General features: G+C 43.1%; 4 protein-coding genes and 1 pseudogene across 5 annotated transcripts in view; 1 reads left to right on the top strand and 4 right to left on the bottom strand.

Annotated features, from left to right (window-relative positions):
• Positions 1–7,695: 7,695 nt before the first annotated feature.
• On the bottom strand, positions 7,696–17,516 carry psmd11b (proteasome 26S subunit, non-ATPase 11b; the record flags this gene model as incomplete). Its single annotated transcript, XM_079214559.1, has 13 exons — positions 7,696–8,910; positions 8,989–9,131; positions 9,602–9,653; positions 9,746–9,781; positions 11,507–11,632; positions 11,832–11,890; positions 12,204–12,268; positions 12,388–12,532; positions 13,328–13,522; positions 13,779–13,836; positions 15,673–15,869; positions 15,983–16,084; positions 17,426–17,516. 12 exons carry the CDS (start codon positions 17,514–17,516, stop codon positions 8,989–8,991), a joined length of 1,269 nt encoding a protein of 422 aa, XP_079070685.1. The 3' UTR covers positions 7,696–8,910.
• Positions 17,517–20,129: 2,613 nt separating this feature from the next.
• cdk5r1b (cyclin dependent kinase 5, regulatory subunit 1b (p35)) lies at positions 20,130–22,759 on the top strand (the record flags this gene model as incomplete). The annotated part of the gene is made up of 2 exons (XM_079213953.1): positions 20,130–21,043; positions 22,702–22,759. The coding sequence occupies 2 exons, from the start codon at positions 20,130–20,132 to the stop codon at positions 22,757–22,759; spliced, it is 972 nt and encodes a 323-aa protein (XP_079070079.1).
• Positions 22,760–30,751: 7,992 nt separating this feature from the next.
• Positions 30,752–110,484, bottom strand: myo1d (myosin 1D; the record flags this gene model as incomplete). The annotated part of the gene is made up of 22 exons (XM_079214093.1): positions 30,752–30,908; positions 50,103–50,257; positions 58,025–58,138; positions 58,297–58,401; positions 59,311–59,449; positions 60,366–60,589; positions 69,418–69,625; positions 72,345–72,511; positions 72,610–72,742; positions 73,799–73,873; positions 74,968–75,038; positions 84,029–84,199; positions 84,805–84,919; positions 85,367–85,512; positions 86,284–86,487; positions 87,048–87,164; positions 87,796–87,891; positions 88,242–88,295; positions 89,337–89,502; positions 90,789–90,882; positions 92,023–92,231; positions 110,390–110,484. 22 exons carry the CDS (start codon positions 110,482–110,484, stop codon positions 30,752–30,754), a joined length of 3,015 nt encoding a protein of 1,004 aa, XP_079070219.1.
• Positions 110,485–113,786: 3,302 nt separating this feature from the next.
• LOC306753362 (interferon-induced protein 44-like) lies at positions 113,787–116,972 on the bottom strand (annotated as a pseudogene). The gene is made up of 7 exons: positions 116,492–116,972; positions 116,266–116,321; positions 115,800–115,982; positions 115,424–115,560; positions 115,142–115,310; positions 114,668–114,768; positions 113,787–114,032 (listed from the first exon to the last, which is right to left on the bottom strand). The product of its transcript is annotated as an interferon-induced protein 44-like (transcript).
• Positions 116,973–120,491: 3,519 nt separating this feature from the next.
• pdk2a (pyruvate dehydrogenase kinase 2a) overlaps positions 120,492–124,165 on the bottom strand; it is a 7,966-nt gene continuing 4,292 nt past the window's right edge. The window contains exons 8-11 of the mRNA XM_079237374.1: positions 124,031–124,129; positions 122,664–122,774; positions 121,765–121,878; positions 120,492–121,648 (exon numbers count right to left, since the gene is read on the bottom strand). Coding sequence (XP_079093500.1) covers positions 121,505–121,648; positions 121,765–121,878; positions 122,664–122,774; positions 124,031–124,129 — 468 coding nt within the window. The 3' untranslated portion in view covers positions 120,492–121,504. The remainder of the gene's footprint in view (positions 121,649–121,764; positions 121,879–122,663; positions 122,775–124,030; positions 124,130–124,165) is intronic.

The raw sequence follows: 124,165 nt of genomic DNA, 5'->3' as shown, positions 1-124,165 counted from the left end.
ATTACTCACTAGATGCATCCACTCAGAACATAGCTTTTCAACTAGACATTTCACTCTTCAAACCGACTTACGACTTTCCTTTTTTTTTTTCCTTTTTTTTTTAAACATCTTTTCATGTTTTTCTTTTCTGTCCTCTGTAGTGCGTAGGTGTGTGTTTAGTGTTTAAAGGTCCAGTCTTTCAGGAGCCCTAGAAAGTCTCCCTGACCTAGTCATTGACATGTCCCATGATGTTGAAGGCACTGGTACTTCCCTGAGGTGTGAACGGTTGCGTCGCAGCCGTCCTCCATCCGGAGTCTCCACCTCGTATGAGCGTGGTGTAGGTGCAGGGCCCACAACAGTCCCTCTGGTGTGTGTGGGTCCGATCCACACCTGCTGTCCAGACTGAAGAGGTGGCAAAGTTTGAGTGCGGTGTCTCCGGTTGAACGTTTGTTGCTGTTGCAGTTTCAACACAGTGTCCTTTTCCCTGAATTCCTTCAGATCTGGCCACTGTGGTTGTAGCTGCAGCGGTGACACTGGAACTGGTGTTCTGAGTCTCCTCCCCATCAGTAGTTGTGCCGGGGAGGTCCCGTGTGCCAATGGAGTAGACCTGTAGGCCAGCAGAGCTTTGTGGAAATCACCCTCTTTCTCTAAAAAAGACTTAACAGTTCTGACGGCCCGTTCAGCCTCCCCATTGCTGCGGGGATAACGGGGGCTGCTTGTCACATGTGTAAAGTCATAATCTCTTGCAAACTGAGAGAATTCATGACAGTGAAACTGAGGACCGTTGTCCGTGACTAGCACTTCTGGGCATCCATACCTAGCAAACACAGCTTTAAATCTTGCAATAGTCTGTTTAGCTGTTGTGCCTCCAGGTAGGGTGCAAACTTCAATATAGCGAGAGAAATAGTCTATCAGGACTAAGTAGTTCCCATTCTGCCATTGGAACAGATCTGCTGCGACCCTCTGCCAAGGTCTGCTTGGGAGGTCAGTCGTGAGCAGAGGCTCAACAGGTGTTTGAGCTTCACGTGCACAAATCTCACATCTCTCGACCATTTGCTTTACGGAAGACGTGATGCCTGGCCACCAGACAGATTCTCTAGCCCTTGCAAGGCATTTGTTGATACCCTGATGTCCCTGGTGAAGTCTCTGCAGGATGTCAGGTCTCATGTGTTCAGGGATTATGAGTCTCTCACCTTTCATGAGCAGTCCTCCTCCTTCATGCAGGACTGACCTCTCAGGCCAGTAGGGCAACAGCAGCTCATGCATATCTCGTCTGTGTTCAGGCCAGCCGTTTGCAATGTATCGACTGAGACGTTTGCAGGTGTTGTCAGAGGTTTGTGCGCTCTTAATTTGCTCCAGCTTTGTCGGTGTGGCTGGCAGGCTTTCTACTACACTGTCCAAGTAAGCTTTGCATTCCTTTTCCAGGTCTTGCTCCGCCTCTGTGGCTGTGGCTGGAAGAGGCGCTCTGGACAGAGCATCAGCCGTTATCAGGTTTTTACCTGGGACATGGATGATGTTGAAATTGAATCTGAGCAGCCTCAATCTGAATCTGATAATCCTCGGCGGAAGGTCATCCAGTGCTCTGGACTTCAGGAGTGTTATGAGTGGCTTGTGATCTGTTCTTATAGTAAAATCTAGGCCGCTCAAGTATCCGCGCAGGCGCTCACATGCCCAGGTCGTAGCCAAAGCCTCTTTTTCTATTTGGGCATATCTTGACTCGGCTTTGGTCAAACTTCTTGAAATGAAAACCACAGGTCTCCACTCACCGCCTAGCTGTTTTTGTGTCAAGACGCCTCCTAGTCCATACGAAGAGGCATCCGCTGACACCATGGTTTCGTGGTTTGGGCTGTATTGGGCTAACACAGTCTCTGACCCCAATTCTTTCTTAGTGTCCATGAACGCTTTCTGTTGGGGTGCTCCCCATGTCCAGCTGTTCTCTGTCTTCAACAGATCGCGAATGGGCTTTGTCAAGTCTGGCAGGCGTGGTGAGAATTTTCCTACAAAGTTCACCATGCCCATGAAACGGCGAACCTCTGCCACATCCTTTGGCTCAGGCATGTCACGGATCGCCTTTATCTTATCCGGGTCTGCTCTGGTGCCCTGTGAGTTTATGACGTGGCCCAGAAAACGGACCTCTGTCAGTGCAAACTGGCATTTTTCATTCAGAGTGAGCCCAGACTCTCTGAATTTCTGTAGCACCCTGTGCAGCCTATCGTCATGCTCTGCCCGGTCCTTTCCTGTGATGAGAACGTCATCAGCATGACATAGCACTCCGTCAATGCCATCAATCAGTTGGGAAATCCTCCTTTGAAAGTGCTCAGGGGCCGATGATATACCAAAGGGTAACCTCTTGAAGTAGTATCGGCCCTCTGGTGTGATGAACGTGGTCAACAGCATTGAGTCTTGATGGAGTGGTACTTGCCAAAAGCCTGATGTCGCGTCAAGCTTTGTGAAAACTCTGGCCCCTTCCAGCTTGGCCAGCGTCTCGTCCACTGCCGGTAAGATGTGTCTCTCTCTGATGACGCTCTCGTTCAAATGGGTTAAATCTACACAAATGCGTAGTTTCCCTGACGTTTTCACAATAGGGACCATGCCTGCGCACCATTCAGTTGGTTCTTCAACACGGGCTATGACCTCCATTTTCTCCATCCGGTCTAATTCCTCTTTAACTTTGGCTCGGAGTGGGATGGCTACACGTCGTGGGGCAGAGAGGGCATAGGGTGGTGCATTGTCTTTCAGCTTAATTTTATATTCACCTTTAAGCCTGCCTAGCCCTGTAAAGACATCTGCGTAGGTTGAGCGGAAGTGTGTCTCTGCATTGTCTATGCTATGGAGCTGAGGAATCATCTGCAGTCTGCGAATAGCTGGAAGGCCCAATAAGGGTGTCGTCAGGTCTTTCACGATGAACACCTCCTCCTCAATCTTTCTGTCACCTCTCTGAATGACAGCATGCACTTGTCCTTTGACCTCCAGAGGTTGACTGGCGGGGCCCAGCAGAGGTCTGCGTGTCACCGTGTAACTGCCGTATTTCTCTTGCGTGTATTCTGTTTCTGGGATGGCAGTCACAGATGCCCCCGTGTCCACTTTAAAGCACATCGGACCACCATTAATGGTAAGCATTTCAGTCCATGTAGACACCTGTGGATGGTCAATAGCTCCCAAATAAGCTGCCACATAATCCTCCTCAATGGATTCTAGCTTTTGGGATGATCTGCACACAGATGCAAAGTGTCCCCTCTTTTGACATTTTCTACATTCAACATCTTTTGCTGGGCATTCAGTCCATGCATGTGTAGGGGTTCTGCCACACTTCCCACACTGTTTTGGGTTGGTTGAGGCAGGCTGAGGCTGAAAATGGCTTACGCGTTGAGCAGAGTTTTTCCTATAAACCTGTCTCTTACTGTTGTAAGCCACTGCATCCATTTGCTCCGGTGAATCGGCTGCTCGGAGAACAACTTGCTGCTTTTTCACCTCTTCGTGCTGCCTCACTTGAACTATGGCTGTCGCTAAATCCAATTTTGGGTTGAGCTGCATTTTTTCTGACAATTTGGCATTACGTATCCCGACAACAATCCTGTCTCGGATCATCTCTTCACGCAAGGCGCCATATTTGCAATATTCAGCTAGCTTGTGCACTGCTGTGATGAAGTTCTCTGCAGATTCGCCAACTTCCTGACTTCGTTTATTAAACTTGGCTCGTTCAAAAATCACATTATGTACTCCGACAAAATGTCCATCAAAAGCATTTTTTACCTCGTCATAGTCATCTTGTTTATCCTCAGCCAACTGCAGTGTGCTCAGGATATCGTCAGCCTTATCACCCATTGTGTAAATGAGAGAATTCACCTGGTAAGCTTGGTCTTTTTCTTTCAATCCAGAAGCAAGCCTGAAGCGTTCAAATCTTTTTATCCATGCGGGCCACGAACTTGGCTCGAAGTCGAAAGGTCCCGGTGGTGGGATGGTAAAGATGTGATCCATGCTGTGCGCTAGTAGCTTCCGCTAGCTTGTTGTTAGCTTTCACCGTCAAACTTTCTCTCTAGCTCCACACGTCACCGTCTTTTCTCTCCACACCGTCAAACTACTCCGACTAGTTGTCTGTACCATTAGACTCTGTCTGTCGCGGGTTACAAGCTTCTGACACCATGTATTGTGCCTATATACTCGGTACTCAAGGACACAACCATCAGGATGCAACTCGACAACTTTATTAGTACTTCTTCTCCCACGTATATCCCAACATCATATATCAGTGCGCCCTCACCTGGCCATAGCCGGCCACTACAATCATGTCTCAGTCTAACTGTATGCTCAAAAATACAGAAGGAGTGGGAATCAAACCCTGAATTCAAAGGCTGGCTGTAGCCGTTTATTGGAGATGCTACAAGGCCATACTGCCTGTACTGTGAAGCAGATTTATGTCAAACTTTGCGTTATAAATAAACACATGACAACTAAAAAACATACTCAAAGGCAAAGCAACCTTATAACAGTTCCACCCAAAGCAAGCTACCATTAATGAGTAAAACAATTGCTATATCACTATATTCCTGTCTCCTACAGCTTCCTGTACAATTATGCAAATTAGGCGATGCCGTCATTTAGCGACTTTTAGGACTGCCAATAATGATTTTTCTTGCTGAGGAGTTGGCAACACTGGTTGAGAGTTTGTGTAGATAAGAGAACGTTTAACGGTGTTGACTGTTGTTGGCGGAGCCTAAGGCCCACAGTAGCCTGTGTTCTGTCCCCAAATAAACCACACAATGAGCAATATAACGTCTCGTAGCTTTCCTGACCAAGGGTCGCTTCAATATACTTGAGACTCAATGTTGTTCTTCATTCTCTAGAGATGGTATTGTGCTAACACACTTTCCACTGCAAAGGACAACTTTGTGCACAGTTACAATATGTGCGTTACTTGTCAACATACTGCATTAGCGCTAGTAGGACATTACGGCTGTGATGACACTTAGCAAATCTTGATGAAAGGGCTGTGTGGAGTCTGTCGTTACGGTAGCCCCCTTTGAGAAACATACCGTTTGCATGGACCGGCGAAGGGATGAAGAGACCTGTGAAAACAGACTGAAGCGCATGCGCAATTACTATCTCATTATTATGACTTTTCATCTCATTATTTCGATTTTTTATCTCATTATTTGGACTTTTTATCTCATTATTATGACTTTTTATCTCATTATGACTTTTTATCTCATAATAATGACTTTTTATCTCATTATTTTGACTTTTTATCTCATTATTATGACCTTTTATCTCATAATAATGACTTTTTATCTCATTATTATGACTTTTTATCTCATAATAATGACTTTTTATCTCATAATAATGACTTTTTATCTCATTATTATGACTTTTTATCTCATAATAATTACTTTTTATCTCATAATTTCGACTTCTTATCTCATAATTATGACTTTCTATCTCATTATTATGACTTTTTATCTCATTATTATGACTTTTTATCTCATTATTATGACATTTTATCTCATAATTATGACTTCTTATCTCATTATTATGACTTTTTATCTCATAATAATGACTTTTTATCTCATAATTTCGACGTTCTATCTCATAATTATGACTTTCTATCTCATTATTATGACTTTTTTATCTCATAATAATGACTTTTTATCTCATTATTATGACTTTTTATCTCATAATAATGACTTTTTATCTCATAATTTCGACTTTCTATCTCATAATTATGACGTTCTATCTCATTATTATGACTTTTTATCTCATTATTATGACTTTTTATCTCATAATAATGACTTTTTATCTCATTATTATGACTTTTTATCTCATTATTATGACTTTTTATCTCATAATAATGACTTTTTATCTCATTATTATGACTTTTTATCTCATTATTATGACTTTTTATCTCATAAATATGACTTTTTATCTCATTATTATGACTTTTTATCTCATAATAATGACTTTTTATCTCATTATTATGACTTTTTATCTCATAATAATTACTTTTTATCTCATAATTTCGACTTTCTATCTTATAATTATGACTTTCTATCTCATTATTGTGACTTTTTATCTCATTATTATGACTTTTTATCTCATAATAATGACTTTTTATCTCATTATTATGACTTTTTATCTCATTATTATGACTTTTTATCTCATAATAATGACTTTTTATCTCATTATTATGACTTTTTATCTCATAATAATGACTTTTTATCTCATAATTTCGACGTTCTATCTCATAATTATGACTTTTTATCTCATTATGACTTTTTATCTCATAATAATGATTTTTTATCTCATTATTATGACTTTTTATCTCATTATTATGACTTTTTATCTCATAATAATGACCTTTTTATCTCATTATTATGACTTTTTATCTCATAATGACTTTTTATCTCATAATTTCGACGTTCTATCTCATAATTATGACTTTCTATCTCATTATTATGACTTTTTATCTCATAATAATGACTTTTTATCTCATAATTTCGACTTTATTATCTCATAATTATGAGATTTTTTTTTTCATCTCTTTTTTTTTGTGTGGCAAAATTACCTGTAAGAACTGACTTCAAAATAAAAGCAAACTTCCGGTGAACGTGATAGGATACCTCTTCCAATGATAATAGGACAATCTGATATTGAATTTCAAAATAAGAGCTCTAGAAAATCCCATTCATTCATTTCAGATTAGGTTTTTAAAGAAAATGGGCCATAGTTACGAAGTTATTTCACTTAGTAGACAACTTGTCACCAAGTTATTCTGATGTTGAATCTCAAATTTGAAGCCCTTCAAAAACTCCTTCATGAGCTAACTTCAAATCAGTCATGAGCCAGTTTATGATTGCCAGTCCGAGCTGTGGAGACATTGGTACAGCTCTCTCTTTTTAAGGCATTGGTAGGTCTATGTATATTTTAATTGTGCTTTTGGATGTGTTTTATTCTATTTAATGTTTTGTATTATCTGGAAAAGTAGACTCTGTTTAAGTTCATTCGGTTTAAGTTATCTAAAATAAGACATTTGTACATCTAAATCTGCTTGGGAATTATTGAGAGATTTAAGTGATGTACCGGTAGTTTTTAATCCATATCTACATAACTGTCCTTTGCATTGGTTGTGTCTTAATATAATATAAAAATATATAATGATGCAATGGAGGTCTTGGTCCTGGCACCCAAGCTTCAAATGTGAACGAGACAGGAAACTAAATCAATAACACTAAAAACATTACAATTAGAAATATAACATGCAAATATATGTACTGTATGTGTGTTTTTGTATTTAACAAAAACAAGCAAATATGTTGCTGGTTAGTAAAGACTGCAGTGTGTGGATGACTGAGACATGCGTTAACATTTCTAAAATGTAACGTGGATAATTGGAAAAGAAATGTAGTAATTAGAAAGATGATTTAAAATCTTTATTTGGGATGCTACAAGGGCGCAAGATGTACCTTTGGAAGCAAAAACTGAACATGAACTCTTATTTGAGGCGTCAGTGTGCGGTTTTTACGAGACTTAGAAGGAAAGTTAGAAAGAAATCCTTCACTTTGTGGTGGAACATTTAATCTGCTAAATGGGAATAGGGTTTTTAGAACTAAGCCTGTTGATGTGGTTCATAAATGTTCTTATATCTCTTAAAAAATAAAAAAACATGTGTTTTGGCGTCATCATGCGGTTTATGTACAAATAAAAAATAAGACGAATGAAATCTGTCTGTTTAACCGATTTAATGCCCTTTGATGAGTGGCTTTTTCAAATTAGTGACAAATATATAGCAGCAGGAGGAAGAAGAGACTCTCGGGGGAATTCTGTATTTCATAGTCCCAAAAAACAAAAACGGGTCCTGCTGTAGAAACCTTCCCTCTGAAATTCACGCTGTTCAACAAGTTATCCAAATTACCACCAGCAATTCATTATTTTTCTTCCCTTTTGCAAGAGACAAGACAAAAATCCTTAAAATACAAAATATTTATTTTGAAAATGTCTTTATAAGAGAAAAAACAAAAAACAAACAAAAGTAAAACCAAATCAAAACCATACAAATTGTTTGGTCACTAGCATACCACACTAGTGCTAGGAACCAATGATGGAGAACCGCTCAGTCGGACGCTCAGAGGCAGTGAACGCATCTCTGCCTCGGCTCTCCCGAAGCGCCCGAAAAAGTGGCACTCAAGGTGAAATGGCATCCGGTCTGTTTTGTTAGTTTAGACGTACATAACCAGGGCGGGCGGACAATGTGGAAACCATCCGATTCTCCCTCTGCTTTTTTTTTTTTTTTAAACACAAACCAAAAAAAAACAAATAAAGTGAGTTAATACATATCTGAAATACAGTGGGGACTTAACTGTTGGCATTGATATGATGAGGGGAAAAAAGAAATAAGAGTTAGGAGGAGGGAGGGGAGCTCTTCCGACTAAAAATTCAGTATCACAAGGAGTTTCCCAACCTTCCAAAAAAAAAACGGAGGTGCTTCTGAAGGATGTGGATGAAGAGGAGGAAAGGCTCGTTTCTGCGCACGCGCTTGGCAGCAGAGTCCGAGGCCACAGAGGTCACCGTTGAGGTCGCAGTGAAGTCGGCTCGGCGAGCCCGACCGTATAGCGGATATAAACATATATGTATTCTTAAACCTTTTATTTATTTGTATTTCATGGTGGTTGTACAATATTCCCTGATGGCCCTGATTTGGCCGCTGAGTGTTATACAGAATCCTGAAGAGATATCAAAATCAAAAAAGGAGGCGGCGGGGGAAAAAAAAAAAAAAACAAGCAAGAGAAGTGATGAAATTGTCCATGGAGGGAGAGGAGGAGGATGATGATGATGACGACGGGGGGGATCCTGTTCGTTGCTCTCCCTCGTCCCCTTCTTAAAATGTGACACGCTCGTCAAACCCACACAGATCCTCCATCGCACGGCCATCGGTCGGCTCTGAGGGCGGAAGACAGTTTAGTGGAGACTGAAGACAGAAAACGCCTTTTCTCTTCATTAAATGTATTTTTCGTTTACCTATGTGAGCTTCTTGGCTTTGTTGTAAAGTGAATCCACGACTTTGCTCATGTTCTGAATCGTTTCCAAGGCCGCTCCGTACGTTTTGTCCACCGGCGGCTGGTCGAATATGATCAAGACACCCTCGCCCTGGTCGAGGATTCCTGCACGACAAAGTGTCACAGCAACGTGTCACGACTCCATCGGCCCGCCAAGTCACACGTTCAAGCTTTTTATTTTGCCATTTGTGCCTAGACACAATTTTTTGTGCAGGGCTCTCTGAGTCAGTTTTGAAAATAAAAACACACTATAATAACAAAGAGAAAAAAATATGAAAACACTATATACACACATATTAAAACACTATACATACGGTATATGTGCAAGAAAGGTATTAGATGCATTTTTTTAAGTGTTAAATACCAGTAATAAATAGATTAGGTATGACTTGATTTCAAAAAATATATATCACATATTGCACAGGATAAGTGAGGTAGTGTTTGGTTATTTTAAGCCTATTTCAACAGTTTTGTTTTGCCATCAGTCGGACTGTGGCAGGGAGAAGCTGTGGTAAAAACATGTTCTTTGGGTATCTGGCGTTTCTATAAAAAAAGGATCGGACAATTCCAGTTACCGTGAAACTTTTCGTCCAGAATCATCTGTGATAATTTCCTCTCAACGTCCCCCTGTAAAAGAAATAATGTTAATTAAAACAAACACATTTTAAAGAGATAAAAATGATGATTTAAAAGAGTTGGTGAACTGCAAATACACATACCGTTGACAGTTTGATTATACCCGATATGTGTTCTATCTGAAAACAGGAGAGAAAGATTCAATATTCACTCGTTTCTTTACTAAAATCATTTGAAAAATTATATTACGCCACTTAGTGACATTTTATTCTCAGTCACAATGAAGCGGTATTCATGATTATGCCGTGTTCACACCGGACGTGGCGCGACCAGATTACATGTAAAGTCAATCCACAGACGCGCCGCCCCGCGAATAGGCGTTTTTTTCGCGGGGCGGCGAGATAGACGCGTTTGAGGCGGCGCGAACAGAACGTTTGACCTGGGGCAAACAAGGTGAAGGACGAGTTGAATTCTCCCAACTCTGGCGGAGAAATCGCGTGACGCAAAGTTGCATCAGCCAATCAGCGTAGAGAATCAGCGTTGAGAAGCTCCGCCCGTCATCACCGCCGTTGCTGAATCAAACTGCTGCTGCTCCACCTGAACCAGCGCTGAGAGCGGCTTCATTGAGACGCTGTTGTGGGACTACGGATAATATTATGAACCCAGACACCATGGAGTTTGATGTTCCGACATATGTGGAACTAACACAAAAAGTATAAAGCAGAACTGGTGGTTATTTCCATGGTGGATGGCATAATCGGTATCGTTTTACGGAGATACGCGAGTTCCTGGAGGAGTCCGTGAAATTCTACGGATGATGTTATGAACCCAAACATGAGGGCGTTTCACGTTCCGACATGTTTGGGCCTTCCACAACAAGCATAAAGCAGAACTAGTGGTTATTTATTCCATGGTCGATAGAGGAAATGAAAGTCCTAAGCCACGCCCCCTTCGCGACGCGATCTTTTGCGTCTGGTGTGAACACCTTCGTTTCACTCACGCGAGTAAACTGTCCGGTGTGAACACGGCATTACAGGGTTCCTACACATTTTGACCAATGGATTTCCATGACCAAACATTTTGTGAAATCTCGGTGTAAACCTTAAATGACACAAATGAATGAGACACAATAGATTGATTAAAAGAATAAACATTTATATAGATGCCTGCCATGTATGCCTGCTTATATTTTGAGCGTCTTTCTTTTAAAAGCATATTCATTATTTCAAACTCAGCGTAAATGAACGGCATGAACACATGAATATAACACATTTACATGACTTTTCCAAAACTTTTGGGATTTTATTTTTTTTCAAGAACTTTTCCAGGCCTGGAAATAACCATTTTAAATTTACATGACCTTTCCAGGTTTTCCATGACCGTAAGAACCCTGTGATTACTGATAGATTTATTCATTATTGGGAGATAACAATGCCGGTGTGTCCAGGGTTTTCATACTGTAATCGTTCATCAGTAGTAGTTTCACATCCTATTGGTTAATATTAAGGTTTCGGTCATGACCCCAAGAGTCCTTTTTTTAAGTCTACATGTGGCGACCAAATTATTTACATACAGGTCAAACAAACTGATTTGATGTCGATCCGATTTACCCACAAAGAGAAGCAAGCGTCCAGTAGCAGCAGCAGCAGGGAGCTAGCAGCAGCGCTAGCTAGCTTGCGCTGCTGCCAGCTTGCTACAGCGGGGACACCCACCGGAGGTAGAAGCGGCTTGTACCCCGACTTTTACCGTACCTACCAAATTTAATACAGCTAGATGAAACGCAGCATCGGAGCTACTCCAAAGAGGGCGCTATCGAGCCAATTTGTTACGCCGCAGCTCGACATCCCGATCAGGTTGCAAGTCGACCAGCATCCCGAGCGCCCCGCGCGAGAATAACTCCGTACCTGTACTCTGGAAAACGGCTCGATGACTCGGATGAGGTTTTGCTCCAGCAGGTTGTCGTACAGCATGTCCAGGTGAGTGGTGATGATGGGGTCGTCCTTCAGCTCCGCTCTGTACTCCGTGAGCGCCTGGGAGACGCACAACAGTCAGCCATTTTGTGTGGAGACTTACTCCGAAAACATAATTGAAATGCATTTCATACACATGTTGAGCAACACTTGGAAGGAAGGTTTTTGGCGCATCATGAGCAGGTGTAATCATCTAAACTAAAAAGTCGAGGAGCAAAAGTCTGCATGTTAATCCTTTAAAAACACAATTGATTCTTACCTTTTCAAAGTCTGCTAATGATCTGTTCTTGCAGGCTTGGGCGACACATTTCATTGCATCTGTCTGGATGGACGACAACAAATACAAATAAATAGTGAATGTCATTCTAGAGAAACCAGCTAAATAGTCAGAAATAGCCAGTAAAACTAAGTACCGTTGCCTACTGTACAAAATACAACAAAAATGTAATTTTGTTTATGTTGACAAGAGGCAGAAAGTAGTTTAGAGGGGCTTCTACTTAATTTAGCTCAAATACTATGCATCATCATATGCGATTCATCCTTAATCCTACTTTCTGTGCAACTGTGTATAGAAAAAACACTTGGGTTTAAGCTGATGACATCACTGCTTCGAGAGGAACGTGATTGGTACTCGCCTCTCGGCCGGTATGTCGCAGACCCAGCTTCCCACTGATCAGGCCTTGAACCTCCTCTGGTCTGAAACAGTCAGGCAACAGAAACATTAGTAATAAATATGGTAAATAAAAGGTGCCGCGTTGGTGTGAAAGTGACGGAGGTTCAAACGGTAAAGTTTATTAGTTTAGAGCACGACTCACGAGTTGAGGACGATCTTGCACAGCAGCATGTATTTGAGTGACGTGACGGCTCGGGGGTGGTCGATGGAGTCGTAGCCCTCGAAGGCCTCGAAGAAGTAGGAGTAGGCTGTCTTCCAGTCCTTCTCCTCTGCCGCGTGGATGATCCCTGCAGGAGGAGGGAGGCAGTGTGACGGTTTATCATCGGCGGTTTCACTGGGCGTCGTCTTTACGAGGACCACGTAACCGAAAGGTTGTCAGAAGAATTAGCCAGAAGCCGTGAATAACCACGATACCATCATCATCATCGTCGCCACAGGTCTCGTGACGAGCTGAGTCACAGCAGAACACGCCACATGCCTTGAGTTGCATCTTGGACGGAGTTGTGTCTTATTAACGATAATATATAAACCCATCTTAGTACTTTGTGCACGCGTCATACCTCCTCTCCCTTTTCCTCAGAGCTCATCAACTACCAACAACAGAGGAGACAGTTTGTCTTCTACCGTCAACCGTTCCTGCTCCTGTGGATAATAACGGCAAAGAACTCACGTCGCTGCTCTTTGGTAACTGGTGATCGTCATCGTCACCGGGGGAAAAACAAAAGCACTATCCTCTTCCTGTTTTGATTGCGCGATGATCGACACATTTCCTTTGTGCGTCCGTAAAATCGAGCCTTTATCTTCCCGTGAGATTGAACATTTACTTCATCGTTAAAAGAAATAACTTGTCTATTGCCACTTGAATTACAATAAACCACCGTGACATTGATTTCAACAATTTGAATCACCGATATATACACACACTTTTTTTTTTAAATGGCTCAAAGGGTGGATTGAAGAGTATTAACTAGTTTACTCCTAGTGGTAGCTTCGCAAATACTAGTAGTTTGTTTACCACATTTAAAGCAGTCGAATAGCAATTGTGTTGTATCTCAAAGTGTTTAAATGTTCTAAACTCTGACCTGACTGCATGTCCAGGGCCGCCTGGAGCTTGGGAGGACAGTAGATGGCGTTGGCGGTGGTCCTGGCTGAGGTGAGGGCCGCGCGGGCCTTGGGCAGGTTACTGAGAGCGTGGTACGTCTTACTCTCAAGCAGCTGAACCTCGACCAGAAGAGCTTTGTCGTCCATCTTTTTCAGCTCCATGAGCAACTGGGTGCCTGAAGGAAAGGGAAGGAACGAGAGTCGATGTCACGCACTTTAACTTTATACAACTCTAAACAGCTTGGGGGGGAAATGTGCAGTTGTAGTCCTGATTTGTGCTTTTTTTCTTCTTTTTTTCTTCTCATCATTAGTAAAACACATCCAACTGCATTGCAAAGCTTTGTTTATAAGCCACCTGCCTTTTCGTCAAGGCTCTGAAGCAGAAGCTGCCGTTTACCAAAAGGTGCGAATCTTTTGCCTCCAAACACTCACCAAGCGCCAAGGCCTCCGGGTATCTTTTGGTGTCAAAATAGAGCGAGATCAGTCGCGCCTGAAAGGAGAGAGAATGCTATTAAGACAAGCAGAGAGCAGCTGAGCAAATCTGAACAGGTTTCATGGCACTGAACGACAAAAAACTAAAAGACAAGAACTGTAACTTTGACCCTCAGCTTGAAAGCCCCACATGTGACATTACATTTCTATTATTGCTCTATTATTGCTGCACGCTCCAGGCCTGGAGGGTGCAGCCTGATGAGAAACACATTTACAACATGTTCCTCCTTTTCCCATTTATACTACACCCACACGTCAATATTTTTCTTCTTAAAACTAATTATTAAATGATGACATTTAATTGCGTTGTGGACGACGAACTGAAAACAGGAATCTCATAGAAAGGAAGAGATGTTTTGTTCCAGTTATAGCTTCTAACTTTCATCTTCAGACCCCGGGTCAGAGAAGCAAACATTTAAAAAACCTGCTGTTTGGACCCGATGCTTGGTTTTATCACGCTTTACACACACAGAAAAATAAACATATCACTGACATTTTGTCCCACATGATGCAACAGACACGTCTCAGCTAGCTATAAGAGTCACTCCTTATGAAACAACGCATCGCTAACAGCAAGGCGTGGAAACGCCGCTCACGCGCGTCTTGGAAGAACAAGATAAATGACAGACTCGTCCTACATTTTTCCGAGAATTGCTTCTTATGGAAAGTGCCAGAGGGAGAAAGCGAACCAACTGTTGAGCACCGACACAAACAAGTGATCATCCTTTGACTTGAAACGCAGCGTTCTGAAGCTGCATACTTGTTAGCCAGCTTGGAAGAAAAACATGTCTGCTAAAAAGGTGCAAAAATAGTCTGAGAAGAAACTTTAGGCGTCAAGTTTTTCCAAAGCATCGGTGGTGAACATCAGGTTTATGAATCACCCTCCGAAAGATTAACGCTTCATTACATATCTCAACATGATATCATGTCTACAGACACATTCCCAACAGTTGTTCTCCTCAGAACCGTGTTTTAAGGTCCTCTCTCTCAGCCTGAGCTCAAAGTCTCCTGTGATACTTTTTGTTTTACTCCGATCACATTACTCATGATGCGTGTCCTAAGGCAACACGTGTCTGAGGAGCGTCCCTCTTCTCAGCTTTCAATCATTTGTACATGCCACAGTCTCCTTCTATACTTTATACATAGAACCGTTATAGAATCGTGTTGTTCCTGGATGTAGGAATTCGGCCAAAAGCTCAAGATATTCCTGGCTGTGAGAGTGTGAACCTGCTGCTGGCAGTCCAATTTTGGCTGCTATAAGCAGGGTGACATCATCATAGGTGGCAGTGTGTAGTTGCTATACAATCATCTCTCATTTTTACCTTCTTCTGGCAAGTTGACAACTTTGCGTCATCACATTTATCAAGTTTCGCGTCTTTATTTGGATTTAATCTGAAGTAAAGCCACAGGAGTCAGGACACGGTACATTTGATCCCTCCCACAGCTGCTATTTATGTTTAGAAAAATCCCTTTTTGTTTTTTATCATAAATGGTGTTGCGTGTCAACGCTAACTAGGGTCGGGTGAGAGGGGGAATAAGAGATGATATCAAACGGTTCTGCCTCATATGTAATCAAGGTGTCAAAATAAACCTCAGACAGCATAATTGCTGCTCTGTAAATTTTCTCACACACTGCTCATTTGCAGCACAGTGATATCCAGCTGTATGCTGCAAGTTTCCTCTAAATTATAGATGGCTTATTCCCAGTTGAAGGGGTGAAGGTGGCCAAAAGGACAAAATGTCCCTGACGGTCAGATTCTAGCAGTGAGGCGTGCCGATATTGCATTGTTTTTTTTACTCGCAGCACCCTCAAGCGCATCCTCGACCCCCATACCTCCAGCGCCTGTCGTAGGAAGGTTCTCTTCTCGGTCTTGGCCCACTCGATGCATTCGAGACACAGCTCGACCTCCTGCCCCGTGGCTGCCTCCATGTCCAGGAAGAGGTCCAGCAGAGAACGGACCAGCCGGGCCGCCTTGGCCTTGCTGATGGAGATCAGAAAAGGCCTCACAAATTTCAGCAGACCCCCTAGTTCTGGAGACGGCAACACAAAAAAGAGAGACGGGGACAAATATGACACAATTAGTCCCATTAGGTTGTTTGTAGACTTTGTCAGAAAGGTAAACAAACAAAGTTTTGACCGCTACCTGCAGCCTGTCCCGTCTTGGCCAGGAGAGACCCCAGCTCCAAGATGCTCTGCTCTTTAACCCGGACGGCTTCCTCATCGTTCTCTTGGACATCTCTCCTCACTGGGAAAAGAAAAGGCGACAAGTTGACGTCATGAAACATATTTACTAATTGTATCCTTGCTGGATGCAATGTGTAAAAGTTAAAACAGTCTGGATGGCAACGTGTGACACACACACACACAAAACTATTTAAGCTTTGGAATTCACAATGTGACTCATTCCTGGTTTACGGTTTTAGATGTCACATCTGTTTTATTTACATCATCTCAGGATTACTCAATACTGGGTCCACGCACCAATCTGACAGCTAACAATTAGATTTATGTAAATATAATTTAATCTACAAGAAAAAGAAAATCACAATGTTCTCTTAGAAAAGCTTTCTATGTCCGACCAACAGTCCACAACTAAAATATATTACATTCACAACTATATTAAGCAGAGAGAAGGAGCAAATAGGCCTTTTGCTCGATTACACGATTATCAAAACTTAAATACTTTCCTGTCAAATTGATAATACATTACTTTAACGTCACCCATCACTAGGGGGCCACGTTTTGACCGGCCATTTATAGCCTCGGGAACATAGTAAACTGACAGCCAGTGGCTGAGGTGACAAGGCACCTTGAGCACAGATGCCTCTGGAATCACAAGCCCTGTTTACAGCGACGCTAACCGGGACATCGTTTCAACATTGACCAATCACACGTCCCATTTATAAACAATAAGTACGAGTTATTACCACTGTGGCTTTTTGACAACAAGCTAAAAAAACAACTTCAACTTAATTACATTAGTCACAAAACATTGTGTTGTTTGTATATATAGTGCGGTTTTCTTATTATTATATTATTTTTGATACATTGTGTATTTTGTTGTTGTTGTATTGCTGACCTGTATGTGTAAATGCTGCTGTAATAAAGTTATTTTGGCCTCTGCATTCAACCCATCCGTAGTCTTTTAGGAGCAGTTGGCTGCTGACCCGGAGGTCCAGTGTCTTGCTCAAGGACACCTCGACATACATAAATGTGAACTATGGGGAGAGCCGGGATCGAACCCACGACCACTTTACTCCCCGGATGAGCCACAGCCGCCCCAAGACGTCGCTCGCGAACACCATTCACGGTCACGCGACAGACACGGAGGTCAAAGACACGACACGAGACCGTGACCACAGTTAATACAAAAAAACTAACATTAAGGATGTCCATTGACGTATTTCACACCGCTGGGCCTACAGTTAGCATCCTAGCTAACAGCTACTAGCAGCTGCCTTTACCCAGTGAGTCAGCACCGGCGGAGAAGCTAACGCCGCCCGCTCACCAACAGCCGATATATCGATAACTCCGGCGGTTGGGTGAATATCGTCCGATATGGAAAACCCCTCCGCCGATCACCTACCTATCGAGTGGAGAATGTCGATCGATGCGTTGCGGTCCGTGCTGATGAGAGACTGGGCTCTCTGAAACTCAACCACTGCTGCGGCCGCCATCTTTCCTTATTCAAATGCTGCTTGAATGAAACATTACGTGCGTTACCTAGCTTGTCGTGACGTCAGCGCGCTACTTGCATGCCGGGATTTTAAAGGGCGTCTGGGAAATGTAGTTATATTGGGGAAACGCTTCTTTACGCAGTGGATTTGTGTGTTTATCATGTGACTACATGCAGTAATGTTGTTATTATGGGATATGAGGACAAACTAAATTCATTTACGTTAATTAATTAGTTAAATGATCTTAATTTTGACCTAACGTTACTGAATCTAGATAATATACTTTGAATGGTGCCTTTAATATTTATTATAATGACAAATCAATATTCTGCATGCAATTAAACTATGCTTATATGAATGAAAACAAGTATTGTGTCTTCAAAGATCCGTCAAAAAAGCAGAATTATGCCTTGGACAACACACACAAAAAGGTAATAGGAATCGTGCATTTAATCGCAGAGGGTTATAAATGTGTTATGTTTTCCCAAAGCCAAAGATGTATGTCGATATTCAACAGTTTTTATGATAATGACACAACTTCCCATTTATTATGTATTATTGGTGGGAAAACATGTAAAAATAAATATCCTCCTATATTGCCTAATTTAAACTGCAGCATCAAAATATATAGGATGGTAGAACTAATACATAGACAATAAATGAAAAACAGCCTTTATATTGTAAAAATAAATATGTCTGTGGTCTTCAAGGGTAATTCCATTCATATTGATAATGGAAAAATATAGCAGCAATATTTGCCCAAATGGCAAAGCCATGTACAGACAATTTCTCTAATGGACTACAGACACAAGGAAAGCCCCCACCAGCGCTTATAATGAATGGTGTTGATTGCATTGGTGCTAACGGAGACACGCAGAGAGTAAACAACATCCCACTGGGTTCATGTGCATGTGCACGCCTGCTGCATGTGTGCCCGTCTAGAGGCGGAGTGGTTTCACCGCGCGCACCGAGCGCAGAGCGGCGCCCCACCACCGCCTTTGCGTCAAACCCTCCTCCACGCAGTCACACAGCACAACATCAGCCCTCAGCATCCGCATCTCTCGCGGCCAGGAGGACCAGCAGCACATCTTCATCCAGGCATCCATTCCACAACTGCCTCCCATCGTCTGCGCACCGCCGACACCGGGCGTGTTCATCCACAACGCTTGCTTCTTTTTTTTAAAATATATTTTTATTAAAGGGTGCCTCAGCTCGGATTATTTTTTTCTTTGTTGCAGTTATTTTTTCCTCGGAGATGGTTTTGTGTTTTTAATCGCGTCCTGTAGGGCCAAAAAAAAAAACACGCACGGGACGCGGAGCATCATCGTTACAGAGCAAACATAATCTCACTGAGCCGGGGGATCTGGTGAGTCTCTTTCAATTTATGGAATATTTTGGTGCTGAAAAGTGCAGGGTCTCAGATTTGCGAATCTCTTATATTTACAAAAACAGATAATGAGGAAAATGTGTCAAAAACGTCTAAATGCACCGATATATAATGAGATATATCAAAGAGGGAACGAGGAGGATTTTCTTTATTTCTAAGCCACCGCCTATCATGGCCATTTCGACGCAGACGCTCCGTCTCGTTTCAGCACCACGGAGAGCACCCGATGTAGCCGACTCTCACGGCGCATCCTTTGGTTTTAGTCTCACTAAAAAAGCTCCGTGTTGTGAAATTCCTCCTCCCGCGATGAATCCGGGTGATAACGGGGTGATGGAATGAGGGATCGAGCCTCCATGGAGCAAAGTCGATCCATCGACGCTCACGCTGGTGCCGCAGCGAGGGGGGGAAACGGTGTCGCGCAGAAATACAAGAAACACACGCGCCTCTGTGATTTATCTTCTTTTAATGGGTGGGGAATTGTTTGACCTTGGAGTCGTGCATTCATCACACCCGACCTTCACCTGTTATTAAGGTGTTTATGTCTTCCATTTTAGCGAGAGGGGTGGCGCGTGCACTCTGATTCGTCGGCCATTGCCCGTGAAATGTGTCTCTCTCGTTACGAAACGGTCCTGAATTCCCCTCATTGAATTAAAACGTGGAGTAACTGCTGTTTCTTTCTGCATTCTCTGTAATCTGGAACGCATTCAACATATTTTAGGACGCTTATTACATTGATCACCTGCAGTAAGAAGGGATCTATACTGTGCATGAATTGGTTTGAAATAGAGGCTGATCCATTTCACTTACTGAGTCAAATCAATAGTGCTAATGAGCCTCAGCTACAGTCAGATACAGCACATGCAGGACATTACAGAGCTGATAACCGTGATATCGTCTGATGTGCTTTTCTTTGTTGCAAACATCCATTAATCTAGAGGTAAGAGATGCTTCACCAGTTATTTTTATTATTCTGATTATTGATCTTTTCTGCTTCCAGCAGTGGCCATCAGGCGACGCAGAAAGAGAGCTGAAATCCAGCAGAGACGGTTTGAGTCGAGGTGATCGTTATCGCCTCGGAGAGCCGCTCACGGGATCGTTTTCTACCCAGGCCCTGCAGCGGCAGCCTGTAGCCCGGGACCCCCAGCCAGACCCCCCCGGATCTCCCCTGGCAGCCCCTCTTCTGACCCAGTGCGGCTAAAGCCCCTGGACGCCTCCCCGCAGCCACCATGGGAACCGTGCTGTCTCTGTCCCCCAGCTACCGGAAGGCGGCCCTCTTCGAAGATGGGCCGGCCACCGTGGGCCACTACACGGCCGTCCAGAACAGCAAGAACGCCAAAGACAAGAACCTGAAGCGCCACTCGCTCATCAACGTGCTCCCGTGGAAGCGGATCGTGGCGGTGTCGGCCAAGAAGAAGAGCTCCAAGAAGGTGCAGCCCAACGCCAACGGGCCGTACCAGAACAATGTCGCCCAGCTGAACAACGAGAACCTGAAGAAGTCGCAGTCGTGCGCCAACCTGTCCACCTTCGCGCAGGAGCAGAGCACCCCGGCGCTCACCAAGGCCTCCAACAACAACCCGGTGTCGTCCGTGAAGAAGGCGCCGCTGACCAACTCCAACGTGGCCCCCGGGACGCCCAAGAGAGTGATCGTGCAGGCCTCCACCAGCGAGCTGCTGCGCTGCCTCGGGGAGTTCCTGTGCCGGCGCTGCTACCGGCTGAAACACCTGTCGCCCACCGACCCGGTGCTGTGGCTGCGCAGCGTGGACCGCTCCCTGCTGCTGCAGGGCTGGCAGGACCAGGGCTTCATCACGCCGGCCAACGTGGTCTTCGTCTACATGCTGTGCCGGGACGTGGTCTCCTCCGAAGTGGCCACGGAGCACGAGCTGCAGGCCGTGCTGCTCACCTGCCTCTACCTGTCCTACTCCTACATGGGCAACGAGATCTCCTACCCGCTCAAGCCCTTCCTGGTGGAGAGCTCCAAGGAGACCTTCTGGGACCGCTGCCTGTCCATCATCAACCTGATGAGTGCCAAGATGCTGCAGATCAACTCCGACCCGCACTACTTCACGCAGGTGTTCGCCGACCTGAAGAACGAGAGCCAGAAGGAGGAGGAGAGGAGCCGCCTGCTCATCGGCCTGGACCGGTGAGGGGATGCTCGGGGGAGGGGAGGGGGAGAGGGAGGGGGGGCAGACTCCAGTCTGGCATTTTGACATGTTTAAAAGATGATCTGAGAGGCTATTTTATTCATTATTGTCAAAACTGAAGTGGGACGAGGCCAATTAGGACGTGTTTGACATATTTATAACAACTTCGTATTGGAGGGAGACTGAATCCAGAGGGAGGGGGGAGGTGGTTTTCACAGACTAAAGATGTTTAAGTTTGATGGATAACATAGGGTTTAAAAAAGAAAGAGCACTATTTTGTGCATCTTGAAGACGTGTGATATCATCAAGGCCAAATTCTATTTTCAAACGAGCAAAAGGATGGATTTTCTGCAAACCTGAGAATGTCATTTTTTTCTTTCTTCTGGGACAATGATATAGAAACAAAAAAAAATGCCAGACTTGGACGAATCCTTTACTAATTTACAGATATATATCTATATGAAAAACTGAAAATCGTAAAAAAAACAACTAAAAAACTCCCCAATTCAGACACAATGACAGACACTAGCAGAGGAACATCTACAGCAATGAATGTGGAGCGGACTGAGGCTGCGGCAGCCGGCAGTGACCTTCTGACCTTCTGACTGCTTGTCCATGTGACGTGGGCGCCTGTGTGCTGCAGGAGGCCGACCGGCTTCCTTCAGGCATCACAGGTGAACCCCTCCCTCCCTCCTCCTCCCTCCTCCTGGCTCTTTGCAAACGCCACGTCCTCTCCGTTAACGGGGACACCGCTGGACGTTTTTTTTTATTTATGTTCTGCTGCAATGCATATCTGAAAGAACAGCAGGGGGCCATCGACGCTGGATCCATATTTTCGTGGGTTTTCTGTTTGTGGCTCCACAACGGGGACGAGAGGCAAAACACTGCATTGTGGGACGTACAACCAGAGGACGGCTGTGTGTGTGTGTGTGTGTGTGTTCAGAAAGACCTACTTATTTTCATCTAGATGAAAAAAATACAACAACAAGTTAATGGATGTTTTACTCCACCAGAGGCTCGCACCGACGGCGGCTTATTTATTGCTTTTCTGGAACAAGTTTTCTTTGATTTCTTTTTTTTTTTACTTAGAAATGTAAAGTTTTTGCACGTGTGCCATGCAATTTTACAGCGTTTTCCGAGGAAGGAAAGGAACAACTGTTACTTCTCTTCTTTTTACTTGATTTGTAAACCAACTGCATCTGCATTAGAGAATGCTGTGAACAAAGTGACACTAGTTTATTTAGCTCTGCTTGCTAAAATAGGCTATTTGTTTACCAGGGAAATTCCTTTTTGTACTTTTGTCGATTTTTTGGGGAATGACATTTGATTTTGTGCTTATGATTCAGCATAGATAATGTTTAAAACAGTGCCATATCGTTGATGGAAAAAATCCCACAGGTCTGAGAACACTCTGTACTGTTTGTCCAGCTGTTGAATGATGGGATGGATTTTCATCTTCTACTAACTAACTTACTGACACCTAATTTATTGCCATTTATGTATTTATTTAGGCACATTTAATGTAAATGAAAGGAGAGACTTTTAAAGGAAGGCTTCTACTGGGGCAGGTGTGCTTATCTTTGGTGGGAATGAAGATTGATCTGGTTTATGCAAATGAATGTTGCAGGGATTTATCGATGAATACCTAATTTAAAAAAAAAGAACCTATGTTAAATCTGACCATCGCCAAAGTCACGTCATCAAGGACACCTTGACAGAACACATCATGGAGCTTACTCTTACGAAAACGCCCTCAAAAGACATCACGAAGGAGCCGACCCACATATCAGACAGAGAAGGATTATTCCAATGCTCAATGAGCCGCTGCAGTGTGCAGAGGCAACCGAGGCAGAACGCATGCGGAACAGGAGGATAGTTTCTATCGACAGCATTTCCATCCAGAAATGTTTGAGAAATGATTTTACTGGTTTTACCATCTCATTTTAATACAGAGTGCTGCAGGAATGAGTCCCTAAAAACCCTGAAATGAGTCAGCATTTTTGCACTCAATGTGTTTTTTTAATGTGTTTTTAGTTACCGTAAAAGTTGGGTTACAAGCCGCTACCTTCGGTGGGTGTACCCGCTAGTTCCCCGCTGTAGCCAGCTAGCGCTGCTGCTAGTTCCCCGCTAGCTCTCCGCTAGTTCCCCGACAACCACCGAAGGTAGCGGGACCACCCCCGGCTCGACGCCCGACTCGGGCAGAGAGGATGTGGGTAGTAGCAACAGTAGCGGGGAGCTAGCAGCAGTGCTAGCTTGCTACAGTGGGGACAACCACCAAAGGTAGTAGCGGCTTGTAACCAGGCTTTTACGGTAGATGTCTGAAATGAGGTCTGTAGTTAACACAAGCTGAAGAGATTATAACGTTTGGCTCTACGACATAAAACTGTCGGTAAATATCACGCCCATGAAATGTGAAGTTGTACGTGTCTTAAAATAGGTGGTCGCTCACCATAGACTGTTTAATGAGAAGTGGACACTGCGGTTTGGAAGCCATTTTGTTTTTTTGCAACCAGTGAATGGAAGTGACCATATTTAGACTGTGAAGGAGTGAAGTAGAGACGTCGTATACGTCTCTGGTAGAGACCTGTCAATCACGAAGTAGCCCCGCCCCTAAAGCATGACTATCATTTACTAAATGAACATCATGCTGTATTGAAGAAGACTTGAAACTAGAAATTGAGATATAAACTCATGTTTACAATGTTTACTGAGGGAATAAATCAAAAGAGAAGTAGAGTCATTTATATAGACTTCTATACAACCAGAGGAGTCGCCCCCTGGTGGTCAGGAGAGATAATGCAGGTTTAAGGCACTACGGCCTTCAGAACCAGAAGTTGCTGTCTAAAGCGTCTATGAGACAAGTAAACGTCATCACTTGAACACTAGTCCCGCCTTCAGCTCAGTGGTGAAGTCATTTGACGACGCCAACGTTTCTTTGACATCTGCTGATTGCATTAACGCTTAAAAAAGTGGTGTTAATTTGTGGAGATTATTTTAAACGTTGCTACAGAGTTTATTTTCTGCGATAGTCAAAACATTTGAAAAATCCCATCGGCTAACTTCCTGGTTGATAATACGTCATCCCTGCAGCACCCTGTAGACAAATAATGCACACACTCTTTCTTTAGCAGTGTTCTGAGAATCTGTCTGAAAAGCATCATGGACCGGTAGCGCCAACAAAAGGCTTCCGTCACGTTTGTTGCTTCTCCGCTGCGGTTTTAGTGTGAATCTGAGAACGCGTGCAGCCTCCTCCGCTGTGGGACTGTGGCTATGTGGATCAGTGAGAGGAAGTTCATTTGGAGTGTTTGTGCTGGCACAATGGGGGGGATTGGGTTTCTGCTCTGGCAGGAGAAATAAAAAGCAGGACATTTGGGATAAAGGGCATCAAGAAGAGACCCTCTTCTTTCTCTCTCTGTCCACTTCCCCCCCTCGATTCACTTGAAATGTGCCATTTGTTTCCCCTCCCCCACTCTGCATCATTGAGTAGTTGTTTGAGAAAATACTTTCAAATGCTTATGAAATATGAAAAAAAAGGACTCAAGTGATAGTTGGAGATTTCTGTCAAATTCTTTTCTGTATCTTGTTCCGTACTTTGTAGATAAAAAAAACGAAAACGAAACAGTGGCTGAGAACTTAAAAAAAGGGAAGCGTTCGATGGCTGCATGTGTGTGTGTGTGTGTGTGTGTGTGTGTGTGTGTGTGTGTGTGTGTGTGTGTGTGTGTGCGCGCGCGTGTGTCTGAGTGTGAGTGTGAGTGAGAGTGAGAGAGAATGAATGACCGCGTTTTATTTGTACAGAAGAATGTGTGACATGTTTTCTTATGGACATGGAGCATACGCCAACCACGCTGGTACCGGACTAAGAGAGAAGGGTGTCAATGCGGTTCAATAAAAACAAAAAATCTTTTTTTGAAAAAGACAAAAAAGCTGTTACTGTAATTGAAACTTTTTTTCAGTTAGTTTCTGCTCATTTTAATTTATTTTTGTACTGTGATGGAAAAATAAAATGCACTGATCGTTCACCGCTTGTCTTTTTGTGCCTCCAGATGTGGACCGCACTCACAGTTTATGACATTTAACTCTAAAACACTATTTAAACCTGAGGAACATCAATAGTTACACACATTCACACCTGGTGGACTTGTGGGTGAAAGGCCTTGCTCAAGGGCATCTCAATCACACTTAATTGTAGGGTTGGTGGTTCGATCCCTACCTCCTCATGACCATAGGTCAAAGTGTCCTTCAGCAACGACCTTGAAATCCACATTGCTCCCAATGTGTGTGTTTAGGGGGGGAAAACGGATGCAATCATGAAACGCAACAAGGGAATTTCATTTAAAATGACCTGGGCTCTGGTTAAAGGGTACACATATATCATTATACATGGTCTTCGATATGCTCTGGGAGGAGATCAATCAAATCAAGTCAAGTTTTATTTATAATGCCCGAAACCACAGTACAGTAGAATAATGCCCTCTACACGTAGAGCCTCAGTTTGATCGGGGAAAAACTAAGAACCCAAGAAAAACACTTCAGGCGAGACACTGCGAGGGTAAACAGGTCAATGTTTCCTTCTTGCAGAAGAGTGGAAATAAAACTTTGAAAATGCACCTTCAGGTGTTTATTTACTTTGTCTACTTGAGTCTGTAGATTTCTCCTAAATTCACCAAAGGTTAGCATTTAAACAATAAAATAATTGTCTTAATGTCAGTAATCAATTGGTTTTAAGTTGCTATCTGTTAGTCATTTATTTGACCCTATTCACTTTTAGTGTCTTCGAAACGTTATGTAAATACGTTTTATTCTTCTCTATATTCTGGAGGTTTTTACAGAGGGGTTTGTTCATTTATAATTTTTACCTGGATTTTCAGCATTTTATTAATAAAAACCTAAAGAAATGTTATTTTTATGCCTGTTGAAAGTATTTTCTGATTTACAAAAAGATATCCCAAATTATCTTTGTTAAAACCCTTTGACTCTTAAATGTCAACAAAATGAAGTCTACTTCCATTCATCTTCTGGAAATGTATATACAGTACATTTGCACAAATTGAATAAGATAATTCAACTTAAAGATTTCAGAAAACCTTTGCAGATATTGCTTACAAATACTTACTTATCCTGGCAGGTAGCTAGATACATAACAAAATAAAACAAAAATTGTGGATAATCACACACACACACACACACACACACACACACACACACACACACACACACACACACACACACACACACACACACACACACGTCAGCTCAGTCTTTGCAAATCACTCTCCATCCATTAACTCCCATTTATTTAACCAGCGGGTCACTCAGTGCGGTCTTACTTAGCCACTGCCCTGCGGGGGAAAAAAACTCCCAGTCATCCCACTCTTCACAGCAGATAGTCATCCATCAACCAGTGGATTATAAAACCCTTGCTGAGGTCGTTGGTGATGGCTCACGCAGTGGGAAGCGGCGTCGTCATGCCGACTGCAGGGGTTTTAGCTGTTTCAACGTCACCCGGTGAAACAACTGTCGGTGGGTGGATCAACGAAGAGCCACATCACAGAGTACGGCCTCGGGAAACACGAGCACGATATACCCAGAATAATGACATCATAGTTTAAATCCGATCACCCACACACGAGCTGAGAAAACGACCAAAAGCAGCAGCTGTTGATGCAAATACATTTATTAATAAAATGATTAATGAAATATGTTTCATTATGGAACATCATGGAATGCACAATCTGCATGTATACAGAATACATTTGCACAAAAAAAAGGTGTTACAACAGTGAAGTTCCCTTTAGACTTAGGTCTGGATATTGCAGGATATTTACTGTATGCAATCACAAATATGCAAAATATAAACGAAATACAAAATTAGGCACATAATGAATTAATGGTGTATACTTACAGATTTGCGCAAAGCCACAGAGTATGGAATAAATTATGCAAAAGAAAATTTGTTACCCTTTGGCTAACATGGACGGGCTTGATAAAAGTGTTGTTGTGAAAACTAGAGGAAAAGAGAAAAGGGAAGAACATAATGGCACAAGTCTTAGTCTTAACATTCCTATTTTACCATCTTTAATGCCCATTTATAAAGGGGTAATTATGGAAAAGCTTGTGATTTTTACACTTGCTGTAAAGCTGATAATCAATATAATTGAAAAGGAATCTTCGCTGACTGGGTTTGAACACCAAACAATTAAAAGTAATGATATGCCATACTCCATCAGCAAAATAACAAGTATTGTGTGTATCAAAGACTGATCTATGTTCTACCTCTGAGCCTCTTGAATGCATACGTGCGTTCACACCAACATGTGTGGCTAATAAAATGACACTTGTCACCCTTAACGGTGGCCATCTTGGCTTTGTGGCGTGAAGTGATGGTTGCAGCAGCGGTTGCAGTTGCGACACTGAAAACCACACAATTCAAATGTTCAATACCTCTTTACGGTTGTCGGATAGAAGACAACATTGTTCATGGGGTTGATTTAGTAAATATATCTTTAATGATGTGGTCCGGAAAAAGATAACGCTGCTCGTCAATAATGCTACCTTAGTAGCTAAGTTGGCGGAGGGACAGTGAGACCCAGCGCTGCTAAATCCCAGTGGAATTAGCCAGCTAGCTAACTAGCCAGCTGCTCCCTAGTTAGCTAGCTGGCTAGTTAATGCCACCGTGCTTTCATATAGGAATTAGCAAGCTAGCTAACTAGACAGCTGTCCCCTAGTTAGCTAGCTGGTTAGAAAAGCTAACTAGGCGACAGCTAGCTAACTAGCCAGCTGTTCGTCAGCTAGCTAACTAGGGGGCAGCTGGCTACTTAGCTAACTAGGGGACAGCTAGCTAACTAGCCAGACTTGTCGTAAATCAGAAGTTAGCCCCCAACAGCAGTCGCTAAGTATTTAGTGTGCACAGCGTACTATATATAACTGTACTAACGTAAGTATCTGACTTGCGACACAGCGTACTGTTGGTTTTGGGCTGTTTATGGGAATTTGTTGACAATACTTAAGATATATAGCCATAGTATTTACATTTTAGGTTAACATGCTCATCTTGTTTTGTTTTCTGTTGCTACGTGAAACTCCTATTGTTCGTCTTGTTGCTGGTGCAGTTTACGGTTGTATTTCCACGCCTCCAAGCAGGAAAATAACAACAACAAAATGGAGAAGAAGAAAAACCTCTACTGCCCCACAGGACGGTGCAGCCAGACGAACCGTGCAAGGAGCAAAGTGATCTGACAAGAGGAAGGAAAGTGGAAAAAGGAGGGAGGGAGGGAGATAAAGCATGGGAGTGGAGAAGATGAGGAGGCCAAGCAAGGTTTTATTCACCCAACCCCCCCCTCTTTTTATTGCCTCAAGAAAAGAAAAGAGAGAAGCGCTGAAGTGAGAAGTGACATGGAGTCCATCCTAATGATGAGCATGAATAGCAGAGAGGAGAGGAGAAGCCCTGTGGGAGATTACCATGCTGAAGATATGGAGAGCTGCAGTGTTATAGCACGCACACACACACACACACACACACACACACACACACACACACACACACACGCACGCCTATGAGCTCCATATAAATCTATTAACGCTACCAATGTCACTTCCTCAACACACACACTATGGATGCACCAGTTTCCCCCCAAACAACTCTTTTCTGCATCAAAGCCGCAGGACAAGGTCAGATAGGTAGAATGGAGATTTGCCTCCCTCAAAAGACAAGGGGGCACTCGCAAAACTAATTGAGATAAACGACTCGTTCAGACGTGCACACGATCAGAGAGCCGGGCTACTGTGGCTAAAGTGATTGCTAACAAGTTTTTTTTCCCTTCCCGTTAAAAAGTCGACAACTAGGCCAGACGCCGAGGGAGCTGCGATTCGTAACCCTGGTCTGTCGTTCCTCAGCCGAGTGCTCTTCAGTCAGTCTTTGCACAGAGACAAGAGATGGGATGCCGCCCTCGTCTCCCCATCCTAAAGATTTGTGACATTTTACGGTCACGCCATCACGTCGAACCCATTATCGAGCAAATTCAAGTCGGAGCAGCAGAGTTGGTTTCAGCGTTAAACAAACAGAAACATCTTTACTTCCAAATTTAAGACGCAATATTTAAGTTGCCTTTCTGGAGCTTTCGGCCACGTCACATGGTATTTATTAGTCGATAAAGTCATTATTTCATAGTCTGTATATAAGAAGTTAATGCAGTCGTCACCCATTGGTTTGTCATTTTAGCCGTCGCCATCTTGTTCTTTTGCAACCAGAGTGGCGCCTACGTTCTGGTAGATACCTGTCAATCACATGGTAGCCCCGCTCTAAAGCAACTGCTGTTTCCAAGGTCAAGAATGAACTTTTAACCTTACTATAACTGGGTTGGTTGTTTGTCTTTAAAAGATGAAATAAACAATATATATTTACGCCACGTGTTCTCAATCTGCAGATGGATATTAATATTAAACACACAGTGTGAAGTCAGAAATCTCCATTTTATGAGCTTCTGTGCTACCGGACATTTTTCTTTTTGCAAACTGATGAAAAAGGAACATATTATTCGGCTATTCACTCGACACAAAGACAGCACAATGAGACGTTCAAGGGGCTGGACTCCACGTGGGATCATACAGTACTGGCCAGCAACACTTTGCTGATAAACTTAAAATATGAGCTCAAAATACCTCTCGTAAAAAAAGAAAAGCTTTGGTTATCGTCTTCATCTTTGCCTTCCGTTATTCAGTTTTAGTCCTCTTGTTATACTAAACGCAGTATAAGTGCCGTCACATGAAGTATATTCCAACCTTTAATATATATAAGCAGTTTGAGTATTATAAAAAGCACACACTTTGCAGTAGAAGAGTATACAAAGCAGGATTTAAATTAATAGATCTTTGCATGTCGCAGGTTGCGATGCTCAGGATATGCTCAACACATCCCACTCTACGTCTTTTGACAACAATGGATTTGGAGTTTGTGCCTCAGACACCGACTGAACCACTGAATCGCGTCGTCGCTGTTCTCGTATGCGATTGTAAACACTGAACACAACTCAAAAGCGGACGCTGCGTTTCCTTTCATTTACCACATAGGAAGGTAAGTCTTCAATTAAAGTCAATAACATTATTATTCCTTAGAATACATTTCACAAAAAGACATTGTTCTTCTATTTTTAGAGCAGATAATCAATAGAGTATCTGAAAAATCAGAGTCATACATACATAAATATCCTCTTACTTCATGTGTCAGGGCTCCTGCACAGGGAGCTGCACGGATGATAAACTCCTGCAAAGCCTTTGGATTTGTTTTTCATATTATGCAACATCAGGGGCATAATCTGCTGTCACCTTGATTACCACATACTGTATATTGCGTATACCTATAAAGTAAATATTGCACAAAGCAAATCATTTGAAACATTGATTAAAAAATAAAAAATAAAAAAAAACTCCACTTCGGTGCATAAAAAAAAAAAAAGAAACCCTGTTTAGCTAACACCGTTTTGCATAATATTGTACACTTCCTGTTTATAGTAGCATTGCATAGAAATATTCAAAACAGGTCAAATTTGGCATGGCTTTGCATTTCTGAGGATTTAATTACCACAATCCTCCTCCAGAGCTGCTATCTAACGCGTCACATCGTCAGCAGATCTGCAAATAAGAAGTGAATCATCATCATCATCATCATCCCGGCCTGTTTTTTCTTCTTCTTCTTCCCTCCTCGGCCCGGTTTAGTTGCCAGGAACCGCCAGGATGTAACCGGACCGGCTCTTGGTGAAGTCGGGCTGCGGCTGGTTGATCTTGGGCTCCACGATGACGGTGCACTTCCTGCCGCTCATGCTGCACTGGATGGGACTCGCGATGTTCACCTGCAGCCTCCTCTTCTCACTGCAGACACGGGGAGCAGAGAGAGGGCGTTACTGGCAGGCGTCAGGCGGCATAATCATAATCACAATAATAATAATAATAAACAGTGTATGTGGAAGCAGCTTGCCTCAGTGGTTTCACATTACATTCAGTCATAGTTTAATGCACAGCAGGAATAAAATATGCAGATACATTAGTGACCCGTGTGTGTGAGCAAAAGTCTAAAAAGGATATTTAGACCATGAATCATTCTTGCTCCCACAAAGCATCATAATCTCACACATTTATCACATGTATCCACTCCCACCCCACACACACACTTACTGACAGACATACAGACACACACAACTGTAAATACTTTCATATGCACAATTGTTTGGGGGCATAAATAAAAACGCTTGAGCACATATAAACGCTTGAGCACACAAAAACACAACTGTACTTTCGAAGGACCCATTGTCTTACGTATACTAATCATGACAATCAGACATAAACTCCTGTTTACAATGTTTACTGAGGGAATAAATCAAGAGAGAAGTAGTCATTTATATAGACTTCTATACAACCAGAGGAGTCGCCCCCTGGTGGTCAAGAGAGAGAATGCAGCTTTAACACACTTTAGCATTGGCTTCACCGCCTGGTTTCAGCACACAAACACACAGAGAAAATGAAGATGAATAAGAGAAGCAATGCAGCAGGAGTGCTGCTGAAGTAATGATCCACATGGCGTTGTCGGGCTGGATCGGCTTTTAGCGCCCGTCACATCTAGTTAGACCCTTTTCTAGGCCGACGGGTGCTTTGCCTCGTTTGCTCTTAAAACAAGATCGATGATGGGAATCAAATAGTGAGGAGAAGAAAAAAAGCAGAAATTGCTGCTTTTGCTCAATCAGAGATTGAGGGAGAGGAACATGTAGCGTGAAGATGGATGTGATAATTGCTCTCTGGTGGAGAGTGTGGATGTAAAGGAGGGGAGGCCGAGTGCTCGTCGTGACACACTTTACTTTCTCACTGACACAGTTACTGATCGCGGCGACGGCTCTCTGTCACCTCGCGAACCTCGCCGCCGCCGACTCAAGTCACAAACAACCGGCTCCCGCTGCCCACGCCGCGCTCCTGTGCAGACGCCTCTCTGCATCTCGGGCTTATGCAGAGAGAGGAGAGGATCTGGGTAGCGCTGATGCTGGTTCCCATGGCAACTCCCCCCCCCCCGCCCCCATCTGTCATGGCTGCCGGCCAGCCAATGGTGCCGTGTGCGTTTGTTGTTGTGATACATCTCTTTCTCCGAGCGTCTCCATCTCAGCGAAGGCGCCAGAGGGGATGCTAAGCTGGGCTCCTTGCGAGGTTAGGCTCACATTCACTGAAGTACACACACACACACACACACACACCTCCCTGATCCACCGGGACCCAAAGTTTGCCTATGAAAAAGAAAATCCAGTCTGGTATTCCGTTTAAAAACCAATAGAACATCTCTGAATATTTTTTTTTTCTCTCCAAAAAACATGATTAGTTGAGTCTGAAGGTCATCGGCTGGCCTTTCCCATCAGGAGCCGGTCAGAGCCAGTCGTCCCGAGGGCAGACTTAGTCCTCCATTGGATGGAAAATCAATTCTCTCCTCCTCCCTATGGGGCCCCTTTGTGTGTCTTTGCCCTTCATGCCATGCGAGTCCAGGCTCACTTGCTCCCAAAAACATCTCCTCTTCACTTGGAGGGATTGAGGATGAGAGGGGAGGAGGCAAGAAATAGCAGTGAGAATAGAAGTTGATGGACAGAAATTATAGAGACTCAAGGATGGCGAATAAAGAGGGTTTGTAGAAAGAAAAACAAACGTATAGGAGCGAGAATATCGAGTAAAAGGCGCTGAAAGGCACCAGAGTGAAGGAAAGAGGAAAATGAAGGCAGCGAGGAGACGAGCCAAAATTTGTTCAGGTGGAGGAGCCAGGATTACCCACTTCTGAGTCATCCCTCTAATAGTGTACCTGGCTCTCCCCCAAGCTCTCTGCTGCTGAATAATATATGGGCTGAAGGTGGAGGAAGAGGAGGAGGAGGGAAGGGGATTTGCCATAAAGACTCAGGACTTTCAGGAGCTGATCCAAGTTGGATCTTTCCTCACTTCCAGCCATGATGACAAGGCCTTTTCAGAAGCTTCACTGACTCTGGTTCTTATTCACCGAGTTGTGACTAAAGCTTGAAGACATCTAAAAATAAAAAAGCACCTGATTTATATTTAAATGCTGTTACGCCCACTGACTTTCCTCCAGGTCAGTTTTTTGGAAGGGGGCAGTCTCTCTGCTGCAGTAACCAGAGGTCGGTTCTCTTTGTTTTCACGATTTCGTGAGAGGAGCCATAAACGAGGCATCCTGTGTTGCGTTCAGGTACAGTCAGGTAAATACGAGGTGTGTCACTCTGTCCGTTGTTTAGTCATCCCGCTGTCAGGTGAGCAGACAATTTATACATTTACTATTTTCCAATAATTCAATTCACAGCATAATTCGCATAATGTGGCAAGAACGATCGGATGTCACGCATTTTGTATTCAGCACACACACATTTATATATTTTATAGTGTGAAAGCACTACAAGTGTTTGCATGAAAAGAGGGACATGTATTATATATATTTATAACACACAAACACAGTCCAGTCTTTCTACATGACAACACTTCAATCACTTTAACTGGTGCAGTATGAATACATTTTTAAATACTTGTTTATTCTGTCTGTATATAATAGTGCTATTGTGAATTATTTTTACTGTTTACTTATATGTATTACTTGTTTCTTATTTTACTACTATCTCGCTGCTGTAATCCTGCAATGTCCCCACTGCGGGACTAATAAAGGACTATCTTATCTTATCAATACATTTAATTGGTGCTGAATACAAGAGAATGTTCTTATTGACAATAATTTGACATCTGCAGTTGTTTGCACTCGCCAGGAGTGTATATTATAGTACATGTATGAAGCTTACATTGAGTATAAAAACACAAGTATCATGTGATCATGAAGACATGTGGTTAGAACAGAGAACCTGATGTCTTCAGCTTCCACGTTTATTTCTGTTAACCATCTTCATGTCAGTAAATAGTATTCACTGTTACTCCAGAGCTTTCCAGGGGTTTGGTTACACCTGGACATGTTCTATAGGCCGTAACACGCGCATTAGAGCGCATCAGGTGACATCATCGTGACTTCATCCTCCTTCGTGCTTCAGATCAGCATCAGCAGCCCCTCAACTCTCCCTGCCGTTCAATTAGAGAGGTCATTACTATTCTGTGCGTCATCCTATTTAATCAATTATCAAGGACACCAAGGAAGGAGGCAAATATTTTCCTCAGTGGAAAAAACGTCAAACGGAGACGGATTGTGAAGAAAAAGAGGCGAATACGGCCGGGGCAGATTCTGAGCCAAGAATACGCAACAAACTGAAGGAACGGACTGCAGAGGCACACAAAAAGACATCCAGCATGTGTGCACATGACACACACACACACACTCACACACACACACACACCTGTGCTGCAGCGGGTCGATGCCGAGGGAGTAGCGGATGAACCCATGCTGTCGATCTGTCGGAGCCCCAGCGCCTCCCTCAGCAAGCAAAACCACCGTCTCCTCACATCAATATTTCAGTTGGTGAGACCACACTGAGATGAAGGAAGGTGTGGGTGTGTGTGTGTGTGTGTGTGTGTGTAGACCAGGCACCATGTGGCAGGACTGAGGGAGCAGACAGAACCACGCTGTCTGTATGATTGATGGATCAGCTTTAGACTCCTCGTGCACATTAAAGCAGCAGCTCCACATTTCTTCAGCCGCTGCAGGAGCAATCTTTTTATTATGTTTTCAAACGTGGATAATTAACAGTACGGAGATGGCTTATTTTAAAAGATGGGCGTGCTGCAAGAGACTGAAATCATCTTCTGGTTCATATTTTAACTGTACCTTTTGAAGCACTTATTTTTTTTATTCCACGTTTTCTTTTTGTACATTTGTTTTCCACATTCGGCGGTGGAGAAAATCATGGTTCGAGTGGTTTTACCGGTTACACTCGTCGCTTATACACGGTACATTTTGAGAATAATGCAACCAACAGTGCGTTGAGCATGAATATCTTTGTGCGTGCTCATCATCTGCGGAGGCTCACGCTACCACACGCCAGTACAACACATAGAGATACTCTATAAAGCTTGAAAGGGTCAATAGCCACGCCAGCAGCTCCGTGAGGCTGTACTGAGGGAACGCCCGCATGCTAACGTCCGCATGCTAACTATCCCGAAACACAATGTGCCGCTGAGGCTGATGGGACGTGGGATTGGTATAAAGCAGGTATTTGGTTATAAAACGACAATGAATTTCATGACAAAGGATCAAATAGCTGCACAGAGACATTTGAATCTTCACCAAAAATGTCAAAGAATCGTTGGACGGTTCATCGTCTGGGAACCATGAACGGGAGCCAATCAATCCAGCCGATGCTGCTAGTGTGGCAAATAAGTTATGTTGAGATATTTGAGTAGAGATGCCGAAGTCCACATTCCTGTATGCCGTCGATCTTTTTCCACATTCATGTCTTCCTTTTCATCCGTCCACTTAACTCTACATGCATCTTTCATTCCAACACCAGACCTGCCGCAGCATCCCTCTTCCTCTCGCCGTCTCACACGGCTGCATCACGCGTGTCACGTGCAACAATAAGACACCGGAGAGGAAACCTGCATCACAGTGGAGCTAAACCCTTTTTTTTTTTTTTTATATATATATATAAAATGGGAGGAAACGTTATTATCCTGGACGATCGGCGCAAAGAGAGAACGATGAAACCGCCCCGGCCTCACGCGCCCCAGTTTAAAGTGTGAGAGCCGCCCCGCAGGCTTTCCGAGTGCAGTTCTTTAATTAGCACCGCTGTTCCCAAAAAGTTTTGGGACTCGCACTGCAACTGCAGAGTGGAGAGGCAGAGCTCAAGATCATTTCTGCATCATGTCTCCTCTCAATGTACAAGGACCATCTCTCTCTCTTTTCTTTAACTTCCTTATAAATACTTATTTTCATCCTCACATTTCCAATTTCACATCTAGAGCTCGACACGACGGCTGCAAGCTGCAGAGAGTCAAATGTTTGGAGGCACGACCGGATCTAAAGCAGCACCGAGGATCTTCTGCAGAAACCGCCTCGGGTTATTTCAGCAGGTTTGGAGCGTCAAACACACACCACAAGGCCGCCTTCGCGTGCAGTATTGACTGAGCTGAGAACCCGGGTTGTTATCTTTCCTTACGGAGAAGAAGAGCTGTACTCACAACGGGAGGGATTACTAAGTAGGTCATTTAAAGAACGGGGCGAGAGAATGCACTGACAGCAAAAAAAAAATTGATTCAAACGTGTATGGAAGGGGAAAGAGAGGGAGGGGAAAAAAAGCGAGGTCAATCGGAGAAGTGGAGGGTTGAGAGGCTGGAAGCTGCTTCGGGGAGACGAAGAGGACGAAGGTGAGCAGCGAGGAAGAATGTTGCATGCGAGAGATCATCTCCAAAACTCCCACGAGGCTCCGTTTTAAATCCGTAAACACAAGATATACTCGCTATGCTAAGCTAGGACTTCTGCTTCTTTGTGCACAGTAAGCGAGATCTGCGGCGCTGCAGTAGCTGACGATCAAGGGCCCCCCGAGGGCCCCCTGGGACATCTGGAATAAAACGCCGTTTTGTGAACCTCAAGTGGGAAAGCATTAATATTTCACACGTTTATCTCCCAGTCCTCTGGTTTTTGGATGACATCCCTCAAACTGAAAAACAAACATTCTGTAGCTTCAACAAAAAATAAAAAAAAATAACAGTGTGTCTCGAGTTTCATCGGCTCTGCACCCGACATGCAAAGAGAGAGGAAACCCAGACAAAGGGTTTAAATCCCCGTCCTCTGAATGCATGTGTGGCAGTGTGTCTGAGTTGTGCGTTCCAGCGATGTGTGCGTTGCATTTGCAGGAGACGAACACAAAGAACGGTCCAAAGTGAAGCCCTGATGTTTAGACCTGACGTCTCCGGTGTGAGTGAAGCTCCAGGAAACTCTGAATCACGTCCCGTCATCACGCGGCTCCAGAGCTCATCAACGGCTCGATTACTTCCACTGCAGAAATTTAGGGAATTAGAGCGCTTTGAGCAACTGCTGCACTTTCTTTTTCTCCATTTTTTGGGGGGGGGGGGGGTAGTAAACACATCATATTTTCTTCTTCTGTAGCTCTAAACGTCATCTTAAAAGGACTGAATTAATCAGTGACTAAACCCCTTGAGAGGTTATGCAATCGAGCAATAAAAATATTGGATAAAAGGCACCGATGTCACATCCTGGAAAACCCAAAGATGCTAGATTATGACAACGATATTGTATCTTTTCTGCGAGTGTTCACATGGTCAGACTCCTCATGTGTAGTGCACTAATATATATATATATATATATATATATATATATATATATATATATATACACACACATATTCCGGCAAGTCGTACCACTGTTTCTATAAAAAGGACAACAAAATGTAGTTTAACTCTGTGCACATGTATTATATTTCATATTTTAAAGCTCTTCCTTTGGAAATTAGAAGTATCCATGCCTTGGATGTAGATTGTGTTTGTCCCAAAATCAAATAAACATTAAAAGAATGAAAACATGATGTATAGAGACGCTCCCGTGTTTCTCAAACTTTAAACTGAGAGATAAAAACAATCCTACTGGACCTTGTGAATCCAAAGTCTTTTTGGGGTGTTTAATAAAAGGATATTCATAGGTCTTTAAAGCCGAGCCTTTCCCTAAATCCTTGAATAAAGAACGTGCGCAAAACATCTCCAGCCAGCCGGGTGCCGTTTCTGGTCAAGACAAACCTCCTGCGGCCGAAAAACGCTTTCAAAACCCTCGAGGGCCGCAGAAGAAGGAGCGACTACCAGTCCGACGTCCACCCGGCATCTGGAGCCGCAAGCTTCCTTTTCCCACAGGGGTAAAGCGGGTGAAGGACGGTGGTCAATAACTGCGAGGAGGCCGGCGCTCACAGATGCTGCGGTCAAACAAAAGGACACGCGTCTCACCTCTACACATCTTTGTTTAAAGGATCAGCGGGAGATGAAACGCAAACCCGGAAACATACAAAGCAAAAAAGGCCTCTGCAGATGGTGGAGGCTATCGCACTCTGCGGAGCCACAATGGGCACACAGCTGGAGTGTTAAACAAACGAGTGTGTGTGACCAGTGAGCTCAATCCTACCCACTGGTCGTCCGTGTGTTTGGCCTTTCAGGACGACTCTCCGCCATCTTCAAGGCTGAATGGACTTGAAACCACATTAGGTGAATCGATGCTCCGCAACACAACAGACACAACAGAAGGGAAAAGACAGGCGGCCTCAATTAGTTGCTCATTACTGACGGGAGACCGCTCACTTCTCAAGCGGCCGTGTCTCCAATTCTGTTTATTAAAGGCAATCAATACGTCAATCAAAGGCTCATCTATTTTCCTTCCACTGACAGGTTGCTGTTTTCCTTTGAGCGGTGGGAAGGTCTGGACGTCCAGAAGGAGTCTCCAGCAGGGACGTGCATGTCTATCATGAAGTCCTAGACGTTTAAAAAACCCTTTTAAGTCGATCTATAATGGTTTGTGGACTCCTTTGTGCTTCATTTGACGTGAAGGTTTGAGTATTTGTTGGATCAAAGCCAGTCTATGTATCTCTTTGTGTCAGTGGAGTTGATTTTTGCTCAGGGCTGGACGACACATAAGGTTGGATAAAAAAAGCAAAGAATAATAAATGAAAAAAATGGAAGGATATGGTGGAGAAAGCAAGGTGAGGTGGGGAGAAGGAGATGCAATGAAGGAGAATAATTCATGGGAGTAAAGGGAGGACGAGTATGAACGCAGCAGAAAGAAGCTGACCGGAGACCAGATCAAGGGAGGGAGGAAAGGCAGCGAGGAGGTGAAGGAGGGAGAGGAGGAGGAGAGAGCAGGCCGAGGCTGGTCATAATTGGTCTGGCAGTGGGAGATGGTGCGGCGCTGTTGCCGGGCGGAACATGAGGAACATGAGGTGCTCGGGGTCTCATCATGGGGGTAAACGTAGAGGCCTAAAAGATATCAAGGTATCCTACTGGATCAGCACTTAACCAATGCTTTTATCCAAAGTGACAGGAAGAAGGCAGACGGCAGTTATACACACACGTTATACACACACACACACACACCGTTATGTACACACACTCAGTGTGAGGAGCACTCCGATGGGAATGCAGAGGCAGCTACTCTGAGAGAAAGTGGCCAGCAGCAGATTAAATATAGCTCACACAAGCAGATGCACATGAATATAGTTCATATCCCCTGTTGACTGTCATATATATATATATATATATATATATATATATATATATATATATATATATATTTATTTATTAGGGCTGGCCAAAGTTGAACAAAATTAACTGATTAATCGCATGATTTTTCTGCGATTAATCATTATGCGCCAAATTCAATAATGAAGTAAAAACTAGTGTATTGCGCGCTTTTATTTTAAAGTACTGTTATCAGAACAACATAACAGGCCCTCTGGAGCAACAGCAAGTTAACAACAGTATATAAATCTAAAATATATGCTAGGGAAGAAAAAAAAGATGCATTTTATTTTTTGAATGTTTCTATATGACTGGTCATTCAATTACATATTGTATTTATTTTCAGATGTTATAGACTATTTTATTCTAATGTAAAACAGCTTAATATCATGCTGAAGAAGAAACATTTGTCTTTTATCAGGGAACAACATACTGTTCAGTAGTAAGGGTTCCTGTGAGGGACAAGCCACTCCTTCTTTTGTCATGTTCAGTAGTAAGGGTCCCTGTAAGGGACAAGCCACTCCTTCTTTTGTCATGTTCAGTTTGTTGCTTACCTTAAAGATGTATGTTAAACACCAGCAATTGATTAACTTTATACAAAAGCAATACGTGCTTTTGATCTTGTTCAGTTCAGTTTTTCTTACTCAGTGAGAAAAGTCCAGTCTATGTTGGCTTGAACAAGTGCACTGAAGTCTGGTTGAATGAGGTGGAGATGTGAAGTACAGCTGACTGCTTTGCGCAGTTAATGTTCAATCTGGAGCGCTGAAAATCCCAGTAACTGAGCAGATTGTGAAATACTCAGACCGGCCCGTCTGGCACCAACAACCATGCCACGCTCAAAATTGCTTAAATCACCTTTCTTTCTTATTCTGACATTCAGTTTGGAGTTCAGGAGATTGTCTTGACCAGGACCACACCCCTAAATGCATTGAAGCAACTGCCATGTGATTGATTGATTAGATAATTGCATTAATGAGAAATTGAACAGGTGTTCCTAATAATCCTTTAGGTGAGTGCGTGTGTGTGCATAAACACACATACAAATTGTTTTGGTCCTGTTCTTCACTGTTTTATTCATATCCACAAAATCTATAAACATTTGATGAAAAGAAAATAGAAATGCTGCATATATAATATTTGTGACGAAATTCATAATAATTAAACCAAAAATAATCAAATGATTGTTGGGCCTAATCTGTGACACACATCTGCGCTGATCTTTTCATTTAATTTGCTCTCCGTCTGTTTGTAACAAGCGTCTGATTCACTGAGACGGAGACTAATTACGCAATCACGGACTGGGACTGTGTTTAAATGCGTTTAGCGTTTTGAGCGCGAGGCTACGGGGGGAATATTCAGTTTGGTATTTTGTCTGCAATCAAGAAACTCGGTAACGAAAATCATAACGATCCTGAAATACAAACGCTCCTTAAAGAGATGTTGAAGACACTACAGGGGAATAGGGTTAAAATACAAATTTGTCTCTATTTTCTAACGTTTGAGCATCTTAATTAACTAAAGATCATCACAACCTCCAGCGGGAAGGCAATAAAGCACGAGAGCTCACGATACATGTGAACAAAATGGCCCTCTTGTAATTAGCTCTGACCGTTTGAGGGATTCTGCACTCGGGAAGCGATTCATTAAGCCTTAATCAAACGAGAGGAGAAAAGTGTCGCCGGATTCACTAAAGGTCACTCTCTCTATGAGTATTCGTTTAACATGTCTCTGCCTCTGAAGTTTAATTGCGGCCTCGGTGGTTGTTATTAATATTTGGAACGCCATTTTAAAAGGCTGTTTTCTCTCAATGAGTTTGTTCTCAGACTGATCCAGAAATCTCCACTTCAGCAGCTCTTACATCCACTAAACTCTACACTTTCATTCCTACATTTATTATGAAGGTTTCTACAGAGGGGTTTGTTCATATAATATTCACAACCTGATTTAAACAGCATTGTATTCCTAAAAACATGGAGAAAATGGATTAGTTTTGTCGCTGTTGAATGAAGAGATTCTCCATAATTCCCTCTGTAAAAACCTTTGACTCTAATATGTCAACACAGTGAATAAGATACTTAATAATGACATTTCAGAAAACTTGTAACACAGAAGATAATTCTACCTTCGGTGGTTGTCGAGGAACTAGCAAGAGCTAGGGGAAGTTAGCAGGGAACTAGCAACAGCACTAGCTGGCTAGTTAGCGGAGAACTAGCAGCAGCGCTAGCTGGCTAGTTAGCGGGGAACTAGCAGCAGCGCTAGCTGGCTAGTTAGCGGGGAACTAGCAGCAGCGCTAGCTGGCTAGTTAGCGGGGAACTAGCAGCAGCGCTAGCTGGCTAGTTAGCGGAGAACTAGCAGCAGCTCTAGCTGGCTAGTTAGCGGGGAACTAGCAGCAGCGCTAGCTGGCTAGTTAGCAGGGAACTAGCAGCAGCACTAGCTGGCTAATTAGCAGGGAACTAGCAGCAGCGCTAGCTGGCTAATTAGCAGGGAACTAGCAGCAGCGCTAGCTGGCTACAGCGGGGAACTATTGGTTAAAATGGACCAACGGACTAATGAAGTAATGGTTTCTCTTTATTCCTCTGTTACTCAGTGTGTGTCTGTGCTTCTGCTTCACGGTGAAAACACAACACGGGGTCGAACGCCCGATGCCGAGAGAAAGAACCGGCGAGGGGAAGGAGGCGTGAAAGTAGGTCAGACCACATCCACACTCATCCAGTCTTACACGACCTCTGACGACCTGTGACACACTCTCACACGTTTAAGTATTATCTCTAATGTGTACTCACGCACACGCTGGCCTGGCACCGCGCCAACTTATTATTGTTTATGCAGAAAGATCATCCTGCAAGACTCTGTGGACACTAAACACACGGCTGCACACAGATTTATTTTGTAAAACCTCGTCGTTGATACCAAACAATCCTATTTTTGTCCTCCACAGATTCCGATATTAAATGCTTTCAAACACAACACAAAAGGACCGACATCCTCTCAGAGTGAAGCTAAACATACATTTTCTCTCTCGCCCATCTCGTCTTTCTCTCCCTCTAATCGCTCACACTCGTCCTCCCTGCGCTCCGTGGACGAGATGTGCTGCTATTATCTCGGGCCGGCGGGTTATTAACGGATCGCAGACGTATCACACCAAACACGGATCCAACGGTTGCCATGGGAACTGCATCCGCAGCGCCCAAGAAGAGGGAGGGAGGGAAAGAGAGAGAGAGAGAGGATGGGAAGGAGGGAGGGAGGGAGGAGGAGAAGTGGAATGTGGAGTGAAAAACAAGAGGGGGAGGGAGAAGCAGTGGGGAAGGTGATTAATGGAGAAAGAGGAAATAGAGAAGGAGGGATGGAGGGAAGGAGGAGGAGGAGGAGGAGGAGAGAGGAGGAGCCCACTTCTATCACTCGGAAATATTTGATTCAGCAGAAAAGGTGACCTTGGTGAGGAAGACAAAGGCCTCTCCCCCTCTCTCTACCCCTCTCTCTCTCCCTCTCCACCCCTCTCTCCTCTCTCCACCTCTCTCTCCCTTTAACAGTTTGTTGCTTTTAAACATTCATTTCTCTCTGCAGCTAAAGCAACAGATGCAATGCTTTCAAAATTAATAAGGACATAAATGGCTTGCCATATATATATATATATATATATATATATATATATATGGCACTCTGTTTTAGAGATTGTGATTTATTATCACACATTAATTCATCGGCCATGTGACCAAACCACATTAAATCATTTTCTTCGTTAGTTAGGTAAACAGATGTAAAATGTGGGGTCGGTGTAACTTTAGATATCTCATCTTCTACATCTCTTCTCCAAAACATGTTTGCATCGTTTTCCTTCTCTTCCTTCCACCTCGACCTCACTTTCACTTTCTGTGTTTCCTCCTCTGTTCTCAATCCAGTTTCCTTCTCCTCAACCTTAAAGCCGGCCGGCTTAGCGCTCCCTCAAATCCCTTCTGCAGCGTCAGGAGGAAACATGGAGGGTGGGGGCTAAACGTTCAAGTCTTCAGGGAGAGGAGGCAAGGGCAGAAGCAGAATATGACCACATCACTCTGACAGATCAATGAAGGCCTGTGGACTTCACGCTACTGCTGACTCATACTGTACGGGGGCGGGGGTGAAGGAGAGGAAGCAAGGGAGCGAGTGGGAGGAGACAGGAGGACAAAAGGTTGCTGGTGGAGGTTAGAGGAGAGTAAGAACGGAGAAAGAATGGACGGATGCTTGAAGACGGACACGAGGGAGGTAAACATCTGTCACAGGGACAGATGTGGGCGGTTTAGAGTGGGGGAGGACGTCCTCATGCCGCAATACACTTTGATTCATTTAACTACTCCCTAATCCAAGGGGTTTACAGTCTGGCAAAATCATTACTGGTGTCAGGAAACAAAAAGAAGAAGAAGCAAAATGCTACAAAAAGATCTGGTTGTTTATCTTTTTAACTCTTGGTGCTTTTAGAGACGGCAACATGTCTGCCAGTCAGTCGGCATCAGAGGATAACTATCGCGGATTGGTGCTAAAGGACATTGCCACATTTGGGGCTTGAACTCAAACACGTCCAAACAATAGAGCTGATGAACATCAGCTTGTTGTCATGTTCAGCATGCTGACGAGAGCATTGTGCCTCACAAAGCTGCTGACGCGGCTCGTTTCCTTCCAAAGACTTTATAGTTTTACTACTTCAGACCTTCACGGAGTATTGTCTCTTTGATTGCTCCCTGCTCGCAATAAATCTTTTGAATTCGTCCATAAACTGGAAGAAAACTCAGATTCACAATTGTTTTTTACTTCTTTAAAGACTTTGTGTGCAGCGTCACTGTTTATCCCCAGTGGGACGATAAACAACTGCACTGGCATCTTTTAATGTTCGTTTTGTCCAAACAACCGTCTAAAAACACAAAGATATTTCATTTGAAATGGTGTTAAGACACAGAAAAAGCTGGAAAAGCTGATAAGTTCAGGGCATATTTGGCATTTTTGCTGAGTAAAAAACGATTAATAATTCATCACAATCATTACTGGATATATTGAACCTCTCAAGGTTTTTGGTGACCACACCAACGCTCAGATTACTTTGTTCTACCTCTAAATTGTGTTCAAACTTCTTATTTAGGAATAGTTTTAGTTCAGCTGCTCATTACAGGGTTCATACACATTTTGACCAATGGGTTTCCATGACTTTAAACCAAATTTCCATGACCAAACATTTTGTGAAATCTCGGTATAAACATGAAAAACTGAGACAATTTATTATTTAAACTAACAATGAGAAGCATACAGTAAACCTTAAATGAGATAGACAGTATGTATGTATGCCTGCTTATATTTTGAGCGTCTTTCTTTTAAAAGCATATTATTTATTTCAAACTCAGCGTAAATGAACGTCATGAACACATGAATATAACACATTTCCATGACTTTTCCAAAACCTTTTGGAATTAAATTTTTTTCAAGGACTTTTCAGGCCTGGAAATAACCATTTTAAAACTCCATGACTTTTCCAGGTTTTCCATGACCGTAAGAACCCCGTTATTAAATAAAAAAGATAGAAGACAATCTTGTCAACATTTCTCAAAGTATATTATCAAATAGAAAATCTACTGAAAGTCAGGTTTTTTTTTTAAAATCCCATCAAAATGTTCTGTCCACTCATTAATCAATCAACCATTTCAGCACTAAAACCATGGACAGCACCCAAGGGTTCATCAATGACGCACGCACGCACGCACCTGTTGCTGCAGAGAATGAATAATTCAACTTGGGAGCTATTTTTACATCCGGGTCTCAGCAGGGGAGACGGTGTGAAGCGGAGTGGAGGTGTGTGAGGGAGACGTGGGCCGACTGATGGAGAACGAGTGGAAGCGATGGATCGAGGAGTCTCAAGACACTCGAGGACGTCGGGTGTTACGCCTCCACGTTGGCTCATGAGGATGGAGGCGGCAGCCATGATGAAGGAAAGGTGCAGCTATGATGAAGGAAAGGTGCTTCCATGCCTCCTTCTTTAGAGGTTAATGCCGTCCCACAGACAGCTGGACCCTTGAAAAGGTCCAAAGCCTTTGGTTTCTTTTTGTGCGTTTGTATACGTCAATGTGAGCTAAGGTGACACAGTCATCCTCCACTGGGATTAAACCACGGGATCAAAGTCATGCATGAAATCACCTCATTCACACACGCCTTTCTTTTGCTGGAGCTTCTGTTTTACATTCTGATTTTTGGAGGGTTAATTCAACACAATGGACGATATTTTATATTTACGCTAAATGGGAAAGACGAGCAGATTTCCTGCAGCAGGACTGACCTCCTGTGAGCTGATCTCAAGTTAAATACATTAACATATCCAACATCATGAAACATTGAACCAAAGCAACGACACACAACATGCTGACAGTTGGATTAACAGCGAAAAGCATCCACCAGCAAATGAGAACAGATCAGAAACCAGAGAGTCGTCTCATCAGGATATGATGAATCCATTCATAACATCTGGGAATAAAAGGCTCGTCTCTGTAATCCTATTTTTTTTTTAAACAGGCAAAACATTCTCCCACTTTATGAGAATTTGTGGTAATCAAGAAGAGAGGATTTCTTTTTCTTTTTTGTGTGACACATTGAAGAGTTATCTTCTATTTTGGCAGCGGACGACGGGAGTGCTGCAGTCGCACGCGTGCACACACACGCGCACACACACACACACGCGCACACACGCACACACGCACACACACACACACACACACAGTCTCTTCTAAATATAGGCTTCAACAGCAGCACAGCCTTAAATATTTCATCGCCTCCTCTCCAGAAATGAAGAAGGAGGGGAGCCAGGAGAGGAAAAAGAGGGGGAAGATTGAGAGAGATGCAGAGAGAGATGAGGAAGTGTTGTGGTGGAGGGGAGGGAGCTTATCAGACTGAGATCAAAAGGGGAAACAGTCAAAAATAGGAAGCAGAACAAAATGTCACGAAGGATGGGGAAAATGAAGGATGGAGGGAGAAAGGGAGGAGGGAGACATGGGAATCTAATCCCCGCCTCCCTTTTATGCAAAATAAAGAGGAAGTGTTTCTGAATTTCTCAGGACCACTGGTGTGTCATGGCCGATAAGATAAGAGTCATCTTCTCATCTTCCTGGGTACCGGATGCCGAAAGCTCTGTATCGCTTCAGTCCGAAGCAACTTGCTATAACTGCTTTTTTCTTTTTATAAATAAAAAAAGAAGCAGCCATGACACTGTCTAAAAAAGTAAAAGCACTAAATAAAAAAATTAAATACAAAATTCAAGACAAATTAACGCCAGATTTGGAAACTGTCAAAAATAAAAAGAGTCAAGCGTCCCGCTGCAGCCTCGGCAGAGCAGAGAGGTTTACTCTCTGTTCGGCCTCGCTGTCACTTTGAGGAGGAGAGAGTGTTGCTTGTGTTGCTGTTGTTGCTTGCATTGCTGTTTTGTTGCTTGCGTTGCTGTTTTGTTGCTTGCGTTGCTGTTGTTACTTGCGTTGCTGTTGTTGTTACTTGCGCTGCTGTTGTTTTTGTTGCTTGTGTTGCTGTTGTTGCGCTGCTGTTGTTTTTGTTGCTTGTGTTGTATTTGTTGTTTTTGTTGCTTGTGTTGCTTGTGTTGTATTTGTTGCTAGTGTTGCTCTTGTAAGCCCCCCAACTCGCTGTGCACACATCGTGCCCAGTGCAGTGGGCTGAAGGAGAGATAAAGGTTGAAGCCACATCTGCAGGGAGCTGCAGCGGCGCTGCTGCATGCGGGGAGATCATGCGGCGCAGACACACAAACGTGAGCCGGCCGCATGCGGTTTGCCTGCCAGGAATCAACCCCCTCACCGTGCACTCGCACACACACACACACACATTTCTGCACATGGCGCCGTGCTCTTTGTTCTGTCGGTGTTGTTTGGGTGATGGATGAGTCATTACAGGAGGCCCGGCCCTTCTCAGCCCGACACCTACCAGAAAATGGCCCCACAATGGAACAAGATAACATCACAGGGTGGCGAAGACGGAGCACACAGAAGCTACACACAGGCGGAGCTGCACACACACACAATCCCACACACACACACCTGTCTGCATGCACAAACACTGACCGTCTTACACACGCACACAAAGGAAAAACAGAGAGAGAGAGAGAGACACACACACACACACACACACACACACACACACACACACACACACACACACACACACACACACACACACACACACACACACACACACACACACACACACACACACACACACACACACACACACAGAGAGAGACAAACACACACAGAGAGAGACAAACACACACAGAGAGAGACAAACACACACAGAGAGAGACAAACACACACACACACAGAGACAAACACACACACACACAGAGAGACAAACACACACACACACACACAGAGACAAACACACACACACACACACACACACAGACAAACACACACAGAGAGAGACAAACACACACACAGAGAGAAACAAACACACACACAGAGAGAAACAAACACACACACAGAGAGACAAACACACACACAGAGAGACAAACACACACACACACAGAGACAAACACACACACAGAGAGAGAGAGCAACACACACACAGAGAGAGAGAGACAGACAAACACACACACACACACACACACACACACAGAGAGAGAGCGACAAACACACACACACACACTGAGAGACAAACACACACACACACAGACACAGACAAACACACACACACACACAGAGACAAACACACAGAGAGAGAGAGAGACACACACACACACACACACCAAGATAAGCAGACACATCTGTCTGCATGCACAAACACTGACCGTATTACGCACGCAGACGCACACACACAGGAAAAAGAGAGAGAGAGAGAGAGAGAGAGAGAGAGAGAGAAAGAGAGAGAGACACACACACACACACACACACACAGAGACAAACACACACACACACACACACACACACAGACAAACACACAGAGAGACAAACACACACACACACACACACACACACACACACACACACACACACACACACACAGGAGAGGTTTGCTCAATAATCACTCAAACTGAGATGTTGTGATCAGAAAACATGCGTCATTAAAACGTCAGCAGAAGAGATCTGAAAACAAATTATTTCTTGTTTTTTCAGATTTTCCCGCAAATGATTTGGTGAATCGTCCCCGGCTCAATTAGAGAGTTTACTTCATGACAAGATGGTTGGTTTACTCTGGATTGACGGAGGTTTTGGTGTTTCTCTTGTTGAAGGGATGATTGATGTGGATTTGATGACGTTTGTTATTTAGAATGAGTTGAAATGTCTGAACAACCATCAGAATAAATAATACAGAAAGTGACTTTTCATCCACGTGGCCTCACTCGCTACTATGGACCTCCTGAAGTTCATCACTGATGGTTTTTGGGAGCATTTAGTTTCCTAGCTAAGGTGACAGTCATCCTCCACTGGGATTAAACCACAGGATCAAAGTCATGCATGAAATCACCTCATTCACACACATATTTCTTTGCTGGAGCTTCTGTTTTACATCGTTTTATTTGGGAGAGTTGTGAGACGTGCAGCTGTAAACTATGCGTAAGCCGCTTGCACCGAAAGGGAAACGGTTCCTCGTTATTGGCTAAATATTGTGACACGATTAACAAGCGTGTGACGGCAACAAAATGAACGCCGGCCTTCACCTCGTCGCGTCGCTGAGCTCAGATTAAATGAATATGAGGGTTCAAGGGAGGAGAGCCGACGGTGCACTCCATCTGCCCCATAATCCTCTGCAACCGTCACGCCGTCAACATCACACATCTGGGCCAACGCGGCTGGATCTGACGTCGTGAGAAGGTTTTTTATCACTTGTACAGAAATGTTCTCGTTGTTTTAGACGACATCTTGTTCTGTAAAGCTGCTGGAAGTTAAACTAAAGGAAGAGCACTGGGTTTAAGCGAGGACAAGATGCTAAATACCAAATATGAGGCCTCCACCTTCACCTTAAAGTTACCTTTAATCTGCAAACTATGTCCATGTCACGGTAGCACTTTATAATTACACACTATTTAGCATTAGTAAAGCATGAGTAAACACTTAAATCATCATTTATAAAGCATTATTACAACATGAATACTCATTAGAAAGTCATTAGTATGCAATTCATGAACAGTTATCGATTATGCATTTCATGATTGGGTTTTCATACTTTATAAATGATGAATGCCCCATTTGTAAATTAAGTATTAAGAACTACTAGATGATTAATAAGTTAATTTATAAAGAGTTAGTAAAAGATATGCACTAATCGGGGTTCATACACATTCTGACCAATGGGTTTCCGTGACTTTAAACCAAATTTCCATGACCAAACATTTTGTGAAATCTGGGTGTAAACATGAAAAGGTGAGTAAATGTAGTATTTAAACTAACAATGAGAATACAAAGCATACAGTACACCTTAAATGACACAAATGAATGAGAAACAATAGTTTGATTAAAAGAATAAACATTTATATAGATCTTATATTTTGAGTCTTTCTTTTAAAAGCATATTAATTATTTCAAACTCAGCATAAATGAACGTCATGAACACATGAATATAACACATTTACATGACTTTTCCAGGACTTTTCCAGGCCTGGAAATAACCATTTTAAAATTCCATAACTTTTCCAGGTTTTCCATGACCGTATGTGAACATGTGCTTTATAAACGTGTTCTAATAATGTTATCCATGGTTAATTCAGGTAGTTACTAGTCATTAGTTAAGTATTTTGTGTGACCCCAACTAAAGTGAGGACTATCTATGTTCTTATATTTAAAGCATTTAGAGACATTCAACACCTGAATAAACCTGTTTCTGTCGCCGCTTGATGCCCGTTGTCCCCCGACCGCTTACCTCTTGAAGTGGCTAAGTAGGGTGCCGACCAGCTCCCCGATGCGGCTCTCGTTGGCGGGCACCAGGCCCTGCAGGCACACCACGAGGTCCCTGCTGTCCTTGGTGTGGAACACGACCAGCTGGTCCTTCCCAGGGGACACGCTCACTCCCGTCACCTGGGACAGTGTGAGAGAGAGGACACACGATTAAACACAGATAAACATGTATGTATAGTCACATGACCAGCTGTAGATTAACACAAATACCAGAGGCACACGCACATATCAGGGAGTTTGAGGTGACGTAAACCCAGAGGACGTGAATTCTCTGAGGATGCTGCTCCAAGGAAGTGACTGAGTGACGTAGAGACCTGTCAATCACCTTGTAGCCCCGCCCTAAAGCATCCCCTGCTTTATGGCCTGTTTGACTCTAAATTACTATAATTTACTAAATGAACATCACGCTGTATTGAAGAAGACTTGAAACTAGAGATTGAGACATAAACTCATGTTTACAATGTTTACTGAGGGAATACATCAAGAGAAGTAGAGTCATTTATATATACTTCTATACAACCAGAGGAGTCACCCCCTGGTGGTCAGTACAGAGAATGCAGCTTTAACACATGAAGCATATACTTCTATACAAACAGAGGAGTCGCCCACTAGTGGCCGGTAGAGAGACTGCAGCTTGAAGACGCAACAGCATTGGCTTCTCTTTTCAGAATTGGATGTTGCTGCCCGATTTTGAGTATCAAATACATTTTTTTTGTTTGAGTTGGAAAAAAAACGTCAATACGTTGGTCAACAAGCTTTTTTTCCTACAAATAAGACGAGACGATGACAAAACTTTGACGATATCAACATGCAATATGGATGCAATAAAGTTCAATATATTCTGATGACTAAAACAGTTTTAATTAAAATCCAATGTATAATACATGTATGTGTTACCTACTTTAGCACGTGTAGCTTTTATTTTGCATGCTACATTAAGTATGAATATACCATTTTGTGTTTCACATTGAAACGCTTGTAAAAACGGAGCCAGCTCAACGTATACCACTGTTCTGGTGTGCTCAGTGTCTGGTGTCTGTGGTTTCTCCCACTCAAGGCCTAAATCAGCACTTGCAGTAAAGATTTATTGATCCACCTCCCAACGGTCCAATCGAATTTCCCCCACTCGGAGCTCCCAAACGACGCACCAACGGAAAGCCTCCAGGCTGAGAGGGGGGATCCCAGTTTTGCGGTTGGATTGTTTATCTTTACAGGTCTTCAAAGTCGAAACAACAGGATAAAACCAATATCCTCATAGGTAAACACCTCTCAGGAGAAGGAGCTCATTAAACCCCTATTCCTTTGTTTCTTACACCATTATCTCTCTTCCTTTTAGCTTTCCTCCGTCTCATTCGTCAATCCCGGCCTTCCAGCCGATCCAGACATTTATTTCTCTCTTAAATGTGTCTTCCCGAGCGTAGCTGCGGCGCTGCGTGTTGAGCAAACCGCCACAGGGCAGCCAGTCAGGTGCATTAACATCCACTCAGCAGACTGCAACGCAGAGACAAGTTCCCCATCTGGGAGGACGGGCGCAGACAGGTTGCATCCGCCGGCTAAACAACATAGTCGACGTATTCAGCTCCAACGTGACGCCCGCGACTTCCAAAAACAAACACTTCACGTAATCACCGTGAATTAAAGCCTACAGCCATGCCTCCCTGTCTAGCAACCCACCCGCAGTTAATTACATGGAGCCGATTACATTTACATTTATATTAAAGGCCTAATTGATTGGAACGACAGTCGCCGTTCTAATGAGTCGGGTAATGATACGTTCAGATTCTTTTCCTTGTCTAATTTTTTTGTCTCGATTCCCCAAATCAGTTTTACTCCGAGTATGAAATGTGTTCAAGGCGTTTATCTGTCCAGCCATCTGTTCAAGTGCTCGTCTGGCAAATGGGTGAAAACTTGAGGATGTTTTCATTGTGTTGAAAACTAAAAGGCCGCCGCACACCGAGAAGACGCTGATCTTGCCGGCTTATTGCTCGTCAGATGGGATCTTACATTAGAAATGTTAGATTGTGCAATATACATTACATTTTTAAGCAAATATTTCATCCAAGTTTTTTCCTTTATTTGTCTGATGGGATAGTAAACAGAATACCTTCGGGTTCTTAAATGCTGGTCGCTTTGTGATGGCCATGTTCACTATTTTCTTACATTACATGGACAAAATGGCTAATCAGTAGCTTAGTTAAAGTCTTAATTATGGTGCAAATGGGAAACAAATGCTAACGGACAAATTATGTATTTTAGAGATGCTGCTGAAACGGTGCTAAATAAAAATTTATTATGATTGTGTGGGATTGCCTCCACGTGGCTCTCAACATGGCGACGGCCTTGCCCAGCAGCTCGCAGCTAACGTGAGGTGCTAATGGTGCTAACTGCATTAACTGCGCTAACTGCGTTAACTGCTCTAACGGTGCTAACTGCGCTAACAGTGCTAACTGCGCTAACAGTGCAAACAACGACAACAGTGCTGACAACGTTTTATTATGTTTGTCCATCCTCTTTACACGACACGGGAGGTTTCTTCCACTGTTTTGAGTTCAGCATTTTGGCCGTCGCCATCTTGTTTTTATTTGCAACCAGTGAACAGGAAGTGACCATATTTGGACAGCGGAGAAGTGACGTAGACTGTATACGGCTTTGGTGGCGACCTGTCAATCACAAGGTAGCCTCGCCCTAACGCATACACTGCTTTATGGTCTATTTCACTCTAAATGGACTGTTTTTTTAGGGGGAATTTGTCCCTAATCATCCTGGATCATCCTGGATGACTCAAGGAGGACGTTACTCATTTAACATTTTTGTTTGGGAAGGACTGCTCCAACATGTTGGTATTTAGAAATGCCATGTTCCCAACCCACCCACCCACCCACACACCCACACACACACACACACACACACACACACACGGGTGTATTTTGGTGAAAGCGCTTGTGAGAGGACTACTTGATAATGTGTCGTGGTCGATGAGCGGACCGGACCACAGTGCTCTCTGCTCTGCGGTAGTCATGAGGACCGAACACGAGCAGCAGGTTCCCCCGGTGTATCTTTATATAACGCATCCCCACAGTCCTGTAAAGATAGATGTGGCGGGGTTAAAAAGCAGCGGGAGCAAAGGGTGATTAAGTGAATATGATATAATGAGCTACGCCGCTGTGAGGGCATCGGAGAGCCAGCCAGAGATGTTTACAGGGCAAAAAAAAACATCCGCCTCAGAGATGTTTGAATTTATGAACACAATTACGCTTCATCACCTTCTAATCCGGATCCCCTGTTCGGTGTTTTGCATAAATTGAGATAAAAAAAATAAATAAATCAGCTTCTAACCGACGGTTAAGAATAGGCTGCACATGTATACCGTTCATCTAAATAAACAAATGCACCCGTGTGTGGAGGAAGTAGGAGAAAAACTGAAGTGAAGGGATCAACGGGTGAATAAAAAGAAAAAGAAAACAGAGCCGCAGGGATCATGAATTAGCTTCGCCGGGGGGGGAGACAAAATAAAAGGAAAGGAAAAGAGCGCACATGCAGGAGAGCGATTTGTACATATGCCCGAACGACACCAGACATCAGCTGATCTACCCTGCCGCTCGGTATCCATGACAACGCTGTCTCCTGGGAAGTTGGCATGACAACGGCGGGAGGAGAGAAGCGGCAGCGCGAGAGCGAGCGAGCGAGAGAGAGGCGAGGTGGGGGTGGAATGGAAAAGAAAAGCTGGTGAAAAACAGGGAGACGAGTAACTGAAGCAGAACGGATGTTTCGTCCATTTCCTGCACGAATAAATACGTTTTATTCAAGAAGACATGAGTGGAATGAGCTCACTGTTGCAGCTGCTCACCGTGTGAATGCTTTCGGCGGCGAGCAGCCGGCTCTTTACCGTACAACCAACCGTGCATCGGGCCTCACGCCACCCTGCAGGAGCGGCTGCAAAGCACACGGCACCGTTAGCCCATCAGCGCTAATCAACAACAAGCTAACGGCTCTCTAACCTCGGTTTGATCTTCCCTCTCACCCACCTTTCTCACTTTTTCACCTTGACCGGCTCGCTCGCTCGCTCAGCTTGACATTTAAAAAGGCCCCGGTGTGACGGGTACAGCAGGCCAGCGGTTATAGTCAGCGATTCAATGGCGACTAAAGAGGATGAATGACTCCAAAATGCTGTTTAATTATGTACATTTTCTATATTTATCTTATCGTCAACAAAACCCCATGAAAAGACCGAAACCAACAATAAAAAAGGAAAATGTTACATCTTCAAAAAGGAAGCAATGGGGCTCAAACAGAGGAAATGGTGCCATTGTTGGGGACTTCTTTCAACGGCGGATGAATCCACATTTGATGCTCTAGTGGGTATTTGTGGCAGCAGGACGGTGTGTGTGTGTGTGTGTGTGTGTGTGTGTGTGTGTGTGTGTGTGAGAGAGATTGAGTCAGAATAAACTACAGTGTGTGTTCATGGTGATGAAGGAACAACAGTCACTGATGCGTGTTTAATGGAGCTCTGTGACTCAGAGGAAGAAGAGATATCAGGTTTTGGATCGACAGACTTGTTAGTCCTCGTTATTAATTGTTTTTTCGATAAAAATGTCTCTGCTGTAAATGTTTTTACGCTCCAGGACATCTTTGGTTATAATCATAGACCGCTTATAGGAAGTGGACACCTTCATCGTGACGTCACCCAGTGGTTTGAGAAGACATGAACTCATGTTTACAATGTTTACTTCTCCCTCAGTAGAGTCATTTATATAGACTTCTATACAACCAGAGGAGTTGCCCCCTGGTGGTCAGGAGAGAGAATGCAGCTTTAACACATGAAGCATTCACTTTTTAGACCCGGAGGTTGCTGCCTGGTTATCGTGTGTGTCGTGTGTTGTCTTACTCATGTTGTGTCACTGTCTGTGTGTGAAACAAACCAAACTACGTATCCTTATACAACACTGATGGCTCTCCATATGCTTGGTGTGTGTGTGTGTGTGTGTGTGTGTGTGTGTGTGTGTGTGTGTGTGTGTGTGTGTGTGTGTGTGTGTGTGTGTGTGTGTGTCTCCCTGAATGAACAATAACTAAAAATCATGCTGCTCTCTCTCTCTCTCTTCCGCTCATCTGTCTCAACTCCATCGCCTCATCTCACTCCCAGATGCGGCGCTACAGGCTTTGGGTGTCCATCTCCGAGCTCTCCTCTAATTTTCTCTCGTTGCTGTCAGATTGAACATCGGGGCGTCCCGTCACAGTTGTCACCAGCACACGCCGGCCTCAGATCTCGCTCATTTCACCGGGCGATGGATTAACGCATCGCTCCTTCACTTCCTGTCTCATTCCCCTTTACCTCCAAGAGCAGGGGTGCAGAAATACCATTAGTAGATAGTTTACGCATTCATTGAAAAGCTGCTTTCTCTTCTCTCTTCGTTCTCTTGAAAAGGAGATTTGGCGCTCCGCTTTCCTTCAACTGCACAAAACCTTTTGTGAGGATCTGTTTGATTTGTACGACTTCAAGAGAGAGAACATAGTGGCGCTTTTTAAAGGGCTGCTTGAGACTGGGTTTTCATAACAGCTATAATACAAGACTTGGCCATTATTTAAATACCAGTTCTTATATGAGAAAGCACTGTGTTCGGTATGCTTGCAGAGAGTAAAGGCTTTTACACAACAGAGGCGTTTGTTTCATGCGATTAATTTGCACGTTAATGTATTTTCTGCAAATAAAGGCATAAAAAAAAAAAGGTATAATATGTCGAAAACAGTCGTAAAAAAAGTGTAAAAAGATGAGACAAATTTACCAGTTAAATATAAAACACCAGCAAGGAGATGGTTAGCTTAGCTTAGCATAAAGGCTGGAAACAGGTGTAAACAGTTAGCTGGGGAACAAAATCTAATTTAACAAGTTGATGCTAGCCAGCATGAAAGTGAACCAGCAAATTCCCCTAAAAATAAATAACAACTGCAGCCTTTTTATTTCGAGATTTTGCAATTTGTGTGAGAAAATTGAAGAAAACAAGAGAAAAGAAAAGAGATTCCACCTCATATGCAACAGATTCTGTCAGTGATAAAGACAAAAACAAGTCGCATGATGTCCACACACACACACACACACACACACACACACACACACACACACACACACACACACACACACACACACACACGACAGCAATGCCATGGAAACAGCCTCATGTGCTGGGTGCATGTAGCAGCCTTAAAGGCCTATCATAGCGTGAATATGAATTAAAAGCACCCAATTGTAGAGCTGAAGGGGATCTTTGCATATTGATAACGCGCCGGTGAGATGTGGAAACAGAAGATAATACAGCTGCGACCACATCCAGCAGGATGCTCAGAAGCAATGTAAACCTCAGCCAGCGAGAAGATCCTGTCGTTTATGTCTCAGTGTTGCATGAAATGAACATTTACGGTCGAAGGGTTCAAGCTGGGCTGCAAAAAAATATCGTTTGGTCTGTAAAACGTCAAGTTGTATTGGAAAGACGACGCGAGAAAGGAAAGATGAGCAAATTCTCCCATTTAAGAAGCTAAGAGAACCAAATATTTACTATTTTTGCTCATTAAATGGCCTTAATGGTCAATTTATTATCTAAAAAGTTGATAATACGGTTTTCTGTCAAATCGTTAATCAGCTTATTGTCTTACGAAAGTTTTTATGTGGGACTTTTTCTTATTAATCATTTCTTGCAGGATAAAAAAAAACTATATACTGTACACTCTAATCCAAATATACATATTTAAATTCATATAATTATGTTAAACCACTTAAAAGCAGCTTCCCTGAAACCTCTAATCTAAAATATATATTTACATTATTTTGAAATCAGTGTTTTAAAAGCAACGAGTACTCTACTGTACATTTATAGAAATGTAAACAAAGTACTTATGAGAAGCGTGTTCCATATGAGCCTATTACTGCACTGGGTCTTCAATAATTAAACTATTCATACGTTTTATTGAGTTTGAGAGCGTTCCTCCTGAAACAGTGTGATGAGGCAGAAGTGGAGAAGTCCTTCAAATAACTGGACCAGACTTTAAATTACTGCCGCTTTAGGTCATTTTAAAATGATTTTAACACGTTTTTGGTGGTTGTATTTCTTCATTATAGTGTGCAGTGTTTTTTTTTTCATTTCTCCCAATATGATCTTTAATGGATTTGTACTTGCAACTCCTCATCAAACACTTTGTATTCCCTACTGTGGCCGTCACAAGTGAATATACAATATTATCTTGATATCTACAGAACATTCAATAATATGTTAAATGCAATAATAACAACACTTCTATCATTCTATTGAAGGTTTTGTTTCTTCTTTGTCAAATTAGCTTCCCACATACTGTGAGCGTGAGGAGGAGGAAAGAGAGTCTGCTCTCATAACTTCATGTATAAAATTATTAATTAGGAGTATTTACACAACATTCATATGTGTATTATTATTCATGCTTAAATATCATGGATATTGCCAATACTGGTATATCGGGGGGGACCTTCATGTGTGAATGAAGTCAAAAGTGTAAAGTATAGATTTGATGAGACGATCGCTTCTCTGAGTCTCTGTTTACAAAAGTTTATCAGAGGCAAAGAATCAGAAGATTGTTCATCTCATTTCATGAGTAAATATTTTGACGTGAAGTCAATATTCTTGTGCTTTTTTCTCCGCAGCTTTACCTCGAGCTCATATTCATTTAGAAGTGTGCATGTCGTTCAAATCCTGCATCCTAACCTGCGACACATCAGACTGAGTTTTAGTTTGAGGGATTTTCACCTGGAAGAGCTCTCCTTCCTAATAAGACAAAATATGAAACCTCTCTGGAAATCTGCAGTCAAATGCTTTGTGCAGCCGAGTCTAACGAGCCGCCCTGTTAAAGGAATGGAGTGCTCCCTACGTTGTAGAGAGGGATGCTCTTCATGGGCTTGTACTGCTTCAGGGGATCCATCTTGTACAGGTGGCGGTCGGTGATGAGCACGGCCCGGTCCTCCGCCTTGTGGAAGCGGTTGATCTGGGAAAACAAACGCAAAGCTCCTCATTACTCAGCCCGCAGGATAAGAGACGCGTCTCAACAGTCTGCAGGGTTTTGTTTGTCTGTGCAGACGGGGGCATGTTGCGACTGTGTGGTGAGGAGTGGATGAACGCTTTATAAAAAGTCTACTCCCCTACCTTGCGGACGTTGCCGGAGAACAAAATCCTCATGAATTTGTCTTTTCGCTGCAGCTCGCTGGAGACCAGCGTGAACGACGAGGCCGAGTCGGGGCTGTCGCGCTTCTGTCGGCCACAAAGCACACAGAAAAGATGTTAAAACAAAACGCTAATATAAAGGAACTCAGGACTATATCGGGTGGAAAAAGGTCCCCCGGTCTTATACGCACTCAAATTACATACAAACATATATTTACTCTCATTGCCCCAATGGGCCCCAACGAGACCTCACCTGAATGTTCTCTGTACTAAACCCTCTAACTTTATTCTGCTTCACTTTATCAAAGTCAACCTTTGCAGAGAGAATGTTCACATATTGTGCTATGATTTGGGAGAGGTGATTTTACTGTGACCGGAAGAAAAAGGATTCGGCCCCTATAAAACCCCTGAAACCACACAGACACACAGGCACACCCCCCTGGCGGCATGGCGGTTTATTGCAGGCAACGCATTCCCTCGACGCAGAACTCTGAATGCTCAACGACGGCGTCAGACGGAGAAGTATGAACTAGGCTTTACTCTTAACCAGTAACATACAGACTGATATTTACACATCTTAACAAAATCTCACATGTGTACCTTTTATTATAACACCAAAATTATTCAAATAGGCCTAGTGGTTGCAGAGATACGCCCTTTTTAGTTTGGAAAATATGTGTTTTTGATGCTTGAAACTCGCCTGGACAGCAAATATGAACCCGGTTAGCTTAGCTTAGCACAAAGACTGCAAACAGGGGGAAACAACTAGCCTGGCTCCGTCGAAGCTCTATGCTCAACACATTGCACCTAGTTTTCAAGTTAAATGTTTAAAAAAAGATATGTGATGAAATAAAACATTTATTTCTTTACTAAATGTGAGGTAAAGTAATTTTTTTTTGCATATTTAGATACCATATTATCAGAATAATATGGTGAATCACAATTGTTTTACCGTGACATGAACGTTTCTTATCGCCCCACGTCTACATTACTCACCAGGTAGTTTCCTTCCCAGGCTCTCTGCAGCCCCAAGTCGGCCCTCTGGCCCTTGAGGGCCTCCAGGCTGGCTACCTTGGCCCTCACCTGCAGGGCCTCCTCAGGAGAGAGTGCTTTGATCAGCGTCCATGCCCACCACCTGGAGGTAAACACAAAGAGAGGCGCTGAGAGCGGCAGCACGGTCGGGTCAGCGTCGGGCCCCAGCTGCACTGTACTTATTGGCCCTTAGCTCACACACCCGACAGCCAACTTCATTCTCTGGGAAGGCTAGTTTTCCTTCACATGGAGAGACGCAAAACAAACAGATGTCGGGATGAAAGACAGCGATGAGTCTTTGATGGAGGAAGGAAAATCAATGAGCCCAGTGTGAGCCCGAGGCCGGAGGAAACGTGTTCAAGTGGCTTCAAACGGACTCATCTGGACGTAAAATAACACTCGAGGCCCCGGCGCTCTCCAGCTGTTGGGGTCAGACCCACTTTTAGTTCAGCCAAGACAGGAAAGTGCTTTTCTTCAAAGTTTTCTTCAACATTTTTTTTTAAAAGAGCACATTTTCTGCCTTTGTTCTGAATAAATATGGGTAATAGGTTGTTTTTTTTTGCACATGGACACATAACAGCCTATAACATGGACACTGAATGCTCTACGCAAACAAAACAGTTTGAGAAGATGTAAAATAGGTTAAATTTAATTTCTGTAATCTCAAAAGCGAAGAGAAACATTATGAAAATTCAAGTATGTTTCTTTACTTTTTTGTTTTTACACACTGTTTTAAGCCTTTATAACATATAATAATGACAAATACTTGCCAGATTTTGACAGTTACATTTCTCCTGAAAAAAGGAGCAAAATAATGTTGCCAAAATAAGTTTTTTTTGACATATTTATTGATAAATAAGACACAAAAAGACCAGGCGGACTGTCATAATTACAGTTTTGAAAGGGTTAACAGTTTTAAATAATAGAGAATTCACTACAAATCAGCTGTGTTCTTTGTGTTCCAAAAGCAGGAACCGCTATCTGGGTCTCTCACTATTTAAAGGTAAAGTGGCCGCTACCTGTTGTAGATGCTCCTGAGGGCCTCTTCGAACTTGCGCAGGACTTTCGGGGGCGTCGGCCACTTCACGTGCCGGCCGTGGTCCTTCATGGACCGGATGTTTTTGAAGCGGCGGTTGACCTCGCGGACGTACGACCGGACCTTGTAGCGCCGGTACGCCCGCAGGATGACGAGCGCCGCTCTCATCCGCCGGTATCGCATTCTGGCGATGGTGCCCCTCCACACCTGCAGACGCAATGGACAGGTGAGCGACGACAAACAAGGAAGTGCTACAGGAACACGGCTGCTGCACGGCTCCTTGAAGGGTTCTCCAGGAATAAGTAGAGGTAAATATAAGAGACAGAATATGACTTTTAATCCCTGTAAATGGAGACAATTGGGTAAAAACATTTAATAATCACAACAAAACTTCCCCAGTTCATTACTTACATTAAGGCAGTACTTTTTGGTATTGCAAGTTTTCTAAAATTGTTATGTTTAAATTTAATTTTCATACAGTTTCAGGTTAGAAATCTGAACATTGGATAAAGCCAGGTTCTAAATATTTCTTTTTCATTTTGTTGACATATTAGAGAGGTTTTGACAGAAAGAAGTATGGATATCTCTTGAATCACTCCATAAATCAGAAAATATACAAAACACATTTTTCAAAAATATATATAAAAAAATATATATATACAAAACACATTTTTCATCATATATTTTGTCATAACATGTTGTATAAATCCGGCTGTGAATAAATATATGATCAAACCCCTCTGCAGAAACATTCAGAATATAGAGAGGAATGAAAGTTTAAAGTTTGGTGGATGTAGAAGCTGCTGAAGTGGAGATTTCTGGATCAAAATCTGAGAAAAAACTAATTTAGAGAAAACGGCCTTGTTGTTGAAGACTCTCCAGGTGAATAGGGTAAAATAATTAACTCATAGATATCAACATGAAACTTCCCCAGGTGAAAACTGACATTAAGACAATCATTTTTTGTATTGCAAGTATTCTGAAATGTTATGATTTGATATCCTAATGAGGCTTTATCTAACGCTAACCGTTGGTGACGCAAAAATTCAAAGTAGGAAAATAAAACACCTGAATGTGTATGTATGATGTTTTCTTTCCACTAGCTGGAGAGAAGACATTGCAAAATAGCGTGAAAAATAATGCGTTTTCCTGTAGTGTCTCCCTTTATTAAGCTGTCCTACATTACCCATGATGCACGGCAATAGAACGGGACCCTACTTTGGGCTCATCTCTGCAACTCATAACTGTGAGGACTCATGAAGACCTCGACGTACGGTGACTCACACTGACCTTTCTCTAAAGTGGAGTTCCACTTTTAGCTCTGGAGGAAGGAATGAAGGGACATTTTAAACTGCTGTATCTAGATTTTAATTATTTATTCGGTAGAACATCCACCGCTAACTCGGCTATTTTAAGCTCGTACGCACCGGTGGTAAAAAGCAAACTATAAAAGGCTATGACTTCTGCACTAAAATGAAAATAAAAGCACGGAATAAAGCCATAAATACACGGCTGCAAATTGCCGTAAAAGCTAATAAATAAATATATAAATGTGTAATTCAATGAGTCACATTGCTTTTTTCTTGGGGTTCGTGAAATAGTTTTTTCATTACTCACCATTAGAATTAATTACACATTGTTTATTTGTGATACATAAGTGCTCGTCATATTTGAATAATAAGGACTCAGACTGTGCCTGTAACCAAACCCAGGTTGAGTGGCTATAAGACCCCTAAACATGAATAATAGATGTAAGTGGGACCCCAGGGAGCCATAACTCTTGATCCGCCCTCACTAAAACCACCAGCATATGCTCTCCTCTTTCACCGTTTACGCCCTCTTTCTCTCACACACACAACTTCTATTTACACATTTATTTGGCTATATTGTACCAAAAATAATCCTAAATAATCAGCTCTTTTGTTCATTTAGTGCCATAAAACCAAAAGGCAATAACTGCACTGGAGGCGCGCTCCTGAATATCTTAGAAAGTGATGATGAGATCATGAATATTTCATCTTTCAGAGTGTGGCGGGGGCGTCGGCACATAAAAGGATTTTTAATTTTATTTTTGCATTTTTCATTTGCATATAAAAAATGTGGAGGAGGCGGTTTTCACCTGATGAGACTGGCAGTGTGATCATTTTAAGTCATGCACCAGCCGACTGAGTCGCGTTCTTTTCACGATGATAGCGTCCACGTCGCGTCCAAATTTGTGTTTTTGCCGTTATGTTATAATGTGAAATGTCACTTTTTTTTAAATCCACCTCCACTGGGTAGCCGTAACTGAATCATGTAACTTCAAAACACAGATTCATCAAGTGCATTAGTTCTGGGCTGGAAACAGGACGGCCTTCTGAGAAGAAGCTGCAGCATCGAGCCGAGATCAACGAGCGACGTTTATTTAACCGTGTGTTATGAGTCTGCTGATCTGAGATCAGAGTTGAGAAATCTGTCTCCGAGATGTCAACCGATACAGAGCGAAGCGCCCGGCCTCGTTTCTGTGCATACAAGCCCTGATTTCTTCAGAAATAACAACAAAAGACACAACTGACGAGTACAGAGTCCTTCGTATCATTTGTGCTCGTCTCGCCGTCTTTGTGATGGAAATCACGTCTCGCTGTGTGTTTTCTGTCACTTCTATCTGTTGAAAACAAATTAATGTGAAAGATGATTCATCTTGGTGATGCTTTGTATGCAGGTACCTGTCAGAAATGTTAGTTAATAGATAATAAAGCTCTAAAAAGTCCTTATAAAGATGCTTATTAACATTATGTATTAATGCAGTGTTAATAATAACCTCTTATTGTTTGAGGCATTTTTAGGCTTAAAATAAATTGTTAACAGTTTATAGATGTTAATAAAGGCCTTAAAGGTTATAGCATAACAACACATTTATTAGGTTTAACGCACAAACCAATTATATTATTGTTAAACCTCTACGAACCATTTTTGTTGCTTTATCAAGATTAAAACATACTTATTATGCATTTTATTACTAGTAGTTACCTATGCTCGTGAACAATGCCTTATTAAAAGGTGAATAAATCCCAAAAGTTGAATAAATGTGTTTGTAATGCTATTAAAAACAATCATAAGAAACTCATAATTTTTCTTAAGCAGTCTATAAACTGTATTAATTAATCTAATAATAACTACTAACAGTTTCATAGTCTTCACATATAATAATGATAAAAAGGCTAATTAACGTTTACTACAATAACCTTTAATTCCCTTAAACATAAACTGTCTTACAGCTGAAAAAAGGCTTTTTTCTCTGAGCTCATGCGACATTAAAGCGCCTTCATGTTCCTGTATGAAGACAGAGAGAACAGGCTGTATTTACTAAACATTTCTTCATGCTTATGCAAAGCAACCGGCATCTACTCACACAGAAATAGCTGCTCTAATCCGCTGTTATTTTAGGGCTCACATGTTGTTTCTCTGGCGAGATGGCAGCCGACGACCTCGTCCTCGGGTTCCCTTCATGCATAATCGATGAGAATAAGGTGGTGGGAGGAGGGAGGAGGGAACGGGTTTTCACCGAGTCGTCTCTGTGGTCGCGGTTAAAAGCTTCTTTCATTTAAATTGACACTGTATGCAGAGAGTTGGGGTGAATTAGGCATCGGGTCAAACAGAGCTGTCGACTAAAACCTGGTGCAGATGCTGGACTGAGTGCATTTAAAGTGGTATTTTAAACTTTTAAAGCTAGTAAATAGAAAGGATGTGGGAATGTCCAGCCATCCTGATTTAAACACCAATATATATTCTTTTTCATGTTTGACCTCCATTCCATTTATATATTATTTTATGCGTTTTCTATCACACGCAGCTTTTTCCTTCTATAATTTCTTCCAGGATTTTACTCAAATATTTGTATTTTTAGTGGCTAGCTGATGCCATTAGACAGGGTAATTATATATATAAACAAAACAAACCCTGTGGCATTCCTTCACTAAGACGTTATTTGTGCGGAAAGGTCAGTTATTACCGGAAATAAATCTTAATTGTCACTTTGATATTTACCATAATGGACGGTGGTTGTAAGTCGATGAGGATGAAGTTATTTTTTACAGAAAAAAAGTGCAGATACAGGAACTACAGAACTGTATTTGTACAGTTTGTCTCATTTTAAGGATTTATTTGTATTTTTGTCAATGATCGATTTTGTTAAACGACCCTTCACTAAGCCCCGCCCTCCCGCGGCTACGCCGTGGAGCCCACACTGTCACTAACTGCACTCGCTGAGGAAATATGATCACATTTTTTGGGAAGACGAAAGGCGATTTCAGACAGAATTGTCTACAACTTGTGTTTGAAGGATCTACGCGAGAGTCTTCGGAGCAGAGCCGGGTAGTTGTCCGACTCTTGGCGAAGAGTTGGCTGATGCTGCGCTCCGATTGGCCGGTCTGCGTTCAAGGGTTTGTGTCAAGTGTTAAAGACTTGGCTGCCCTTTTTTGGGATTGTTTTTGGGTTGTTGCAGCCCACGGTTCTATGACAATCATGTTGATGAAGGTCCAGGACCAACAAGTTGTAACTTTATATAAACTGACTATACAGCATTAATCTATATTCTATCCGATCCAGTGGACACATCGATAAAGCACTTTTGTCCTTCTCCATCCAGTGTAAGTATATTGTCCCCACACAGACAGAGTCTCACCCCATATGCGCTCACATAACACACAAAGCCAAAAAAAAGGAGGCCAAATCAGATTTCCAGCAAGAGCTCAGTTAAGATGTGGCCGGGATAAAACATCCACATGGTGCACGGGCCTCTGCCAGATCCACAACTGTGTTTATCTCAGCAACACATCACTAATTACACTGGATGCGCATGGAGCTGGAGGAGAGAGAGAGACCATAAAACATCAATGAATCAGATAACAGCAGACATAAAGTGTCTCCTCTGTCTTTGGAGCCTCGTTAAGGAGCCTGACAGGTGGGAAGACGGGGCCGTCCGGGCGACCACACGGGCCACAAACACACTTTCTGCTTCTCAACAACCTGGCGATGCAGACGGGCCGCGATGACGCTGGTGAGCTGATGAAGATGACACCAAGGTGGGGGGTTTGTGGGTAAATCAAGCCAATAACAAGGCCCCCGATGGTTTGCCCCCTTCACTCTCCTGGCCAATAAAGCCATCTGATCATCCTTTTTTTTTTTTAGAGACTCGTGCCATTCACGAAGCCCCGCCCCTCACCGCGCTCCGGGGACCCGGGATTTACGAGCTCATCAAAGCCAGATTGGGGATCTTTCTTTGCAACAAAGCAGGACAGATTGCTGGGGTTTTACTTGAGGAGGAGGAGGAGGAGGAGGGTTTGGGATGTTGAGAACACAGAGAGGAGACGCATGATCGTCTGGGACTGCAGCTCTAATAAAAAGGCCATCAACCAAACTGGTCCACTCCAAAAAAACAACCCTTCACATTGTCGTCACCTAGATGTGGAAAAAACAACAACAACACAAAACTACTCCCGACACGGAGAAACAGCTCTGCAGCATGGACAACTCCGCTGCTGCTGAACGCCTGAGTTTCCACGTCCTCCGAGGACATCAAGCTGCTTTTTCCGGCGACACGCTCGATGCACACGGACGGGCCGGAGGGAGGCGGGATCGAGAGCGTGCGGCGCGACTCGGGGAGGCGGCAACGTGACCGAGACACGGGGGCCGAGGCTCAGGCCAGCCGCTGTCATCATGGATCAATAAAAAGCAACAAGAACACCACAAAACATTGTGATGCGATTTCTTAAATCAGAACTCGCAGTAATATTTCAGCTTCTGGAGGGGTGAGACTCTGACCGCGTGACACACACGTGCTCAAAGCGCTGCCGAGAAAAACACGCTCACACAAAGAGACGCATCGACGACTAAACAATTAAATGAAACACACACACACACACACACTTATTTAGTAATAATTTTTGTTCAGTTGCTTACTAATTAAACAAATTGAAGACAATATTGTCAATATTTCTCAAAGTATGACATCAAAAAGAAAATCGACTGAAAGGCAGGTGTTTTTAATTCTATCAAAATGTTCCGTCCATTAATCAATCAACCATTTCAGCACTAAAACCATGGACAGCACCCAAGGGTTCATCAAATACTGTCAATGTCTCCCAGCTCACAATACTTTTTTCATATTATTAAAATAAAATGGATTTTGTGAGAATCTGGAGGCAAACTGTAAACTTTGTCTGTGAGCCACACATCCGTTGCCATGGAGAACCACCCACGGTTACAGTCTTTTAGGTGTCGCAGGATATTTTTAGGATTTTCAGTGTCCACATCTCAGCTTTCTCTTCAGAACAGAGGAGGAAGCTTTCCTCTTCTCAAAACCCAGCAGTGAGAAGTTAAACCACCCTCCTTTGATGTGCTGCAGTGTCGGAGTGTGAGTGTGTGTGTGTCTGTGTGTGCGTGTGTGTGTGTGTTGTTTTATAGTGCCGATAGATCTGGGTGATAACTTAAACACTTTGCGGGTTCAGAGGATTAGGGATCATGTTTCTGCGGAGGTCTAGCAGGAGCCGGATCAGTTCTGGACCGTTAAGCAAGGCGGCGCCGGCTTTGCACTAAGACGATCCACTGCAATGTCAGTCCACCCGAAAAAAAGAGCTGAGTTACTACTGCACAATTCACTGCATCGAGTTATCCACCGGGAAACAACACAAACAAACAAACTACACGAAATAAGACACTTTATCCTTTTAGGACATTTATTTTAGCTCCGGCTCAAGCAAGGCCGCTGAGACGTCTCATAAACCAACGGCAATACGGAGACTATGCAAAGCTTTTGGAAAGCAATTAAGGCGGCTGCTCAGACTACATGAGGGAGGGAGGAGGAGGAGGAGGAGGAGGAGGGTCTCTGTTCTCGTCATCGCCGCTGCTCTGACAAGCGGCCGACAGTTAGTGATGTGGATGGCTGAGCTGGAATTTATGAAATATTCATCTTTACACAGAAGGAAGGTGGGGGTGGCCTATGTTTAATTTATATCGTCTGAATTCATGTTGCCTCTTCTTTCTTTTTCTGCTTCCAGTGGCCATTTCTTAAAGTGGTAATGCTTTCAGATGGTGCTGCACGAGGCGGATGCTTCAGCGCTGCTGCAGGATCACATGCACTCCGGCCTGATTGCAAAACATCTCCTCGCCGCATTGTGGAGGTTGATTTATGTTGTTTAGTTACATTTTATACGTACGCCCTCTGGTGTTTGGGAGAATAATGCAACAAACGGCTTGTGCAACCTCTGTGAAGGCCGGTGCACCGGTATGAAGGGAGCATGACGGCACATGAAGAAAGAAGTGATGGAGAGAACAGCAGGATTAAAAAAGGAGCCTCCCTCCACTCCTCCTGTCCTAATCCTTTCCTCCCGCTACTCCACCCTTCCTCCTATAGGAAGAGAGGTTTTGCTAATTAAAAAAAAGGGTCAAATAAGACCGTAAAACACAATGTTCTCCCAGTGGCGTGCCAGGTGCTGATAAGGGGGATTGCTCGGCCCGGCAGATCGGACTTGTTCCGTGATGTTTGTTGGCGCAACAGCGCGACAGCAGTCAAGTTAGATTTTCTGTGTCAGGGAGTGCATGCAGCACGAGGTAGCTGCATGCGTGCATGAGCGTGCATGAGCGTGCATGTGCGAGCTCTGCCTCGGCGTTTACAGCGGGCGAGATTACACACGCCGTCTCAGCTACACCTCTGTGATGTTTGTTTGTTTGTTTTTCCGCTGGTGATTCCTCTGAGCGTTCCCTTCGCTATGGAGGCCTGCTCTTCCTGCTAGACACAAGATGGGTTTCTCCTGAGGAAGCGCTGGAAGGAACACTACGCGGGATGAGCCAACGGAAGGTCATGCAGATCAATACAAAAAGGTCGACCAATCAATCTGCTAAAGGGGTTAATTAGGCTGGAAAACCCCACTTTTAAGTCTGAGAGATTGGAGATACTCCGTGAGAAAGCACGAGGAATCTGAAAACATGAATCTTATATAATGATATAATGGTTGTATAGAGGCGTCAGTCGCATGGCTCCCAGGTGGAGGATGTAGTGCTTCAAGACGTTAACAGGGACCAGAGATAGCATGCAGGCGGTTTGCACGGTGCATCTGAAGCAGCATGTTCACCGACCCCATGCCGCCGTCTGTCAAAGTAACCGCTCTGTACGCCGCGATCACACAGAGAAATCTCCTCCTCCTCCTCCTCCTCCTCCTCTTCCTCCTCCAGAAGGAGTCGTCACGCCACTGTCGCACCGACTACTGACTGCAGAGACACAGTAGCGGGGGATCAATACTCAGATCGGATTTTAAAAAGTGTCTAGCGGAAGGAGAAACTGAAACATGAGCATCAAACAAAACTGCAAATGTGATAAAAGTGATTCATATCAAATGAGACGCATCATAGGGGCCAAACCCAGACAAGCTTTACTCACAGGGAAAAAGTCTTGGTAATAATAACTACACGCTATTAAGCATTAGTTAAGCATGAGTAAACACTTAATTCATCATTCATAAAGCATTGTTCCTACATGAACACTCATTAGTAAGACAGTTATTATAAATGTTTCATTCTTGATTAATAAGCTTGACTATTATGCGTTTCATGATTGGGTTTTCATACTTAAAAAATGACGGATTCCCCATTTGTAAATTAAGTATTCAGGACTTTTTAGATGATTAATAAGATAATTTATAAAGTGTTAGTAAATGACAAACTCATGCTAAATAGCGTGTAGTTTTTATAAAGTGCTACCAAAGTCTTTGCAGTAATTGTTCACATTCAAGTGTTTTCAAATCATCTTAAATTGGTAACATATGAACGTATACACTTCCGTGTTCCATAATTATAAAATTGAATCCACTCCCAACTTTACAAGAACTGTGTGCGGGCAAAAAAACTTCACCTGAGAGATAAAAGATTAAATCAGCTCCGAAAATACCTCAGTGCTCGTATAAACATTTGAGTCTCCGAGGTTACTGAAGTGTCAGGGAGAATCTGCAGTGTACGTTTCTACAAATTCAGGATTTCCCACGGAGGGGTCAGAGTCTCACCTTCTGGAGGAAGAGGACGATCCTCTGGACCATGTCCACCCGCTGCTCCTCCAGGCTGAAGAGCGTGCGCGGCGTGCGGATGAAGACCTTGGTGTTGCCGTAGGCGACGTCGTGGTCAAACCCGGAGCCCTGCAGCAGCCGCTTCACCGCTTCCTTGTCCGACGGCAAGTCGTGGTTCGGCCACGTGAACTCGGATATCATCTTGTATCTGGAGGCGGGACAAAAGTGGTCGAATCAGGAAAATTAAGCAGTGGAGCGAGAAACAAAAGGATTTGGATTACTGAACATAAAGACCATGGATGTGTCTTAAGAAGTGGATACGCCATCCAAAAATATATCTTCTTATCATGCGACCATGATAAAGACACAGCAAAATTCTGCATACTAATAACTCGTGACCGCTCTGCGAATCGGCCCCAAAAAGATAAGTGAAGTGCCATGAAATGTTCTGCAGACACTCTTGGTCCCCAGAGGATGAGGTCCCATCCATCCAACAACCGTTGGATGGATGGGGACAGATGGATGGCCATGACATTTGGTGAAGACGTTCATGGTCCCCTCAGGATGAACCGTCACAACTCTGGTGATCCTGTAACTTTTTTAAAACCCTGGCTTTAGAAAACTAGTGACGTGCTGGAATTGCCTCAGAAAGTCTGTGTGAAAAACTTGAAATAATCAAGATTAAGAGGAAACTGTTGCACGGCATTAATCAGTGACACACACACCACACACACACACACACCACACACACACACACACACACACACACACACACACACACACACACACACACACACACACACACACACACACACACCCTAATCCTCCGTCCACTGCGGAGCTTTCTACGACGGCAGCGTGCAACTGTGACAGATGGGGAATAAGGGCAAGGCTACAACAAGTGTGTGTGTGTGTGTGTGTGTGTGTGTGTGTGTGTGTGTGTGTGTGTGTGTGTGTGTGTGTGTTTAATATTGGATGCAAGTTGTGGAACATTACGAAAGGATCTTAAGGTTATTAATATGCTATTTGGATCAAAACCTGGAGAGACGTGTTGTGATTTAAGGAGCTTATGATGTCGTCTGCTACACAATGTGTGTATCGCATGTGTGTGAATTAACTGAAAGTAACTAGTATCAGTACTTCAAACGTACCTCAAATGTCATGCTGATGTACATACAGAGGTCAAATTGAATTTAAGGAATTCCTCTCAAAAGCATGAGTTTAATAAAACAGTTTATGAATGATTCATATTGGTCCGCCATATCAGACCTTTGTAACTCTTAAATTCAGATGTTGGCCATTAATGGAACGCTTTCCTGCTAATTAGCGCTGATTGATATGTAAAAAGACTTAATATCAGGCACTTGAGCTCTTCTATGAATAAAACATGAGATATTAATGCAGGTCGTCGACTCGCAGTCGTTTTCTTCTTCGCCACATAGAAAAGAAAAAGAAAGGGGTCACATCTGCAGCAGATTCAGATGTTTTACAACAACGCCTCTTTCCAGTAATTAGCATCCAGCCGGCTTTTAACGGAGGTCAGAGGACACAGAGATGAGATGTGAGCTCATTGGGGTTATGCAACTCATATTCACACCCAACAGTTATGGGTTAGTGGTGTGAAATCCTTCAGTGAGCTTCAGAGGTTCAGCATGTTGGATTTTAAAGCTAAATATTTTAAACGTCCACTCATAACTCACGAGGATGGGATACATCTAAATTATGAAATATGTCGTAAGCCTGACTTAATCCACCAATCAACTGATCAGTATCAATAACCATCTTTAACCACCAATGGTCTGCTGGACAGACATCCAGTCTGTCCATCATTTGATCTGATTGACATTTGTGTGAATTTGTCATAATTAGGATTTACATTCTTGAGTTATATACGTATAGATACTGCTTATCGGTTTGGTTCCTTATCAACACTCTTATCGTGTGTTTTTTATTATAATGGGAGAAGAAAAACATTAACAAAAGAATACAAAAAGTTTTTAAATCTTTACAATTCAATTTGCAGCAAAACAGTGATGACTAGCTTTCATTGATTAGCCTGTGTGTGTGTGTGTGTGTGTGTGTGTGTGTGTGTGTGTGTGTGTGTGTGACAGTAAAGCACGACTAAGCCCTTATTTTAAAGCACAGAGACAAAGAGAGACGAGGAGATCTCCCTCCGTGACTAACAGAAGTACCGATAGCAGAACCCTCAACTTATTGATACTCTGGTATTTTACTTATTTTAAGACGGTTTGGGGGGGCGAGGCTACCTATGACTAGAGGGGGCGAGGCTTCCCTTCCTTTGACTAGAGGGGGCGAGGCTTCCCTACCTTTGACTAGAGGGGGCGAGGCTTCCCTACCTTTGACTAGAGGGGGCGAGGCTTCCCTACCTTTGACTAGAGGGGGCGAGGCTACCTATGACTAGATGGGGCGTGGCTTCCCTACCTTTGACTAGAGGGGGCGAGGCTTCCCTACCTTTGACTAGAGGGGGCGTGGCTTCCCTACCTTTGACTAGAGGGGGCGAGGCTTCCCTACCTTTGACTAGAGGGGGCGTGGCTTCCCTACCTTTGACTAGAGGGGGCGAGGCTTCCCTTCCTTTGACTAGAGGGGGCGTGGCTTCCCTACCTTTGACTAGAGGGGGCGAGGCTTCCCTACCTTTGACTAGAGGGGGCGTGGCTTCCCTTCCTTTGACTAGAGGGGGCGAGGCTTCCCTACCTATGACTAGAGGGGGCGTGGCTTCCCTACCTTTGACTAGAGGGGGCGAGGCTTCCCTACCTTTGACTAGAGGGGGCGAGGCTTCCCTACCTTTGACAACCAAAGATCTGATCATTTCCACTTTCCTCCGACATGAAATAACTAAAATAATTTGAAGGGAGCGAGATAAAAACATGTTAATCACAAACAACGTGTAGAGTGATTACTGTTTGTACCTCTGCAGGAAGCGGGGGTAGGTCTGCCTGTAGGCGAAGCCCGCACGCCGCACCCTGACGTTCTCCAGCAGCCCCAGGTACTCCACCTGGTGGCGGCAGCGCTCCTGCTCGAACAGCAGAGGGGACTTGACCTCGTTGGGCTTGATGCAGCGGACGTAGTAGGGTTCCTGCAGAGAGAGAGAAGGTTAAAGAACAGCGTTAAGGAACCGCGTTGATTTGGAGTCGACGCGCGGGACGAGCCGGTTCCTCCGCCCTGACCGCTCACCTTGCAGGCCAGGTTCTCCACCAACGAGATCATGGAGTTCTTGAAGAGCGTCGCGGCCGTCAGCGGCCGCTTGGTGACCTCTGTGATGCTCAGCTTGCCCTCGGGCCACATGCCCTTCAGGACCGGGTTAGAGCTGCAACCACGGGACAGGTAGAGGTTACAACCCTTAGATGAACAGAATACTTCTGTGTTTTTGGATCATCAATAACCTTCAGGGATCCAAAAGGAGGTCAGATCATATATTTTGTTCTTAGGGCTGAAAGATATTTAAATAATATCTACAATTATTGACATTTGCAATATTAGAGGGAATTATCATCTTGTTGCATGATAATATTATTTTAAATATGATTGTTATCGTATTTATTTAAACTGTTTGTATTGTTAAATGTATTACTACAATTTTATTCACTTTTTTTTTAAATGTATTCACAAGAAATAAGACGATATATATATATATATATATATATATATATATATAAAAAGTGAATACATATTTTGTTATATATATATATATTTTTTTTTATCATGCAGATATTTATAATAGTTTGAAGTTCCTCCGGTGTCTTTTGACATTATGTGTGTTTGTTAAAATCGCCAGAAATAATAAAGTGACGCTTCACAATTAAAAACATTTGAAACTATAATTTGTTGTCATTTGTCTCATTGTCATTGAAAAACAATAAAATGATTATGGTGTGATTTCTATGGGGATCTATACCAAACTAAATTATGCAGCACGAATATTCAACCTAAAATAGTATTTTGACAATATTTCTCCTATTGTGTTTCCTGCAATTTGAAAACTGCCCCTCTTATTTGATTTTAAACGTCCTCGACAATTTGTATTTTAATGTGGACTTTAAATATGAATATATATTTTTTAAAGTGTTTCCATTAGACCCTTAAAAACCACGGTGAAACATTTTTGGAGCATTAGACGGGTCAGGAAGTAGCAGAGTTTATATTCAGAGGAGGAAACACAGAGGAAGAGAGGAGGAGGAAAGCCAGCGGGGAGGAGATTAGTTGTACTAGTTCTTTCTGGAGGGGTGTCATGTAAAGGGCTGCAAGGAACACAGTGTGTGGAGGGGACGGAAGCGGTGTGTATTACCCTGTGTGTGTGTGTGTGTGTGTGTGTGTGTGTGTGTGTGTGTGTGTGTGTGTGTGTGTGTGTGTGTGTGTGTGAGACCTGTTGTACAGCAGCCTCTTGAAATCCTGGAACAGAGTGTCTTTGTTCTTATCAATGAAACCCACCACTGAGTACCTGAGGAGGAAAGACAAGGAGACAAGGTAAACGTACGTATTGGCACAGTTAATGGTCCTAAACCAGAAAATAAAAATAAAACTACGTCATAACCACTTGATCCCTTTGACCTCCTTTCCTATCGCTGACCCCAGAACAGCCGGAAGCGGCCAGGGCATCGATCCAACGAGGTTCTGGAAACATTCACTGATAGGTCCTTGACACTTGACAGCGTTGCACCACATACGAAAAGTGCTTCGTCACCGTCATGTTGCTGCAACTTCTTGACCAACATTGCACGCATTGAGTTGCTCCCACATGATTGGCTGGTTAGATATAAGCAGCGGCCACCGGGTGTGTAAATTGTAGTTTAATGCAAATGTGAGCTCATCCGTGTGTTGACACACACTTTAATGTGTTAATGTGTGCTGTTAAGTGATGAGCTGCTATAAATAGCGGTGAGGTGGGAGGTGCTGCTGGGTCTAAGTGGTCCAGGGATCAATCACGCCCGAGTCGCCCCTGGGTGCCAGACACTTAGCCCTCAACACGTTTCCCTAAGAGTACTTTTTGGGGGCTTAGCATGTGCGATTTATCCGTTTGAATGGCGCCCGAGTACTTTAGGGGATCGGGAAGTGGCGCTGTCCGTTATGTCGTTCTGAATGTTCGAGTGTGTGCTGAAACTGCGTAGTGAAACGAAGGATGTTTTGACACTCTCTCGCCACACGTCCATGCACACGGAGAAAATTAGCAGTTACATTCTTGCCGTGTGGGAAATTGATTAATTCACATTCATTTGGGGTTATTTTATGTTTGTTTTTTTAGACAAAAATGGAGCCATTTAGGGCCGTGAGACGACGTGTGTTCAGGCGATTTCAACCAATTATAACGTTAAAATGTTTTCACGTTATTGTTTTAAAAGCTGCACAGAAACGGAAATTCCCCAAACTTGTTTGTTCTATTTTGACATCAACTGATCCAATGCATGTTCTAAAGTGATGCAATTATGCAATATATTCAAATTGCAGAGGGTTAAATTCAAAATTCCACTTCTCCAAACAACCGTCAAGCTAAATTTAGGAAACCTAAACTTCTAGAATAGAAGCTGGAACACTCACAGCACGTCTCCCGCGTAGTGCCGGATGCGAAAGTCTCTGTCGAACTCCAACGTCTTGTCCGTCGGCGAGAGCTGCAGGAGACCGACGAGAACAACGGATTAAAAAGAGCAAAGGAGGATAATTCTGAGTTCTTAAAAAAAGAATACTTTGACCAGAAAGAGGATTATTAATGTGTTCTAATCTAGACATTAACGCCTCTCGTCTCAAGAGGGTTGGACTTTGAGCTTCGGTGCTTTTGGGAAACGAAGCCCAGGTCGAGTCTGAAGTTGAAGTTTGATTGATTCGAGTCAAAGTCTGAAGTTCTGCTCAGCACTTAAACAAAATTTCAGAGGAATTAAAACGTAAGTGGTGGATTCTAAACTAATCAGACAACCCAGGAGACGCCCCAAATAAATGATGGATATAATATAATTATATTATAAGAATAATAGAATAAAAATAACAGAATAGAATATTATTATATTATAATATAAGAATAATACAATACAAATAATATTATAGTATATTAATAATAAGAATAATAGAATACAAATAACAGAATATTATTGTATAAGATAAGAATAATGCAATACAAATAATATAATGTTATATCATAATATAAAAGTATAATACAATCAAAATAATAGAATATAATAGTATGATATAATAACAAAGCTATAATAATATAATACAATAACATGATATATTATAATAATACAAATACTATTTGAAAGTAAGTGTCACATGTGTAGCTTTTCCACATTTGGGTAAATTGTCCATCTCAGAAATGAATGCTCAAAAATGAATTATTACTCTACAGACGTTAAACCTAAAACGCTAAAGAATGATTTGCAACACTGCAGAAGCAGATGCAGCGATGCGGGAAAACACTCAACGCTGTCGGGATGGATAAAGTCTCGCTGAGAAGAGGAAGAGGAAGAGGAAGAGGGAGGAAGACAGGAAGAGAAGTGGTGAGCAAAAATTCAAGAATGGGAGCAGAGACGGTGAGACAAGAACTGAGGAAGAGGAAGAGGGACGAATGTGGCGTGATGGGAAGAGACAGCAAGCAAAAGAAGAAAAGAGCGTAAAAGTGTGACACTGATGGCTGTATGTAGGCCAGAGAGCAGGAATGGAAATGCAGGGAAGGTCCGTCACGACCTGGCAACCGCTTCTGATGAGCGCAATAAGGCTTCCACATCTGCAAAGCTGCAGTTTATGACGCGCGTGTGTGAGTGTGTGTGTGTGTGTATCCCACGCTTTCATCATCAACAATCCCCCAAAAAGAAAGAGAGTGAGAGAGAGAGAGACAGAGAGACATGATTAGCATACGAGCGCAGAGGGCCAAGAGGAGAGGAAGCAGCGAGATTAAAGCAAACGATAACGAGAAAAAGCGTTAATGTTAAAACAGATAAAGCTTTGTGGCTGCACACAGCAAACCCCTCCACGTCTCTCACATTTATTATTATTGTTTTGGATGGACAGAAGTTGCTCTGTCCGACCGGTGACTCCCAAACAAACAGCTTCTCCGGCTACAGCGGAGGTTGCCAGATTTAGTCAGTGGGCTAAATGTTTATTCTCTGTGGTGATATCAAACCTGGCAACCTCACAGCACAGACTCAAGCCAGCAGTCCCTACCCTACACCCATTTTCAGGCTTCATGCTAAGCTAAGCTAGCCCGACTGACTCGGACACCTCCATCCTCAAACTTAGCTACACACCTTTAAACAACTCTACTCTGTAAATACACAAGTGTCACTTTAATAGCATCTTTATTTGACGGTCTGTTTGTTTATCATATTTTATTATTACTTTAAATGTGTTTTACGATTGCACTATTGTTTATTGTAACGCACCAATCATCAAGCCAAATGCTTTGTATGTGTAACACACCATTTAAACCATTTCTGATTGTTAAACTATGACTAGTTCTGTAATATGACAATACTGAAGAATACACGTAGATGTTACACATTAGTGAAGCTCCAACGTTTTAAATGTCTTCCCTTTAAGAGCGTAGGCGCTTATAGCATCGTAATAATGCCTCTTCAGGGTGAGACGTTCACCACAATATATGGGTATGAACGCTCATTTTGTACGTTCTTTGTACGTTCTTTTGTGACGGCCGTGCGGCCCGGTTTGTGACAACAGCGAGCGAGCGAGCAGAGAGAGAGAACACAAATCCAACTTTTACAGTCACATTGTCGGCCGAGCAGAGACGGTACGTTCCACTACTTTCGGTCTTTGTGGAAATATTGACTCATCGGAGTGCGCGCACACACACACACACACACACACACACACACACACACACACACACACACACACACACACACACACACACACACACACACACACACACACACACACACACACACACACACACCTATTTACCTCCCTGCCACTTCAGAAATCTACCGACGCATATAAGTGCTTCCAGTAATAGTCTCTCTTTTTATTTTTTTATTGCCAACAGTAAAGTGCTCGGCACACGAAGGAACACAACATGTTATTTAAAAGAAAAGATGAATTATTGGACCCAGTGAGCTTTCATGAGGCCTCGAGGTCTTGATTTCAAGCCTGTGCGGAGTTTTAACCGTCTCAAGATTAGGAGACAATCATTTTTCAGGAGATAAATGCCACGAAACAGAGGACACAAAGAACCGAATGCACACAAACAAACACACAGACACACACACAAACAAACACACAGACACACACACAAACACACAAACAAACACACAGACACACACACAAACAAACACACAGACACACACACAAACAAACAAACAAACAAACAAACAGAGAACTGGGAGAGAAACAGATGCACTCTCAGACCGACAGCCTGCATCTGCTGGAAGCCACACGGCCCCTCATCCATCTCAATCAGTTACACTCCAACACACAAACAGACGCGCACATACACACACACACACACACACACACACACACACACACTTCTTGGCAGCTTTATTATTAGCACCTCTTCTGTGCTTGGAACTCAGCCTAGCGTTAAGACCGAGGGTGTGATGGAGAAGGCTGTGTGTGTGTGTGTTTGTGTGTGTGTGTGAGAGAGAGAAGGCCACACATAAAAACAGAACAAGGTCAGAGTGGATGAGGAAAGGAGGAATATAAGGATGTGCCAAAGAGTGTAAGAGACACATTTACTATTTAGAGGAAGTATAACCGGCGGTGGGAATAAACGTGATATTTATGAAGCATTGATTTCTTCCTGAGAGATATTACATCCTGCAGCTCGGACACAATTATTCCGGGACACACTGGGAGAAGTCATTTTTAAACAATTAGTCGATTAATCTCCGGTAATTTAGCAGAATTGAAGTAATCATGAACTGTTTCACAAGCAGAACTTTGACACATACAGTTTCTTAAATGGGAGTTCTTGCTGATTTGTTCTGTTTTCAATAATTGTATATAATAAAAAAAACCACCCACCCCCAACTGACCCTCCCAAACGATCCACTTCTCTCTTAAGAACCCGTTAACAACCTGTGTCCCTCCTGCTCTCTAACCCCCACGGCCCAAGCAGCCATACAGTCGGGGGCCAGACCCCCCGATGGGCGGCGGCTGACGCGTCTCCGGACCCGTCGGGGTCTCAGCGGGTCACTGGAGCCGGTCCAGGCCGCACAGGAGGAGACGGGTCGTGCCCAAAGCACAGAGTGCCAGCTGTCAGGGTATTAAGCCTCCGTACTCGCCGCCGACCATAGACATCGTGATGTCACGGTTTGGTTTGTCGACGCCATTTTCAAACCTTTGAGACGCCGTATACGGCTCTGGTAGTAGCAGAGACCTGTCAATCACATTAAGCCCCGCCCTAAAGAAGACTTGAAACTAGAGATTGAGACGTAAACTCATGTTTACAATGTTTACTGAGGGAATAAATCAAGAGAGAAGTAGAGTCATTTATATAGACTTCTATACAACCAGAGGAGTCGGGAGAAGAGAGAGAATGCAGCTTTAACAGATGAAGCATAGACTTTTATACTCTCTTCGTCCTTGCTGCTGCTGACCTTGTGCACTCCCTGCAGCTAATGAACGCTTTACCACTTAGTTCAGACCCCTTACATGCAATAAATACATGCAGCAGCAGGCCGAGGACACACACACACACACACACACGCGCACACACACACACACACACACACACACACACACACACACACACACACACACACACACACACACACACACACACACACACACACACACACAGAGTGCTGTGAGACGCTCGAGAGAAGTAAATCTAAAAAAAGGTGATAAAGGAAGTGTGAGGGCGGGGCTTGTGAAGGATAAATAACCGAGGAGAGAGGAAGCAGAGGCAGGAAATGAAGCTTCCAGGCTGGCTGCTCCAAAAATAAAAACTACCGTGTCAGCATATGATTATGAAATAAAAATAAAAGAATAAGCACATCCGAGAGGATCAAAGCAGCGTACAGTGATAAATAAATAAATAAATAACACGAGCAAAGAGGAGACTGACACCATCCACTGGTGGAAATGAAAGATTTTACAGCGAGTGCACATGTTGATGGCTCAGCTACGTTTTGAGGAAAGGAAAAAGGCTGACGTTGTACTTTATAATATACAAAGCCCATAAATGTAGTTATTCCTTCTCTCAAAACGTTCCGACTTCCCAATCCGGTCTCGCCCACTTTATCGTTTGGCCACTAGAGGGCAGCAGGAACGAGACTGGAAACTGTCGAAACTTGCCGGTCCTGAAACAACAAAATAAAACCTGCTAAAAGTTACTTTTGCAGACTCTAAATAACTATACGTTAATTAAATGAATCATGTTTTGTTTTCCTAATTAATTCAACACCTTTGATAAAACTCTTGTTTATAGAACTTGTTTTTTCCCCCCCCCCCTGGTTTTAAATCAATATAATTCTTTTGTTCAGTTTTATCCAACAGTGCGAGTAAAAATCTGCAAAAGGCTGCTGTCTTCAAACCACCTACACGCACTGTGTGTGCGTTTCATCATTTTTGGACAACAACGGAGCTCAATGGAGCCGAGGAAGATGGAAAACAAGTCAATAAGAAAAATAACCAGCAAAATTTTGTTTTGGTGCAATGACCTAACAGAAGAATAAAACACTGTATGACTCAAGTAAACAAGGACTCACTGTTTTTTTGGGGGGCAGTAAACAAAAGTAAAAGGTTTTTTAAATTTCAGTGTGATGAAAGTGAAGAGACACACAAACACAACCTGATGGAAAACAACTGGAGAGAAAACTAAAATACCAACAAGCCCGTGGCTCCCGTGCATGAAGAGCGTCTCATTAATACACAACAAGGCTGAGAAGCCTGGAGGCCAGTAAAAAAAAAAAAAATGTCATTGCCAGACTGCAAAGCAACATGCAGCCACAACAGAGAGCATCTGTTAGCAACCTGAACGCACCTCCTCTCCTGCTTCTAGTCTGTTAGCTGCTCCTTTACTGTGTCATTAACCCCCGAACCCCAACACAAAATATACATATTATCTTAAAACTCCCAGAAGCTGTAAAAACATGTATTATCGTCAAATGTTCTTCTTTCCGACCTTTAACTCAAAAAGCAGCCAAAACGAAGCTTACAATTCTGATATTGCGTCAAAAACAGTCTCCTTTAAAATCTCGCCACAAAACCTTTTGCTGAAACCAGATCCTGTAAAAAACATTAAATTCTGCGCTCCTCAACGCAACTAGGAAGCCATGATGGACTCAGCTGAGACAGACAGTCACGTGACAACAATTCCTTGAAACTCGGACTGAACTGCAGGAGAGGAGAGGAGAGGCTGCAAGTAGAGGCTGCACAAATGTAAATGTTACATTTTTGTAAACATTTTTTGTATAACTGGTGTTATACCTCGAAAAATACATTTAGAGGCCCCACAGAGCGACATGTGACATGCAACAGGAGCTCGAGGCTCAGACGAGTAGTGATGAAGGAACGAGGAGCGCTAACAGCCGGGACCAGGGGAGCCGAGTGAAGACGAGGAGTCTGAACCGCGGCACGGATAGTGTTACAGGAACATCTCCGAGAATAGATCTCTGACTCGGTCTCTTCCGAAGCGTCGTCCTTCAACGCTCTCGTCGGGTTTCTGCATGAAATTCAAGACGTGCTCCGTGTTTGTTTCTGTGCCGAGAGACTCAGAGATTCATTCTGTGACCACGGAGAACAGCTACTTGACACAAAATAAATGAAATCTCAACTCCAGGTCCAATTTATAGGACTTGTTTTTGAAGCTTCCACCTCTGTGAACCTCATGTCCTTCCATCCACGGCCAAGTATTCTTGCACATAGAAGGAATATGACTCATACACAGAAATACCAATAACAGCAAGGACAACAAAGCGGGACAAATAAAAGTGAAAGAATAAAAAAGGACTGTACACAAGTAGGTGTGTGTATGTATATATATATATATATATATATATATATATATATATATATATAAATATAAGCTCCAATGACCAACAATAAAATAAAATGCCAGGTCCAGTGTTCTGTCAGTTATAAATATGGATGTCCAAGGACTGGATAGTTATTAACAATATGTAAAGATGTCTCTATGCTGTAAAGGCAGCGTGTAGGATTTATATTGACATTGCAGATGATATGCATGTAAAAAAAGGTGCATTAAAAACGGTCAAATTATAATCTATTGGCTAATATGGAGCAGTTATTGATCAAACAACTGCAGGAGTTTCATGCAGGAGACCAGGGTTCACGTCCCGTTCAAAACTAAAAACTACACGTTGACATTTTGTCACGTCAAGTTAACGTCGACCTGATCTTCTCCTAAACCTCAGCTGGGCTTGAGAACTGACAAAGTCCTGCACTGAAAGGACTCGAGTCATCTGATATTTTAACATATTAGTACAATGTGCTTTTTCGCACATCCAGCAGACACGGAGCGACATTAGCTTTCATCTGAAGTCGTGTTTCTGGCTCCCTGATGAACAGAACTCTCCTTTAAGCTGTTTTTTGTTTTGTTTTTGTCTCCACCAACTTAAGCCGTTTGGTGCTGGGCGGGTTGTGCACACTGGGTTTTTATTGGAGCTTTTTTTTTTTGCTTGCTTCTGCTGGTAATGAGACTGATGAGGGGAAAATAAAAAGTTTGCAGACCAGAAAAAAAAAAAAAAAAGTGAGGCTAAAACAAACCGACCCATTTCACCTGAGACGTGTTCATTTGATTTATTTTTGGTATAAAACTAAATATTGATGAGTGGAGCCTTAAAATAAATGCAGGAATCTGCGGCCTCTCCATCCGTCCTCGCCTCAGCCCTGTCCTCTCCCTTGATGTGCATCTCACTTCCTCTCACATTGAATTCCCAGTCTCTCCCTGTGCACCTCCCTCCCTCCTTTCTCTCCCTCTTGCACTTCACACTTTTTATTTTTTTTATCCCGGCACAGACTTGAAAGAAGCGAGGTTGAGCTGCGAGGCTGGAGAGCCACGGTGGATGTTTCAAGTCTGCTCTTTGAGATCTTCACAACCTTTTCCCCGTGAGCCAATTTGCATGACGGAGGTTGGTTAGGACGTCCATTTTGGGGTCGCGCTAACATAGAGGGAGAGTATTTTCTCGTTCTGTTTTTTGTTATTTGTGTAAAAGTAATTCACACGTCTCAAAAATAATAAAAAATTCAAATACAATTATGGCCAGATCATACTCAAAACTAATCACTCCGATATCGAAAAGTCCAAACATGACCTCCTAACGTCTACTCCTAACCACCAGTTTGTGTGTTACAACCTCACATGTTTTGGCCCTCACCAACCAGTAAGGTTGCAGTTTACATCCATGTCGATCCAGAATGTCATCATGTTGAGCATAATGACCAACAATGTGTTTTGTGAGGTTTTGTGACCTTTGACCCCCAACTCTAACCAGTTTCCTTTTGAGTGCAAGGGGACGTTTGTTGCCTCAAAGATAGCTTTTTAGCAGAAGTATAAACTAGGCATTAGCCTCACTTTGTAGCTTTGAGTGTTCAGATCTACAGTCCGGTCATCTCTCTCTCTCTTCTCTCCCACCCTCCTTCCTTCTCTCCTCCCCTCCTATATAAACACAGCAGAGCACCAGCTCCGTACACTCTCATTGGCTGGCAGTGACATCACTTGTGCACATAGTGTCGAGTCAGTCTCTCCCTCTCTCTCTTTCTCTCCCTCTCTCTCCTGCTGACAGCTGATGCCCCCTTGTGTCCTAGCAGAGACTTGCAGTCATTTAAAAACAACAAAAACACAGCTGTTCCAAACACATTTTTTTACATGTTTAACATCTGCAGAGGAGCTGAAACACATATCCAAGTCATGTGACCCCAAACAGGACATGTTAGTGGGACCGTGAGAGGGAATTAGACAGCAAGCCTTCCTGAATATGAAAGGCAACAGGATCATGTTCGGCACTAATGGTTACTTACAGCTCGGCCTCGTCGGCTCTCTGCTGCTCTCGGGTTACCACGGCGCCGCCGGCACAATCTCAGATAAAGCTTTGCCGTTTACATGAAGGTTTATTGCTCATTTTATTGTGTCGCATTACTTCGTTTGCATTTGTAAATCACGGCCAGGAATGTTGTGATAAAATCAGCCGTAAAAAAAAAATCCACACCTCAGCTGTGAAAGAGAGAACCATATATTTTATGATCTGTTCAGCAGACAAAGCTGCAACACATTATTATTATTTTATTATATATAGATTACTAGACCGGTCTATAAAACGCACGAAAATAGACGATAACTTTCCTGAACGCTTATCATCAGATGAAACTTATTCACTTTATTGTTCACTTCACTTTTACTTATTCACTTCCCTTTTGTAATTTGTGGTTTTGGGCTATACTAAATCAATTGAATTAAATGTATTGTTTAGAAGATTTGAGACGCAAGTTTTTTTGCTTCATTGATTATCAAAATAGATTTGTTTTATATCAAAGGAAAGATTAAAAAACATTACTGCACCTCTAGTTGAGACATCTATATTTGGTCTTAAAGTAGGATAACAATATTGTAGATATATTTATGTACTCAGTGAATGACAGATCCCAGGCCAGCTTGAAAGCGAGCAGCAGTCAGACCGGCGCCCCCTACCTTGCGGCTGGAGTAGTGCGCGTGTTTGGCCAGCTTCACGTTGAGTCCTTGGAGGAAAACCTCGTCAGTGACTTTTCCCACATTCATGCAGGCCTCGTCGAGCACGGAGAAGATGCCTTTGTGCTGCTGCTCCACCAGGTCCACGATGATCTGGTTGTTGAAGTAATCGATCTGACGACGGGGGAGAGGCACACAAGATGGGGTAGAAACTTTAGGAATCTGAAGGAAATTCTTCATTAAAATGTTTTATTAAAAAGATATACACATATATAAACAATAATGTAATATAAATAAATAATAAATATTACATTTATCAGAAGAAACACTGGCACCAGAGTAAAATAGAACAACACTAAAAAACATACAAATAACTTAGTAAAGTAAAATAAAATAGGAAAATAGGGAAGATAATGAAAAATAAAGGAAAAAGTAATAATATTGCACATGATATTAATTAATATACATACTAGGCAAGTGAATAAAAGTAAACATTATTTATTTTTATCTTTCTGAATCTAGGAAGTCAAAGCTTATTTTAAACGACCTTCCTCAAAGGACGCCCTGAAACACAGAGCAGACGCCCTGAAACACATAGCAGACGCCCTGAAACAGAGAGCAGACGCCCTGAAACACAGAGCAGACGCCCTGAAACACAGAGCAGACGCCCTGAAACACAGAGCAGACGCCCTGAAACACAGAGCAGACGCCCTGAAACACAGAGCAGACGCCCTGAAACACAGAGCAGACGCCCTGAAACATGAACCCGTCCTCCTTACATGCTTCCAGGGGATTCCCTCTCGCTGGTACTCCTCCTGCTCCTGCTTCAGCACCAGCTGGATGAAGAGCTGCTGCAGCTTCTCGTTGCAGTAGTTGATGCAGAACTGTTCAAAGCTGCGGAAACAGGATGGGAATAAATGTTATGAATGCAGCTGCATGTTTTACTCGTTCTATACAGGGAGATGGCCACAACCATTTTTATAACGTGAACTTGTTATTCTTTAAAGTCACTGAGGAATAATAAAAACCTTTCAATAAAAAGTTTTGCATATATTATTGTAACTTTGTGTATTTGTTTTGTTTGAAGCGAGAAACATTTAGGCGCCAGGAATTGAACCACCGGCCTTGTGTTTAATGGACGACCCGCTCTTCCCCCTGAGACGCAGCCGCCCCGTTCTTACTGCATAACGGAGATCACAAGATACCGAAAGATTTACACCACAAAAGCAAAATGTTTTCTATAAAGTTTTGACTTTTTTTAATATTGGAAGAATATTCTGTCTCTACTTTCTCCAGGTCGCCCTTAAAAGGCTCTTAAATAAAAAACATGTAAATCCTAACCTGTTGTTCTGGAAAATCTCAAAGCCATAGATGTCCAGCACGCCGATGACGGTGTTCTTCCCGTGGACTCTGGCGTCGTAGTTTTTCACCTCGATGATGTCATTGATCCGTCCCACGATCCAGCAGAACAGCCGCTCGTACATGGCCTGCAGACGACAGCGGCGGGTCAGTGTGCGGCTAGTGTGCGGCTAGTGTGCGGCTAGTGTGCGGCTAGTGTGCGGTGCGGCTAGGGTGCGGCCAGTGTGCGGCGGCCAGTGTGCGGCGGCCAGTGTGCGGTGGCTCGTGTGCGGCGGCTCGTGTGCGGCGGCTAATGTGCGGTCAGTGTGCGGTCAGTGTGCGGTCAGTGTGCGGCTAGAGTGCGGCGGCTAGTGTCCGGCGGCTAGTGTGCGGCGGCTAGTGTGCGGCGGCTAGTGTGCGGCTCGTGTGAGGCTCGTGTGAGGCTCGTGTGCGGCGGCTAGTGTGCGGCTCGTGTGAGGCTCGTGTGAGGCTCGTGTGCGGCTAGTGTGCGGCTAGTGTGCGGCTAGTGTGCGGCTAGTGTGCGGCTAGGATGTGGCAGACGGATCAGTGGCCGTGCTCGAGGGCCCAGAGTAGTCTAGCAGACTTGAGGCCTCTGAGACCAAAAAGAAAGTCACAGCATCAGTGAGTCAGTTTAGCTCCCGGCCCACAGTGCAGCTTCAGAGCGCTGCCTCCTCCACAGTCTCTTCTGTCTGGAGTCACAACATTGTGACTCATGCTCGTGTGAATCAGTGTGAATCGCAAGAAGAAAAAACAACATGACCAAGCACTAAGTGAAATGTCACAACCCTCCGGGCAACAGCTGGCCAATGTTTGGATTTCTTTGTGTGTGCCGCCCACTACAAAGACAGAGGACCAGCAACATGTAATTGTACCCTCCCAACAACAACAACCACCACCACCTTGGCGAGCGCGTCCCGCCCGTAGCCGGCCTCCTGCGCCGTGTGCTCCTTCTCGATGACGTCGCGGCCCGTGGACACGGTGCGGTAGAGCAGCGCCTTCTCCACGGTCTCCTCTTTGGCCGACAGCAGCTCCCGGATCACCGACACCAGCTTTAGGTTCTCGATCAAGGTCACGTCGCCGTCCACGGCGAACGTCAGGTTGCCCTGGAAACGAAGCCGGAGAGGAGAGAGGATAAAGATGGAGTGAGATGAGATGGTACTTTATGGATCACGGTGAGAAAAAAATATTTCAAGATTACAACAGAAGCAAAAATAGCAAAAAAACAATAGAATAAAAATGGAAAAACTATTATTAAGTGTAAAATAAATAATACTGACACTATAGCAAAATGGAACACAATAATAATAATAATAATAATAATAATAATAATAATAATAATAATAAGAGTAAGGTCAATAAATAATGTAAAAAATTGAAAAGTTAAATGCAACCAGTGCTTCATGAAAACTAACATAGAAGCGTGATATTGAGAGATATTGTCAATGATATAGAAACTTAAATTGCACATAAATTAAAAAGGTAGTTTTATATTGAGTTAGCGAGACAATCTTCCCGTCCCTATGCTAAGCTAAGCTAAGCTAAGAGCCTGCTAGTTGTATCGATCTTTCAAGACGGCGCTCATTTTTCTAGAACCTCCAAACAGGAGCTCCCACACTGGGACAGCTGGTGTGAGGAGGGATTCTAGTGTTTGATCAGGGATTACCAGATGCAGGATGGTGGCCAGGATCTTGTAAACGGTCTGAATCTCGTCCCCGGTGAAGCCGATCACTTTCATGGCGTCGGCCACGGCTTTGAAATCGGCGCCGTCGTTGATGGAAGACTGGAGGGAGGGAGGGGGAGAGAGAGAGAAGAGGGTGAGAGAGAAGAGAGGGAGAGAGAGAGAGAGAGAGAGAGAGAGGAGAGAGAGGAAACTCTGTTATTGTTCGCTTTCAAACTGTTTGCCTTGAAAATATTTTTTTTTTTTTTCTTTTTGCAGCTGAGGCGTATTTAAATGTAGAAGAAAACACATTTTGTACCGGGGTCACGGTATTTTCTCTTCTCATCCAGTTAATCTAGTTAACCGGTTAATTAAACTACAAACCGGTGCTGAACTGTGATGTTTCCCCCAGCGTACAAACCCGCCGCCTCAGCTATTTGGTGGCTTCGTGTTCCACGACATCAGGCCGTTTGTTGCTGTCAAGCGGGGTTTATTTTTAGAGCTCCAGCTCATTAGGTTCATGCAAAGACGGCGGAAAACACTTTCTCTCCATGAGACCCTTTGCCCTCGTGATTTGTTCGGTTGGTTTCAGAGACGTGTAAACCGGCGGCGGCAAGGAGACATCTGTAAGTCGTGTAATTTAACGTGTTCCTCCCTCTGCAGACACGCTGGAGAGCCGCTCTCTTTTTGAGGGGTTTCCTGTCCTTGGGCTCCTCCCGTTTGTTTGCTCTGTGAGTCGAATAGGAAGACGCACCTTGATTTGACCTCCGACCTTGATGTAGTTGTACGCAGTCGGATCCTTCTGGATGTGAAGAGAGCGTAACAGGGAGTCTGGAGCTCCTCTGAGCAGCTGGGGACCAATCAAAAGACAGACACACTTTTACTGACAACACCGGTTGTTTTTTTGCAGAATGACACAGTGAAATGACGTGATTACGCTCACATAATGTGACGGCATTGTTCACCGTGTTTGAACTCATTGCATCAATTTCTTCCAATAAAAACGGAGGCCTCGCTTCCAGCTCCCTGAACTTCCTCGTGGAGGAACAAAAGGCCCCTTGATGACTCAGACATTCTGCACAGATTCGTATTTCCTGCTGCCGAGTTTAGTCTTTCACATGCTCAAACTAAAATAAATGACTGCAAGCGCCACTCACACACACACACACTCTATTCACATGCAAACACACACACACTTACCTGGTAGAATGAATGAAAGCTCCGCTCTCCTTCCTGCTGGAAAATAACTCTGGACTGTTGGAGGAAAAGAAATAATTTTAAAAAAAACGACAGTGTAACATGAGAAACTTCTAAGAGCAACAGATGCTAAACTCTTTACTGTCAATGAACCTCCAGTAAAAAGTGCTTGTTTTTGCCACCGACCGGCTCAGATTCTTGTCATAAGTGTCCGACAGCATTATGGAAAGAACCCTAAAGAGAAATAAAAATAGTTTTCTTTAAACGTGAGTGAGAGTTTGAGAGAAGGAGGGTCGGTTGTCAGAATCTGTTGTGATCTAAAAACGATTTTCAATGTGGACGCGACGAGATATTTCAGAACGAGATTCTCCAAGTGATAAAAACAGACGAGATCAAGCTGAAGGAAAAGGAAATGTATTTATATGTCTCTTTAGGGCTCTTTTCATGGCGTTTGTCTCAATCTGTCAGTGGTAAAAAAAATACTTTTAAGTGGCCGTACATGGACGGTGAGGAGAATCAGCCGTCTGCAGCTCTCTCCTTCAAAATTTGACGAATTTTACAAAAGAATGTCGCCATTCGTCACAAAAACATTTAAGAAAAAGAGTCCAGGTTGCACAGTGTAGAAGTTACCACAAAGCCAGCCACAGCACATCATCCCCACCATATAATAATACATTTGGTTTTAGACATTTATTTACATGTTTCTACCATTTTATTCATATATTTCACTGCTTTTGTGAACCAAAGACCTTTGGTAAAACAATTTCTAGCACCAAAATAGTTCGACCACATGAGTAAAGTTATGTTTTCACAATATCTTCAATATGAAGAATTTCCAAAATCGAGATTCAAATTTTCAGCTTTTTAAGCTGAAAATTTGAATCTCGATTTTGGAAATTCTGCCTAAGGACAATGGTGCCTCATTATATAGAGAGCTGAGATTGTTCTGCAATGTTAGATGTAAAACACATGAGTATCTAAAATATGCAAGTGCCTTTAAAAGGTGAATTTAAGAAATTATGTAAAATCAAGAAAATGACCCCCGGTAAAAATAGTATCTGTACTAAATCCCCACCAGGTGCGACCGCCCGCGTGTACCTTCTCCAGCAGGTAGTTGCTGATGTGGCCTCCGATGGGGTCTCCCTTGAAGTCGAAGTTGATGTCCATGTACTTGCCGAAGCGGCTGGAGTTGTCGTTGCGGCTGGTCTTGGCGTTCCCGAAGGCCTCCAGCACACAGTTGGATTTGAGCAGCGTGTTCTTCACCCTGAGGGGAGGCGGGGACGACGTTACAGGAGAAGAGGTTAATCGGGTGAAAAAGAGGTGCGGCAAAGACACCGAATCGACTTTATAACACGAGGATATGCCAACATTGTGTTTATAGCTGGTTGTGCTGCCCCCAAGTGGCCATTAGGAAGAAATAATGCAGGTTTAATATGAAGTAACATGTAGAGAGATAGAAGGACTGACTCATCACACACACACTGTGACCTCCTGCTGCATCCTCAGCATTATAAACTTTAATCAACAGTCTTACTTTGCAAATAAACTTTGTGCAACAAGGCGTCGTTTTGCATGAAAGTGCGTTGCCTGTAAAACACCAGGTATCAAGTATCAATCAGAACAAACTGGTAAAAGAGAGAAAAGTTAATTAAACGGATGTTAAAAAAATGCCGTAACATTGAAAAAATTAATTAGTTTCCACTTTTACTGAGATTAACCACCAAATATTCATACATTTTCAGGATTTAATTCAGGTTAACTCTTTAAATGCCAGTTTGGTTATGTAATGCCTGTTATCTTTTTTTTCATGATTAATTTTTTTCTGCATATGAAATAAGGGGATTTTTTTCCCCACAATCTTGGATATTGAAATAATTAGAAACATCATTGATTTGGATGCATTGCATCAAACACTGTCGTGCTGCATAATACAGTAGCAACGCCCCTGATATTAGCACGTTATTAACCCCATAATCCAGTGTCAAATAGTCTTTCAAAATTATTTATCGAGTGCTGCAGATATATTTAAGCGTTTAGAATCTGCCGCGTACAAAATGTACTGTTTTGTATTTAAAGTCGACCCAAAAACATTTTCCCTGCAGGACTCTTATCTTCACCTCTGACCTACATTTAGTTTACTTTACTTCACTCTTAACATCCAACGATTTCAACACATCGATGTCCCAGTCCCCTCCCACTCAGTTATCTGTGATATGCTCTAAAGTTGAGCTGGAACAATAACTCACAAAGAGACTTTGACTATCGGAAATATTAATCCCTGAAATATAACAATGAGTTACTTCTCACAACAACATCTAAGATAAGATAAGATAATAACGCTGACCTAGAAAATAATCATGAATGAGTCTGTGGAAACTCAAATTTGAGGAAGAGGAGTTTTTCCACTCACATCTACTTATCACATGTATGTGGGCACATCTGGATAAACAAAAAAACACATCTCTATTTAAAAGGTATGACTTGTTTTTTTGTGAGAACATTTCTAGTTTGAAACTCCCTGATAATATTTTAGATCATTTTCAGGCTCACCTTTCGACCTCGGCCCTCTGATTGGGGTTGGTGATAGCAGCGATGTATTGCATGATGTACTTGCTGGCTTCGGTCTTTCCTGCTCCACTTTCCCCTGCAAACAAAACAAAATAAATACAGTGTAAAGAGTAAAAAAATAAAAATCAATTCATGCATTTTGTGTCGATAATTTTGAGGCAGTTTGCTTTGCGTTCAAATTAAACTGCCAAACATCAAGTGATTTATTTAAATAATTAAACATTCACATGTAGCGAAAAGAAAACAAGTTAATTAAGTTAATTACGTTTAATTAAGTTAATTCCCATCTGAGGAATTGACGGCCTTGTTTTATTTATCATAGACAAAAGAAATCATGGGATTTAAAATTTTCGACAGGCCCCGAACGTAGCACGTGTGACGACCGCTTCTTTTAATCTTAAAACAATGACCGTTATTCTACAAGTCTCATTTAAAATGTCGCCACAAATAAACCGTATGCAGGAACCAGATCCTGTAAAATAATACTGATCTCAACACAAAAGGGACGCGACCAAGAGTCACGTCATAAAAACTTCTGTTAAACTTTGAATGAACTGAACTGCTGAACACGGAGCAAAGGAGGAAAGTAGAGAAAAATATAAATAGTTCAACATGAATTTAATTTGGAGCCCTCATTTAAAAAAATATATTAGGGAAAAAAGTCAGACGGAAAGATTCCCTTTTTTTGTCCAATTTTATTTTAAATAAATAAACATTTCAAATTCCTCTTTTTGAACAGGAGGTGACAGGAGGTGCAGGATTTACATCGTGACACTGACACTGCTCGGGCTTCAGAGGGTTAAGACCCCATAACCAGAGACTCATTTGGGGTCTTTTAAAGGGGATCAGTTCTTTCTCTGACCACTAGGTGGTGCTTCGTCCTCTGCCTGGTTTCTCCACGCTGCCACACAGCTTGTGACCACATAGATTATTAAGTTTTATGAAAAAAACAAGGTGGATTGCTTTTCAACTTGGGAAAAGTTAAATCAATATCTGTTAAGAAGTCTCTCCTTTCAAGACCGGAACCACCCGAGTTCAACAGGAAATAAAGCAGCATGACAGCAGGACTTTATATTTATATTATAAGGAAATAGGAGAACAAGTGGTCAGAAAAAAGAAGGCTCCCAAGCTGTTGTTCTTTTGAATAGTCCGAGGGACTATTAAGACGTCCCTGTGCTCTTTGTGCGGCCCGTGCAGGGGGGCTCCCCCGCGTTACCTGAGATGACGATGCAGGTGTCTTTGTTCCTCCTCTTCATGGCTTTGTAGGCGGCGTCGGCGATGGCGAACAGGTGCGGCGGCCTCTCGTACAGCTCGCGGCCCTTGTACTGCTCCACCACGTCACGGCCGTAGATGTTCATGGCGCGGTACGGGTTGACGGACACGACCACCTCTCCGATGTACGAGTAGATCCGGCCCTTCTCGAACCTGAGCACATTTAGGGATACGATCAAATATCAGAGGTACTTTTATTTACATATATTTAGTCATACTTATACAATCAGACACATACCCGGGGACGGTTCTTTATGTAAAAATTGACTAATTTCTAACAAACTAGTGAGAATAAATAGTAGTTTCAGCATGCATTTTGTATTTAGTCATTAAATAATGTATTATTATTATTAACTTACAAAATTGCAATTCATGTAAAAAGCCACGCAAATCAATATTATAATATATTGGGAGGCTCATGCTTCAGTGTACGGATTCTCAGCGTCATTCAATATTAGAGTCATATCTTGTTTATATGTATATATGTTCTCTATAATATTGTGACATTTCTATATGTTATATTTGGAGGCTTCAAATAAGCCCAGTGGGTTTTCTGCCTCTTCCTGCATTGTGATATTATGTATTTCTATGTTCTATTTTTGTAATTGTGCAAAAGAAACTAAACTAAATTACTGTATACATTTGTTTCATTTGTGATCTTGTTGTTGCCTTTGTGATCCCAACACAAAACATCGGCCATCATAAGAGTTTATGAGATATTCACATTGCTGAAATGTAAACAAGCCAGTACACTAAACTCATCTTTATATGGGCGTCATGTCACAGCCATCAGTGGATTAAGGAAGTCACCATGTTGGACACCAATAAGGACCCTCTCCCCGTCCACAAGCCTTTGTGTTATTGCTCCATTAAAGAAATGGTTCTCCAGGCCGGCGTGGAAGAACTCACCCTCTACTTTTATTATCATTTGTATTTCTTCTCATTTTTTACTTTAGTTTTTGTTTGTTTGCTTTACTTTCCTGTTATTTTCTTCCTTACTATTCTAAACTGATTAACACATATACATAAACAATGCAAATACTTGTTCTCTGATCCTTGTATGTCATATTGTGCATATTCATCAATAAAGTATATATATATAAAAAGAAACTCTGAGTGAGGAAACGTCTGCTAGCCGCTACAGGCTAATAATCGCAGCATGCAATTTTCTAAACAAGCAGCTGTTCCATCATCTGCAGTTACCCACTCAGTCATTACATCCACATCACTGATGATGGTTTATCAAATCTCTCTCTCCCTCTCTCCCTCTCCTTCTCTCCCCCTCTCTCCCCCTTCCTCTCCAAAGAGGACCAGGACTTCGGCGTCTCCCCACAGAAGAATGGCCTCTTTCTTCACAGCTGCCAAACCCTCGGCCGCTGCCTTCGCAAACAACGCCAAAAGCGTATTATTCCAAAGCGTCCTGATGAGCCCACGTGAAGCATTTGTGGGTTTGAAGCATCTGCTGTTTTACTCAAAGACTTGCCACCTATTGAGAGGCCATTTTGTTTAAATTAAAACGCTGACCCGCTGGTAGGACCACATATAAAAGCACTGTCGACCGTGACACTCTTCTTGTTTATCCGTTTACTCAACCTGACTTTTTACTCCATCTTATCTTCTCTGAACCTTTGAAACGCATCTTGTTAAAACACATTCATACCGTCACAGAGAGATAAGGATTTTATTGAAATTGAACACATTCACAAGTGAAATAAGGAGAGCAGGCTTCAGCACCTTTAGTTTGTCACTACTTCAAAAAGCAAGACAATAAAACAGAAAGTTCAACATTGAGGCCAAAGAGACAAACTAAGGAAGAGTTAAACCCTGATAAAACAACACAATAGATGAAACAATACAACTAATCGATACGATAAAAACTAATATTACCGTAAAAGTCGGGTTACAAGCCGCTACTAACTTTGGTCAGTGTCCCCGTTAGCTCCCCGCTGTAGCCAGCTAGCGCTCCGGCTAGCTCCCGACAACCACCGAAGGTAGCGGGACCAGCCCCGGCTCGACACCCGACTCGGGCAGAGGGGACGCGGCCAGTAGCAGCAGCAGCGGGGAGCTAGCAGCAGCGCTAACTAGCAGCAGGGCTAGCTACAGCGGGGACAGCCATCGGAAGTAGAAGCGGCTTGTAACCCGACTTTTACGGTATATTAATTTTATGTGTATTTCCTTTGAGAACCGTCAAAAATAAAGCAAACTACCAGGTGGTGATTACATGCACGACCGTGTACATAACATCACATTACATGTCGTTGTGCTCATAGAAACAACGATGCTTTACACTCTCTTTACACAGCGGCTCCGATGAGCTCATCATGTGTGCCGGTCGGTATTGACACTGAACACAAACTGGCACGATCGGCTGACAACACATGAGACGTTCATGCGTCCAGAGCACGAAGATGGAGCACAAGAGGCGTCAGTGTACAATGATGTCATCGTAATCGGTGGACGCCGTTACACAAACCCAGTGCACTTTGCAATGTGTTAATCATTCCACAAACTAGACGTCTGTGTTTTAGAAATAGGAACTTTTTCAGACTATTTCAGGCCGTTAGTTTCTATGTTTGTCTGAAAGTCAAGAGGACTCTTCAACCATTAAGTCTGCATTCATTGTTGACAGCGTTGCATTGTGGGGGACTTCAGTCCGTCTCCACTTAAAGGAGAAGTTCAGTCCACTTGATTTGACTGACTCACCCTGTTGAGCCCTTATCTTAACTTTTGAATACCGAAGTACAGAAGATTTTGTCTCCGACCACTTGCATTGGACGTGCATCAGGAAGTGATGCGTTATTATATATATATGAACAGGAGGAATGATAACAGCAAGCAAACCCGTTTCAGTGTTCATACAAGCACCTGACTGTTGTTTTAAGAGAGAAATCGGATGTTCACTGAGTGATTTCACAACTCAAGTAAGTCGCAAGTTAAAGAAATGCTGTACATGGAAACCAATGCAAAAATATATATAATAATCTCTGCAGCATGCATCCACAAATTCTCAAGAAAAATGTAAAGTCTACATCATTTGAGAGCTAAAACGTGCAAACTGTTACAGGTGCAAACACTGTTCAAGAATGTACTGCAAAAAGTGTATGAATTTTATATATATATACACACACACACACACACACATATATATAAAAAAGCAAAGCCACATTGAACAACAGCAATAAAAAACAGTGTACATACTTCAAATGCAAATACAAGCTGCATGGAATGAGCAGGGCCACTTAAACTCAGCAGCTAAGCTAACATGCTAGCTCTTCCTCCCCTGGCGCGACAGAAAAAGACCCATTGTGCCCCATCCATCAGTCAGGAGGCTGCTGTGTGCCCGCTCCATTGTTCTGATGTCAATCGGAGGTCTTTGTCTGAGACACACAGACACACACGCACACACAATGAGCTGCCCACTTGTAGACACACATGTGGAGAAGCTTCTATGGTATGGGGAACAATGGTTTACATGATGGGAGGAGCTTATCTGAAGACAGGGTCTGCTGTCCATGCAGGTATTTTACATAAATACAAAAGAGGCACCAACATGAACAAAACATGAGACATAAACTCCTGATAATATTTTAATTTAAATATTCCACAAACACTGACTGATATGAGATGACATTTTGCCGTCCAGGTGATATTGAGTACCTGCTTGTATTATTATATAATTGTGGGCCGTGATATGAAGCTGTGAGCGGTGATTTAACGATAAACTGACAGAACGCTTCACTAAAACCAGCATGAAGAGGAAGAAGATCTGAAATCGTTCCACCAGTCAGATAGCTCGACGACGCTACGCCACGATTGGCCCGTCTGTGTTTGAGGGGCGGGACTAAGCGAAAGGTCAATTCAACTAAAGCGTCAAACTTAATTTAGGTCAACCGCTAACATGATCTCATGAGGTCCAAACAACGTGACCTACGTCTCCTAAAAGAGTGACTTTTCCCAACTCAACCACAGAGATATTAGTTATTTTTATGACGTGGCGTTTCAGGTAAAACAATGACCTCATTCCAGCCTACGTCAAGGGGGTATTTGTATGACTGTGGTCATCGGGAGTGTCGGATGTCATTGTGGTTTTCTCTTTCCCACCCAGTAACAAAACATTCCACACTGGACGAACAAACCGTCCGACATCGTGTTGATTCTTTGTGACGCTGCAGAGTTTCAAACAACAGGCAGAGAAAAGCTCCCACCTCTTTTTATAGTTTATAGATAAAGTCCACAGATCAAAAGAATCCTTCAGTTGGAGCGTGACTACTGATCCATCTGATCCACTCTCATTTGGGAGGATTTAAATGGACTCACAGGACGAAGATTAGAGAACCTCAGGAGTCACGACAGTCTCCTAAAAGTACGATGTATAGTTACAGGGGATCAAAAATGAACAGCCATCCGTTCGTTTATTCATTTTCAGACTGATTTGGATCGTCTGACGTCAAGGTGCAACAACAGAGCGACGTCCTCTGCATCATCCAGCTGTGAGGGGAAGTCTGAACTGGTCTGTGAGAGTCTCAACTGGGCTGACCTGCAGACCTGTGAGCTCGTTCCAAGAGGACCCCTCCCAAGAGAGAGAGAAAAAGTCTGTTTCTTTATATTTATTCATATCATATTTTTTTTTCTTCTTTTCTCCCTCTGTAACACTCTTTTTTGTGTACATATGTGTACATACATTGCATAGATTTTTTTATTTATTCATATGCATTCTTTTCTCCCTTTAATTAATAATATTATATTGTTTGTATATTCACATGTATGTAGGAATGTGTATGTATACATACATATACTATTTGCCAAATTATTATAATTATTATTATTAATACTATAATTATCATATGTCTTGTTTTTGGAGTAAAATGTCACTTGGGGCTTAATGATGAAAGCGGAGGTAAAGGAGTGAGCCATCGCTTCTCTGAGAGTTACACATGTGCAGCTTCAATCGTGAGAAAATGGCGGCCGGTAAAGACGACGTTTATTAGCTGAAGAGCAAACAAGCATTTTAATGATCCTGGAAACAGGATGTTTAGTTAGGGTGAGGTTCAGAGGACGGGGACGAAACTCCATATGAATTTAATAAAACTAAGATGAAACAGTTTTTCAAACTTTCTATAAATATCACGATAATATCGTAAATTCTAGTTCTAGTTTACGGTGTCCTCTGAAAACACAACATCAATTCATTATATTTTCTTCTTTTTTTGAATTGTTGACTTTCCCTTAAAACCATCTTCACCAACATCTCTGCTCCCTCCACCTTCAGACTCGCAAACAGACAGACACACACACAAACAGACACACACACAAACTCACACAAAGAGGCCAAGATGTTGCAAAGGGGACTTCAAGAATTTGGAGCTGATGTCTGCTTTAAAAATACCAGAGGAACCCTAATGACTGACACACACACAGACACAGACACACACACACACACAGACACACACACACACACACACACACACACACACACACACACACACACACACACAACCACTGTCTCCACTCATGTTTGGGTGGGTCTTTTTTCATGGTTAACTTTGGGAGGAGCGCCAGTGATTTATGACATTTTCTCACCAAACAATCTCCCCCAACCAATAAAATAAATAAAACTTCTGCGAAGAATCAAGAGGTGAACGTGGGGACGCCACCGCTTGACATCTCTGCCCCCGAGGGCCCGAGACACACTGGCGTAATTAGGACGTTTTATTTAATGATCTGCCTCTAAACGCACACAAATTTGTCGCTCGAGTTAAAAAGAGGCAGATGTGCTGAGCAATTCCAAAAATGAAAAGTGCTGCATCTATGCAGCGTCGTTAAACACTTTATCAGCCTGTGAGCTCCTGCTAGTAAAGTTCAGGAGAAAGTTAAACCAGACTTCAAGACACTTTGTCTGATGCCTGAACAGTTGTAGGAATCTGCTAAAAAGTGTTCCCGTTACGTCTATATCGGTTCTGTACGGAGCGATCTGCGGCCCATAGTGCGCGTGCGTCCTTCAGGGTCATTGTTGGAATTATGAAGGGTAGGGAGATAATCTGTGTCTGTTCCACTTTTATATCCGAGTTCATTTACCGTCACTGCTCTTGTTTGGCCTCACAGCAGCTGGGCTTATCCCCACTGGGTAGAGGACATCTAGTCCTTCAAAAACTGGCAGGAGTTCATTCGAGTAATGTGTTATAGTTTATATATATATATATATATATATATATATATATATATATATATATATATATATATATATATATATATATATATATATATATATATATATATATATATATATATCCATTATCAGCCGCTTATCCGGGGTCGGGTCGCGGTGGCAGCAGGTTCAGCAGGCCGACCCAGGCTTCCCTCTCACCCGCAACACTTTCCAGCTCATTCTGGGGGTTCCCGAGGCGTTCCAAGGCCAGCCGGGAGATATAATCCCTCCAGCGTGTCCTCGGTCTTCCCCGGGGTCTCCTACCAGTTGGGCGTGCCTGGAAAACCTCTAATGGGAGGCGTCCAGGAGGCATCCTGACTAGATGCCCGAACCACCTCAGCTGACTCCTTTCGACACGAAGGAGCAGCGACTCGACTCATTTCGGCCGCTTGTATTCGAGATCTCATTCTTTCGGTCACGACCCAGAGTTCGTGACCATAGGTGAGGGTTGGAACATAGACCGACCAGTAAATGGAGAGCTTCGCCTTCCGGCTCAGCTCCCTCTTCACCAGGATGGACCGGTACAGCGCCTGTTTTATTGCTGCAGCCGCACCGATCCGTCTGTCGATCTCCCGCTCCACCTTACCCTCACTCGTGAACAAGACCCCAAGAACAAGACCCCTTGAACTCCTTCGCTTGGGATAGGCAGTTTGTCCCCACCTGGAGGGAGCAATCCACCGGTTTCCGGAAGAGCACCATGGCCTCAGATTTGGAGGCGCTAACTCTCATCCCTGCCGCTTCACACTTGGCTGCAAAACGCCCCAGTGAATGCTGGAGGTCGCAGTCCGAGGAGGCAAACAGGACCACATCATCCGCGAACAGCAGAGAGGCGATCCCGAGACTCCCGAACCGGATCCTCTCCGCCCCCTGCCTGCGCCTAGATATCCTGTCCATGAAAGTCACGAACAGGACCGGTGATAAAGGGCAGCCCTGGCGGAGGCCAACACCCACCGGGAACGTGTCTGACTTACTACCGAGGATACGGACACAGCTCCTACTGCAGGCGTACAGAGACCGGATAGCCCGTGCCAACGGGTCCGGCACCCCATACTCCCGCAGCACCCCCCACAAAAACCCCAGAGGGACCCGGTCGAAAGCCTTCTCCAAGTCCACAAAGCACATGTAGACTGGTTGGGAAAACTCCCAGGACCCCTCCAGTAGTCTTGCAAGGGTAAAGAGCTGGTCCACTGGTCCACTGTTCCACGACCGGGACGGAATCCACACTGCTCGTCTTGAATCCAAGGTTCGACAAGCGGTCGGAGCCTCCTTTCCAGCACCCTGGCATAAGCTTTTCCCGGGAGGCTGAGCAGTGTGATGCCACGATAGTTCGAGCACACTCTCCGTTCCCCCTTCTTGAAGATGGGAACCACCACCCCGTTCTGCCAGTCCATGGGCACTGTTCCCGACCCCCATGCGACACTGAAAAGGCATGTCAACCAAGACAGCCCAACAATGTCCAGCGCTTTCAGCATCTCAGGGCGGATCTCGTCCACCCCTGGCGCCTTGCCACCAAGGAGCTTTTTGACTACCTTAGCGACCTCTGCCAGGGATATGGGAGAAACCACCCCAAAGTCTTCCGGCGCTGCCCCCTCTCCGGGGGACATGTTGGCCGGGTTTAGGAGTTCCTCAAAGTGCTCTTTCTATATATATATATATATATATATATATATATATATATATATATATATATATATATATATATATATATATATATATATATATATATATATATATATATATATATATATATATATATATATATACACACATACATACATACACACTTGAATGAATACACAAATATGCTTTTCATCAGAACAATTGCCATTTTCGTATTCTTATCGGAGGAATCTCCTTCAGATAACTGTGTAAATGAGCAGCGTTAACATGATGAATGCCACCTGTGTGTCCAGGAGACTCGTTATCATCACTAAACCAATAAAACCATTTAGGGCTTTGCGTCCTGCACAAGTCGTCTGATATTGATCTCTCACTTTCGGAGTTCCAAAACAGGAAAAGTATGTAGTTTTTAAACGGCGTCTGCAGCAGAATTAAGGGAAAAGTTAATTAACAGAAACTAAAGACGGAATAGAAACGGACCAAAAGGGTCAAGGTCACGCTGATCCTGATGAGCCAAACTGACGACAGGTTGTGAAAGCGCCTTAAAAAAACCAGCAAGACAGAAGGAAGGAAACTGAGACGAGGTCTCGCTGATTGACGGCTAAACTCTGCTGGTCATTGAGCATCATGTGACGTCCATTCCTTGCTCCTGAGTGGCTCGTAAAGCCCCCTCCCCCCCCTGTGGAGTACAGTGCACAGCGGCCTCCTTCACGGCCGCCGCACATCTGGGCTCTGCATTAGGGGGGATTTTCCGCTGCTTTTGTAAAGCCTGCTTAGTGCTAAACAAAAGCTCCCGGACCGCCTGCAGGAGAGGAGACGTCCGCCCGTCAACACGCAACATATCCAGCCTCCCTCAGGCCCACATCAGTCTTCTCCTGAAGCCAGAAGCTAGTTTCCCTGCTATCACACACAGCCGGCCTGCACCGAGGCTGGAGACAGATTCAGACTTCTGGTCGCGCTCACACTGAAGTATTTAAAAGAAAAGAAAATCCTAAATAAAGAGTTTCACTGCAAAATATTGATGCATTGTCTTGATAAAGCTTGATTACATTTCCTATTATCAAATCAAGTAATTTGAAGACAAACCCGTGTCCCACTTTCCTGCCCTATAATGATGCCATGTCTGACAGAGTAAATCATATAATGTTATCTCATTAGAACAGACAGAGACAGAGAGAGAGCGAGAGAGATATCCCATCTGTCATCACAACAATAAGCCAACACATGAGGATGTGCACCATCACTGCAACAAGCTAGATAAGCACAACTGTTTCCAGTGCAGTCTTTAGTCATCTTTAACTTGAAGCAGGGAAACTAATATACTGATTGTTCTTTTAACCTATCCTAGGAGGAGGAGGAGGAGCTGCTGCTGCCGGGAACTGAGCTCTCCTCCGACTGCAGGTCGAAAGGCTGCAGGTGAAGCCGGATCTGGGTCTGTCCACGGTGGACCGGTCTCTGCTGGAGTCCGGTGGCTCCGATGAGGAGCATAAGAAGACCATCTTCTCTCTGATGGTCTCATTTAAATCCCTGTAGCTTTACATGTACTGATGCAAATATGTCTTTTAAAAATGCCCAGAACCTTCTGTTGTGATTATGTGCACAAGCTCGCTCAGAGACGAAACCGTACGGCCCTGGAACAGCGCTGAGCGCAAGTTCCTCCCATTCTACAGGATGTTCCCATGAGGCCGGCAGGTCCGGATACTTATGGGAAATGGGAGCCATGTGTAAACAGCCGGGGGCACACACACAGACACAGACGCACACACACAGACTAGCATGTATTTCCAGAGATGATTTCAATCTGATTAAATTCCCAAAATGTAATAAAAGAGCTTTCTGGTGAAATGAAGGGGGGTAGAACCTGTTTACGGTTAAACACACAACTGATGTGAAAATCTGTGACCTTGGCAATGAAAAGGATGACTGGATGAATTTGGAGAGAGAGAGAGAGAGAGAGAGAAAGTAAACCCGTCCACAAGAAGACATTACTCAACCCGCTAGTTCAGGGTTAGGAAGCACGACGACTTCTATCTGCGGTAAAAGAAGGGCACAAAAACAGAGAGATGGACAAAGAACAACAGCACGGATAAACAAAGGGTTTATTTACTCTACAGAGAAAATACTTTTAAAGTGGTGAAAGAAAAGTAAAAGTACATATACAAACATACTCCATAACAAGTAAAAGTCCTGCGTTTAAATGTCTACTTAACAAAGTATTATCCACAAAATGTGTGTAAAGTATCAAAAGTTCTCGGCCCCTGTGACTGATAAATGATCAAATATTACATTGCAGACTTGGAGGCGGAGCTCGTCTTAACCACTTGATCCACAGTTTATTCCAGCGGTTCTCAAACTAAGGGTCGGGCCCCTCCAAAACGGTCACACAATAAACCCGAGGAGTCGTGAGACGATGAGTGGAAACACTACACACTTCCAATGTTTGTGAGGATCGACATCTCATTCATGTGTATTATTATATATGATCACTAAGTACGGATACCAGTATTGTTCATTTCATTCTCGCTCCCCGGTCCGTACATCCTGCCTGCTCGCTGCTGCACATGTGCAAACTAGTACTACACTCCTGCGGTTACACACTCTTGTGCACGCTCTTTTTCCCTGTTGATGCTGCATTGGGAACAACAACTCTGGCAAGAAGAGCGCTAGTCAACTATAGCGGTTAGCAGCCTTGGCTAAAAAACAGCTAACGGTAACGGAGGTTACATTGAGTTACATGATGATGCGTTCAAGCTCTTTTCAGTTAAAATGAGCATTGAGGTTAATTAGAACTTCAGGTGATGTATTCAAATGTAAAATGTAGTTTTTGGCGTTTTCTTTGAAGGCGATGTTTTCAGAGAGGGAATTATGTTTTTGATAATGTAAAATGTTAATTTGATAGCTAGTAACTGTGGCTCTCAGATAATTATAGTGCAGTAAAAAGTGCAATATTTCCCTCTGAAATGAAGTGACGTACAAGTACTAAGAAGCATTAAATGAATATACTCAAGTAAGGTACAAGTACCTCGATATTGTGAATGTACTTAGCTACTTTCCACAACTGTCTGAGGGTAAAAAAGTGTCTGCATTGGATAGTCAGTCAATACACCGGCCTAGTGCGTGTGCGTGTGTGCGTGTGTGTGTGTGTGTGCGTGTGCATGTGTGTGTAGCTGGCTGTGAAAGTGAGTACGCTGCTCCGCCCCCGTGGCTCAGGTCCAACAGGTGGACAAGAGAACAATGTAACACTGAAGGAAGCAGCAGGATGACATCACAGCTGCCTAGGACACAAACACACACACATACATACATACATACATACATACATACACAAAGACAAACACCCGTACACACACACGCGGACGGACACACACACACACACACACACACACACACACACACACACACACACACGCACGCAACATTGGCCATTGTTACATGCATCGTTAGGGATTGCCGACATGCGAGCTGATTCCTGAAAAACCTGGAGCGCTCGCTGCTTCAGTGAATGAGGCTCAGATAAGAGATTAGGGTGTCGCATGAATGCATAATGTCTGGTGTGTGCGTGCGTGCGTGTGTGTGCGCGTGTCGCAGAACAAGGCTTCTGGGGAGTTGTGTCTGGGGGTAATGTTGCAGACAGAGGATGCGGTTGCTTGTTGAATCATGAGCTCGGCAGCTTTAATGTGACGCCCAACAGCATCAAGTCCTCCAGTGACACGGCAACAACAACAACTGAGAAGATTACTTTTCATTTTTAAATACCACGATATAAAAAAATATCCAAGAAAACCTGAATAAGATATTAGGGTGAACGGGTATTAGGCTAAAAAGTATTATCACAGATGGCAAAGCAATACCTTTGGTACTGATACCAGAATAAAAATAAAAAAAGTTTGAGGAGTATAAACTATAAAACAATTAAAAGATCAGCTTAGAATATCTGTAATAAAGCATACTATGTACCTGTCAGACACACATACGTGTTAGTACAAGAGGAATGAAGTTATACTAGACAATGGTGAGACGCGATGGCACAAAGGCCTCCATCCGACCCGCCTGCCAGCTCGGGCAGCGAGTCCACAAATGAAGCTGCTCAACTTGTTTTCGGGGGGAATGAAGCAACACGAGCGCAGCCCCTGTTTATGTAAGGATGGTAATGTGTTTCAGATTACAGGCGGTTGTGTGGAAATTCTTGTGGCGAGACTGGACTTTTCACTGGCGGAGTGCAGCGGAGCGGGCCTACGAGGCTTTCTCTCAACAACTAAAAAAAGTTCAGGAGAGACTTTTTTTTCCATGATTAGCAAGAAATGTCCTGGGAGAGTCTGGGGAACTGAAGTAACACTTGCATAAATAATTTGGACTACAAGACGTGAAAGAAGCATATTTTAGCCCATCAGCTCCCTCAGATCCTGGTCCTCCGCTCTGAAGCCAAAACCCTGCTGGCGGGATCGAAAAAGCATGTTTTTCTTTGGACGATCGGCAAAACTACCACGTTGAACACAGCCAGAAACTGTAAAACCCAAAGCTACCATCAGGACTTTCCGACGGCCCTTTAACACACCGTTAGAAAGCAACCAAATCAAAACTTTAGTCTCATTTAAAATGTCTCCCGAAATCCAACCAGATCCTGTAAAAGACATTTAATTCACGGTGCCTTGAGGAGAACCGGAGGGACTGTAAGTAGACAAATATATACACATATACATACACATACACATACACACATATATATACGCTCCCTTGCTGCCAAAGGAAAGAGCTACTGCACAAAAGAGCAGGAAGCTAACGGGAGGACTCCGTCTATCTGAGCGTTCATCTATAAATATTTATCTTCCAGTCACTAGCCACAGCTAAAAAGTAAAAAAACTTTAATAAGCAGGTTGGGATTAAATATTCTTCGAGGCATTTCCGTCTTTGCTGCAGGGCGAGAATGGAACTGTGTTCTGCATAAGGACTTTGGTTTTTATTGCAGAGGATGGAGTGAACAAAAGGCTTGAAAGAGCGAATATGTGAGACGGAGCTGAGGGAAGCACCGGGGCTCAAAAAGGCTTTGGAGGCTGAATAGCAATACTTTCAAAATGCTATTTTCCCCCCAAGCCCTTCTTCAAACCTACTCCCACAGACATGTACATCCTTAAGGTCAGTGTTTTACCTGCAGTTATATGACGGTTGGCTTGAAGCAGGGAGGCGCACCTGTTCGGATCAGAAAGGCTCACAAAACACTCACTAACGAACCGACCATAGACCAGCAGCTCCTGTGTTCTAACAGGTTAAATTACTGGTTTTGTCAATGAAGTCTTGTGAGTTTGAAGAGAGCGATATTAACGGCTTCAGTTCCACGTTGTCTTTTTAAAATCAAGCTATATGTAGAGTATAAACCGCTTCATCTCGCCCTCAGATGGCCCTTTCTGACGGAGAACTGACACATTGCTCTTTTCATAGCTGCAAGACTCCATTGACAAAAACAGTCATTTAGCCTTGCAGAACAAGGGAGCTGCGGGTCTGTCATCGCCTCCAACGGTACGTTTTGTTTGTGCTATTGAGAGACTTTGATCCGAACTAACTTAATGCCCTAATGCGAAGTAACGTGGTCCTAAATTAGTAAAACCTGGAGTATTGACAGTGGCGTTAACGGTGCTGCTTTTAGAATTAGTTTGATAGTGACAACAGGCTAATGAATGAAAGCTAATTGCTTAGCCACACAAATGTATTTTAAAGATTGTGGAACTTCTTGTATTGCTGCTCAAGAAATATTTTTTGTTTACATGCATCAATAATAAAGCAATGGCGGGTATTTTCTTAATTAATTGTGTGGGGGGGGGGGTTTCCTCGCAATATAAATCAAAAAGCACCAATAACAGTACGAGTATCGATACCCATCCCAGTATCACCTGTGCCATCACTGAAAAGAAAGACTTCTTTACTGAGCCGTATCTCACAGGAGGGAGTACAAAGTCTGACATTTGACCTTGAGTTTTTCTCTCCTGAGCGATCCCTGCTCTACCTGAGCCACATGGGTACTTTGACCCTCCGATTGTTCCTCAGGAGAAAGAGTCGGGTTGTCCCTTTCTGCACCACTCCAGCAGTTAAAACAGGAGAACCATTGTTCCTTAAGAGAACAGGTGAGAATACTTTGCCTGTAATTTCACGATCAAATCCAGGAAACGCCAAGAAAAAAAGCGACAACTTTCACTTCCAAGCGCTTAGAATGGGAGTTACGCGACCCCTGCACAGCACACATATGCACCAATGCTACCTTGGCATTACATCCCCACAATGTTGTGTCATGTGTGTGTTTTACTCTGCCCATGGGATTCCCAACTGGGCAATGAAGAGGAGCTGCAGGAAGCAATGAAATGTGAGGAGCAGAGGCGAAGGGGAAATGCCAGCTCTCCTGCCTCGCCGGGCCTGCTCCGTATTATTGGAGACTTCCTGTTCAAAGTCCTCTTTAACTCCCCCCATGGACGGGTTCAAAGGTCAAATCACTCGGAGCGGTTCATACAGTCGAACAAAACGACGGCTTTTCAGAATGCATTTACATTTATTCCAGCCGGGATATTCTCTTAAAACATGATTATCTTTTTCGACCCGATGGAAACACCCCAAGCTAAAACTCTTAGGTTGAACATGTTTGCAGCGGGTAGGGGCGCATACCACATCTGGGCAATGCAGACCGTGTTGTGTGCTCTGCTGACTCTCCAAATAGTGCACATATTTGTGCTCCCAATTGTGTTTAGCCACGGGATACAAACCCCACCCGTCATGCACTCCAACATGATTAAAACAAACATCCCCGCCCGGTGGAGCTCAGACTTTAAGTTTCATTCATCTGTCCGAAAAGAGAAAGACGATACAAAAGGTTGTGGAGTTTTTATCTGGAATATCAGAGCTCATTCTGTAATTATTTGGGAAACGCATGGCAGGAATGTTGCTTTTTTTCCTGGATTCCAAGGGACCGACAAACGCTGCCTTATAAAGACATTGGGCTGCCCGGCACACAGACCGTAAAGCTCCCCGGACCGTCGGACCTGCGGTCCACAGAGAGCCTTCGCTTCCTGCAGGCGTTATTTTGTCTGAAGTCATCTTCATTCAGAGCGAGACTGAAGCCCAGCCGTCCTGCTGGAGAGCTTGTGAGAAGGAACACTGCGTCGCTGTCGTGAATTGCGTTTATTTGGGCATGAAAAGTTCATATATGCCTTTTTGCAGCTTCGTCTGACATCTTAATGTGCATTCATTAAAAATCAACCAAGAGTTTTGTGAGCAGTCGCAGTTGAAACATGTATTTCGAGACCATCATTCCCTCCAGTGTGTAACATGTCTGCTGAGTGGTCGATTCAGGCAAATTCCCAAAGACGCTGCGGGAATGTGGCTTGAACTTTTATCCTTCCGCACATCTCGAGAAAAAAGAGACTGGGCATCTGCTGGGCTCTATTTAGGGACTGGGAGGCTCTCAGGGACCACGCAGCTCAAACCTCAAAGTCAAAGCAAAAGTAAATGTCAACTTGAACAACCGTGTCTGAGGGAGAAGGAGGGAGAGAGCTGCCACTTCTACTAACTACCACAACTCAACGTGGCAAGCTCTTAATGGCACAAGTAGAAATTCAGTCGGTTGCTCGTCAAACTCGGCTAACGGGGAGAGTCTGTGAGTCATGAGGTCTATCCACACACAAAGTGCTCCGTTTCCTCATCCAGAACTTGTAAATAAAAGTAGTTGAAGTATTTTTAGAGCCGAGCTTTCAGTGTGCAGCTGGCCTTTTTTTTCCCCATTTCCCACAATGCCCTGTGGCGTAAAAATACACCCAGGAGAGCCGTGCAGACGTGCTCCAGCCCTGCGTGGTTTGAGATGACCGTTCCAGGACCGTTAGAAGCCTCCGGGCCTCCGGATTAAAGTGGTCCACTCCCACAAATCGGCAAAGCACACGCCCTTGGATGAGAAGGGGAAAGGGAGCATAAAAAAGGAAGCGCTCCTGAACGGTCACACCCTCCACAAATAACAATCTGCACACGCCACCTCCGGGACGTCTAGCTGGAGGGAAACCAACAGGAGACGGAGGGCGGCTGCTGTCTGGCTGCTCTCAGCTCTTCCTGCAGGAGCTTCTGGTCGCACCACCGACACTCATCTTCATCGAGAGGTTTGGCTGCAAACCAGAAGCGGACGTAACCTCTAGGAAGCACTTAACTCTCTTCTATAAGAACTTGTGTTCAGCTTCACATTTCTGTGGTGAAACACACGTATACAGAGACGTTTAGAGAGCAATGATTCTGTTCATTCTGTTGATGATTTTCCTCAATTAATCGATTCATTGATAGGTCGAGAAAACAGCAGAAACATTTTAAAAAATGGCTTTTTACTGTTCATTCGAATCTCGTTTAGCCCAACAAACACTTTAAAACACAGAGATATTCAAGATACTGTGTAACAAAAGGTAAAGCAGCATATTCTCCCATTTAAGAAGATGAAAACATCACAAGTTTGGCATCTTTAGACCTTTATCGGTCGTGAAATACAAAAGAATCCCAGAGAAAGACCTAATAGTTAGAATTAAAACGTCTTCTAATAGCTGGTTTCCTGTATTATAGGAAACAACAAGTTCTCTGACACAACCTTTTCTGTCGGGACATATTAACCTTTTAAAACAAAATGTCTATGGTTAAACCTCAAACTGTTTGTCTTCATGTGAAAGGGAAAAATAAACCTGATGGTATAAAAGGAAACAGACATTTGTGTGTGGAGGACATTCCCTCTTGTTAGTATGAAGCATAAAGGCCTGCAGCTCACTCTACTTCATCAAAACCTCCAAATATTTATCCCACAGGTCACCGCTGCGTCTGGAAGACTATCGGAAACTCTGTGCTTCAACCGAGTGAGGAGGTGAGGAAGTTGTTATTAACATATGCAGCTGCAGCATGAGCCGACAGGACTCAAAAGGAATACAAACAAAAAACAATGAAAATATAGAATATCGTGCACAATCTGATTATCAGACCTTCATGTCTGCCAGTTTCATGCATGATGCTTTAGTCTTTTTATGTCTTGTAACGATACAGCGTGGGCGTCCTCAAACAAAGACATTTTCAGCAGACTAATCGATTTAGTTTATTTAAAATATGCAGATCTTTAAAACTGAGATTCTCTGAAAAAGCACCACTTTTGTTTCTTGTAAAGAAGTCATTCGGCATGAAAAAGCATTTAAAAATAAGACCAATTGACTAATGAGACGACCAATTAGTCGACTATATGCCTAGTACATCCATCTGGATCAAGATCATTGGTGCAAAGTGACGACATCGATACACATCGTCATCATTAAGATGCGGCAACAAAACTGTCCAGTAGCTTTTGAGTGTATTTTTCTTATTCTGCTGCTGTTTTTAGTTAATAACTTGTTATTGGTTTCTTGGTCACAAGTGAATTTCTCCCTCTGGGAATCAATAACTTCTTATCTTATAGATTATTGATGAAGCATAATTGTAACCCAGAAAAGTAAAGTTAATAATTAATTTAATAGTACATTTTCTCAGCCTCATTTTCCAGGCTTTGGATACAAAGTTATCGAGAAAAAACATTTAAATGAAAATCAACTGTTCCAGAATATTCAAACCATAAGTCTCAAACAAATGGGACCCGATTCCCACAAAACAAAAACAGACCAGTTCCTAAGAAGAAAACAAATATGTGGGACAATTTCCGACCATTTTGCTTAGACGATATATCACTTTTAATATTAAAGCAGAACTTGTATAAAGTCAGATCAGCTGTTCCATCATCATGCTGTCAAAGACCCACTATAGTAGTAAAGAGTCTCCTGCAGCAGAAACAAAGTGATGAATCCTTTACTGCGCCACGACGTCCACAAACACCTCAAACTCACTTTTTATAGTTATATATTACAGAAGTCAGGTGAGAACAACCTGAGAGGAAGAACCATAACCCACAGCTGCTGTGTTCATTCACAGAAAACTAAAACACGAAAAGCATGCGAGCCACTGACAACACAGCTGATAGAAACCCGCCTGCACGAGGATCGGTCTGCAGGACACTCTGCATGTGCATGTGTGTGTGCGCGCATGCATGTTGGGTGGAGTCAGCATGTTTCCAAACAGAATTACCGGTTGGATCGAAAGCAGGACTCAGATGAATGCAGTGGCATCGCTCCAGCAGCTGTACTACAGAGCGGTGGTTGCAGGTGCAGACGATGCCAAGAGCAACAACACACACACACACACACACACACACACACACACACACACACACACACACACACACACACACACACACACACACACACACACACACACACAAAACGTCACGTCACGGCAGGTTGAGTTCATTGTGAGTCGGCCGATGTCGGAACAACGCGAGTGTGGCACCTGTTGTTGACGAGGACACGTCTCCGGACAAAGTGACGCTAGAAAGACACAACGTGTGTCCTCAGAACCGAATGTGTGTATTTTCCCTCCTGATCAAGCGAAAAGGTGAATGCCCGCTTACCTGAGTTTTAGGTTCGCCATGAACTCCTCCAGAGACACGTTGTCCAGAAGCACAAAATCCGCTTTCCCATACTCCAGGCTCTCGTGCTCGGCCATGCTGATACCTGTTGTTGTTGATGGAGCTTTTTTTGGGTTGTTTTTCAGCTAGTGGAAAAAAATGAAATAAAGTTTCAACAAGTTGCTTTGAAGTGCCGACAAAAGGTGCGCATTGGCGGGCTCCCCTGAACGCCTCCTCTCCTCAGTGGACGGACGCGTAAATTCGTCAACATGTAATTTCACTCATGTTTGATTAAGCTCGAAAAAATGTCCTTTTTTTATTTAATTTATCAAAACACACGGTGGCTTTAACAAGTGAAACAATTCGTTTCCCCTGACAATTCCGCCTTTCCTCTTTGAAGTCGTGAAATATCCCAGAATTATCCTCATGTCAAAGTTTCCTCTTTACGCCAAAAAAAAATGCAACCTTCCCGTTACATCGTGCGCGAGCTCCGTCCGTTTTCCTGGAGTTTCTCTCTCCTGTCGTCGACGCATCCACCAATCAGATTGGAGCCGCCTCTTCTTAACCCCGCCCCCCGCACGCACACACACACACACACACACACACGCCCTGCTGTGGCGAGAGGTGCTGGTTGCACTGGTCAAATATGTCTGGAGACCACAGCTCCACTGTTGCTGAAACATATTTGCGCGATGACGGGGTCTGAGTTGTAAAACAGTCGCAGAGGAAACGTGATGACTTGATGCCCTCTGTTACCATAAAAGGAATAATTACAGCTCATCAGATTTTGTTCTCAATGGGATGTGAACGAGAGGAACGAGCTTCATGTTGGAGCGCGTGCAGCCGCTGACTTTGACCTGGTATCGATCTGAGTCGGTTCCTTTGATGTGTGGTGACTCCGCCGCACGAAGCCTGCAGTCTGGAAAGCTGCTACAAGAAGCTGAACACCAACAGACTGCCACCAGCTTTCCACCTGTCTGATTGCACGGTGTTAGTGCGCCACCTAGTGTTTAACACTGGCAAGTACCTGGCAGAGGGATAGATAGATGGATGGATAGATAGATAGATAGATAGATAGATAGATAGATAGATAGATAGATAGATATATGGATGGATGATAGCTAGATGGATGGATGGACAGATGATAGACAGATAGTTGTCTTTTTTCATTTTGAAATGATTAGCAAAATGTCTGACTAATCAATACTATATGAATTATGGTACCCTTAAACTAGATACGATACATAATAAAATAATCATTTTCTCCTAACTTGTAGACGTAGCAGGACACCTCTTGACTTGGATGGTGGATCAGAGGCCAGCAGTTCTTCCTCCACAGTCTTCTTCAGTTCCTCTTGCAGGTGACGATGCTCTCCTTTATTTTTGAGGAGAGGCGATGTACCAGCCTCTCCTCAAAAATAATAAAGAAAGACTCACAACTGTCATCGTCACAGTAAAGTAAATACAGAAGGAAAACAATTATCTTGTCATCATTTTAATCTCACATTCAGCTTTTATATGTCAGGGTTAAGTCCTTTACGAATCATTCTATTTTATGTAAAGAACGTTTCTTGTTTCCTTCTGGCCTCTTTTCTGACGGCTCCCATGCATCTGATTGAACATTCACAGCCGATGAGCTGATGGAGACGTACACTTCACATCCAGGACCTGAGTCATGCTGCTGAAGTGTTGTTTGTTCACACCTGAGACACCATCTCCATTTTTATTTTTATTTTGCTTAGATTCGAAATGCTGCAATGTATAATATAATAAGGATTAACATAATGTCCTGATGCAGACAGAGGCAGTATATTTGTGTTTCTGTAAAGGCATCAGAGACAAAATATTGTAACATTGGACTGTTTTTAGGGCAATAAACTGAAGAACAGTGATTTTTACTAAAGTAGCTAGTTTTAAAACAACATTAAGACCATTAGGAAGGGAAATGGACTCCACAGAAAATATGATTAAAGGTTGAAAGAAAAATAATTAAATGGAAAAATTAGAATATTTTGTTGCTCGTCAAATATTTAATTTAGTTGGTGGAGTTTAAATGACAGTTTTCATACCATCTCTGACTCAGTTTTGCATGTAAGGTTACAGGAACAACTATTTCTGTTATCGATTAATCTGATGATTATTCTCCCTATTGATCTCTAAATCGTTGGTCAATCGTTGGTCATTTTAGTACAATGGCATGGTCTTAAAGTCCAAATTGATGTCTTCAAATGGATCTTTTTCCGACCAACAGGCCAAAAACTAAAGACATTAAGTTTCTCGACACAAAGACAAAGAAAAGCAACACATTTCAGAAGCTGGAGCCGCAGAAAGTTTGATATAATTCCTTAAATTTGACCAGAAACGAGTAACCAAGATACATTTTAAATATGTTAATTAATTGCATATTAAACATTGTCATATTGTACGCATATTTGTTTTGCTTGCAAAGAAGTGTCACCCATCCTTGTGAGTAATTGCCTTTAATAGAATATAATGTTCTATTCTCTTTATGTGCTCACTGACACACGAGCTCAGCACAGTTCTGTCTGTGCAGAACAACATCTGGGATAAGGAAGGAAAAAACAAAAAGCTTTTGTTGCATAATGTATGAATCTTAAGCTCCGTCTGCCTTCTGGCTTCGTAACATCGGAGAGAAAAGCTCGTCCTCAGACTTTGAGCTTGGCGAGCCGCCAGCTGCACAAGACGACAACGTTGCTCAGCTACAACCATCTGGGGACAACAGTTGCTCAGTCATGTAAAAATGGTTCCTCGCTTAAATGACTGTATTAATATCTGCATTTTGGGGGGGGAACGTACAAAGATTTTAATTATATTCATAAATAATATAATCATACTTTAATTATTACCAAAATCCTATAACAAATGTAAATAACGGTGTGCTGAATATTAAAGCAATGTATTTGTATTTAATTAATATTAATAGTTATCTATTATGTTTGCTGATGCTTTGGATTTAAGGTATGATCAATGTGAACTAATTCATTTTAGTTTGGGTTAATGAATTGCATAAAGAAGGTGGAAAGCTTATCATGTGTTAAATAATGTTAAACATCTGAAGAGCAAAAAGAAGTGTTACAGCTTCAATGATAAAAAGTTGCTCTCATGTTGTTACGGGATAAAAATGCCAGCGTAAAAAAACTCCCATTTAGTTATAAATACATATTATCTGTCTTTTAACCAGTACAAACCCTGCTCATAACTACCAAATATTCATTCATTTTCAGAATTGTAACCCTTTAAATGCCTCTGTTGTATATTGAACAGTTTAATGCAAAGATAAACTTTTAAACAACGACACATTTATTTTGAATATATTTGATCAATTTGAATTAGTGAGGGATGGGAAAGAAATCGTGATCCTCTTTCAGACGCGACTCTTTCAGTATTGTTCTGATGAAACTGGACGGAAACGATCATTGGCTCTGTAGAGGTCCTGCTGATCAATCGCCTCCTGGTCCTCAATAACCTGGTTCTCAAAGAAGCTGTCTGTGTAGTTCAGCATCTGCTCCACCGCAGTCAACAGCAGGAAGTCGATATCCTGGTCCAGCTCCAGCTCCTCACTGTAGCTCTTCACCAGCAGCACACAGGACAAGGGGATGCCGAAAGACTCACTCAACTCCCGGGAGAGAAATAAATGGGTTAAATTCACTCATAAAAGATACTCCGTTATTAGCCCTGCAGTGGGGAAATTGCAGGATTACAGCAGCAAGAGACACATAGTAAAATAAAAATAAAAACAAAAACAAGTACCGTAAAAGTCGGTTCACAAGCCGCTACTACCTTCGGTAGGTGTCCGCGCTGTAGCAAGCTAGCACTGCTGCTGCTAGCTCCCCACTGCTGCTGCTGCTAGCTCCCCGCTGCTGCTAGCTCCCCGCTGCTGCTAGCTCCCCGCTGCTGCTGCTACTACCCGCGTCCACTCTGCCCGAGTCGGGCGTCGAGCCGGGGCTGGTCCTGCTACCTTCGGTGGTTGTCGGGGAACTAGCGGGAGTTAGCAGAGAACTAGCGGAGAACTAGCGGAGAGCTAGCGGGGAACTAGCAGCAATGCTAGCTGGCTACAGCGGGGAACTAGCGGGGACACCCACCGAAGGTTGTAACGGCTTCTAACCCGACTTTTAAGCTAATAAATATAATTAAACAGTAATAAAAACAGTAAAATAATCCACAATTGCACTAATATATATATATATATACAGACAGAATAAACAAGATTAAAGCGTCGCTGTTGTCGTTATTTATTGAGCCTCCTAACATGACTGTTACCTTCCTCTGGAGGTAAACGCTGCGATAAACATTGTGTAAGTCTTTTGCTGCCAGCGGACAGGCCTCGTCTACTTTAGTCATCAGCAGAATCTGAGGAATTCCTGTAAGAGAGCAGAAGTTCGTAGAAAAGACCATGGAAATAGCTGAAAGTGAAAAGTTTACTGACCATTCATTATTATTTTAAAATGTACTCAAAGTTAATTCCAGCCGCAAGATAAATATTGTTGAGGATTTCTAAGTTCTTTTAATTTTTTCTTTATTGAACATAACTATAAATGTTTTGAGTGAAATTGTCTGCTATCACACTGCATTAATACGCTGGAGTACATTCCTGCTTTTTTATGACATTTATAGATCACAAGACACAAGTCTAAATATGGTCATAGCAGCTTTGCAGCTGCCCTTTTGTATCTTTCTTATCTGTATTTTTGATAGCTGTAACCACAAACACGCTATTCAGCATATTGTAACCACAGCACCTGTTTTTTTTCCGGATGCTAGCGAACTTGTCCAGCATTTTGTGGGTGAGGAGGGAGACCTTGCAAGTGTCGACCACATAAACCACACAGTGAATCACATCATTCAGAGTCACTTTCTTGTTGAAGCCCGGAGTGTCCCCCTGGATGGGCGTGAAGGGGTTCAACTGAGGAACAAATAAAGCAGATGCAGAATGTAATCACTCAAAGGGTCCTACATTCTTACCACGAACTTAGTTACATGGAGATGTGGGTAATTAGGGAGATAGTTATAAGAGACCTGGTAGCGATTCTTTATGTGACCCTTGAAGATATGGTCCTCAATGTCCAAACCAGCCTCAGTGTTTTCCTCCAGCCCCATCGTGTCACACAGGGTCAGAGGAACAGCTCCACTGACTTGATAGTGTAGATGCGGAACTGCAGGAGCAACATAAACATAGTTCAATGGGACAAACTGTATAATGTGGAATCCGTAAATATCAATGCATGTGAAACCTTCATATGCACGACAAAATGTAAATTATTGTCTCTTTTTCCTTCCGTTTTTGTTGCAGGTTATACTGACATTCATGATTAGGATGCAGCGAAAACAACGGACACAGTTCCCCTTCAGCATATCTGCAGAGTACCACAAAGAGTGAAACTTGTGCCAGCACCTGAGTGGTCACACTCCTCCTTGCTGTTCCAGCGATGGCCTGAGAGGTCATGTTGCCTCGAAACACCGAGTTGATGGAGTTGAAGAAGGTCGACTTGCCGGCCCCGACGGGCCCCACTAACACAGCTCGGGCTCGTTTGACAGTTTTAATCTCTGGTTTATAGCTCAGAATGGTCTCCATCAGCTGCTCCCTTCTCCTGGAGGGAACACACATGACACACAAGACATTCAAAGTAGGAGTTACACCACTGGAGGTTGACAAAGAATTTCAGTTGCTCTTTAAAGTCAAAATTAAAATAGGCAACGACAATCTAACAATACAAAATGTGCACATATTTTACTTTTTAAAGTACAGTTAAGTGTACCATTAAATAAGGTGGAGTTAAGACGCTTTGTTCTTTCTTTTAGCCTTTACTTGAGTCACAACTTTTTCATTTATTGTGGCGAAAGTTGCCAAATATTTCCACGTCCTCCGGGGTCCAGCGAATGTTCCTCCAAGGTTTGGCCAGGAGATGTCCCAAGCCTGCAGGAGAATTCATACAACTTAATTGTAACATGATGACATTTTATTTACTAGTTTGCAACAGTCGACTTTAATAAAAACAATGTGATTCCTAGTCAATTTACTCAGTGAGCAAATTTAGTGTCAATTCCCTTGCATTGCATGGATAAAACATCCTCATCATCACGCACCTTCAACTCGATACACTTCAAACTCAGTCAGTGCCAAGTCTTCTCCGTGCATCTTTGCAGCCTGAAAGGTGAAGTTCATCCCCGGGTTGGACTGGATCTTAGCAGCGTCCTCATGCAGGAACACCAAGGCACCATAATGCGGACCCGTGACTTCATCTGTGAAAGCACACTTTTGGTCGATACCCGCCACCCTCAGTGGTTTGTTTCCTCCTGAGCGGATGCTGTAGAGGAAGGCGTCCTCATCACAGACTTCCACTCCGCTCTGGGTGTAGTCCTTAGAGGTGTAGGCCCCGAAGATAAACCCAGCTTCATTGTAGGCCACAATGACAGTGGGCCCCTGGTTGTCACAGCGGTTGTGAAAAGCCAAAGCGGTGAAGCCGTGGACGCTGGCTTTGTGGAGGAGGTGGAGTCTGACGTGACCCAGGAGAGAAAACAGCGCCTTCTGCTGATCTCCAGACAGGCTTGAGGTAACGACAGGCATGGTGGCGAGAAGACTGTCCAAAACACACCGGAAGATGCAGCACTATGATTAGATATGTGATGAAATGTGACGTCTTAATACCAATACAACCATGTGAAAATATGACATTATAAGTAAAGGTTCTGCATTCAAAATGTGAAACTTAGTGCAGAGGTATTATCAGTTAGACCAGTGGTTCTCAACCTTCATTCAATGTGTGAAATATTTTTTCAGCCAAGTACCCCCTTAACCAGCGCAAATCATTTTTGGTAGTAGTAATACACAGCACTGTGCCATCAGTGTTGGATTTATTAAACTGTCAACAATGAATATGGCATTGAACTGTATGCTTTTGCATTTACATTTTAGTGAGGTGCTTGTGCTTCACTGAGGATCTTTGTCAGTCTTGGCGAGGCCACTGCTGTGATCAAGCTCTTCTCCAGACACAGTCTGCTTCTTTGCTTTGTTTTGATTACAGTCATTGCAGAGAAGGAGGCCTCACATCAATATGTGGAGGCAAAGGGTAGTAGTTGCTCCAAAGCTTTCTGTACCAGGTCAGGGTGCTCCTGCTTCACACACACACACACCCAAAACTGTGTGAGTGTGGATGTGGCAAACTTCATCTGGAGGCCACGGTCAGATGACACTTCCAGGAGTTTTTCCTGATAAGTGACAGGTAGCTTGCTTCCATTTGTTTCAGACAAGATAAATGGGTTCTTCACCCAATCCAGCTGTGCAGATTTATCCTCCATGAGTGAAAATCTTGAATCAAGTTGGTCAAATGTCCCACTATGACCGACTTGACTGGAGCTCTGTCCACATCCTCACTAGAGAGAAAATACTCCACCTGAGGAAAGCAGGTGAAATCTCCCTCTGCAGAGGACCTTCTCCACAGCTCTGCTTTCTTCAGGAAGCCATCCACCTCGTCATACAGGTTTAAAATGCTGGTCTCTTTGCCCCCTGCAGAGACACATTCAGTTTGTTCAGTTTGCTATATATATATATATATATATATATATATATATATATATATATATATATATATATATATATATATATATACACACACACATGACAGACACCACTGCAGCCAATTACATGTCTAGCGCTCTCGTTGAAGCCTTGGACCGGGAGGTGGACTGGATCGGAGTGGACTGGACCCGTGCTGTCAGTGAGGTACAGACGGTGCACCATCAATGATCGGGAGAAAAACAGATGTTGTGCCGAAATTCAGGGAGAAAGTACAAGCTGCAAATGGAGAAAAAAGTTTTTGGACATTCCACTGTATTTTTCACCAGGAGGCATTAGGCTCGTCCGTTAGAGCTGCGCCTCGCCTGGAATCCAGACAAGAGCAGGCGGCCACAGCAGGAGGCGTTGACAAAAAACTGCAATCAAGTCGGACAGTTGTCAGCTGTCAGCTGTGTATACACAGGAAGTCACAGAAAAAAGTACTCCCTGTTAGTTCCGAACTTTTGTTTACTTGTATTTTACAGATCACGTTTGGATTTATTATATGTGTTTATAAATATGTATGTTTATGTAGAAATGACTGTGTAGCTGCATCCTTTGGTATTTTTATGTCTGCCTGTGAAATACATTACTACTGGTTTAGATATGTGTTATGAAAATACGTATTGTATTATCAACCACACAAGATGTGTTTTTAGATTAAACATGAGACGAATAGTCAATAATCGAGGGTTAAGTATTACAACTACACATAAAATAAGGATTTTCTACAACACGTGGTGTTTGCTGTCAGATCTAAGAGCCAATCAGCTCTCTGATGTGGCGAGAGCCAGGCGTTTCCCATCATGCACTGGGCCAAGCAGTCGTTTGAAAGCAACTGCCGCGACTGACTCTGAAATCGACAGCCGGCTTGGTTTCGTGAGAGTATCGTTGACCACGTGTGCATGACGTCAGAGCAAGTCGGGACCAAGTCGGACACAAATCTAACCGGCATGCATTGCGCGCCGATCGCCGCCGATCGATTCTGCGCAGAACTGGCTCATCTCGAACGAGCCTATTGTGTTGCAAGTCGTTAAAAATGGATGACGTCACAAAGTGAGGGAATCTGCAGAGGAGAGCCCAGGCAGATAAACAGTGGGCTTTTTTTTTGGTCTTTCTGTTTCTAGTTTATTGTAGAAAGACCTTAAAATAGGGGTTATCATCCAAAAACCTTCACCAATGATTGAAACATATAGAGAAATATTGTCGTTATGTAAATTGTGGTATTGATGGAGCAATTTTTTTGTCAGTTGTGATGCTTTTTTTGACGGTTTGATTCAGTCTCCGGTCCACGAATAACTGAACACATAGACAACAATATCAGATGAGCATTATTTTGTAAAAAAATGAAGCTCAATTTAACATACAAAAGAAATCAAAAAATAGGAAGCAGACAATGTGTGAGACCTTGAATATGTCTGCATGGCCTTTTCAAATACAGGAGATCTTTCGAAGACATCCCCAAATACCAACGTAAACCTTTATTTCACACTTAAATGTTCAAAGTCACTCTTCTTCATATCAGCATGAGGAGAAACTCAACCAATGTCCGAAAGCGAGCTAATCCGTAGGTCACCCACTAGGTGTATTAAGTTGAACAGCATCTTTCCCGCTCAGTCGAGGTGTTCGCTCTTTAAAACATCATTTTACATAAGAGACTCATTTGCATGGCTCCCCTTGTGTTTTACAGCTACGTGCAGATACTGGACATGATGTTCCTGTGGCTGCATGTAGCGCTCCCTGTTGCTATGGAGAGTCTATCAGCCGCTTGTTTGCATGAGATAAGGAGAAGGGCTGCTGGAGTCTTTCCACTCCTCGTGCCGCTGTGGAGGCCTGGAGGTAAACATCCTGCTTCACGGCCGTCTATAGATCAGCTGCTGCTGTAAGGTGAGCCTCACGTCACATCCGCCTCCTGCAGGATCTTCCATTCACAACAAGAAGGGCGTCCTCAAAAACAATGTGCCGGACTGGACGCCACTTCTAAATGATATATTTATGAATGGAAATATTAAAGCCAGTGGCTCGAAGACAAAAACTGGCCACCTGTTTTTTCTTTCTCTTCTTTAAAAAAACACAACATAAAAGGAGATTATATTTGTTTTTTAACCTAATTTGCATTTGCTTTTGTTCATTTTGTGACACACACACAAATTGATGCCAAGGTATACACAGAAAGTGTATTATGTGTAGTATTATGTGTGTACCTCAAAAATCTACGTCCTCTTGGGCTCTGGGCCAAAAAAAACTTCTCCAGACACAAATCTTTCTGTGGTGGTAAGATTTTTTGTGTGTGCCTGAAGGTCTGGAGCTGGAATGACTGCAGAAAAAAAAAACTCCACCTTTTGTTTCTCCCTTTTCAGCCCACAAGACTGCAAGAAAAGATAACAAGAAAACACCGCAGGGACCCTCCCCTGATCGATGTAATCAATCGCCTCTGTTCACCTCACGAACTGTACACACACACACACACACACACACACACACCCACCCACCCACACACACAAAATAGCACAAGAGAAGCATTTTGCACTTAAGTTGTTCTTTATTATTCGGACTGTATTCACACTATGTACAATCTTTTCAGTCGTGTGTAGCTATAAAAATAACCTTTAACTTACTGTATGCTCAAGATATATTAATACAAAAGAAAACTGTGCATTTTTTTTAAAACACACATTATGGACCCAGGAAACATGTTTCTCCTTGTATGGCACAGTGAAATAAACAAGCTGAGCCCGGCCTCCTCTACAGGACGTGCATTGCCTGCTGTGGCTTTAATAACACTGGCCTCTGCTGCACTCGGCTGGAAGCGCTAAACCTCACAAACTCAAGTGGGGCAGATCCTCTGGTGGTTCTAAAAGCTCTAAAAGCTCTGAAAGCATGCTATGCTATGCTATGCTATGCTATACGACAGAGCACACGGGCGCCATCGCTGCTCCTTCAATCCACTCTCTGTCTCCGTAATGAATGCAAACGAATGCACAGAAGAAGAGTGGATTACATTCAGCCTGGAAAAGACCGACGCTGAGATGACGCCGCATCTTTTCGGTCGACGCCAAATACTGTGATTTAAAGTGGGAAGCGCCGACGAATGTCCATGCAGAGAGCGTGACAACGACTCAATTTAAAAGTGGTACATTTGATAAAAATCTACGCATCTGACGGTATTACACTACTCTCAAAATGAACACGGTGCAACAAGAGTATTAGTTCAGATACTTCAAGTATTTCGATGAAATGAGCCTTTGGGTGAAGTTGCTACGATAAGGCTTGGGTGACAATTTAAACCCTCTCCTCTTCCCGCTGTTGTAGCCACAACCCCACACCTGTAACGCGTCCTTCCTCTGCAACACCGGAGCTGCATCTCCCGAAGTCCTATCCGTTAGTAGCTGTTCTCTATTTCCCCTACGAAGAACCCCAAAAAGGACAACGAGGACTAAAAGCAGCAATGAAGATCGCTAAACAGATTTAAAAAGGGGTTCCGTCGCACACGACGGAATATGAAGACGGAAAGATGTGAAGGCTACATGGTCTGTAGGGCATCTTCACTTGGGGACTTTATAGATGCTCAGGTCTAGAGGCTCCTTGCTGGGTATGCACCAGTCGTCCACTTCTTGGCTCACTTTGTAGTTCTTCAGAGCGGTTTTGTTGTACACCGGCAGCCTCTCGATGGAGTCTGTGGACAGCGCCTGGAGGGGGACAGAGGGGACGACTTGTAATTATAAATATCCTGTCACACCTTCACAGGTCTGCAGAGGAGTGTTGTTTTTTGGCGTCTCCTCGCGGTTTCCTGCGTCTCGCTCACCTTCAGGTAGATGACGGCGTCCGTGCCGTGGCCCTCCATGGAGTAGAGCTGCAGGTCCCCCTGGAAGTACTGGGCGTAGAGACGGGAGATGGGCAGACCGTAGCCGAAGCCGGCCTGTTCAGAGGGGAAGGGGTGTCGTGAGTTTAGGGAAGGCTTTGTTCTCCGTCACATTGCAGCAGTGGAACAAGTCTGCGCTGTCTATTGTGGATCCTCAACGATGAGTCATGCTTTAACAGTAAGAGAGTCTAAATGAGGATGTTGATGCTTGTAGACTGGATAGAAATGTCACAAAAATGCAATATTGTATACATATACACGCTATATATGTATATTTATTTATTTTTAGAAAAAAAAATCTTTTAGAAAACATTCCTGTTTCTTTAGATAGATAAGTTAAAAGTGTAAGTTTAACAAAAGAAAAGGCAAATTCAGTAAATAAATGTATAAAAAAATACAATATATATTCTTTTGCTTTTTGAAATTCTTCTGTTGTAATCTTTAATTAAACTGGCAAAAATTTACTTCGGGATTAATAAAGTTAATATTACACACACCTTTAACTTAATATATAGTGTAAGATATATATATAAACATTTTTATTTCAGACTCATGGGTCCATATAGCAAAAAATACAACAACAATATATAAAATACAATACGAGGACACAGGTATAATTATTGCAGTTAAAAAGTCACTCGTGGTTAAAAACATACAGACACTTGTTCCAATGTTTCCAGAAACAAGAAGAATACCTCGTATCACTCTGTGTTGACTCGGTTAAGACTTGTAACATATAATATCACATGCACAATATATATACACAATATACACACACATTTTGTTCAATATATGTGCAGTGACAACATGTAAGTAAAACCACCGCCTGCATCTCTACGTACCAGTGGAGGCCGTGTGCGCTCTCCTATCTGTGGAGCCGGAGCGGTGGAGAACATGTAGCTGAAGAGGTTCTCGATCCTCCGGAAGGGGACACCGCCACCCTTATCGCTTACCTGCAGACGGGGAGAGAACACAGAGAGGTGAGACGGGGAGAGAACACAGAGAGGTGAGACGGGGAGAGAACACAGAGAGGTGAGACGGGGAGAGAACACAGAGAGGTGAGACGGGGAGAGGACAGACAGCGACGAGGTCCTTGACTGAGCCGTGAAGAAGAGAGGCGCCTGTCCTGAACACATGGCCTCAAGATGATGCATTAAAAAAAAAAAGGGATTGCAAACTTAACCAATGCCGGCTTTATCGCTGTCATTTCAACACTAGGTTTTCATTTCATTCTATCGCCTCCCAGTGGTGTTTTCCTCGTGTCATTAAAATCCTTTTTTCCCCCAAAGCCTTCTAAAACAATTTAGACTTGATGAAGGTTCCTGCATGATGGAATTGCTATTTATATTCTTACTTTCATCTCACATCATTAACAAACTACCTGATCAAACCAGAGGGAGATCAACAACTCCCGTCTTCTGTCAGGTAGAAATTACTGTTTTTGTCAATGGAGTCCGGTGACTTTGAAGAGAGCATGAATAACGGCTTCAGCAAAGGTCTGTCTGTCTAAATGTCTGTCTCTTTAGCTGCCAAATGCTCCACTTTACTAATAGCTTGTCTTTAACTGTGTGCACAAAGCTATTATTTGAGTGTTTTCAGTGAAAACAGCTGGAATGGTGTCGAGACTTTCGAGTATTTTGAAGCATTTCTCATCGTGCGGTTCATCGCTGACTTTATGAATGAGTCACAACAAGCAGTCCTGCTAACAACATGAGCATTAAGTTCAACCAGTTATGAACGCCCCATCTAGTTAATCTTATTGCAGCTTAGTAGCTTTGTTTCCCGATCGGCCCACATGCGATTAATTGAGGGTGAAGTCGTTACACAACGTGTTTAGGAGGATTTGAGGTGACACTGTTCGCTTTGAAAGCAAAGGCATGGTGTTCAATGTTGCCGTTTAATGAATTCATTTAACACTCAACTGATTTGAACAGTGTAAAAGATGAGTTTAGTGAAAGCGCCTCGTCTTTACAGGCTTCGTTAAACTCGTTAACAACATGCTGGTTCACACAGAGCTCACAAAACATTAAAAACACGCCCACAGACAATTTAAAACTCGATCCACCTGCTATTAATAAGCATGTGAACATTACGGTGGGGGGGCTCCTGGGAGAAAGGAGTCCCTGTTCGCTCTTCACGCTTCTACCAAAATATCCAAAAAGTCTTTTTTGTCTATTTCAAAAGGCTGTGCTTTTAACTCGCCACCCACCTTGATTGACATGTCCTCGTCTCCGAGAGACACCAAGACCTGAATGGGAGGAAGGGTGTTGCTGTTGTCATGAGTCTCGATGGTTGCCCTCATGGCGTTCTATTAAAAAAAAGGGGAAATATGGCATAATAAAGA

This window comes from Taurulus bubalis, assembly GCF_910589615.1.
Source record: "Taurulus bubalis genome assembly, chromosome: 2".
NCBI lineage: Eukaryota > Metazoa > Chordata > Actinopteri > Perciformes > Cottidae > Taurulus > Taurulus bubalis.
The sequence above is the reverse complement of the archived record's forward strand: the minus strand, read 5'-3'. Positions and strand labels throughout refer to the sequence as shown.